The following is a 144,179-nucleotide window of genomic DNA, read 5'->3' on the forward strand; positions in this document are numbered from 1 at the left end:
TGTGTAATGGTCATGGTCATGTAAACCGACACAAAATAAGTTCCTGTAGTTTCACAGTTTGTTAAATAAAGTATACCATTAGTGTGAAGTGCACAGCTAACTTGCTTCAGTAGCTGATAGATTCTAGATGTTATATTTAGTTATGTAGTGTTAAACGAAGACGCGGTTATGATCAATATCAGTCCTGTTGTAGCGACAACTAATTGGAAATTTCCCCTGCGCTAGCATGTTTGGAGATTTAGCACATCTATAAATGTTTCGGGTATTGACCGAAACACTGTATGATACAAACTGAAACCAAATAGGTTCATATGCTTGGTTTAATCTGCCACACATGCTGTTGCGAAAAGTGAATAATTTGGGACACAACTCTGCTGATGTAAATTACGATGAAACTAATCGATAATCACATTTCTACGTTGTCTCTGAGCTTGACATAGAAGACCAATGGCGTCTTCGACGAACAGACACTGTGGTAGATGGATAACACACGTTAGTGAAGCGCTGAGTTGTTCATTCACAGTTGACTGAAATATGCATAAACCAGTCCAACATGCTGACGTCCAACGTCTGTTTAAGAGTGCGGGGGTGAATCACAAGTACAAGAGAACATGAAATACTAGACGATATATTCTGACCTTCTTCCCACCTGCGAGTATGCTTTTCACGATGTAACATGACAGCATCGCTAAAGAGCAAAGACATGAGATTCGAGGTCGTTTACTGTGCACACTCTACAGTTTTGTAATTAGCAAGCAAATGGGATACGGGATAGCTTAATGGTAAACGCGGTCGTTCAACACAGGTCCAGCTAGGGTTCCCTCGTAAGTACCTTGTATGAATACAATTACGTATGTCCCTCGCAGTGAAAATGTCCCAAAGGTGATATAAGGACGCAAAGTCGCACTGCTTCACCCTCTGTTAAATACAACTTAGACTGTTCACGCTATTCGTATGATTATGTTTACAAGCTATGTGCCGTCTGGAAATAAGGCTACTGTATGATGCGCTGATGGAAATAACAATTCAGTTGGACGTAATTCTGCATGAATATTAACTGCAATAACAAAGTTAAGTGAAGGAAATGTGTCTCCTGTATAGCAATGGTCTGATAAGGTAAATATGAATACGCTTAGAATGAATAGGTTAGATTTCTGACTACGTATTAGAGATTTCGTGTCACTTTCTACGAGTTTGTGTTCAGTCCCATATCAATGTATGACTGTATCATGATTCCCCGATGGCTTTCCAGTATTAAACTATCCAGTACGTCATTGTTTTCGAAGCTACCATTCAGTGCCACAGATAGTAACAGCAATTCTACGTTGTCAGTGACTGTATCATCTACCCTATTGATACATCAGTACAAAAATGCAGGCACAATATTAACATCATAGTGCAGATGTTTTTGTACTGTGAATCTCACATTATAATATCAGATTTGATTCTTACTTTCCTTGTATTGCAGAAGAAACGTTCAGGGCAATCTAGTGTGTATGTTGTTTAAAGACGTTAGCAAATAAAATCATTAAAACTGTGGTTAACGAGAGTACATGTCTAACATATCAGTGTTGTCACAACCACTAGTTACCCGTGAAGGTCCCGGGGTAGAATAGGCCTTCAGCAACCCATGCTTGCCATAAAAGGCGACTCAGCTTGTCGTAAGAGGCGACTAACGGGATCGGGTGGTCAGGCTCGCTGACTTGGTTGACGCGTGTCATCGGTTCCCAATTGCGCAGATCGATGTTCATGTTGTTGATCACTGGATTGTCTGGTCCAGACTCGATTATTTACCGACCACCGCCATATAGCTGTAATATCGCTGAGTACGGCGTAAAACTAAACTCACTCACTCACAACCACTAGTGTACAGTGCAAGACGCTGTGCACTTAACAAACCAACGCCACCGTGGTCAGATGAATACCTGCAGACACCTAGTTGCTGGTAATAGTGCAGTAAACCTGGCCAAAGTACTGTGACCACGTCCACTCAGCTATGAATGGATACCTCGTAAGGAGTGAGCGAACGGCAGCATAACGGTGCGCTGCAAGTGGCTGCAAGAGTTGTATGATCCACGCGGAGATGAGATTGATAAATCGCTGTGTCGTTTAGACTGACATCCAACGAGACTGATCAGCCTGTCGAATAGATACTATTTAAATGCATATCCATCAATGATGATAATAATAACATATAAACCCACATCATTCAAAGAGTGAGTGAGTGAGTTAGTATTTAACATCACATCGGCAATGTCTCAGCCATATCGTGACGAGAACATTTAATACTGAAATGAAATACATGTATTGTATAAGTAAAACAACTAGAATATCACAAATGAGATTAAAACTAGTGTGGAAAGTTTAAAACTAATATCACTATTCGGACAATACAGTATAAAATCAGGCTATAGGTTACCAGCAACTGAAGGTAGATCACCATACTAGGGACCATGGGGACTTACAGTGCCTTTGCTACCTGCATGGAGCCTAGTCGGATTTACATCATCCCCTCAGCTGTTAGCAATTTAGACATATCTAGCCAAAAATTAAAAATACAGATATACTACGACTAAGAACAGTGGAAAGTTTAAATTTACTGTGAATGTTTTTGGACTTACGTACCCTCTCAGGAGGACAATAATTTTACAACACTGCAACCCCCTTTGAGGGTACAGCCACCAACAATTCAAGTTACAAATCCAAACTTCCAATAATTAAAATACATCTATTTACACAACATAATTTCAAAATGCAACCAAAAAATCAATTTCCTTTAAAAAATCAATAACTAAATGAGACCTAACGCTGGTAAAAAGATCCTTAATTGTTTTAACTGTAAAATACTTATCCCTTGTGATGGAGAATTCAACACAGTCAAGCAGGATATGCTTGCCTGTAACTCTCTCATCACAAGGGATACAAAATGGAGGATCCTCACCTTTTAAAAGGTATGAATGAGTATATCTAGTATGGCCAATACGACATCGTCTTAAAATAAACTCTTCAAATCTGGACTGACAACCCAAGTAAGTGTAACCAATATACGGTTTTATTTCATGTAATTTATTGATACCTACTTGGGTGTCCCACTTCTTCTGCATCACACCACGGATATAAGATCTAATGGTGGCTTTGTAATCACTGTAAGGAATAAGAAGTGGTGTCACAGATTTGTTGAGTGCTGCCTTGGCAGCAAGATCAGCCATTGCGTTACCAGAAATGCCTACGTGGCTTGGTAACCAACAGAAGACGATGTCGTACTGGCCAGTAGCAAGATTATTATACAATTCAATTATTTCAATTAAAAGTGGATGTTTACATGATACATTTTTAATAGCTTGAAGGCAAGAAAGAGAATCAGAATAGATTATATATTGTTTACGTTTAGGGTGTCTTTGAATATATTTTAGAGCTGTTAATATGGCGTTAGCTTCAGCTGTAAAATTAGAACTATTATCTGGTAACCTAGAAGATATTGTTCTGGATCCAGTGACAGTGGCACAAGCGACTGCGCCACCGTCCTTGGACCCATCTGTAAATAAGGATTTATAATTGCTATATTTATATTTAAATTGATGATATTCTTGTTTATATTGTAAGTCATTAGTTTCTGATTTTTTAAATGTAGTTAATGTTAGGTCAACTTGTGGCCTAACCAATTGCCAAGGAGGAGAAGAAAGAAGACGGGAAGGTGATATACCTTCCAGCTCAATACCGGCAGAAGAAATAAATGGTTTAATTCTGTGTCCAAGAGGTGGAACAAGAGAACATTTTTTGTTATACAAATCCTCATAAAGGGGATTGAACACACAGTTAAAGGCAGGGTTAGATTCATTAGAATATAATTTAGTAATATATTGTAAAGACAGTTTTATACGACGTTGAGTAAGAGATGGTTCATCGGCCTCAACGTAGAGACTATCAATAGGTGACGTTCTGAAAGACCCAAGACAAAGTCTTAAGCCTTGATGGTGGACGGAGTCAAGAAGTTTAAGATTGCTTTTGCAGGCTCCACCATACACGATGGAGCCATAATCAAGTTTCGAACGCACGAGTGATCGATATAGATGTAAGAGGGTTGCTTGATCCCCTCCCCACTTTGAGTTGGAAACAACTTTCAACAAGTCAAGAGCCTTCAGGCATTTAGTTTTAAGGGACTTAATATGAGGCAGAAATGTTAAGTGGGAGTCAAAGATTAGGCCCAAGAACTTGGCCTCCTTTACAACTTTGATGGGAGTGCCATCTAGAGATAGTTCAGGGTCTTTATGTGGCTTATATTTTCTGCAAAAATGTATACAATTAGTTTTGGATTTAGAAAATTTAAAGCCGTTTTCAAGACACCATTTATTTATTTTGTTTAAACACAACTGCAGTTGCCGTTCAATAGTATGCATATTTTTCCCACGACAAGAAATATTAAAATCATCCACAAATAACGATCCATCTATTGAATCGTTTAAAACTTTTGATAAACTATTTATCTTTATGCTAAAAAGTGTGACAGACAAAATACTGCCTTGTGGAACACCCTGATCCTGAGTGAAATGGTCAGACAGGGTAGAACCCACTCGAACTTGAAACTGTCTATCATTTAAAAAGTTGGCTATAAATTGAGGTAAACGACCTCGCAAGCCAAAGTCATGTAAATCTCTTAAAATACCATATTTCCAGGTTGTGTCATATGCTTTTTCTAGATAAAAAAAGATAGACACAGCATGTTGTTTATTAATTAGTGCATTTTTAACAAATGATTCTAAACGCACTAAGTGATCAACAGTACTTCTGTTTTTGCGGAAACCACACTGTATATCAGTTATAAGGTTATTAGTTTCCAAGTACCAAACAAGTCGATTATTTATCATGCGTTCCATGGTCTTGCAAACACAGCTTGTTAATGAAATCGGCCGAAAATTGGATGGATCGGTATGATCACGTCCAGGTTTAGGTATTGGTACTACTATGGCGTCACGCCATGAAGGAGGAAAGTTACCCGATGTCCAAATATCATCAAAAATATTTAGGAGAGTTTCCTGACAGGATTCTGGTAAATGTTTCAGGAGTTGATAATGTATGTTATCAGCTCCTGTAGCAGTATCATGAGCTTGATCAAGTGCAGTATGGAGTTCATGAATAGAAAACGTTTCATTATAATCTTCCCCATTATCGGAATTGAAATTAATAGTTTTCTTTTCTTCTTGTTTTTGATATTGCTGGAATTTTGGTACATAATTTGAAGAGGAAGAATGTTTAGCAAGGGTTTCACCCAGTTTATTAGCAATATCTGATTTATCAGTAAGCAATTGATCTCCATGTTTAAGATGATGGACAGTAGATTTAGTACCTTTACCTTTAATTTTCTGGACCATGTTCCACACCTTGGACATGGGTGTCCGAGAATTTATTTTAGATACATAATTTTGCCAAGATTGGCGTTTGTTCTGTTTAAAAGTACGCATTTAATCATTTACAATTTTAAATTTATTTAAATTATGCACCATAGGATGGCGACGGAAATAATGTTCTGCTTTTTTCCTTGCCTTCCTAGCTTGTTTGCACTCATCGTTGAACCATGGTTTTGGAATATGGGGAACTGCAGAGGAAGTTGGTATACACTCATCAGCTATAGAGTTCAATTCATCAGAAAAGCATTTAATAGCATCAGGAACGTCAATAAAACGTTCAGGTTTAAGTTTCTCAGCACACAGTGTTTCATATAAAGCCCAGTTAGCCTTTTTAAAATTTCGTCTTGATGATGGAGGAACATTGGATGGAGTTATGGCTTTTAATATAGTAGGAAAATGGTCACTTCCACAGAGGTCATCGTGGACTGACCATTTGAATTCATTTAGTAGTTCAGAATTTGTCAATGACAAGTCGAGAGCAGAATAAGTCCCTGTACCAGGGTGTAAATATGTGCTGGAACCATCATTATAAATACATAAATCATTGTCAGAACAAAAGTCCTCCAACAATTTCCCTTTAGTGTTTATATTTACACTACCCCAGAGTGGGTTGTGCCCATTTAAATCTCCCATTATAATACAGGGTTTTGGGAGTTGGTCATAGAGAGCTTGAAGATCAGTTTTGGCAAACGTCGAAGACGGCGAAATATAGAGCGAGCATAGTGTAAACGCTACATGTAAGGTAATTCTCACAGCAGCAGCCTGCATATTAGTATTAAGTGAAACAGGGCTTTGAATAACGTTTTGTCTGACTAGAACGGATGACCCACCAGTGGCTCTATCATCCGGAGGTGTCATTCAAAGAATAATGATATGTATTACCACTTTAAATCATTGATACATTTTACAGTCATGGCTGACATGACATTAAATCGCTGGCCGCTAAAGGGATGTACAAACCCTGCTGGGAGCCGTGCTCTAATCTCGTGCCATCACTTGAAATGCTAGAAATCCCGATCCAAACTGAATATTGTATTGTTACGAGTGTGTATTTTCTGTATCTTTTGTTATTAATTCAGTGATAATTAATGATTGGTTTCAACATTTTGTGTTTTGAATAATAATTACGATGGTTCACATTTCGTACAATAGATGATCCGCATTTTTAGAATTCTCACAGCAAGCTTGTTCGAGAATTATCTGCCCTTGACTTCCTGTTTGTTTACTTCCGGGAGACATTGTTTCAAGGGCATTCTACAGTGTTGGTGATGGCAGTAAGTGCTCGGGAAACGACTGAAAATGTATATAAATGCTAGCTGCCGTGCTGTGAGGACACACTGGAGTTACATAATGCATATGGTCATCATCTGCATCCGTCAACGCCTTACCTACATTATCAGACCCTTCGCTGCATGAGACACACATTCACAAAGTCATTCATTTGCTAAAGTTTATCATTCTGCTTCTGCCAACGCTTCATCTCCATAGCCGTCGTCAGACCGCTCACTGTGTTACATTCTGCATAGCTGTTTCTCTCTCGCACTAAGACTTTGGTGTTTGCTATATTGTATTTTGTGACCCATTGACTTAGATTGTGTCTCACTTATATTGTATTTGAAATCTGTATTGTGACTTTTGACTTGCGACATTGTATACCTTGTTTTCTTACCATAATAATACATAATTTAAATGTTTATGACTTGTCTTTGTTCTGTTTTGCTGGTTCACAGGGGATTTCTTACATCGTTGGTCACAGTAAATTCAGAGTTTTCTCAAACAAGGTTTAATAATATAGGCAAAATTGTAGCACTCACACGTTCCTTCAATAGCAGCTTTATATAAGCATTTTAAGATTTATTCCTAATTATGGTGTCAAGGACTGCAACAGTTACTCAGTGGTGTCACTGACTGTAACAGTCACTCTCTATGGTGTCACAGACTGTTGCAGTTACTCTATGCTCTCACTGACTGTAACAACTGCCCAACGTGTCGCTGACTGTACCCTTTAGTGCCAAATGCAAAGACGGACCAATGTGAACACATAGATTTACTCATTTCCATATACACAGAATAGTAAGGTGCTTAGACCAGCTCTCATGTACCCATCTTGAAACGCGTCTAACTGCGTCTGACAACACGGGCAGCTCATTACTTTTAAGAGCCCATCAGTGTTGCAGAAACAACAGGACACTGAACATAGGAAATTGTACCTAGCCTTGAAGGAGCTTAAGAAACACATTCCAGTAAACAACTCCGTTCCACGCGAAAGGTGTGGGAGTAAGATGAAGGATGCCATTATACCGATAAGCAGTGTGTTGTGATGAGACTTACAGAACATAGGGTTAAATCCGTTGCCGCTTACTTAAAAGCTCAAGCAGCCATCGCTACGGTGCAATTGAACTTGCAAGGCTTATACATAAGTACCTTGCGAGTGTCTTACTCTCGATATTTCATTCATATAAGTAACACCTGTTATGACCTTCACCTCCAATGTAATCTGTTTCGGTGGAATATAGAGACTGGTTCTCCTCTGGTGTTGACATTTTATATCCCTGGAATGGTGTTTTGTGTTTAGCATCACTCCGTCAAGCTAGATTATTTATAAATTGTGGTACTGGATTAAAGCTCGGGGTGTTTTCTGTCAAGATGAGACAAGCTTATTATTAATCTGCCTCAGTGATAATTACAAGATGAAGAAACTACGATTAAAGGTGCTACGGATGTCGCAACTCTATGTCAGGCTAGTGAACTACAGTATTAACGAACGTTAAGATACATTAAATGTACGATGAAATGAGAAACGCCATGTTTTACTCCAGAGCTATATTAAGTGGCCCTGTGTTGGACAATTACTTCTGCCTTTGGTGCTGAAGTGCCGTTTGTGATCAGTTTACATGCTGAGACGGAGCGGTCTAAGGAAAGCCAAACGTATGACATGGCTGCAGAATGTGTTAGGTTTCCTTTCCATATTAGCCATATGAGCGTGGCGCTGACAGGGACAAGGATCATGCATGTGGGTGTAATATTTCTTCTAATGGATGTAAAACCTGAGAATAATTACATTTCAGACACACAGTGGAACCATCAATTTGGCTTCTTGAGCATCACAATTTCTTTGCGTTCGTAATACCACTACCAATGACGGCCAATTAAAGCGGCCGCCTTCTAAAATATGTAATGTTGGCATGACACTATCTAAGGTACAGAAGGACAAGCACAAACAAAACATTGATTAACACTGTATGCGACAGAGCGTCAAATTCAAGTCAAAGACAACTTTTCAGAATCATATATTTCAGAATTTCCATTTTTAATATTGCTCATGTATTTGCATAAATAAAAAAGATAACAGAAGCAAAATATAAACCAACAAAAAAACCATATAAATATATAATATGATAAATTGTCTCTACAATATTTAATAAATCGTTTCTTCCTCTATTCTTTTATACGCTTTTTGCATGGTATTTCGCGAACAGCCTAACTGTAAATCTGATGGCACTGTCGATTTTAATTTTAGGGTTGCAGCAATGCGAGGTGTAATCTTGCGTCAGTTAGATCCGCCAAAATTATGAGTTTCGATTCGAGGATGAGGCTTTTTCAGCACCAAACATTGTAATGTTTTTACTTTTTACAAGGGAACTGGTATGTCTATTCTGCTCTGAGTAAATGAACCAATTTAGGTATAGCAAGAATATTGAGAGATAAAGCAACCGGCATTCTTTTCATGTATAGGTGACAGATGCCATATTCAGATAACGACATGCGGATCTCCATTGTGTGACGAGGACAAATTGGATATTTATAAACAATATGCATGTTTTATGAGACCAGTCGTCAAGGGACAGTAAAACAACCAGACTATCACAATGAGAATTTGAACTCAATCGTGCAGTTAAAACTACTAGCATTATTTGGATAATACGTACAATAATAAAACAGATTATAACTCGCTAGCAACTGTAGGTAGATCACCACAGTAGAGTCACGACCCCAGGTACCTACTGAGAAACACAGTAGAGTCACGATCCCGGGTACCTACTGAGAAACACAGTGGAGTCATGACCCCAGGTACCTACTGAGAAACACAGTAGAGTCACGATCCCAGGTCCCTACTGAGAAACACAGTAGAGTCACGACCCCAGGTACCTCCTGAGAAACACACTTGAGTCACGATCCCAGGTACCTTCTGAGAAACACAGTAGAGTCATGATCTCAGGTACCTACTGAGAAACGTCTAAATAACCACATATTCTTTTCAGTCTTTCCAGCTCATATCGGAAAAAGGTCAGCTGATACAGGTTCATGAGGGCAGCTAACATTGAGTTTGCCACTACTTGGTGTAACAGAGGTACCCCAGATGCTGACAGTCGCCGCACGGTAACCTGTGCAAACATGAAAGGAATGCTGTTCCGAGTAGTGCCTGAAGTGAAATCAGGCTAACTACAGAAAGTTTTGGAAAGTTAATGGATCTTGTCATATTTGTTTGGTTTTAGTAAAGAAAGTTCGGAACAGATTTTATGACTCATATCAAGACAAACGGTACTTTGACACAAATGTCAATACCAAAATAATAAAGTATAATGCAAAACAAACTCTTGCAATTGCAACTGTAGTGATGTCGTAAGGATCGCTACTTTATGTATCACATTTGCCGAATTAATATCCAGACCAAGTTACTGTAAAACAAGACAGAATATTGTGTTATGTTCCATTACTATTTGTTCACACTCATGAACAAAAACACAAAAAATAAAAATAAACCCAAATAGTTGCAAAGACACAATGCAATTTTGGATGCATCCCTCCAACGACACAGAAGCACGCGCGACTCAACAACCAAGTGATGTGTTGTCATAAGTTTCTTGAAGCAGGGTGATATCGAGGGTGGTGGTGCTTCTTTTGTTAATGAATTAATTCATTAAACCGTAAATCTTAACCTTGGAAAAAAATATCAGCATGTCACAAATGCCTGGGGAAAGAAGCCTTTGTACTCGTGTGAACAATTTTCCCCTTCGCGTGCTCATTAATGACTATTTCCAGGCGTTTCCGGGCCACAATCTGTTGTGATTCAAAGACATGTCACCGAGACAGGGGAACAACTGTGCACAAAGGACTGAACTTTGGTAACTTTGCGATGTCCTCGTGAGTGGATTCTTGTTCATCAGGGCCACTAACTGTTATGTTACAAAAAACATGTTCTGTTGTCAATGTGTCTTCATTAACACTATTTCTATCATGGTGTTTGAAATCAACTATCTGTTCTAAGACTTAATTCAGCAATATACGAGCGGATAAGTTCACAATGCTTGTAAATTACATGTCAGCTTATACACAATTTCTATGAACATGGACCTGTGGAATACAGTATACTACATAATTAATATCTCAACCTACCTTTATCTTCAAAGTCGTTGTGACGTGATCTGTAGTGGGAATTCTTAAAGCATATGGTCGGGTCAGCGAACACTAAGATTGGATTTTAAGAAAAACTGTCGTCTTATTAGAACTAACGTCCAGCTAAATTAAATGACATTTTTTGAGCATTAAAAAGTCCATTCATTAGAAAATGTTCTGGATTTTCGACTATTAAGTTAACATGGCTACAGTCAACTATCTATTTTTTTCTTTACGTAATCTTTTCTTATCAGTATTCAGTAGTAATGGACAGCACATGTCAGAAAACACAACTCACAGTGCTGCCGCATGCAATCTAACGATATATGATTTACTGCAGCAACGACAGGACTACTCATCTCTATCCTGGTACTGATACGTCAAGCTGTAACTATGTGTACCCCGAGAATCTCCATCATATTGAATTACCATTGACCCACAGTGTATCTGCGGTTCCTGAGTGAGAAGAGAGTTAAGCTGCTCTGAACAATATTTCAGTTTCAGTCATGCTTCCTTGCTAAACGAACTCGAAAGTCTCAGGCCTTCATGCAACCAGTGCCCCCTCCCTCTGCTGTTCGAAGCAATCATTCTAATTGAATTTCCTGTTCTCATACATACGGCGGATATAACTAAATATGTTTATATGCATGTATGTACAACCTCAACATGTTAAAAAATATAGGCACCAGAAAGCGTATTGCGAGGACTGCCATGTATTGCTGGGATATAATTGCTAGAATAATGCATGTGTGCGTCGACTGATATTGTAATCCAAACAGACTTAAGGAACTGCCGCTTGATATACGTAAGGCTGATCAAGTGAAATTAGAAAATTTTATGAGAAAAAATCATACTTATGGTGCCGGCTTGATATAAAAGTAGACTGAATGATCACCATATTGACACGATCTGTGAGAGATATTCATCTTACAAAGAAGTGTTCCCCTCTGTCACAAAGATGAAGTGTTTGTTTTCCGGGAATGCTGCGATATGTACATGACCATGTAAATCCAGAAAGTAGGTTATCTGTTGACCCGACTGCCACAGAAGAATACATACACAACTGAAACATGTTTCCTTGTTTGAGAAGGGTGTGACGTGTAGAGTCAGATGTACGCAGTGTGACAATTCGTAACATAGTAAGAAGTCAGATATATTAAGGCAACACTCAATAGGTAGAAGACGCTAAGCCACAGATAAGAGCTTCATGTTGTGTCATATTTTCAAATTACAGAGCAACAGACACAAACAATCGTCAAATATAGTCTTACCAAATGTTGAGGTATCCCGACCATATAGGTTTTCAGTTTTTTTGTTTGGAAGTCCTGTTCATTTTGCGACCCAGTATTAGATCCTTCATCACAGTAGGGTTTCCGTAAGAAAGTGCATGAGTTAATATTTAACACCCATCGGTAATATTTCAGCCATATTATGAAACACATTTCTCGGAGACAGCTGTGGGATCGTCTGCCTCTGACTGTCTTTGGTCTGATCAAGACGCAGCCCCTCCAAGACGGACACAGTATATGGCCACAGTCTTTCTCCTTTACGTTTTGACGTTCATCTGCGATGTGAAAAAACTGGATATTTCTGATCATAAAATGTCATATCTAAGTGCCCGTTTGCCAAGATTGTCAAGCTTTGCAATAAAGGTTGGACATAGGTACCTCCGATGACACCGGATGTTGAAGGTTTGAGATTTGACGATTACGAGACCAAGCCCCCGACCTGTAAAGTTTGTTTTTGCCATTTTCTCATGGATTAATAATTCTGTCAACAGAGGCCGACATGGTTGTACCACTTAGTTCTCTCTATTGCTTTTATTCCACATGCGAATTTAAAAGGCGAAATCGGGATAGACAGGGTCCTAAAATGCACCACATTTGATATTGTTATCGACAATATCCATCGGTAATGACAAATCGTCCTCTATTTCCGCTGATAGAATCAGCGCAGATTATCTGCATTGACAAGGACACGAATTTTATTGTGTCTCTCTGTAGATATATCAATATCCAACTTGTTGATTCTGTCCATGAGGTCATTGCTAAAGAAATTAAAAATAAGCGAGGAAAGGACATATTCCTGCCTCAGTCCAGTATTTACAGACTATTAGTCAATCGATTTACAGTGCATTTTCAGACAGCTCTTGTAATGTTTTGTAGATGGCTAACACTGCTTAGAATATTTTAGCTTTTAGTACTAAATCAGTTAACATGGTCCATAGTGTGAACCTGTCTACAGAATCATACCCTTTCCGAAAATCTATGAAAACTGTAAATGTAGACTTTCTTAGTGCCTTACGGGGTCGATAATTGACGCCAACACTGATACATTGTGAATAGTTGAACGTGTTTGTCGGAATCCATTATGATGGTACAAGTCCAAACTGATGAAGTGAATTTGCAAAATCCTCATCAAGAGTTGGTTCTGTTACGACGAATGCCAATGAAGGTTAATGGCATTCTCAGTGTAATCGCGTAATACAATTACAGGCATGGTGTCATAATAATTTGATCCTTAACACAATTCACTTTATAAAATGCACACACGTCAATGTTGGTCGTAAATAGTACCATACGCCCAATCACACGTCCATCAGGGACAAGGGCAGGGTACAACATACAGTAGAGTGGATAGACTCACAGAAAAGCTACTGGATCACTGTATTTGTTGCCAATTATGTGGGGTAATGCTTGCTCCTGGCGGTCAGTTCTAGCAGGGCATATCGACCGCTTGTGAGAGGAAAGCTGAGAGTGATGCAAGTCGATGTAGATGACGGCTGCGTATCGTCAAAGCACGTCTTATACTGACAGTGTGTGAATGTTGTTTTACGCAAAATGATGACATATGACAAAAGACATGAAAAAATATTGTCAAAAACATACAAGCGGTTTGAACTGTCGTCAATAGGACCTAAGCAAATAGGTGGAGCTATACAAGGTTCAACACAACCGCAAAATTAACGAAGGTTATATGAAGAATATACAAGAACAAAGGTTCGACACGACAGCGTTACGAAAACGTGTGAATCCCATTTCTTGGTCCCCGGCCGTGGGGTTGCTTGAATATTGTCGTGGCGTAAAACTAAACTCACTCACTCACTATTTATAACAATACTACCTGTTTACAATATCCGGGAGGTTGTCACGTTCACTGTTTGATGCTCGTTGTCCAATTTTCGAAGCCATTGTAACAAAGACCTAACAAATCTGCGTCACTAACACCTACATTGGCTGCGTCAGCGCAGCTGAAACCCTAAACCCAATCGTATAAATCAGTACCTGACTTTCACCACTGCAAAGAAACGCCAAAAAAACTATCTAAATCAATTCCCGTGATTGATGATTCTGTCACCTGCAGCCCACGCGGTTAATCACGTTGATCAGTTATGCGAAGCTCCCCCGTTGTCACGGTGACCGAGAAAATGACATATGTTTTTAACACAAAAGTTGTATCAGAGCAAACATTTTTATTTATTTGATCTAAGTTCTCACTTTGGTTGCACTCGGCAATATCACAGATTGATGACACTGAGTATCGATGTATTGAGCAGAACTTTTCGTTTCGGTTAGCCACCTTTTTAGATAACCCTTTGTTGCTAAAGTTCATGCCATTCCATTTGGTGCATTTTGGGTTGTTCGTTAGCTCTAGAAAGTTAGTACAAGTGCTTGTTCCTCAAGCTGAAGATCCGAGTTCTATTTTCCGTATTGTCATCATGCATGAAGCCAGTGTCTTACTCGAATGTTAGATTATCGTCATGTACATATATACATGCATGTATGCAATTGAAAATTGCCAGTGGATTGGTGTCTGATGCACCCATGTTTGTCGTTAGAGGCGACTGACGAGATTTATTGGTCAGGTTGCTGACTCGGTTGACACTTGTCATAGCATCCCAGTTGTGTAGTTGGATGGTGCATGCTAGATCACCGAAGTGTTGCCGCCGTACAGCTGGAATATTGCTGGTTGCAACGTTAAACAAGTAATAATCAATCAATCAATGAAACTGTGAAAAAATCTCATGAAGACAAGAGAAGGAGAAATATTGACATGCTTCATGCAGGGATTGTTCCGTCACAGTGAGCGCTTGCCAGCCAGACGTTGTGACATCTAGGCCAGTATGAAATGCCGACATTTGTTCCAAATAAACATGCATAGGTGTGAGACGAGACGATTTGCCGGTGTCCTTTGACGTAATAATATTCACACTTACTGAAAACATAGAATTCGAGTGTACGACTTTACTTTCATAAACATGTTCATCACCACTTACTGAATTTTCTTTTGAATGTAGTGAACATTTAGCACAAAGGATATAAATAAATGCAAGAATGATACCTTACTCAACTATGCATCTGCAATCATGGTTAACGCACAGATATTTTCTTCAGTTCATTCTTCCTCACCAAGGAGGAAGAATATTTGTACATTAATGTTACATGTTTAAGAGCAATTTATTAATAAATGACCGAACAAGTGCATATCTGTGTGGTGATGTAATGAAATATTATACACACACTATCTTTCAAGACGTAAATTTCATTTTTCTCCACATTTCTAACGCCCAACGCTAATATGATCCGCTACCGTTATTATGTTGCAAATCCTGTTTAGGCTGACAATAATAAATATTCCGTTAGGGGGCTAAAACTGAGAAATTAACCCGACTGTCGGCCATGCACTACCTCCCTATCTGATGTCCATGTGAAACGTGCACATGAATGACTAGGTCAAGGTCATTTCTGAAACACGTGTGAAGCCTTTGTTCTCTTTTCTGTTGAACTTGGCAGTCAACACGTGACAGTGTGATTCGTGCTTGAAGTGTATGTTAAAAGCCTGAAAGGTGTTTCTGTAAATTATATTAAAGTATGCTGCCTGTCAAGAGTATGGTCTGGTGGTTGAAGACTGCGACGATATTGAATGTGTGTACAGTCACAAGCTCATGTCATCAACTACGGGTTTTGCATGATTATCGCCAGTTCGTTCTGATTAACTCGCTCACTCCATACAAATACATACGTGCATAAACATGTGTGAAACACTCTAGGGACATTTATTGATATAATGCCTTGATATCGCCATGAGAGTTGTTTAATGAAATGTTAATTCTGACAGGGTTAAAATTAGATAGTAAATAACGTATTTGCTATTGAAGGAATGTAAACTACATATTTCTGTGTTTGATATATTTCCAATAGCACATACTTTTATCACTACAGTTTGGCAAGTTAGTTTAACACTTACTGCAAACACTACTGTGAAAAACGTATAAATTAGTACCTACATGAAATATACCTATGACTTTGACTAGACACAACTCCGATTGTTTAACAAGAGCGTCTGCCTTATTTACCAGTGACGTCAGTGTTAAGAGTATCGATCAAGATTCTGTCCAATTATCTGCCACATATCCCCTGTGGCGTCAACTTATGGCGGTGTAGAAGAGCTTGTGTTGGCACACTGAACGGAGATGACCATACGTTCTGTTGTAAGGGCTTATTTCTATCTCGTCCCGAAGTCTTAGTGAACTCAGGCCAAGTCAAACGTGAGTAGGTGTTAATATTGTGTTGTTTCTTCACACATTTCCCAACTGTTTCCGCATCATTAGTTACATGCATAGTAATGTAATTATGAAATTTAATTTAATATTTATCAAAGAGACCGAAAGGAACTATAGACAGTTAATTTAGAGATGATAATTATAAACATGTGAACATTTTTCATATAGGACTCCATTTGTTTGGACTTAACTAATAATCATAGTTGTTATCTTGTAAATGTATCTGAAATCTCAAGGACTTTGTAAACGTGTAGCTCACTTCCTGAGTCTAGGTTAGTTTCGTTTTACTAGATTAAACATTGTTGTTAATAACTCTTATTTTATCAAGAGATCAATATAGAACAGCGCCATGAAAGAAAAAACCCAAACTACCATTTTCTTAGACTGTCAGGAAAATGATTGCAAATGAGTTCACATGCACTCATTCACAAATACGCTTTGCAAACACGTATTCCAGAGCTCGGTATTGTTCAGTCTCTCGTTATCCAGACTGTCTTTTGACCCTGGGTTCTGACTGTTCCTATCTCATTTTCTTAGACTGTCAGGAAAATGATTGCAAATGAGTTCACATGCACTCATTCACAAATACCCTATCTCTTTAATAACTCTTAGTTATTTTCCAGATGAGCTGGAATTTGAAAGGTTCGTCGTATTATCAATCTCAACTCACTGGGAATCATGCAACTAAGCGCGAGTTACTCTATCAATCCCATCCTTCCGAGGTACCCATTCGCAGTTGGGTGGACTGGGACACATAGTCACAGTGCCGTCCTCGTTTACTGCACGTTACTGTACCCGCAACCAGGTGTTTGCAAATATTCATGTGTTTGCAAATATTCACTATCTGGTTATTTATCAACTGCATCGGGGCTTCTTTTAAGCGAACAGACTTGTGTACTTGGGGTTGTGAAAACACTGAAAGTGTCTGAATCACGGTTGTAAAGGGACCACATGGCGGATCTCGGCTACCGAAATTTATGATTGGTATGTGTGGCCACACTGGTGGCTTTCCAAATATAACTTTCTAACATCAAAACAGAGCTCTTCAATACCAATAATCTAGTTGATTGTAACTTCAAAGTTCGACAAGGGTTTGCTGTAGAGTTTGGATCTAAGGTGTAACTTTTGCTGTGTGGAGGTCAGCAGCCGGCCCCCACCTACATGACCCCGATAGTGGCATTTGTAAATCAAAATTGGTTCCATTTTGATTGAGGCGATGAAAGAAAAAATATTACAGTTAGAACAGCGCACTGGATAATCATACTTGTTTTGAAACAATAGCCATGACGCAACTTATGAGAAACTAGTGGAACGACGCTTAGGCAGTCATGGAGTGAGTGAGTGAGTGAGTGCGTGCGTGAGTGAGTCAGTGAGTGAGTGAGTGAGTGAGTGAGATTTACAGCGGCAATGTTTCAACCACATCGTGACTAACACTAGTGCTAAATACAAAATACATATTTATGATATATAAAGCCCTGTCGGTGAAAGACAGACGGACAGAATTGCTATAGTATCACAACATGATTTAAAACTAGCAAGCAAGTATATTTAAAAGAAGAAAACTATTTCGGAACAAATTGTGCACATCTGTAAGGCATCATTTTACCCGCGTTCACATATTGTCTCTTTTATTCTTCTTTGCTTATTTATCCAATGGCAGCAATTTGATCAAGATATATGTACAGCCCTGTGAACTCCTTTAACATGGCAGTCCAGGAGATTGTACACTGTGGAACCATACCATCAACTGATAAATGTGATATCATTAGTTAACTAGTGATCGCAATATTTAACTAAAATTATGTGTTAAGAGCAGAGATGATTACTCTAAGTCTCCAATTATATCCGGCACATGTCTGTTCGAACAGCCAAACAGACATTGCGACATTTTCTGATATCATCTAAGGTATCATATATGAAACAAAACAAAAAAAACAAAACAAAAAAACCCCAAAACAAACAACATCTGAATCATTGCAACACGTGTATTTTTGCACTTACTTTACATTTGAATTACCACTTTTAGTAGAATGTAAGTCTCAGCTATAATAGTAAATTTACTGCCTTACAGTAAGTATCCTATGTACTAAAACTGACACCGGTGACACCATATTGTTAACAAATGGGGTTAATCTGTAGTGGTTAAATTAAGAGTGCGATTGTGGTTTCTGTACAGATGATGTTTACAGGTAAGTTTGTGGCAGCATATATACTTGATATACAGAACGTACAGAAGTGGTGATTCCATGTCCGGTTCCCATGTAAAAGCTATACACAATGCAAACATATTGGAAACATCTTCCAGAATGAAAATATCTAAGAAAAAATTAACTTTAAAACTTGATATATCCAAATCAGTTAAATATTTTCTATCCTGCATTTCACTGACACCGGATATCCAACGATGTTTTACAGAGTAGCTTATGTTTGTTTTTATCAAACACAGAAGTCTTGTCAAGATGTTTATGCCATTTATTATTCAGAGTCCAAAGTACAAGGAACTGACCTTGGATAATGATGAAGATCTGTGATTATTTCTTCAGTTCATCCTTTAATGACTGAAAATATGACGATGTCCTGCCACCCAGTGTGACACGAATCTCTGACTAGTAATTTAAGAGATAAATTAAAGTCATCTAAACCAGAATTATCTTTTTCTCATTCTGTTGTTGTCATAATTGAAATGTTAACTGATCAAGAAAATGGATTGTGGAACGGCAGCTGTAGAGACTATTTTGCTGCTCTCACTCATGCCCACTGGGGTAAGACCAAGAAAGATTTAAATGTATCACGCCACTGTGTTGGCCTTCTGCCTGATGTTATCAATTTGAGACATATATACACATGAAATTGTTTTGAAGTATGCATAATATTTTCACTAGTTAAGTGTATTCAGAAACAGTTATTTTTTTTCTTGAGTCTACATCAAGCGGTCCAAAGGACCTTCCAGGAAAGGCAAAGAGGATGTGTTCAGTTGAGTTGTTGTTTCATTGACAGGGCCGTATATTATTTACATGAACCGAAAACAATCGGATTTCAAAGAGGGAGGATGTACCATGGTTAATGCTGAGGTATGTCAGGTAGATTAGTTTGCTATACTCATCAACTATTCCATGCAAGGTACTGCGTTTTCTGTATGTAACGATAATTACTTATACTCATATATATATATATACACTTGAATGTTTGCATTACGTACTCGTGTAATGATGAAAGGCTCCTACAGTCTGACGAATTGGATAGAGGAGTAAAATTAGTAGTTCGTTAATCAACTTTAAAAGCACTTACAAAAAAAGTGTTGTCGGAATTACACAATGTTTTGCTACTGCAGTGTTGTAAATAGACATTGTGTATTGGGCCACGGGAGTTGTTTTAGGCTTATTTACAATAGCGTCTCTTGTTGCCTGAATTACCTGTCAGTAGTAATGACAAAGTTAGTTTAGTATTACGCCGCCATATTCCAGCGATATGGCGGCGGTATTTAAATAATCCTGCCTGGATCGGACAATCCAGTGATCAACAGCATGAACATAGATCTACGTGATTGCGATACGATGACATGCAACGAGCGATGATAAAAATGTGAGTGGATCATTACAGTCACTGGAGACCCCAGGTGGCAATGGCACGAGTATGCATTAAGTATAAGTAATGCAAACAAATAGCAGACATGAATACATTGTATTTCACGACCTTGTTTGGACTATATATATATATTGCAGCTAAGAGTTCCTTTGAAGCACGAAAGGAAACGTTTTCGTTTTTAGGGATATATCAATAGCCTTTCGAAGTATCATTTTGTTTAATCAAGGCGATAACATACTGCGAATTGAATGCACATGCTGTAGAATTAGTCATTGCCATTCTGTATTCGGGATTATTTAAATTCTATATTTCTATATTTCTGTTTAGGAATAGTTCTTAGGTGCCTGACTCTGAGGGTGCGGGTTCGAATCCCGGATGGGACTGAACCGTAAACGTCTAAACTGAGTTACTCAACACTCCAGTACACTGTACAAATGTATATATCTGAACAGGAAGAGTGTACTGTGTCCCATCGGACCTTTTCAAAATTATCAAACTAAAGAACTGTTAGATCACAGTTTTGTCATATCTTCCAATTCGTTTTAGATTTAGAGTGGAACTTTTCACGTCATTTTAATTTCTCGTCAGTGTTGGATAATTGTTTTTTCCATCTAGTAAGTCCTTAGACGGTAGACAATGAGTTGCAGTTATGTATCAAATGCACTTAATTATCTTCTTTACCTTAATTGATTTTTTCATAAGAGGTGGTTCTCGATGGCCTAACGTTCATGCTGACCAACGCGAATGTTGTTTATGGAACTGATTCACAAACTCATTTTGTTTTAGAAACGAAACACCGCGCATTACAGCTGTGATAGAATAGTCAAAATATAATGTCTGACATACAGTTTTCATAAAGCCGAAATTAAGATTGCCTAGCATTTGTCTCGCTGCATAACTAAAATGCACACCGTTTCGTATATTTCATGTTTCTTAGATACGTTTGTGGATGTGATCAATACGAACAAATCAAAGCAATGCCTCGAGACGTAGACTGGAAAAGAAACCGTATGTTACTTAATTTTGTTCGTTACTATAAAAAGGTTTTGTCAGCACGTCTGATTATAGCGTTTGTCTGCTACAATTAATTGGAAATATGTGTTAGGTCAATGCTTGCGCTTCATTAAGATATCTTACAGAACGGAGTCACATTTGTTTGTCGAGAAAACCGTTTTAGCCATTGTAATTAAACATAATCTTATAAATTAAATGTCTATTGTATTGTGCAGCAGCTGAATACTGAAAGAAATGATGTGACTGCTCCACATACAGTAATGATGTTAATGATAAATGACGTTTAATCCACCTCATCATGGAAATTATTTGATAAATTACTGCATTTCCGTTGAATTATGCCAATATATTGTGGTTATGAAAGATATTCCCAGTAATAGACTGATTGGACAAGGCAACTCTAGTCCAGAGCCGATGCCGCTGCACAAAGCTGACCCGAAACCAGTTTGAGTTTACAAGTATGGGAAGAAGCTGATAATGCTGTCTCTGCACAACAGATAATGAAAATACCGTGTGCACAGCTGACCGGGATTTAAGTATTTTGTCTGACATTATAAAGGAATGAGGGAGTTATTCAAAATATATCAAAGTAAGGGCTGTCAGTCCTTTGGACTGATATTCCATACTTCAAAAGGACACCAAATATGGATGACAAATATCGCCCGATGTTTAACGATTTCACCGTGTGCTGCAAACTTAACTAATTCCATTCTATAACTTTTGATCTACAGTGTATGTCCTTATTTTGTCCATTGCCTTACCACTGACGAATCCTTATTATTATGAGTACTTTAAGCATGCAGTGAACGTCTAATGACGTTTTGTTAACGCCAGGTAGAACACTATTTTCGGATGACATGAAAGGAAGTCTGTTTACTACGTCAATACCGAAAACACTTATAAAGACTTCCATGTCATGGACCATAACCATGATCATACTGTAGATCCTCCCGTGTCGACCCGCGACAGAATGTGTCCACAGCACCCCATTGCTTGTCGTAAGAGGAGACTAAATTGGGCAACCTGATTGCCCTGGGTTGCGTCCCGTGTCGGTGGAGGACGGGATCCTGGTGGTTGAGGGCAGATGGGCTTTTAACTGCGTTCCATTTGCCCAACACACCACTTTGGCCCTTACTTCACCTAGACGGGTGGTAGAATCGGCCCGATTCTATCAATCGGCTGGTCACGCCAAGCCCTGTGTATGGGCTTAAATTTCTGTCATTACACTAATCTGTTTGGAACATGTGTTACTTGTGGTCTTGGCCGGATTGTTCTCTAAACATGATTATGATTTTGATGTACTATGTTTTGCACTTTGCCTAGAGTCTTATGCCAGAAGGCAGTGGCCCATGGGCCAATCTGACAGATGTGTTATTAATAACTCCGAGTATCCTTGGTGCTGCAAGTTGGAGACCCACTTGTTTTTAGCATTGTCCTTGTGATACTCCGTGGTGGGTGGGGAGCTCGGATGACGAACTATTGAAAATTAACCATGGCTTATGAAAACCCTCCTAAAAAAACAAAAGACAACTAGACACTGATCCAATGAATACTGATCAAAAACTGCCCACGTCAATTGAATACTGGCCACGATTTCTTGTAATTGAAACTGTTGACAAGACTCCATTAATGTTGAACCCTTTTGCCATATCCAAGGGTATACAGGGCCTTGCAGGTGATGTTAAGAATATTAGACGTTTGAGTTCCGGTGCTTTGTTGGTTGAATGTAGGAAAAGGCAACACGCCACAAACCTTATGAGCACAGAATTGTTTGTCGGCGTTCCAGTCACGGTTACGGCTCATAAAACACTCAATACAAGCAAGGGAATCATCAGAGATCGTGACCGACTGTTTGCGGATATGACAAAGCTTGATATCATCTCTGAGATGAAAGATCAGGATGTACTCAATGTAAAACGTTTCACAATACACAATATATATTTTGTCTATCACACTTTTTAGTATAAAGATAAATAGTTTATCGAAAGTTTTAAATGATTCTATTGATGGTTCGTTATTTGTGGATGATTTTGATATTTCTTGTCGTGGTAAAAATATGAATACCATAGAGCGGCAGTTGCAGCTGTGTTTAAACAAAATAAATAAATGGTGTCTTCAAAACGGCTTTAAATTTTCTAAATCCAAAACTAATTGCATACATTTTTGTCGTAAATATAAACCACATAATGACCCTGAACTATCTCTAGATGGCACACCCATTAAAGTTGTCAAGGAGGCCAAGTTCTTTGGATTAATTTTTGACTCACACCTAACGTTTCTGCCTCATATTAAATCTCTGAAAACTAAATGCCTGAAAGCACTTGATTTGTTGAAAGTGGTATCAAATTCTAAATGGGGAGGTGATCAAGCTACCCTCCTCCATCTATATCGATCACTTGTCCGTTCTAAACTTGATTATGGCTCCATCGTATATGGTGGAGCCTGCAACAGCAACTTAAAATTATTAGATTCTGTTCATCATCAAGGTCTAAGACTTTGTCTTGGGTCATTTAGAACCACTCCTGTTGACAGTCTGTATGTTGAAGCCGATGAACCATCTCTTACTCAACGCCGTATAAAATTATCTTTACAATATATAACAAAGCTATACTCTAACGAATCTAACCCTGCATATAACTGTCTTTTCAATCCTCTCTACGAGGACTTGTACAACAAAAAGTCTTCTCTTGTTCCACCTCTCGGGCACAGAATCAAACCCTTCCTTTCTTCGGCTGGCATTGAGCTGGAAAACATAGCTCCTTCCCGTCTTCTTTCTTCTCCTCCTTTGCAGTTGGTTAGGCCACAAGTCGACCTAACATTAATTACATTTAAAAAGTACAATACAAACAAGAATATCATCAATTGAAACATAAATATAGCAATTATAAATCCTTATTTACAGATGGTTCCAAGGGCGGTGGCGATGTGGCTTGTGCCACTGTCATTGGATCCAGAACAATGTCTACTAGATTACCAGATAATAGTTCTAGTTTTACAGCAGAAGCTAACGCCATATTTACAGCTCTTAAATATATTCAAAGACATCCTATACATAAAAAGTACATAATCTATTCAGACTCTCTTTCGTGCCTTCAGGCTATTAAAAACCTAGCATGTAAACATCCACTTTTAATAGAAATTATTGAACTTTATAACTATCTTGCGACTGGCCAATACGACATTGTCTTCTGGTGGTTACCCAGCCATGTTGGAATCTCTGGTAACACTTTGGCTGACCTTGCTGCTAAGGCAGCGCTAAAGAAATCTGTGACACCACTTCATATTCCGTATACTGATTATAAAGCTACAATTAGATCTTACATCCGTGATCTGATGCAGAAGAAGTGGCACACCCAAGTAGATATCAATAAATTACATGCAATAAAACCATATGGTGGTTACTCCTACTTGGGTTGTCGGTCCAGATTTGAAGAGGTCATTATAGGACGATGTAGTATTGGCCACACTAGGTATACACATGAATATCTTTTGAAAGGCGAGGATCCTCCGTTCTGCATCCCTTGTGATGAAATCATCACGGTCAAGCATGTCTTGCTTGACTGTGTTGAATATTCTATCACAAGGGACAGTTATTTTAAGTCAAGAACTATGAAGGACCTTTTTAGTAACGTACGTTCTCATCTAAAATATTGCATTTTGAAAAGAATTGAATTTATTGACTGACATGTAAATAAATATGTATTTTATGATTGAAAGTTGAATTAGCAGCTAAGATTGTTAGTGGCTGTATCCTCGAAGGGGGTTGAAGTACCGTAAAATTATTGTCCTCCCGAGAGCGTACGTAAGTCCCAAAACGGTGTAAGTCAGATTTAATCTTCCACATTTTTTAATCGTAGAATATGTGTCATTTTAATTTGTGGCTAATCTTGCATACAGTCGTCAACAGCTGAGGGGATGGTGTAAATCCAGCCAGGGACCATGCAGGTAGCAGAGGTACTGTAAGTCCCCATGGTCCCTGGTATGGTGATCTACCCTCTGTTGTTGGCGATCTATGGCCTGCTTTTATATTGTACTGTCCAAATAGCCATACTATATTTTTTTATGTTTCCACGCTAGTTTTAATACTAACTGTGATAGTCTAGTGGTTTTACTGTCCTTCGTAGACAGGGTCTTCATAATATGCATATATGTTCTTTTTGTCATGTATGTTCTCGTCACGATATGGCTGCAATATTGCCGATGTGACGTTAAATATTAACTCAATCACTCACTGTAGATCCTTACACGAAGTGATTCTGCTTTATCTTGCTGCTTTAGTCACATTCGCTGTTGTACCACCGAATTACAGACCAAGGGGTCGACTGTACTCCTGCGTCAGGTTTTTAAAATATAATTGAAAAGTGACAAATATTCACAGCAGTTGTCAAATTATCCAGCCCCAGGGGCAAAATGTAATCTATTCTGCCAACATAGGTCACATCGTCAACACGTAGTGCCCTTGTGGCTGGTCACGCTGCTTCTCGAGAATAACTGAACTCGCTGGACTTGTCCTTAAACCAATTTTTGTGTTACAGACGGGTTCCAAACAGGCGTGTAATTGGATGCAGGTATTAATATAGAGCGAATTCTTAGAAAGATATACAGTTAAAAAGTCTCACATTCTGTCATCGAGTTATTGGCCTCACTGCATAATGATAACACAGCTTGTCTAGAAACACCGTAGCGTACACAGCATCTTTTTCAACATTTAAATGTGTTCGGAGAGGTTCGAGTTGTTTTACTAACACATTGTCAAGGTACATTACAAGACACAATTGTTCATTACCATGAGTGTAATGTTTAATTATAAGTACAGTTACATGCAACAATATGTAGGAACTGTTTCGTTTCTATTCACCAGGGGCCGGACGTTGTTCCTGAAATCAACGATACTTTGACTTTAAATGAAATATTTGCGACTGTCATGATGTGTCATTGTTATCGCAGAAGGTGATATCCTATCCAAATGAGTGTTCGTAAATATCAGTGAAAAGGTAACATTGTATTTCTTTCTTTCAGATCATCAAGGCTTCTCATCCATAGGTGATCATACAGGTACTGTCTCATAAGCAAGCTACATGATCCGACTGGAAGGATTGGACATGCGGCCGATTATCCACCAATGACCTAAATTAATATAAGTACGCTTATATCTCTTTTGCAGTTTGGCCCTGTTTTGGTGCTGTGGGGACATTTCTGACTCAGGAATAGCTGCAAATAGGTTTCCGCACAGGTGCAAAATACTTCTCGAGGGTACAGTAACTCCTGGAAGGATCAGATAAGCAACATCCTAGTGACTGATGCTGGCTTTCGCTGGATTATATCAAACAGTCACAGCTATGCGTTGCTGACCACATGTAGGGTTTGATACGCGAGTTACAAATACAAATTGTAAGCTGCGTCGCAAAAGACAAGGAGTTTCGCCTGTGAAAGTTATCCCCATTTATACAGGGTTTCAGTGTTGTTTGAGAAGAAATGTAGACTTATATGCATGATCTGAAAGACCAGCATAGTTCGTCCATTAAGTAAACGTTCTGCGTATTCACTTGGAGGGTAATCTGTTGCTCACTACTCCATTAATAACAACAAACTATCATCTGCATTGAGCAGACACACACTTCAATGATCATCACTGTTGTGGACATAAGATTCGACATTATAATTAAATAAAACTGTGAATCATTCATGTACAAGACCACTTGAACCATTATGGATTTCCTTTACGACATGGAAGCAATAAACTGGACGTTTCTGCGAGACAACATATCAAGTTTTCTGGATACTTATGACTACAACCAAGAAGATGCAGATGAATATGAGCGTTTGTATGCTGCCGGTTTATATATCAACAACTATTATCTATGGATCATATTCGGATTTGGATTTTCAGGAAACATTGCGAGCACTGTGACTCTCAGCAGAATGAAACCGATGACGACTTCCAAATTCTATGTTGCTCTGCTAGCCATCATTGACAACCTGGCTATATTCCAGAAGCTGCTCTACCACCAGCTAACATATCACGAAGTGGTAATCGGAAATCATGGTTGCAGGGTGATGAATTTTCTTTATCTATGCCTCGTGACGTATTCCAATTGGATACTTGTGTTTATGGCCATCGAACGTTTCATGGCCGTGACGTTCCCATTAAGAATTTCTGTGATTTGGAACCTAAACCGTGCCCGACTAAGCATGATTATTCTGGGTATTGTTATAACCGCAATATATTCCCACACCTTTTGGACCACTCTGTCCCATGACGGCATCCAGTGTGGCATCGCGGAAGAATATGGTTTCTTTTACAGAAGGATTTGGTATTGGATTAACGCTTCCTTGTATTCATTCATCCCATCAGTCATTCTCATTGTGTGTAACCTGCTCATTACGTTACGTGTTAGGAAATCTGGACAGAGAAGAAGTCGGCTTTATTCTGAAACTGAACTTGAAAGGGGAACTCATTTGAATCGATACGAACGACAGATTACCATTATGCTTCTAACGGTCGCTGTAGTATTTCTTGTTTTGACACTGCCAAGGACCGTCTTTATATTGATGGATTCGTCGTGGACCCCTGGCCGATTGTCCCTGAACTACGCCAGAAAACTTCTTCTTGACCAGTTGACGTTTTTCTTGTGTGATGCCACGCATGCTGTCAATTTTTATTTGTATTTCATCACCGGGCAAAAGTTTCGACAGAGCTTTCTTGGGATTGCTTTCGGAAGGTCCAGAAATTCCAGTGTCGCTTTCAATCACTCTCGTGTCCAGATGACCCATAACGGCACGGGGGAATCATCTCTAAATGCAGGGAGTCTCACGTGTAAAGCATGCGTGCAGATGAAAGTAGCCAATGAGACAATTATGATGCATTCGAGGTACAAGTAGTCACATTTCAAATGCAGTATCAAGCGTCCAACACTGGGGGTATTATACAAGGGCTAATTATTTGGAGTCGAAGTTCATGCCTAAAATAAAATTTGGGATATTCAAACGATTGAAACATACACTGTGACATTATTTACGAAAATATCATATAGTCTTCGTGTGTGAGTGACACGCACCGTGACATCAAATTTCGGGTAGAAAACGAGATCCATTAAAGTGTGACATCACGAGTAGATGTCTTTGCAAAAAACACTTTCAGAAAAAAAATCGTGCTTTATGATGACTTGTGCGATATAATTATGTGTGTACAGATTGCGTCTCTGTTGACTTTATATGTCTTTGTGACATAGAATAGTCCGGTTTCTTCAGTTCTAATGGTTGACAAGATGAATATAGTTTGTTTGAGGTGTATAGGACACTTACCAATTGCATCAAGAAGGTATCGGGAATATTTTGATATACATCTATAGTATCTTGTATTGGCCAATAGATGATTATTTCGTGTAATATCATTTTTTTGTGTTAAATGGCGACCCTTGGCGCACTGTTTTGAATGCGGGGCACTTTTCCAACACATAGTAGCAGATATGCTTACGCGTGTTATAGTGACAGCGAACATTTCTGTTACAATTTTAGCCATATGGTGACGAAAACTAGGCACATGTTAACATGCTTAGAGAATATGATATCTAATATAGCTACGTAGCCAATAGTTATAGGGTGCGTGCGTGAATGTAGACAGGTATTCCATAAATGATACATTGTAAAATAAAGGACCTGTCAAGGGCAATGAAACAGCTCTTGGATCAAAGATAGATATCTAAACTAGTATTTGGGCATTCATATCTGACTATTCATAACAAAACGTTATGGGACTTTGCTATGGATCGCAGAATCTCAGCCTTTCCAAACCACAGATTACACTAAGCATCCAGGCCAAATTAGCACTGACACTTCTGACGTACATCACTTTTTCAACAGATGGAAGTACGCCAAGTATTCCTCGCTGGTTTTGTAAAAAAATACTATCCGGAAGCATCCCGTGTGTAAGAGTGCATATCCCTTTTTTGACCTGATGTTAATTTTGAAGGCCTGATTTTACAAATAAAGAAGATTATATAAACAGATTTTAAGTTTATATAAACAGATGTGTCTGTTCAGTTTGCGCAACCGCTAACCATACACAAAATAAACAGTGTCAGTGTGCATGATGTTATTTTTAATTGCTCTTGTAAAATGCAAGATACACCGATGGCACCAGACGGACATACAACCAACTGATGTGAAACAGTTGCATTAATGTAAACCAAGAATGGCATTGAATGATAAATAGGTCATCACACTGGTGTGTTTTGGGTGGTTAATATCCTGTATTAGGAATAAACACTAGCCAAGTCTCGATTGCGATTGTTCCTTATGCAGGATATTAGCCATCTCAGTGAGTGAGTGAGTGAGTGAGTGAGTTAATATTTAACGTCACATAGTCAATATTTCAGCCATATCGTGACGAGAACATGTTTGACTATTAGCCATCTCAAAACACACTCGCGTGATAAATTATATGTCTTCACTATTTGTCTAATTGAAACATTAGCTTGCTCCTTTAATTCTCTGTGATAATCTAGATGTTTTGCTGTCCTTCGTCGACAGTATTTATTACTTAGTTGTATTTATTGATAATTTATAACTTTAAAGTCACAATGTGTCTGAAATATTGCCGATGTGACTATAAATTATACGTCACTCACACAGTATATTGTTCTGGCAAAATGCAAAACATAACCATTCAGCCTGACGGATGCTGGTTTATGTCACAGTAAGCCGTAGTGATCAATTTCACATCGGCTTGAAATCAACAGGTTTATGTGAAACGCGTCTTTAACATCATGGGACGCTGTATTTCATTCCACGTATATAATCCGTGCCATAATTGTCTCCGTCTTGTGTCAGTGATACAGTTGTGTACCTTTGGTGTTAGTGTGTCCCCAGTGTGATGTCATCGTTCCTGTACTGGCTAGTGTAACATGGATGACTTCACTCGTCATGTCGATACAACGCGTCAAGCCAATATCCGGTGTTCCCTGCTGAAATATTGCTGGATTAAAAGTTTAATCATAAACTCACTTACTTCCCGGCACAATAACAACTTTGAACGTGTGCATGTCCCCCTTTTCCTTGACAATTTAAAGTTCAAGTAAAGATAATTTTAGCTACAGAGTGCACCAAACGCATATCTATTGATTTGGTTGAGTATACAAAAACGCAAGGGATTGTTTTTCATATGGGATGCAATGTTTCCACTGGAGGAGAAAAGTATATTTAAGGAGGATTTTTTCTTTTCGTCCGATTTGTCATAAATCTACCGTGATATAATAACTGTCTCTGGACGTGTGAACTAGTGGTTCACACCATGAGAATACGCTTCCTTTGGTTATAGGGATACTGTTTAACACACTAGTGGTTACTGGCAGGTGCACAAATCTTCAAAGATGTCGGGGTAGCCTAGTTGGTAACGCGTTGTTCACGCCGAAGACCCGGGTTCGATTCCCCACAAGGGTACAATGTGTGAAGTACATCTTATTATTTCTGATATATATATATATATATATATATATATATATATATATATATATATATATATATATATATATATATATATATATATATATAACATCCATCAAGCATCCATCAAGCGTTATATATATATATATATATATATATATATATATATAACGCTTGATGGATGCTTCCTGTGGGGATGTTTGTGTTCAGAATGATGTTCCAATGTCCACGTGTATTTGAATGAGGGTGGCTTAAGGTTATCCTCTGCAATAACCAAGCTTTTTGAAGATCGTCTGTGAATACTACGATCTTGACTGGGCACCCCCCAGTCTGATAACATGATCAGACGTTGTCAATTCAGTACAGTGGTTGGGATCAAACAAGCCAGGACGTCTGGCAGCTCCTGTTGGTTGACTCTTGCGATAACAATGATTTGCTGAAAAATCAATACTATATTATGTACAAGCAATGGATGTTACCCAGGATCATCCTTTCTTCACAACACAATCTCTTCCTACTGCTGCAGCCGCATTCGCTCCTGTATAACCGACTTGCATTCAGTTGACTTAAGCGTCCTCCTTCGTCCGGTCAACGAGTCCAAAGTAATTACTCGTAGCAGTCGCCAATTAGTCTGACATCGGAGGAAAACTATTCTTCCCTCTTAGGTGCTGCTGTAAATATGTAGTGCTCATGTGGTTCGTCACGCTGCTTCTTCTGGCAAGCACAACCGAACACGCTGGACGTCTCGTGGTTGGTCTGGCTCCCTCCTGTTATTGAATATAATTAAGGGCAGGTATTGTTATTGAGGGAATTTTCAGTTGGTTCAAGAAGCCAAATACATTTAATGATTCTTTGTCAGGGTTCATTAGGATCCGTGATAACTTTGAGTGTGTTTTTCCTAATTATGATGGTTGAGATCAAGGGGCATGTGTAAATAGTTATGTTTAATTAATCGAAGAATGGTGCTAATTAGTCTATTTTATTCTGAACAGATAGTTTTAGATGATGACTACTTTGAGGGAACAACCTGTGAAATTGTGTGTATACATATTGGAAATATGATCCTAGATTCCAGTAAGAACCCAGCAATTCAATGTGAGATGAACAAAATGGACGAAACGTTTCGGAAATTAAAAGCAGCCATCAGTAAACATCCACTGTTCGATCATAACGACTACAGTGTTTGTGAGTACCTATTATACGAGGCCAAGTGTTCGGTAAAGGCGACCTTAGTATATGGTAAGCTTGATTATGATTTGGACCTCCGTGAATGAGAGGACACTTCATGGAGGTAGTCTATAGTGATGAGCAAGATGACACTTAAGTCTGCATTTGAGAGACATAAGTGAGTAGTTTTCGAGTAGTTGGAGGACAATGTCGTGATGCTCAGCGATTGTGGTTCATTACACCCATTCCCGTCATTCACACTTTTGCCAATTAGAGTGGACAGAAAACTCAATGTTGTCAATACAACTGAATGGCCAATCTTGAAACATGTCTGTGTCCTTAATGATCTGCCAGTCTTAATTAGTACATTTACAGACAACACTTTCCTGCAGCTTTCTCTGTCACCACAAAGTGACTTGGACACTTGCTTTGACGACTGTAGTGGACGACTGTAGTGGATCACAACAAATGAGATGCATGCATACTTCCAAAACATGGTACGATGATGCACATTTCAATCATTGGAGTTTGAAGGTAAGTAGCACACACAATAGTTGTGCCGACGCAGTGGTCGGTGGCACCCCATCGCACTTGCAAGTCGAGTTGTGTGCTTCGAAGATGGTGGGGAGTTCTGATGTGGCAGTTCGTGCAACGGTTGTGTCTGTCCTTATGCTCCGGACAGCAGTCGGCAACGAGAACGATTCTGAGTTTAAACGGTACGGGTCGGCAGAAAGGTAGTACCAATCCCGGTAGCCCTGACCATTTTTTTGTGTTCGATAAAACTGCATCTCTATAGGTAATAAACACGATAGGGAAAAGGAATCATCCAAGCCTTAGTTTGTTAAAATTGAAGTTTGAAGTTTTGAGAAGAATGTGGGTCTGAACGACTATTGTATATGCTGCTAGTTAAACTAAGCGTACGAACAATGAGGAAACACGAGTGACACCAAGTTTAATACCAAGTTTCATGAAGAGATAGGAAGACTGGTTCGGCATTGATTTGGATGTATCATTTCTCAGTCTTTAATTTTGGCAATCTGTCAAGGACAACACTACTGGTAGTAGGTTTTACAACACTCCTTACATTACATCTGAGACCAATGTGAATCATGGTCACAACAGTTGGGCATTTAGGTTTCGCTTTTGTGACTAATTTAGAAATAAGTACCCAGTAAAAAGTGCGTAGGACCTACTTCTATTTACATGCACTGATACTGCAACCGATCTGGTATATTCTTGAATTTACTTCTTGTCGCAATGAATGGCAATACACTCAGGCAAGAGGTGGGTCTGATTATTCGGAATAACGACAGTTAAAATGTTCCTGTCAGTAAATAGACAGTGTGTATGCGTATGGGACAGACTGATTAATTTCAGAAAGGAGAAACGGATACTTGTGGCAAAAAATGAAACAATTGTTCTTTGAGTACCCAGCACCGTTGCCATGTTAACTTTCACAATACCTCTGAATCCAACAACAGTCATCTACACGATCAATTAATATTATTAATATGTCTTACGGCAGCTATGTAGACGTCTAGTAGTCTTAGGTGATTGCTTTGTTGTTGGCATAATTACAACGATCACATTTCTGAGTATCTACTTACCTCGACTTGGAAGACATGTGCCGTTACACCACGACATCTCAGCTTGAACTGAGATGATAGCTGGCGGGGATGCGCCAGCACCAAAGATAATCGACAGGTTCCGGACAGACCCAAGGGAGGCAACTTACACCAGATATAGCTGCGCGGTAGACGAATAGGCTTCGAAACGAATCGGAGACTTGAATAACCCATGACAGTTTCTGGCACACAAACGGCCGCAATGTACACAAATTATTTTACATAGACTACCCTTTGTCGTGTTCAGCAAGTGCCGGTGAGACAACTTGAACTGTTGAGAATTGTACATTTCATTTACACACATTCCTCATTCTGACGCTGCACTAATTCAACATTCAAAGCAATGTTTGGACAAATACACAAGACCTAGTGAAGTGAGTCATCGAATATTGACTTCAACTTCACCAGCGTTAATGCAGCTATTCATGCATTGACATTTACATTAGTAATGCAAGGCAACAAACAATTCATGTAATTCTTTGAGAAAAGCTGGTAATGTAGAAATGGCAGGCTTGATTACATTGTGTTCTAGCTCTGCTCGAGCGTCATCCACCGTAGTATTGCTTGATCATATTCAGTTAATGACGACAGGACAACTTCATGTCAGAGGAAACGGCAGTGATGCAAACCTCATACGTTGACGAATTGTGTTATCACAAGGTTGGTTGTTTTACTGGAATTATAACTGGGACGAGCAGTGTTGTGGTTAAAAATTTGGCGTGACAAAAGATGTAAGAAATCCCTTGTGAACCAGCAAAACAGAACAAAGACAAGCGTAAAACATTCAAATATTGTATAATTAATAAGCAAAGAGAGCAAGTTATACAAAGTCACAATTCAATTTCACAATACCGATTTCAAATACAATACAAATGAGACCAAATCTAAGGCAATGGTTGACAAAAGATATAGCAAACTCACCAAAGTCTAGGTGCGAGAGGGAAACAGGTATGCAGAATGTAGCACAGCGAGCAGTCTGACGGCGGCTATGAAGATCAAACGTTGACGGCTTTATTGACGATGATGTATACTCCAGTGAATATGTGTCCGTGTCCGTCTCAACATGGCAACTAGACTTTCTATATATATTCAGTCATTTCCCGAAAGTTCGAGCACATACGACCATCGCCACGAACGTGGAATGCTCTAGCAGTCTCCCGGAAGTAACACGTAATCAAAACAAACTCAAGAGGAGGTAAGTCTAATGCACTTCCAGAAAGCTTGCTGCCAAAATACTAAAAAAGCGGACCATCTATTATACGAAATGTGACCCATCATCATTATTATTACTTAATTAATACGAATATATACAAACAATACACACTCGTAACAGTAGGAATTCAAACACAGCATTGTTGATTTCTCGGCGCATCTGGCCACAACACATCACTGCGAATCGTCACGACTGATACATATTTCATGTATGTATGATAGGATTCCTATATTTAGCTTTGGGTCTGCTCATAGTTTTATAATTTGACGCCCTGCCTTCCCCGTACGCAAAACAACTCATAACTGTAACAAAGGCAGAACACGTTAAAAGTCTTCTAATAGTTTTCCAAGAACCCTGCTTTATTCATTTAGAGTCCACAAGCTATATCTCCCTGGTAATGACTTCACTGAAACAGAACAGCCCTGTGCCAAATTTCAACAAATTTGACAGGTGCCCCAGAAATGTCTTTCATAAACGACTAACCGGGACAGAAATATGAGCACTAACGCTGCCTGCAACTTGCATTACTATAACACATTCGTTACCTATGTCAATAGGTCCCTTCACCCAGCATCAACGTCTGCCCATAGGTATTTACTTACATCATTACATTACATGTAATGACAACCACGTTAGACACAAAGGTCGACGTTTATTCACACAAACATTGACGTTTATTGAACCGCGTCTGTCCCAGTTTACAGGATAGGGGATCACTAGACAGGTCATAAGAAAACCAAACAGATTCTACATCGCTTTGCGAAGTTTTTGACAAGATCTCGTTAGTGACTGGAATTATTTCACACCGCCATGAAGTCATTGTTCAATGCATTAGTGCATTGACTACATAAGGCCATACAAAATGTTGGATATTGGAGTTACATACTGACACAATTAGGTCGTCATGCATCAGTATATACTGACTTAAAGCTGAATTTTAAACTACATCAATATACAATAGTATGAATACATATGCTATTCTTCACGTTACCTAAGTTTCAATATCTAGCGCTGAATGGATATCTCGGTAAACGTGACATGTATTTACAGATCTCTCACTCACTCATTCATTTTCACACACTCATCGAAGAATGTAACTTCAGACAGAAAGAGTAATGATGCACAGCAGAAATGGGAAACATAAGAACTCTTGCAGGACTATTGCAGCTGAACACACTTTGTGAAAGAGCTTCCTTGAACATTCAGACCTGACATACAATGTAAAACGTGCGCCCCTTTGAGGATGCAACATTCAAGCGTTGGCTTTGGGAAAGGTGTTGAATTCCCGATTTTTTAGACTACATGTACGTAGACGCAAATTACACTAAATGGAAGGCACAACAACTGCTCATAACATTCCCAATATGCGCGGTGTACCCAATGTCCGTGGCTGACCGCTGTTTGCAACGACATTCGCGGTTTTATTCCCTCTACAAGGAATCTGATTCAGCAGATACTTCAGACAGATGGTTAGCCCATTAGTATGAATTTACTTCTTTTCCATCTATTAGCAGAATAATATTAATGAAAAAATAACATTATCGCTTCTATTGTCACAACTGTCCACTGTACAGTATGCAAAAGATTTTGTTTCCTTGTGCATCTCTGTCAATCACTGATGTCCCTAGATATTCGTAAAACGTTGAGAGTATCCACCACGAAATCAGCCACCGCGAACACGCACACATAGTCAGTATTAGACAGTAGTTCTCTCTAGTGTCTGCCGAAACAGATATCTTCGGGAACATAGCGATAAGTTAACGATACGGCGAGATATCAAAAGAACACGTGCATATGTCAATTATATGTGAACTATGTCAGATATAGTTTGTGTCACAGATGTGGTCTCAGTTGTAAATCAGCTGATTTAGATGATCTGTTTCATTCCTTGTTAACAATACCAAAGATAGAACATGAGAGCTAACTGACAAATAGGTAAAACCAAACCTCAATAAAATATATCTACAATGTGATAAACTCAGAACTTTAGTATTCAAAATGTATAAAACCTGTATGTCATCTGTGTTTCAGCCACATCGTGACGAGAACATTTTAATTCATATCAATATTGACATCAACAAATGTAGAACATAAACAATGTTATACAAGGATAGTAAAACTACGAATGTCTTAATATAAAACTAGTATGCTATGATAAAAAAAAGTATATCGCAGCAATACAATATATAAACGGGGTAGAAATCACCAGGAATTGAAGATTGATTACATTACATTACAGCATTAGAAGAATAACACTACCCCTGTCAAGCAAATTTCCTTCCTTTCTCGCAAACTCATTTTTTCACTTAAACATTTTATGTACGCTCTCGGAGCTGGTTTATAGGCCTTCAATACTGCATCCGAAATAGTGAAGCCTCAAATCCAATCCTTCGGAAGGTCGCGTGGTCGATCCCGGCCGTGTCATACCAAAAGGACGTTTATTGTAAATAACAAGACGTCTCGGAGCGTATGATTGCTCCTTCGTCAGGTGATAAAGTTGACATCTATATCTGTTTGCTTTTCTTATGCATTCCACTTCTAAATGCCCTTCAAAGATTTCATATTTTCGGATGTACATTGTGACGCAGGTGCTTTACGTAAGTAGTCTCCTACCTAAGCCCTTTGTGTGAGTCTGGTTGGTTGAGTTGGTGCCTCTGCGAATCGTGTAGATACGGGTGACCAGCTGTCAGAAGGCAAACTGACGCATGACATACTGACACGGAGAATGGAACTGTGAAAAGAAGTAATGTCCATTTTAGTTTTTAAGATGTCCAGAGCTTCTAATGGCACTCGTGCGAGGTAGCTCGAAAGAAGATGATGTCAAGCGGTGCCCTGGGTATGCTGAAAGCAATTAGCATCCGACCTGGCCTGGATTCTCCATGGGTTGGTATCGCTGGAGGAAGACAATTCTTTATTGCAGAAGCATTAACATGAAAGGCTACTTCAGTAATGAGAAATTTGCAGCCTAATTGTTTGAGGCCTCGTATAGAAATAATAGTGGTTTTAAGTAACGGGATGTAGCTACATCACACGTGTGAGTATCATCTCCAGCAAGTACAGGCAGATAACAGGACACATTTGACAGCTAAAGGTGTAGTCTTGGCCAAACTCTCTCTCAACCAGATAATTACCAAGTGAAGTGTCATTTCTAGAACATTGTCTGGTATTAAAATATGCTTGCTGACCAATCTGTCTCATTTCCAGGCCAGTCTATTTGTGTGTAGGTCTAAGAGAAACGTGGGTAAAATCATGCCATCTTTGTGACTATCCGCATGACATCGTCGGATTTACAGGCAGAGAAAACTGAATTGAACAGTAGGTTTGCTGGTGGGATAAACCGATTATTTTCAGCACATATGTGAAGAAAACACTTACTTCCCACAATATGCGTGTGCCTATCGGTCATTTTCAGATAAACTGTAGAAGTGCTGTAGGACTTGTTGCAACCCTTGCTGTTCTAAAGGTGAAACTAATTTCCACGTGAAATCAACTGTTACAGTTAGGAGATAAACATCATGTGTTGGCCAATTTCCGGGTGTTATTGAGTATTTGAAGCACGGGAATGCATTTGGAACCGACGGCGTCAACACATGATGTTTATCGACATTGTAAACACAAAAGTAAACCAAAGGGTTTTACTGTCTGCACTCGTTTACATCGAGAACGAGTGCAGCAGTGAAGTGTCATCAGCTGGTTCCCATGGTGGCATCTGGAGTTGCTCATTTGTGACGTCATTCTAACTTTACGTCACAATATGATTTGAATGACGTCACCACTGTTGATGACGCAACAAAACCATTGTTTGCGAGGTTTCTACGTATCAGTACGCAGTAAATAGTCTTGCAGTTTCCGGGAATCTAATACCATTTGATCATGTTTTTCAACCAATCAGATTACAGAACACAGTGACTTTTGGTTTACAATATCCAATTGTCAAATGTAATAGAAAATTATGGTAAGCAGTCACAAACATTAGAGAAAATATTTGATACTGCTTTTCGTGTTGTCGATGAAAGACATTCCGTCTATGATTTTCTTCTAGATAATATTTAAAAGATAAGTCAACCGTGTAAACCAGCAAAACAGAATTTCAAAGTGAGGTTTTATATTTTGCATCATTAAAAACATGGATGAGAAAAAAAACCCAGAAAGACACTTTTTGTTTCAGTTTTGTCGGTAGAAGTAACGGATTTTTCGTTATGGTAATTGATGTAGATATCATTAACGTTTACTATTTACAAACACGTAAACAAGTAAAAATAGTTGTATGCTATGCAGAGAACAATATTGTCTTCGAACAAAAGTCAACTGATCAACAAAGACAATCGACAGAACGAACTAACCGATTTCATCTTTAGTCATTAGAACGGTTTGTAATCATACGTTACGACCACAATAACACAAGTCTCATAGCAATGGATTCTGGCCCTAGCCCACATAAGTGTATAACACAACCGTGTATATTCCAAACATTAAATCACCCAGACGGAAGATGTACATGTAATATGAGGATGTAATTTACGTTTATTAGATACTCAGAAATTCCTTGTAAGTGAAAATGTGCACCCCAAATACCATGTGCAGTCACGTATTGGAGGCATGGGTCATTTCTGCAAGTCATTCCAATGAAAACATTGGCGAATGGGAGTTTCCTGGAGTGGAATAAGTATTTTTACCATGGTAAGGATGACTGTATTGTTTTGCCACATAATGAGTAATGTTTCTGAGGTACGTTTTTGTAACATTGTGATAATATATTGATTAATGAAGTTAAACCTTTTCGTAATATTTCACGAAAACCATCTCTACCTTCCATGCATGGCCCTGTAACGTAGATTACAAAAAAAAAATGAAGTAAATTACTTCTCAGTGCCTGTACTAACCGTTTCTGTATAATTCACTGGTACATATAGTAAGCCCAGTATTAAAATATATGATTCCCATTAAATTTACAAAGCAGTAAACCTGCGATTGGATCTGAGGTTTTTTTTTATTTAAATATGTTAAAAGAACCATGTTCTGTGTTTGATTATTTGTTGATGTAGGTCTGTATGTGATACTTGTGATGGTGCACACCTGGTATGATGATAATAGTTAAAAACATGTATATTTTACTCTTATAAAAATGTCTATTGGGAAACTGTGGTGATGTCATTGAATGCGATTGATAATAAAGCATTTATAAAGACATATAGTGATTGATAACGTAAATCACAACGTTAATTACAATACTTTATTTGGGACTTATGACAGATTCCACAGATTTTGGAAAGCGACAATGAGTGAAATGATGGAACATATATATTGATGCTTGAATTGCAGATATTATGGCTAAATCTGAATGAGAGAGAGAGAGAGAAAGAGGAGGAAAAAAGTTGGAACTGGGAGACAAATAAAGCAGCAAAGAAACAGCAAAACAAGCTAAAAATAAATTTTAAGTCAATCTAGACAGAGTACAATCCGTACTCTGTCTAGAGCTGAAAAAAAACATAGGAAGAGAAACAAAAGAAATGTAAAAATATAGAGAAAAATAAAAGCCATTCCTGCTGCTCTGAACCAGAATGAAGCGACGGCAGAAGCTGTTTCACATGAGGCCGTAGTGACGACAGTGTCTGATGACAATAGTGTGGCCAGTACAACGCACGCACCATTGATTGTAAACTATCCCCTTTTAGGAGGGCGAAGGCAGGGACACCAGCAGAGCAGTGTCTAAAGCCCAAAGAAACGTTAACATTTGTTCTGTTGTGCTCCTTGTTTATAATTATGAAGGTATCATTAATGTCCATTATGATTGTTGAAAGGTAATTATCATCTCAGACGTACTTTGATCAGAGCCTCTGTGTCTAAAGTTCGTGTTAACCATAAGTTGTCGGTTTCAATAATCAGTTATCAACGTGGATGAAAAGTTCTAAATAAAGGTATTCAAAAGGTTCAACTTTTGCCATTTTGTGTTGTTTATTTGTATTTAAATTAACAAAAATGTGTAATTTACGTCATGCAAAAAAACAGAAGGATTTGTTATGCAGATGACTGTTGAGATCGTTGAAACCACCATGTGTGATTATTGACGATACAGCATCACAGTCACAGGTGATAACCAACTACGAAATGCAGCAATTTTGCTTGTCTCTGTGACCAAGAATGCGTATTAATCTTAACAATGGCATTCCCATCCATACTCTGTATAAAAAGATCTGAAGTAATAAAGTGCACGCCCAGGTGTTGGGATTGCTATTCTACACAAATGACATGCAAAACTGTCTGTCTTATTCTGCTATTTTTGTGAAAATATCAATATATTCCTATTTGAACGGGAGCTGGTCATTGTGACATGGGCGTCGTCACGTAGCTTTCATTGAATATGTGGTAACAGATTATCTAATGGTTGCACATTATGAAAGGTAAATCGATTTACCGATCATCAAACATTTTTTCCTCGAGTTTCCGCTGTCAATTATGCGTTTTAACTGCAAATGGCTGCTATATCCGTCCCTAGGTGTCTCCATGGTATCACATCAAACCAACGGAATGCTGCCAGACTCACTTCTTGATATTCAACAAGACTGTATTTGTTCATTGGTGGAGACGTAACGGGGCGAAAGATTGGGATGATTTTAGTTATCTACCCGAGAAGCCTAATCTGATGGGTTGCTAACTAAATGAATCAGGAACCCACTTACTTGATTTTTGTCCAGGATTTTATTTTAACTGTTTGTAATGGCTGTCCTGGTACAGGAATATGTGACTTTACGTTTATTTGTGCCTTTGGAAAAACTGTCACTGACGTCGTGATGCACTCTGCAGCGCTGTTTTCATTCTGAGGACGGTTTGACATTACAACTATGTCGGAATCCGACCTTCCGCTTGTCTTTTCATTTTTCAAGTGACAAAATACCGACCAACTATAAGTATCAAGCTGCCAGTGAAGCATATGAATACCGTTATGTGTGTGATGTAACCGAACGAAACTTATTCGGAGACATCTTACATTCAGATGATTGTTTGGACTTCAGAATTAATACGTTCACGTCCTGAATAAACACTGGCATTCTTTACTGGTGTCACCTGTCATGGTGCAGAGAGTAAGAAATCGTCACCTGTCTGGTTTGATGAAGAATGAGAATATGCTAGCCCTGAAATAAACATGCCTTTATCGGTCTTTAGGTCCCATAAGGACACATTTTCACTGCAGAGGTGTCTACAGACAATACAATATATCGTGCTGGAGATCACCATAATAGTGACCATGTTAATTCGCTACCTGCATGGACAGTAGCTTGATTTGCACCATCCCTTCGGCCGGTTTTTGACCTTTCAGAACCTCTCCTAGACTAATGCTCAGTCTCTGAATATCTAATTTTGATTGTAACAAACGAACTGAGTGAGTGAGTGAGTTAATATTTAACGTCACATCGGCAATATTGCAGCCATATCGTGACGAGAACATACATGACAAAAAAGAATATATATGCATATTATGAAGACCCTGTCTACGAAGGACAGAAAAACCAGTAGACTATCACAGTTAGTATTAAAACTAGCGTGGAAGCTTAAAAAATGATAGCATCACTATTTGGACAGTACAATATAAAAACAGGCCATAGATCGCGAACAACAGAGGGTAGATCACCATACCAGGGATCATGGGGACTTACAGTACCTCTGCTACATGCATGGTCCCTGGCTGGATTTACACCATCCCCTCAGCTGTTGGCGACTGTATGCAAGATTAGCCACAAATTAAAATGACACATATTCTACGATTAAAGAAGTGGAAAATTAAATCTGACTTAAACCGTTTTGGGACTTACGTACCCTCTAAGGAGGGTACTTCAACCCCCTTCGAGGATACAGCCACTAACAATCTTAGCTGCTAATTCAACTTTCAATGATAAAATACTTATTTATTTAAATGTCAGTCAATAAATTCAATTCTTTTAAATAATTAAATGAGAACTTACGTTACTAAAAAGGTCCTTCATAGTTCTTGATTTAAAATAATTGTCCCTTGTGATGGAATATTCAACACAGTCAAGCAAGACATGCTTGACCGTGATGATTTCATCACAAGGGATGCAGAACGGAGGATCCTCACCTTTCAAAAGATATCCATCCGTATACCTAGTGTGGCCAATACGACATCGTCGTATAATGACCTCTTCAAATCTGGACCGACAACACAAGTAGGTGTAACCAACATATGGTTTTATTGCATGTAATTTTTTTATACCTACTTGGGTGTCCCACTTCTTCTGCATCAGATCACGGATGTAAGATCTAAAAGTAACTTTATAATCAGTATAGGGAATATGAAGTGGTGTCACCGATTTGTTTAGCGCTGCCTTAGCAGCAAGATCAGCCAAGGTGTTACCAGAGATTCCAACATGGCTGGGTAACCAACAGAAGACGATGTCGTATTGGCCAGTCGCAAGATAGTTATAAAGTTCAATAATTTCTATTAAAAGTGGATGTTGACATGATAGGTTTTTAATAGCCTGAAGGCACGAAAGAGAGTCTGAATAGATTATGTACTCTTTATGTTTAGGATGTCTTTGAATATATTTGAGAGCCGTTAGTATGGCGTTAGGTTCAGATGTAAAAATAGAACTGTTATCTGGTAATCTAGAAGATATTGTTCTGGATCCAATGACAGTGGCACAAGCCACTGCGCCACCATCCTTGGACCAATCTGTAAATACGGATTTATAATTGCTATATTTATGTTTTAGTTGATTATATTCTTGTTTATATTGTAATTCATTAGTTTCTGATTTTTTAAAAGTGGTCAGTGTTAGGTCCACTTGGGGCCTGACCAACTGCCAAGGAGGAGAAGACAAAAAAACGGGAGGGAGCTATGTTTTCCAGCTCAATGCCGGCCGAAGAAAGAAAGGGTTTAATTGTATGTCCTAGGGGCGGGACAAGAGAAGATTTTTTGTTGTGTAAATCCCCATAAAGGGGATTGAAAACACAGTTATAGGCTGGGTTAGATTCATTAGAATATAATTTAGTAATGTACTGTAATGATATCTTCATGCGGCGCTGCTCAAGAGATGGTTCATCAGCCTCAACATACAGGCTGTCAATAGGTGAAGTTCTAAAAGACTCGAGACAAAGTCTTAGACCTTGATGATGGACAGAATCAAGTAGTTTTAGGTTGCTTTGACAGGCTCCACCATATACGATGGAACCATTATCAAGTTTACATCGAACGAGTGATCTATATCAGTGAAGGAGGGTAGTCTGATCCCCTCCCCATTTTGAATTAAAAACAACCTTTAATAAATCGAGTGCCTTCAAGCATTTGGCTTTAATGGATTTAATATGAGGCAAAACGGTCAACTGTGATTCGAAAATAAGTCCCAAGAACTTGGCCTCCTTGACCACTTTGATTGGGGCACCACTAAGAAATAATTCTGGTTCTTTATGGGGTTTGTATTTATGACAGAAGTGTATACAATTAGGTTTTGATTTGGAAAATTTGAAGCCATTTTGAAGACACCATTTATCTATTTTGCTTAAACACAACTGTAGTTGCCGTTAAATAGTATGCATATTTTTCCCTCGGCAAGAAATATTAAAATCACCCACAAATAACGATTCATCAATGGAATCGTTTAAAACTTTTGATAAACTATTTATCTTTATACTAAAAAGTGTGACAGACAAAATACTGCCTTGGGGAACACCCTGATCCTGATTATAATGGTCGGACAGGGTTGTACTCACTCGGATTTGTAATTGCCGGTCTTCTAAAAACTGTGATATAAAATGAGGCAAACGCCCTCTCAAACCAAGATCATGTAGATCAAAGAAAATTGATACAGCATGCTGTTTATTGACTATAGCATTTTTAACAAAGGATTCTAAACGTACCAGATGATCTGTGGTGCAACGGTTTTTCCTGAAACCAAATTTAATATATGTGATAAGGTTATTGGTTTCAACATACCATGTTAATCTATTGTTTACCATCCGTTCCATGGTTTTTACAGACACAACTCGTTAGTGAGATTGGTCTGTAATTAGACCAGGCTTTGGAATAGGGACAGCAATGGCATTAAGTTGGGAAATTCCCCGACGTCCATATTTGATCAACAATTCTTAAAAGGACTTCTAAACATGATTCGGGCAAATGCTTTAACCCGGCCAGGTTTTGGAATGGGAACTACAATGTCATTACGCCAGGAATTTGGGAAATTCCCCGAAGTCCATATGGTATCAAATATATTTAGCAGCGTTTCCAAACACGACTCGGGCAAATGCTTCAAGAGCTGGTAGTGGATATCATCAGCTCCTGTTGCTGTGTCATGAGCCTGCTCAAGGGCGGTATGGAGCTCATGCAGTGAAAATAATTCGTTATAATCTTCACCATTGTGTGAGGTAAGATTGATTTTCTTCTTTTCCTGTTGTTTCTGAAGCCTTTGAAACTCAGGAATATAATTTGATGAAGATGAATGTTTGGCTAAAGTTTCACCAAGTTTATTTGCAATGTCAGTTTTATCAGTTAAAAGACTATCACCATCCTTCAGATGGTGAGCAGTAGATTTAGAACCTTTGCTCCCAATCCTTTGCACCATATTCCACACCTTGGACATAGGTACACGTGAGTTTATTTTGGAAATATAGTTCCTCCAAGACTGACGCTTATTCTGTTTGAAGGCGCCTCGAGCCTTGGCATTTGATATTTTAACACTGTCTAAATTATGGACTGTAGGATGTTTGCGGAAATATTTTTCTGCTTTCTTCCTAAGCTTTCTGGCCTGTTTACAGTCATGATTAAACCATGGTTTACGAATATGTGGAATTGCAGTGGACTTTGGTATAGCTTGGTAAGCAATAGTGTTCAGTATATCTGAAAATAACTGCATAGGATCTTCGCTGTTCCCTAAGGCATCATGTTGTAAGTGATCAGTACATAGAGTCTTATATAATGACCAATCAGCCTTGGCAAAGTTCCGTCGTGATATAGGTGGATCATCACCTGGGCTGATTGTTTTGAGAATGGTGGGAAAATGATCACTCCCACATAGGTCATCGTGGACCACCCACTCAAATTCATTGTATAAGCTGGAATCAGCAAGTGACAGATCCAGGGAAGAATATGTTCCCGTAGCTGGATGTAAATAAGTGGCTGAATCATCATTGAAAAGACATAAATTATTATCTGATATGAAGTCCTCAAGGATTGTACCTTTAGAATTAGTGCGGTCACTCCCCCAAAGAGGGTTGTGTCCGTTGAGGTCACCCATAATTAGACGTGGCTTAGGGAGCTGATCATATAGATTTTGAAGTTCCGATTGTCGAATATCAGAAGAAGGAGGGATATACAAACTGCACAGAGTCGTTGCAATGTGCAGGGACAGACGGACAGCGACGATCTGAAGATTAGTTTTAAGAGATAGAGGGCTATGAATAATATCCTGGCGTACCAAAATGGTAGCACCACCAGTTGCTTTATCTCCCGGAGGAGAAAAGGAGTGATAATCTGTATACTGTCTTCGATTAAAGTTCTCAGTATTTTTTAGATAAGTCTCTTGAAGACATAACGCTGACGGTTTACAATCTTGTATCAACACGTGGATCTCATCGAAGTTATTATTTAGTTCTCTACAATGCCACTGCATTAAAGTAGACAACTGAGTCAAGGTGCCTCAATAGGAGATCGTTCTGGTGAACGTGACGTGGAAGTATTCCTCTGTCTGTCTTGCGAAGACAGGGTAACCTCCATATCGAGAGGTCCAAAAGAGTTTTCTGTAGGAACCTCTGGAGGGGAAGGGTTGGTTGGGGTTCGTTTTCTGTTTATTTTTCTTTCCTTTTCATGGTACTGGCGACTGAAGTTTGGGAAGAAGGCAGTTCAGATGATGTGCCAGGCAGACTCTCTGTTTGGCCCCCAGATGTAGATTTAGTGACCGTAACCTGGGGCGGCAACTGAGTGACTACAGTCGTAGATGGGTTAGGTGACACAGCAGGTTTTTCTGACTTGACCCATGTCAAGTCAGTCTGACAAGCAATAGATGATGTTGCCACAGAGCGTGTAACTGCAGCAGAACAGTAATATTCATTGGAGGTGTGGTCTGGTTTGTGAGTGAGTGAGTGAGTTTAGTTTTACGCCGCACTCAGCAATATTCCAGCTATATGGCGGCGGTCTGTAAATAATCGAGTCTGGACCAGACAATCCAGTGATCAACAACATGAGCATCGATCTGCACATTTGGGAACCGATGACATGTGTCAACCAAGTCAGCGAGCCTGACCACCCGATCCCGTTAGTCGCCTCTTACGACAAGCTGAGTCGCCTTTTATGGCAAGCATGGGTTGCTGAAGGCCTATTCTACCCCGGGACCTTCACGGGTCCTCTGGTTTGTGAAAAGCTTTTTACCCTCAAAGTATGAACTATTCTTTTCACACTTGAGTATCATGATTTGAGATTCGTTTTGCCATACAGGACATGATCTGGAAGAAGCGGGATGCGAGCCATCACAATTTGCACATTTATAATCCTTCTCACAGTCAGTATCATCATGGTGGTCTCCACAACGGTGGCACACCACTGAGTTACGACAGGATTGCGCCCCATATGGCCAAACTTTTGACATTTATAACAACGTAGTGGACTGGGTACATACACCTCCACTCCGATGTTCAAATATCCAGCTTTGATTGATGTTGGAATAGTAGCGCGAGCAAACGTCAAGAGATACGTATTAGTTTTGACGGTAACCCCTTCTCTTTTAACGGTAAAGCGTTTCACGTCTGTACCAGCTTGGTCTTTTAACTCCAAAGCAATGCCTTCTTCACTCATGTCAGACCGACAACGAGCTCTGTCGCGAACAATGCCGCGACAGGAAATTTAAAGTTCTGTGCACAGTCACAGCAACCTCAATATTTAAAAACATTTTGATTGACAAAAGATTCAGAGATTGCTGTCTCCGTGCACACTCAATCAGAAGCGAGCCACTACGAAGACGAGTTTCGTTCGCAACTTCAACACAAATTCCAGAAATGGTTTTAGAAATGGTTTTAGAAATTGCATAAGGATTCAATTTGATAGGCATATTATATGTTCCTTCAATAACTAAGAATCTAGCCCATGTGTCACCAGTAGTAGACATATTTCCTGTATTCTGGTCAAGTTCATCCAAACTCCTTTTCTTTTCACTTCTATTTGAACCAGATTGTTGTAATGCCGTAATGAAAGAAAAATGATTCAGCACCCTTGCTCCCCATCCACCACGGAATGTCAACAAGGACAGTGTCATATAGCACCGGATCTCCGTGATGCTGACACCAAGGATACAGGGATGTTATAGTCCAGAGAATATGACATGAACAGATGCATTTATCTACCAATATAATGTCAGACTGGTTCGGCCCTAGACACGAAAGTGGAGACATACATTATTTAGAGGTCAAATTCACCAGATTGGCCCATGAGCCACCGCCTTCTGGCATAGGACTCTAGGCAAATATGTATAACATAATTTGAAATACAATCATTCTTTTTTTAAGAAAACACAATAATGAACAATAATTGCATAAGAATGTTGTCCATGCACAGGGAATGGCGTGACCAGCCGATTGATAGAACCGGGCTGATACCACCCGTCTATGTGAAGTAAGGGTCAAAGGGGTGTGTTGAGCAAAGGGAACGCCGTCACAGGCTCCCAGTGCCCTCAACCCCCAGACTTCCGTCCTCCACCGACACAGGGCCGCAACCCACGGCAAACGGGTTGGTGGACCAAATATGCCCCCGTGTCCACAACGGGGGTGAACGGCACCCAGCACCCACCACGAGGAGGTGGCCGTTCACGGGTGCCAACAAACCAACTGAAAAGGAACCCGAGGCCGACCAGAACCTTGTCACTTCAAGGAGAGCTGGGTTGTAGGGAAAATAATGTGGTCCTTTCACTGTAGTAGGCCTCTCCAAGTGACAGTCTATGTGAGGAACCTGATGTACCATCTCTGCAACTGCGCCGTACAAATGTATCTCTTCAGTAAATTACTAAATTACGTTCGAATCCATTAAAAAGTGATTATTACTTACTGTTTAATCCTCAGTATTAGGTATTTTTGGTTTGCTTGTTTTTTTTAAACACATTAATGTACTAAACTAAATCCTCCTCCTGTCGGTATACGGCTCCAACCATACAGTTTAGCTGCTAATCTTGACCTTGATCTAATTGCGCCACTTCAGCTGCTACCTACTTCTCCTTAGCAACATGAAGTTAGAAACGGATTCGGGATTCGGGATTCGTATCCCGAATCTGAATATTTTGTTCAGATTCGGGATTCAAATCCCCAATCTGAATATTTTGTTCAGATTCGGAGTTATGAACAACAGTGTCAATATACATTGTCTTACCCTTCTAAAGTACTTGGGGCCGCTAGTAAACCTGGGTTTCATAAACACATGAACACCCAAACCTACATTTTTCTGTATTTCAGCCTCAGCTTCGTTTTTTTTCATATTTGGGTTTCGTCATTTGAATCCCGAATCTGAATATTTTTTTTCAGATTCGGGATTAAAATCTTGAAAACATGAACACCCAAACCTACATTTTTCCATATTTCAGCTTCAACATTGACTTGTCTTCATATTCGGGTTTGAGCATTTGAATCCCGAATCTGAATATTTTGTTCGGATTCGAATCCCGAATCTAAATATTTTGTTCGGATTTGGGATTCAAATCCCGAATCTGAATATTTTGTTCAGATTCGGAGTTATGAACAACAGTGTCAACATACATTATCTCACCCCTTCTAAGGTACTAGGGGCCGTTAGTAAACCTGGGTATCGTAAAAACATGAACACCCAAAACTACATTTTTCCATTTTCAGCCAGAATCGGGATTCGAATAATTTTGTACGCTATCCAAAAAGTGATTAGACACAACGAGAATGGATACTGTGGCACCATTCATAAGGAACAATGCATCAGTTGTCTCAACCCACGTTATAGATGTATTGTGGGTATAATGAACAAATAATATTGTCATATGTCCTCTTGCATGCTTTTAAGACAGTGTAAGTGCATCTGTATTTACATCCTTCCCTTGTCAAATGTTCTACAAGTATTTAAGAAATTATATGTTATTGTGTAAGAAGTCAATGAATTGGTAACAACAAGAAATATTACAGATTTTAGCTAGACGTTGACAATATTTACGCCCGTTAAACGTGATTGACCTTCCCCAAATCGGTTGCTTTCATTAATGTATTTGCGCATTTCAGTGATACGTCGTTGTTCGCAACTTGGCATTCCCATATTTAGAATAAAACGTTTCTTACAAATGAAATTTCGTCATTAGTTCCGTGAAAGATAATTTTAAAACAGAAACGACGCGGTTAAGGGGAGACATTTTCAAATCGTGGCAATATCAAAATCGTGAAATCGTGATTGCAATTACTAACAACATAAGCTAAAAACCATACGCCCATATACACACATCTCTCTCCCTCTCCCTCTCTCTCTCTCTCTGTGTGTGTGTGTGTGTGTGAGAGAGAGAGAGAGAGAGAGAGGGAGAGAGAACATTTCACGAAATGACTGGTCATATGTGTCACGAAAAACATTTACGGTTGTATTGTCGCCAGATATTTTTTTGCCATTCGAATTCATACAAGATAGTTGTAGAAGTATCGGTGGACAATATCAGTCATCAAGGATTCCAAGTTCTTCGGTGTATTTTTTGACTCCCTCTTAACATGTCTTCCATATATCCAATATCTAAAAACTATAAATGCCTGAAGGTCACTGGAAGTCGTTCACGAATATAAGTGGTGAGGTGATCAAACTACCCTCCTACTCTTACATAGATCACTAGCCCGTTCCAAGATAGATGACCCGTGAAGGTCCCGGGGTAGAATGGGCCTTCAGCAGCCCATGTTTGCCACGAAAGGTGGCTATGCTTGTCGTAAGAGGCGACTAACGGGATCGGGGGGTCGCTGAGTTGGCTGACATATCATCAGTTCCCAATTACGCAGATCGATGCTCATGTCGTTGATCAATGAATTGTCTAGCGGAGACTCGGTTTTTTACAGAGAGAGAGAGAGAGAGAGAGAGAGAGAAAGCAGTTCACGAAATGACTGATTATATGCGTCACGCAAAACAAGTACGGATATACTCTCGCCAGTTATTTCTTTGCCATTCGAATTCATACAGGATTGTTTTAAAATTGTCGGTGTTGACATCCACAGCATGTTAATTTAGGTGGCTTATTTCTCAGTTCAAATTGTACGATTTTGCGTTTCTTCTCAATTGGTATAGCATTTTAGTGCTAGGACAAGGCCACACAGTGGAAGAGTTTCTTGTTTCTCTTCGGTCAGTTAATACACAACGTCGAAGGGGCGCAGTTGGACAACTGGGCGAGCGTTCTTAGTGAGGTGGAGGTACCGTGATTGAGCCCACCTGTTCCGGGTGTAAAAATTTAAAGTCAACTTTGTGTGCAAACTCTTTCAGTGTTGTCACAGCCCCTAGTGTTCAGGATATAACCACGTGCACTAAAGAATCCGTTGCAGTTGGTAAATGACCAGATAGTACAAACGCATATTTGCGGGTACAGCAACCTGCAGCAAACTTGAACAAAGTATTGTGACTGTGTGTCCCAGTCTACGCAGGTGTGAATGGATATCTTGTAAGGATGGGAAAACCGCATAAACCCGGTTCGCATAGAAGGCAGCAAGTTGTATTATCCCAAGGGAGTTCAGTAACATGAAGCTAGAAACGGATTCGGGATTCATAAGACTGACCGGGACAAATCTGCCCACCTGGGGATCGCAAGCGTGGGCGTCTGTACCTCCGCATTCTGCCATCGCGTCGTTCCAGTAGAAATCACGATTTATCTCTGAACCAGATTCTACGCCAATTCGACAGGTTCTAAGCCTGAACGTTGGTGCACCATTGAACTCGACGTCGACGATGGCACGTAAACCATCCTCTCTCAACCTGTTTCTGTGCAGAAAGTCTCCTCAATCCGGGTATTTGGTGAGCGGTACTGGTCGCCAGAATGATATGAAATTCATAACATTTCCTTTTTATCAAGTTCAAACTTCAGACACTAAAACGTACTTTAAAATAACACTACTTCATAGATAAAAAGTTCAACCATTGTAAGCTTTGAACTTGTCACTCTAGAACTGTAAAAATGTAGGTTTGGGTGTTCATGTTTTTACTATACCCAGGTTTACTAGCGACCCCTAGTACCGTTGAAGGGGTGACACTGTTGGTCATAACTCCGAATCTGAACAAAAGATTCTGATTCGAATCCCGAATCCGAAAAAAAATATTCAGCTTCGGGATTCAAATGCCGAAACCCGAATATGAAGAAAAGTCTAACTTGAGGTTGAAATATGGAAAAACATGAACACTTTGAATTCGGATATTGAAAAAAATATTCATAGATACATAGATATATAGATACACTGATACATACATAGATACATACATAGATACATGCATAGATGTATACAGAAATACACAGACATACATACAGAGATACATTCAGACGTACAGACATACAGACAGACGTACATACAGAGATACATTCAGACATACACTGAGTTCCTTACAGACATACACACATGCATACATACATACATACATACATACATACATACATACATACACGCAGAAGACAAACATACATACATACATACATACATACATACATACATACATACATACATACATACATACATACATACATACATACATACATGCATACATACATACATACATGCAGAAGACATACATACATGAAGAAGACAGACAAACATACATACATACAAACATACATACATACATACATACATACATACATACATACATACATACATACATACATACATACATACATACATTCATACATACATACATACATACATACATACATACATACATACATACATACATACATACATACATACATACATACGTACATACATACGTACATACATACATACATGAAGAAGACAATGCTGAATCTAAATAGAAATGAAAAATCTGGAATGTGAACAGAAACTCAAAGTCAACATTTGAGACCAGAATGTGAAGAAAAAGATATTCGGATTCGGGATTCGAATCCCTACGGAAACACGAAGCATCTTTGAGCAGCTGAACTCTATAGATATCGGCGCTATACAAATATTAGCATAGTAATAATTATTTCCGCAAAGCGCCGGAGACATGAATGCCGGTCTATCTGTGTATTGGCTTAACACAACGGACGTATTTTTAGTGTATATTGCTTTGCATATTTACAATATGTTGATCACGATGATAAATTAAAGGACGCCAGGTGTGAGGCACACAGGTACTCACGATATTTTGATGAATAAGGCTACGCATAACGTAAAACTACACATCTCAACTATGGTAATTCTGTTTGTGGTGACACGTTATCGCGAAATATTCTTATTTGTAAACTGTCATTGCCATGTCAGCTGATTGGATAAACACATGGATTTTACTGAATGTCGAGCCTTTGTACAGTTCTTTTATGTGCATTATCTGTTTGTGGCTTTCAATTCAGCTTATGTGTAAAACTGACATATATTTTTACATGTGCATGATTCGAACATGTCCAGTGCCCTCAGACGTAAGGCAACCCTTATACCTTTTCATCCTTAATGATCGTAAATATATAATTCGAACCTGTGGTCATGAAACATTGAAACAGTTTTGTATAGTGCCAGAAAATTAAAGACTCACACTGGCATATGCACTGGCTAAAAGAAAACAACTGAGTTTGGAAATTTTAACTACACATTGTTTGTTTATATACTTAGCCTACCTCAAGAACTGCACCCGTCTCTCTTCATTCGACCATGAGCGGGAACTACTTAAACTTTCCCCCAGGCCTACCATATCCTCTCTCTGTGCTGTATATCTATCAAGTAGTGAGGCGAGAAAACAGCCTCAATCCCCATAACAGTAGTTAACAAGCAGTTACTATATAACGTCGAATAACTTGATTTCATGAGGTTTGGACGCCGCAGATTATGATAAACCAGCAAAGGAGAGGCAATAAACAGGCATCGATAACCATGATTGAGAGTCATAGTGACGAACTGTCCCCTAGAAATTCCCATTTGGGAGCAAACAGACCCGGACTTTGCAGAGAAATCGGATACTGAACCATACGGTGCCGGAAAAACCAACACGTGCTCTGATATCCTCGAGTCACTGTTTGGAGGTCTTACCTCCGGTTCCGGAGTCAGGTCTAAAGGAGTGACGGGACAAGGTAAAGACTTCCTATCTCTGCCTCGAGGATGAGAAGGCAAAGAGTCAAAAAGGTCTGGATTAGAAGGGGTAAAGGGCGGAGTTCCACGTTGTCTCGCTGAGTACTGAAATTTAGTTTTCTGGAACAGCAAGAGTTGCACAGACACTTGAAACTTTAGATGCAACATCTACTACAGACCCATTGAAGATCATATCACTTGCCCATGTCTGCAACCTCTGCAGTAGGCAGTAGACCCAACGAAGATCGTATCCCCGAACATGACTGACGAAACAATTCGGCCTTGAATCTATCCTTCCCAGAAGACAATTCAAATTCAAGAGCCATATAACGAAAGAAAGGAGAAAGCTGTTCAAATACCACCTGAGATTGATCCAATATCCTGCCATGCGTCCCTATTGTATGCATTCTGGTCATCACTGTCATCATTGACAACCGACAACTAATGTAAGGGATGCAGAGCCGAATTACAGCATGAAAATACGCCAGTTCCCTGTCTTCTGCAACGAACGGTTAACTGGAACGCTTCCCACAGACCATTGAAATCATCACCCTACAGGAAATATCTCTATGTCTCATGACATAAGCCATGCCCAAATCATCCGGAGATTTAATAATTGGTAGCTGATTTTTTTTTCAACTCTCTAACCTAACACATGAGCCGGTTCAACAATATCAAAACTGTAATCCAGGATGGAGATTTTCGAATGCCCTGGAGAAGGGAAGGGAGGCTGTGACTGAGACTGTTTCCTTATAACAAACTGATGATTATTGCCAGGAATGGTATGCGGTTGTTGAACTTGAGAGGACGAACGGCACTGACTCCAGGCCGACGTGACGTCACGGAGCGTAGTGTCTAAATGGTGTCTAAATGGAGCTGGTGTGTAAACCAGCGTAGTGATTCCAAGATTCAAGAATAATCTGCGGTAGGAATGGAGTAGTGTCATATATACCTGCGTTGAGAAACAATGAGAGCATGTCATGGCCGTCCAGCATACGTAGTGTATATCGCATATATCAACGTCAAATTTACTAACCGAGCAGAAGACATTACTTGTGTTGGATGTGAAAGAGTTACAGTGCAAGATAATATGGCAATCATAGTCATAGCAACCCTACCTGGGTTTATACTACCCCGCCAGTTGTCGGCGAGTGTCGGAAAAGTTAGGTATAACTTAAAATCACAAAAGTACTACATTTAAAAATAAATCTATTCAGTTTCTTTGATGCTTATTTGAGCATATGGATCCTTTCAGGAGGATATAAATTTTATCATTCAAGAGCAACCTCATCTTGGTAGCACCCACCACCCCTACACGTGTGAACCCGAATTCGAATTCATACAAGATTGTTTTAGAATTATCGGTGGACAATATCTATCAATCATCAAGGATTCCAAGTTCTTAGGTTTATGTTTTGACTCCCTCTTAACATTTCATCCACATATCCAATATCTAAAAACATAAATGCCTAAAGATCACTGAAAGTCGTTCACGAATATAAGTGGTGAGGTGATCAAACTACCCTCTTACTCTTACATAGATCACTAGTCCGTTCCAAGATAGATGACCCGTGAAGGTCCCGGGGTAGAATGGGCCTTCAGCAACCGATGCTTGCCACGAAAGGTGGCTATGCCTGTCGTAAGAGGCGACTAACGGGATCGGGTGGTCCGGCTCGCCGATTTGCTTGACACATGTCATCAGTTCTCAATTACGCAGATCGATGCTCATGCTGTTGGTCACTGGCTTGTTTAGTGGAGACTCGATTATTTACAGACCGACTAAATATTGCACAGTGCGGATTAAAACTAAACTCACTCACTCCAAGCTTGGTTATGCCTCTGTCGTATGTGGTGGAGCCAGCAAGGACAATCTAAAAGTATTAGATTCTGACATTCAACAAGGTCTAATATTTTGCCTTGGGTCTTTAAGAACTGCTCCTGGGGCAGATGAATCATCTCATACACAACACCGTTTAAAATTATCTTCACAATATGTTACACAAGTATACTGTAACGACTCTAATCATTTAAATGAGTTTTCAGTCCGAATTATGTGGAATTATGCAACAATCAGAATTACACCATTCATTGCTGCCGGCATTCAGCAGGATAATATCTACCGTCCTGTAATCTTTTATTCTCCTCCGAGGCAATTAGTGACACACCATCAAAATTACAATATAAGCACAATATAAGCAAGAATTTAATTAATTAAAAAGTAAATATAATACATACAAATCTTTATTTGCAGATGGGACAAGGGTGGAGACGCTGTCACCTGCGCTAGCTACAGTCACTGCATCCAGAACAATATCGTCTGGAATACCGGGTGACAGATTTGTTTACACCCTAAATATAATCAATATAGCATCTATTCAAACTCCCTTTCGTGTCCTCTGGCCATTAAATTCTACGTTGTATTTATCCACTTTTAATGGAATTATATAATGATCTTGCTACTGGCCAATACGTCATTGTCCTCTGTTGGTTACCAAGCTCGTTGGCACATCTGGTAACACAATGGCTGATATTGCTGTCATGCTAGCGTTCAACAAATCTGTGACATCCCTTCTTATTCCATACTGATTATTCAGCTAACGTGAGATCTTATATCCGTGATCTGATGCAGATGAAATGGGACACCCAATTAGGGATTAATAAATTGCAATAAATGCAACAGACCCTGTATTGGTGACACCTAGGGTTGTCAGTCCAGATTTGAAGATGCTATTATGGATGATGTTGTATTGGCCATACTAGACGTACTGATACGTACGTGACTGTTAAAAGGTGATGGTCCTCCGTTTTACTTCCCTTGTGATGAAAGCATCACGGTCAAGCGTTGCGTTTTCCATCACAAGAGATAAATATTTCACAATAACAAAATGAGGGATATTACAACCTTAATTGTCATTAGCTTTAACCGTAATTGTCATTATATTATTATTGCTTTTGAATAAAAAAGAACCGTTGCACAATACTGGTATAAAGTTATTTAGATACATGTTTTATACGTGATAGTTTAAATTATAAACTGAGATTCTTCAGGGATGTATCCTCAAAGGGGATTAAAGTACTATAAAATGTTTGTCCTTCTGAGGGGGTACTAAGTTCCAAAACATTCAAAGACAATTTAAAATATCTACTCCTATTGACCGCAGAATGTGTATGCTTCCAATCTATGGCTAGTTTGGTCTAAATTATTAATACATGAAAGGATGTTGTAAACACTGCTGGGTTCGATCCAGGAAGCAAATTACTTTGGTTCCTAGTGTGGTGATCTACTCTCACTTTCGGCAATCGACAGCTTGTTTTTTTTCTATTGTGTTGCTCTATTTTTGTGTCTATGGGTTTAAGTGCTGGTTTTTATGAATGATATTCCAGTATTTTTCATTTATATGAATTTGTTCCACTTCTTATGTCACGACATGTCTCAAATATCGCCATTGTTACTCTATATCTTAACTCAATCCCTCACGCAGCTGATAATGTAAACTGCCAATAATTAACATTTATTTACAAAACATATATCAACATGTATGCAAGTATTATATTTCTTTTTAATACTGCAATAATGAAACGACAATTAACATAACAAAAGACAAATCTTACCTGTAACGGTAAATATAGACAGATATCGATTATATAAGATTATAAAAGGTGTAATCGTATATGAATAATTTTGTGCAGGATCGTGAGATATCAGGCTCTCTGCTAGTTTCCTTTTCCATATGTTTGGTTTATTTTCCGAGACAAAGTCCTTCCATAGTACGTGTTCTATGAAAGAAAGGAAAATATAATATTGAAGTGTTTCTCACCTGTAGTGAAAGGAATTCAAAATGCAGGTCAGGGTAGGTGATAACAGGAGTTTAAAGTAGTGGTCTCAAGAAAAGACGGATAGCATCTAACAGGTGGCAGATACTTGGCAGTGATAGCCACCTGCTTCCAGCCTCGAGTGCCTTATAATTATAGCTTTTGCATTATTTCGCCTTTTTCTAGCTTTATCAGTGCAAACTGACGAGTGTACGCATAACGGACTCCTGCTGGTACGGTTGTTTCCATGCTAGGCGATGTGCATGATATGTGTGGCCTTCACAGAGCTAAACATCTATTGGCATTGATTTTACGTGTTATAAGTCTGATTCTACATCTGGCTCAACTGAGTGAGGAGCTTGCAGGCAGTCGTGATCAGGGAAGGACACAGCGCTGATCAGAAAAACGAACATAATCCAATCTGTGAAGTTCGCTCCTTGGTAATTAGACAAACGAACGATGAACCGCAAAGGGTGGGGAATGCTGCTGGTACCAATCACCAAGAAGCTTTTCAAGAAGTTGATACTAGGATTCGTTGTTGTATGCGCATTTTTGTCTGTATTGAAGATGGACTATTTGACCAGCGAACATCACCATGCCGAATGGAAAGTACAAAGATCGTTTGTACGTGGTTCAAGGGAAACCATGGGTAAGAAGACATTTAATTCTCAGATAGCCATTGCACACGTGTCTGTTTAAAGTCAATTCCGTTCTGAAAACTGAATGGACTTGTCAATGTTTGAAATATGACGTTTGTCATGCTTTTGGTTTCGTAGTTCGTTAATTTATCAATTTTCATACAATAGCTTTTGTTCCTTTTTAGATTTGAAACAAAAACTCAGCTCCAGTATAACCAGGATTTTCTCTGTCCGAATGTTTTTAATTTTGTTTTATAGATTATTTACATTCCGGATGATTCCCTAAATCTCACAAAACAAACGTACCACGTAAGGATAGTCAGTATATATTACTACAAACAAAAATATATTCTTTCAGGCTGAATACATTCATTACAAGTTATGGTCTTGTTTTATTTACAGATGCAAAGATCAGCATATCCTAGTTATTAATCAGAACGAAAAGATCTAAGTACATTTTCCATAGAGAAACAGACGGCTTTTATTGAATGTCAGTCCAGACAGCAAATAGTGGCGTGCTCTTGACACTTGTCAAGAAATAAATTTGTTCCTGTTATATGTTGTTGAATAGAGACTTCAGTTGAGTATCATATCATATTATGATCTACAGAGAGGATAAAGGAGCAGAGAGCTAAATGTAGGAGTGACGGATTGCACGAATGGTGTTTCCTAACATATTGCTGTGACAGTTTTATCCACCTGACCTCTATACGAGGCACACGAATTTGCTTCAACATAGAGTGAGTGAGTCAGTGAGTTTAGTTTTACGCCGCACTCAGCAATATTCCAGCTATATGGCGGCGGTCTGTTAATAATCGAGTCTGGACCAGCTAATCCAGTGATCAACAACATGAACATCCATCTGCACATTTGGGAACCGATGACATGCGTCAACCAAGTCAGCGAGCCGGACCACCCGATCGCGTTAGTCGCCTCTTACAACAACCATTGTCATTTTTTATGGCAAGCATGGGTTGCTGAAGGCCTATGCTACCCCGGGACCTTCACGGGTCTGCAACGGAGAGGCTTTCACTATGGGTCATATAAAATTATATATGCCCCAAGACACGCCCCGAGACCTCGATGATGAAAGTTGTCGAGCTCTGAAGTATATGATTTATGGCCCGAAACATACATAAATCAGCCTTCGTCAAGTTTTGATCTAATTAATTTTTTGTAGAGGTAGATCAAAATATTTTTGTTTCCGCTTCACTAGCATTTGAAAGGACATTTAGTATACATGTATTGAAAACCTTTGTCAGTTCTGTAGATCCATGCTGATCCATTTGATTACTGGATTCTAATATGTCATTTGTAAATCAGATTTTAGATGCACCCATAACTAGTGATAAGATACTTGAAAGTATTCAACATCTTAAATCCAATAAACCCCCTGGTATTGATGATACTATTTCTGTTATTTGTTTTTTAAGAGCTCAGCGGATACATTAATACCATAGTTCGAACTTATATTTTATGATATACTCGAGACTAGTATTTTCCCTCAATCTTGGTCAGTTGGTGTAATAGTCACAAACAAGGTGATATAAATAGTATGAATAATTATAGAGGGATTACCCTCCTTTGCATATTTAGCACAATCTTTACTTATATCATTAATAAAAGACTCCCACTCTCGGCAGATACTCTGGATAAAATAAATGAAGAGCAAGCGGGATTCAAAGAGGGATACTCGACAATTATATTCTATTTATTCTCTAAATAATTGTACAAGAATATTTAAGTACTTAAGGTGGCAAATTCTATGCTCTTTTTGTAGATTTCTTGAAAGCATTTGGCTCGGTAAATATAAATAAACTATTGAATCTCTTACGAATTCATGGATTGAGCAGGAAAATGAATAAACTCTTATGCAGTATTTATGAAAATATAAAGGTATATGTAAGACATAATAACGAGGTTTCAAAACGTTTACCAGCCATTTGGGAGTAAGACAGGGCTGTATCTTAAGTCCTTTTCTGTTTAATTTCTTTATAAATGAATTAGCCACTCAAATTCACGAAAACTGCTATAATGGCATCCTACTACACACCGATATCACGCACCTGTTTTTGCTTCTATTTGCATATGATATTATATTATTTTCCAGTACAAGTAATGAGATAAACTGATGAATTAGAGAATTATTGCGATGATTGGAAACTAAGTGTAAACATGGATAAGTCGAAAGTGATAGTTTTAAAAATGGTGGCCAAATAACGGGTAAAGAAACATGTTTTTGTTTAAAGGAGAACGCTTAGAAATAACACCGTTCTATAAATATGTATGTGTTTAGTCCTCCAAAACCCTGTCATGGAATAGATACGCTAAACAGGCAGCCACACAAGCGCAGAACGCTTTTGTTTCGAACTATAAGCAGTTAAATGCTCTGGGTAATGTTGCGTTCGAGCCGCTTTTTAAAACATTTGATGTTAACATAAGTCCAGTATTACTGTATGGATCTGAAGTCTGGTGCTTACAATATTTCGATGTAATAGAAAGGGTTAATTTGTATGTCTGTAAAAGATAAGTACGTTAAGACAAGTACTTCTAGTCTGCCCAGTGTGCGTGAATGTGGTAGATTTCCAATGCACATATTTACTCAAGTTAAGGCTATCAAATACTGGTTACGATTGTTAAACATGTCTGCACATAGGGTTACAACATGATCATAGTTTATGACAGTGATGGAAAAACTGATTGGATAACGAACATTAAAACATTTCTGTTTAAAACGGCTTTTGGTAACGCACAGTATAATCAAAACGTTAACTTCTACCCTAATTGTATAAAGTCACTTACAGAGACTTACAGATTTGTATGTGCAAACATGGTTTGAATCAAAGACTCTATCAAATAAATGTTTCTATTACAAACTATCTAAAGCACAAATTAGTTTGGAGTAGTACCTCTCTAAGATAACAGTAAAGATAGAAGTGCCGATTTGAACTATCACGTTTTCGATGCTTGCCGCATGATTTATTCACAGAAACTGGACGCTATACTAATATTAATCGACAAGACAGAGTGAGTGAGTGAGTGAGTTAATATTTAACGTCACATCGGCAATATCTCAGCCATATCGTGACGAGAAGATTTAATAGTGTAATGAAATATATATCTATTATAAAACCTGTCAACGGAGGACAGTAAAACTACTAGGATATCACAGAGGAGAATATGAAACTAGTAACTAAACCTAAAACAATGTATCTATGGAGGACAATACAATATAAAAATGGGCTATAGATTCCAAACAACTGGAGGTAGATCACCATACTGGGACCATGGGCACTTACAGTACCTTTGCTACCTGCATGGATCCTAGCTGGATTTACATCTTCCCCTCAGCCGTCAGCAAGTTGGGAAATCTAGCCATGTAAATAAAAATACACTTATTCTACGATTAATTTACTTTGAATGTTTGTGAACTTACGTACCCTCTCGGGGGCACAATAGTTTTACAGTACTTCAACCCACTTTGAGAATACAGCCACTAACAAGCACAGTTATGATTTTAAACTTCCAATAATAAAATATTTATCTATTTACAATTCAGTTAATAAATATAATTCTTTTAAAATGCAATGATTAAATGAGAGCTTGTGTTTTAAAAAGGATCCTTCAGAGTTGGTGAATTAAAATACTGTTCCCTAGTGATAGGATATGCTTGACTGTGATTCTTTCATCACATGGGATACAAAACGGAGGATCCTCACCTTTAAGCAAATATTTATGGGTATATCTTGTGTGGCCAATACGACTCTTCAAATCTGGACTGACAGCCCAAGTAGGTGTATGTACGGTTTTTTTTCCACTTCTTCTGCATCAGATCATGGATGAAAGTTCTAATGCTAGCTTTGTAATCAGAGTATGGAATAAGAAGTGGCGTCACAGATTTGTTGAGTGCTGCCTTGGCAGCAAGATCGGCCATCATGTTACCAGAAATGCCTACGTGGGTGCCTTGGCCAACAAAAGAAGGTGTCGCATTGGCCAGTAGCAAGATTATTATACAATTCAATAATTTCTATGAAAAGTGGATGTTTACATGATAAATTTTTAATCGCCTGAAGACAAGAAAGAGAGTCTGAATAGATTATATATTGTTTACGTTTAGGGTGTATTTGAATATATTTAACAGCTGTTAATATGGCGTTTGCTTCAGCTGTAAAAATAGAACTCTAGAAGATATTGTTCTGGATCCAATGACAGTGGAACAAGCCACCATCCTTGGACCCATCTGTAAATGAAAATTTGTAATTGTTATATTGCTTATATTCCTGTTTATACTGTAATTCGTCAGTTTCCGATTTTTTTAACGTAGTTAATGTTAAGTCAACTTGTGGCCATATTAATTGCCAGGGAGGAGAAGAGAGAAGTCGGAAAGGAGCTATATTTTCAGCTCAATGCCGGCAGCAGCAATAAGATGCTTCATTCTGAGCCCAAGAGGCGGTACAAGAGACAACCTTTTGTTATACAAATCCTTATACAGAGGATTGAAAACACAGTTATAAGCGGGGTTAGATTCGTTAGCATATAATTTTGTGATATATTGTAAAGCTTTTCTTCGCCGTTGTGTAAGATATGGTTCCTCTGACTCGACGTAAAGACTATCAACAGGAGAGGTTCTAAAGGAACCAAGACAACGTCTTAGACCTTGATGGTGAACAGAATCTAACAGCTTTAAGTTGCTGTAACCATAATCGATTTTGGATCAGTGATCTATACAGATGGAGGAGGGTAGATTGATCACCTCCCCATTTAGAATTTGATACAACCTTTAACAAATCAAGTGCCTTCAGGCATTTAGATTTAAGGGATTTAATATGTGGTGAGAAGGTCAAATGTGAATCAATAGTAAGTCCCAAGAACTTGGCCTCCTTAACAACTTTGTTTGGCGTGCCACTTAGAAATAGTTCTGGGTTTTTATGGGGTTTGTATTTACGACAGAAGTGTATACAATTGGTTCTTATTTAGAAAATGTAAAGCCGTTTTCAAGACACCATTTATCTATTCTGCTTAAACACAGTTGTAGTTGCGGTTCATTAGTATGCATATTTTTCCCACGACAAGAAATATTAAAATCATCCACAAATAACGATCCATCTATTAAATCGTTTAAAACTTTTGATAAACTGTTGATCTTGATGCTAAAAAGAGTGACAGACAAAATGCTGCCTGGTGGAACACCCTGATCCTGATTGTAATGATCAGACAGGGTAGAACCCACGCGGATCTGGAATTGTCTGTTATTTAAAAAGTTGGATATAAATTCAGGCAAACGACCGCGCAAACCGAAATCATGTAAATTTCTTAGACTGCCATATTTCCAGGTTGTGCCATATGCTTTCTCAAGATCAAAAAAGATAGACACAGCATGTTGTTTATTAATCGACTGTACTTCTGTTTTACGGAAAGCACACTGTATATAGCTTGTAAGGTTATTAGTTTCCAAGTACCAAACAAGTCGATTATTTATCATGCGTTCCATGGACTTGCAAACACAGCTAGTTAATGAAATCGGACGATAATTGGATGGATCCGTATGATCACGTCCAGGTTTACGTACTGGTACTACTATGGCGTCACGCCATGAGGGAGGAAAGTTACCCGATGTCCAAACTTCATCAAAAATTGATAAGAGCGTCTCGAAACAGGATTCTGGTAAGTGCTTCAGGAGTTGATAATGTATGTTATCAGCTCCTGTAGCAGTGTCATGAGCTTGATCAAGAGCAGTATGGAGTTCATGAACAGAAAATGTTTCATTATAATCTTCCCCATTATCAGAATTGAAATTAATAATTTTCTTTTCCTGTTGTTTTTGATATTGCTGAAATTTAGGTATATAATTACAAGAGGAAGAATGTTTAGCGAGAGTTTCGCCCAGTTTATTCGCAATATCTGATTTGTCAGTAAGTAATTGATCTCCATGTTTAAGACGGTGGACAGTAGATTTAGTACCTTTACCTTTGATTTTCTGGACCATGTTCAATACCTTGGACATGGGTGTCCGAGAATTTATTTTGGATACATTATTTTGCCAAGATTGGCGTTTGTTCTGTTTAAAAGTACGCCGCGCTTTAGCATTCAAAGTTTTAAATTTACTGAAATTATGCACCAAAGGATGGCGACGGAAATAATGTTCTGCTTTTTCCCTTGCCTTCCTAGCTCGTTTGCAGTCATCGTTGAACCATGGTTTTCGAATATGTGGAATTGCAGAGGAGTTTGGTATACACTCATCAGCTATGGAGTTCAATTCATCAGAAAAGCATTTAATAGCATCTAGGACGACAAGAAAACGTTCAGGTTTAAGTTTTTCAGCACACAGTGTTTCATATAAAGCCCAGTTAGCCTAAAATTTCGCCTTCATGATGGAGGAACATCAGATGGAGTTACAGATTTTAGTAGAGTAGGGAAATGGTCACTTCCACACAGGTCATCGTGGACTGACTATTCAAATTCATTTAGTAGTTCTGAATTTGTGAGTGAGAGAGCAGAATAGGTCCTTGTACCAGGGTGTAAATATGTGTTGGAACCATCATTATAAATACATAAATCATTGTCAGAACAAAAGTCCTCCAACAATTTCCCTTTAGTGGTTGTAGTTACACTACCCCAGAGTGGGTTGTGCCCATCTAAATCTCCCATTATATTACAGGGCTTCGGGAGTTAGTCATATAGAGCTTGAAGATCAGTTTTGGCAAACGTCGAAGACGGTGAAATATAAAGAGAGCATAGTGTAAACGCTACATGTAAAGTAATTCTCACTGCAACAGCCTGCATATAAGTAATTAGTGAAACAGGACTTTGAATAACGTTTTGTCTGACTAGAATGGATGATCCGCCAGTGGCTCTATCACCCGTAGGTGAAAAACAATGATATGCATTAAAATGGCGAAGCTCAAATGTATCTTTAAATATGTCTCCTGGAGACATAACGCTGAAGGTGTAAAATCTTGGACTAATAGCTGTAACTCATGTAAATTAGTCCTCAATCTGCAGTTCCACTGCACAATATTATTGGAATAAACTATGTTTTGGGGGGATTTATTGGGGATCTAGCCCGCACTCTTTTGGAGGGCGACAAGCTGTGTGCCCTAGAATGGACGTTTTTTGTAACGTCCATGTCCTCGAGAGAACCATATTTATTAAACAATTGAATTTTATATTTTTGTGACCCTTTAGGAGCTCTGCCACTTTGTTGTTTTGAAGCATCAGTCTTAGGCATATGTCTATTTGCTAACTATCAGCTGTCGATTGAGACTTTGAGTGTGGCTGAGATGATGATGATGATTTGTGATCGGAAGAAGACTTTAATATACTCGGAAGTGATTGCTCAGTCTGAGATGACATAGGAGGGTACAAAAGCTGTGGGGAGTCAGAACTGACCCACGTCAAGGTCTTTTGGAAGCTTGTAGATGATTTTGTTACTTTATAGCTGTGCACTGGTGATGTGTTTGGTACTGTAGCATAACTTTCTGTTAGGTCAGATCTCTTCACCATTTTTCTTGCCTCTGAAAAGGAGATATTTTGGGTAAACTTTATTCTGTGTATTGCCATTTGCTCTTTCCAAATTGGACACTGTTTCGAAGAAGATGAATGGTCGCCTGAGCAGTTCGTGCATTTGTTAAAGTCACTGTCACAATCTTCTGTTGTGTGTGTCTTCTCACCACAGTGAGCACACAACAGACAATGTACAGGTAGATACACCGTGTCCGTATTTCTGGCATTTAAAACATCTGAGCGGGTTAGGGATGTACGTCTCAACTTGGATGTTACAGTAACCTGCCTTTACTGACTTTGGAGTATTTGGAGACGAGAAGGATACATGTTTGTTTGGATAGTTTCGTTACTTTTCCGGGTTGAAAAAGGTTGACATAAAGCACTCCTTGATCTTTCATTTCACATGTTATATCAAGTTCTGACATATCAACAAACAGTCGATCACGATCTCTGACAATACCTTTACTTTCGTTCAGGGTTTTGTGAGCAGAGACCGTGACCGGAATACCCATGAAAGATTTAATGTTCATCAGGTTAGTTGATTGTTTCTTTCCGCGCACTCAACTAACAGTCCACCGAAGCGTCTAATGTTTTTCACATCTCCAACAATACCTTGAAAACCCTTGGATACTGCAAAGGGGTTAAGCTTTTACGGTGTCTTGCCAGGAGTCTCAATCACAACGAAACGCGGCCAATATTCAGTCGATGCAGACCGGTCTGTGGTTAGCATGATCTGGGTCACTTTCAAGTAAACGTTTTGGGTTTTTTTGGTTGGAATTTCATAAGCCATAGTTAGTTTAATTTGGTTCATCATCCGAGCTCCCCACCCACCACGGCGTATCAGAAGGACAATGCTAAAGTAAGCGGGCCTTCAGCTTACAGCACAAAGGATACCCGGATGACACACTCCAGCAGAAGAATGAAAGGGTTAATAACTCCACCAGATTGACCCATGAGCCATCACCTTCTGGGCATACGACTCTAGGCAAAAACGTGAATTTGTAAAATTGAAATTCAGAAAGTCAAAAACTCGACCAAGTAATATACATCAAATAATATAATATCAAAGTTTTTGCAACATTACATCAAGTAATGTTGAGCGAGGGCTTGGTGTGACCAGCCGATTGGTGGAACCGGGCCCATTCAACCACCCGTCTAGGTGAAGTTAGGGCCGAAGTTGTGTGTTGAGCAATAGGAACACTGGTCCTGGTCCCATGCCCTCAACCATCAGGATCCCCTCCTCCACCGACACAGGGCCGCAACCCACGGATTGGTGGACCAAATATCCCCCCGGGTCCACAACGGGGGTGTCGGCGAGCTCTTACCGCTGCCCAGCACCCACCACGAGGAGGTGGCTCGCCACGGGTGCCAACAAGACAGACTATGCCAACTATGCGATACGAATAATGTCGAAGATGAGTACCACTTCCTTCTTGTTTGTCCACTGTACTCCGATCTCAGAAGGAAATATTTACCAAATCAGTTTTACAGATATCCAAACGTTATTATTTTTGTGATTACTGTCATGTACAAACATTATAATACTTCAGAACTTAACGTTGTTTACATGCCATGCTTCATTGCAAAGAAAGAAACAGAATATTATCTGAAAATGTAAACATTATCACTCGGGAGAACATTTATGTATGAATGTTTATGCACTGTAGGCCTGTGGCCTCTTCAGTACCGTACGGAATAAAGTTTGGTTTTTTTTGTTTTGTTTTTTTATCACTGGATTGTCATGTCCACACGTTCATTTCCAGACGCCGTGCATAGCGGGAAGATTTTTGAGTTCAAAACTCATTCACTTACTCCATAAATCTTAAATGTTTGACATTCAGATTTTTTAATATGGGAAATATAAACTTATTTCATTGATCACTGATACTTGTCAAAGAATAAGTCTTGGTCATTATGACTATATCATGCATTTTCCGTGTGGGTGTTTTGGTTTTCTCTTATCCATGACAAAGCCAGCTACGTAGAATGACCAACCAATGCAGCTCTGTGCAAGGCTATATATCTAGTACCAAAACATGTAACCGATAATACGAAGCAAACGCAACATGTAAGGACAACAATCTATAAATTGCTCGCTATTGCATCAGCTGTGTGTACTCTTGAAGAGCTTCAAATATTACTCCTGCATTTGAACAACAATGATAAATGCTACTCTGCTGATAAAGTAAGCACCGCCAGCAGTGTAAACATAGAGCAAGGCTGTCTGCAGACACATATTCATCCATATCTTGCAGTCCAAGAAAAACACCCTATCCCGTCTTTTGAAACGACACGCATCCTATCTCGTCCTTTGAACGTTTTTACAAACTTCATTTCATTGTATTTCAGATTATGGGGAAGATGTCAAAACGTCACGCATACGCATTTCTTGCTGGGTTATGACAAACCCTCGAAATCTCGAAACAAGGTCCAGATATATCCAGATGACGTGGGGTAAACGCTGTGACAAATTGGTGTTCATCAGCTCAGAAACAAACACGACGTTCCCAGCGGTCGGACAGAATGTATCAGAAGGCAGAAATCATCTAACCGAAAAGACCCTCGGCGGATACCATTATGTTTATAAACATCACTTTGACGACTGTGATTGGTTCTTTAAAGCTGATGACGATACTTACCTCATCGTAGAAAACCTTCGTCTCTTTCTGGTCGGTTTCGATACAAACAAGCCTATATATTTCGGCCATCACTTTAAGACTCTTCTCAAACAAGGATACTCTAGCGGCGGATCCGGACTGGTCGTCAGCAAAGAGGCCCTCAGAAGGTTTGGTCAACAAGGACATGATCCAAAGATATGTCGTCAAACTGGCACTGCGGGTGATGCTGCGTTTGGTCAATGTATGCAGTCTGTTGGAGTACCCTTGGGAAACTCTACTGATTCCAAAGGCCGGAGTCGTTTCCATTGTTTGTCACCAGCAGCTCACATAAATGGGATATATCCCAAATGGTATCATGTTTATGACGCAAATGGAGCTAAAAAGGTATTTAATTTAATTATATATCAACATAATGCACAATCATACTTGAATAGACGCATTCGCATTTGCTAAAGTAAGGTATCAGGTTACATGTGACATTAATCCATTATTCGAAGTGTTTCTAGAAGCAAATGGACATCAGGAGTGAGCTGATCACACGATGTTTTTGGGTATGCATTGGAGGACATACAAAGTAATACATGCACGTGCCAAGGAAAACTGAGCCACTATTAATAAACCATTGTGCAAATAAACGTACAAAATTCTTCGCCATAACCTATATGAAAAAGGCATGCGTTTTTGTTTGTGGGTGTCAGTACGCCAAATATCTCCGAGTTTCTGTGATTTTATTGCATGCATACAGGTCTGAGTTACACAGTATATTTAGTATTGTTGCTATTATTATCATTATTATTTCAGGGTATTAGCAGCATAAGTGACTACCCCATCACATTCCATTACGTTGGCGGCAGCAAGATGTTGGAGCTGGAGTATCTCATCTACCACACTCGTGTACATCTACTTCACAAAGGCCGTCCTGAAGCAAACATAAAATAAATAGCCAGTTTAGATTGTGTTTTGTGCCATATGCAAACATCTGAAAATACTACAGCAGAATCAGACTTTTATTCAAGTAGAGAGAGTAGTCAAGTGAATGCAAAGAGGCACTAAACATATGATTTTTAGTTTGGGTTTGAAACCCTTGTGTTGGTTCCACCATTCACTGTTATCCCACTGGATGCATGTTTTCAGATTATTCTGTATACTATAACTCTCATTTGGTTTATTGACATACCTTTTAACCGACGATAACATTATAGTGCGAGATGTTCCGCAAGATGCCAGATGCTCCAGTGCAGTAAAGTTACTGAATACATGAATACTGCATTCAGCTAAAAACTGAACATCTGCATTCATTTTTGTGTTCGCGAACAGTTTAACCTACATGCAGAAATTTGTTTCATTTTTCTGTTATGAAGTTTCTTTATGCTTATCACGTCGGTCGTACTCAATTTTATATCATTTTATTTTTCCAAAGCATGGTTTGTAATTATCTGGAGGACGGAAGACGTTGCAGTGCATCAAACTTTTACGTCTTTCAATTTCATTTGACAAGGATCCCCATTGAGCTAATGGATTCCGAACTGGTCTTTGTTAATCAATAGCTATAGACTGTCTTGTCCAGATTCGCTTGTTTACAGACCGCGTAACCGGTTCCTATAGTGAGCCCATGACACTCCATTTCTGACTCCGACTGCTGTCACGTATTGCTGACATGGTTTTAGTCAGGACATGGCTGGGATATTGCTGATGAGATTTAAAAGATGTCCACTCACTCTGTTAGTTTTTGACTGATCAAAAACACATTCGTATTTAATAAGAATTTTATAAAATCGCCGAAACGAGACGAATGTAGACACCGAGTGTACTTGACTATCTAATGAGCAGGCTTTGACACATTTAGCTTAGCACGTACCTGCTAATATTAATTTCCAGATAGTGTGACATGTCACCCTGTGATGTCTGGCTTTCATTTTCAGTACATTTGAACATTACATTACATTACATTACATTACATTCTTGAACAACATAACATAATGCTTTCCCTTAGGACTCAATAAATGTTGTTCCTGTATCCCAAGCCTACGGTGGAACTTCACAATCACTGAAAATATTCATCACTTTTGCTACACGAGCCATACACGTTATGCACGACAAATAATAACCATTTTCTCCGATGCGTGGACGAGCTGGCTGAAGCGTCACGCTAGTGATCCAGCGAGGTTGAGGTGTTGGGATCGAGCCCACCTGTGACCGGGTGCAAACCTTAGAGTCAACTCTGTGTGCAGACTTTTTCCGTTTTGTCACAGCCCCTACAGTACAGTACACACGCATGTGCACTTAAAGAACCCACTAATCAGTTTGTGTATAACCGAAATACAGCTAACGGGGTCTGATTCGTCCAACCTGGACAATGAATCGGATTGGGATCTAATGTTTTCATCCAGCTCTCTTGTTATATTGCTTTTCTAGGCATACATGCCAATTATTGCCTTATCTTTCCCTTGCTGATACTAAAATCACAAAAACTATGTCACATATCGTAAAATTTCTGTCGCAAAAATGACTCCACTCTCGTTGAACTCAAGGAGGCAGTCATTCTGTGGAAACACACGAAAAGTGACAGGACATGGTTGGTATGCTAAAATATGAGGACTGACGTTAATACACATATATATTGTAGTATTACATCACCTTGCGAGAAAATAACGTGCATCAACTCGTATCCTTTGTGGCGAATTATATACTCGATTCTAGCAGATTCTAACACTCTCTTTCATTTAGAGACAGAAGGGCGAACAACTACTTTTCCGCCTTACTTATGATTATACCTACGAATATTCTTTGCAGCTAATACGTTTCTGGGACTGAGGGGTAGCCTTGTGGTTAAACCGTTCGCTCGTCATTTCAACGACGCTGTGTCGGATTCCCCACGTGGATACAAAGTGTGAAATTGTATTTTTCCTCTGAGCTTTACCAGACGCCAATATTTCAGATCAAACCTTTCATGAGGTGGCATATCTGATTTCGTTGCAACATATGGGTTCACGAAACACCAACTGAATCAGTTGCACTTGTATTGAACTAGGCGTTCGTAAAATCCCCTTTACCCCCCCTGTAACACTCCATAGCTCACCCCATCCTTCTGTGAGCCTCGGGATAGTCAGGACGCCCGCGACTGAGCTTCAACATTGTTAGTGCTGTCTCTTAGGTTTAGGATCGGTGACAGTTTAATTTCGAATCTTCTAGGGCAGCCGAGACTACCCTGCATTAGGAGCAGAGAGCGTTGTTCACTTGGCGCGTTGTCCCTTCCTGTGAACCCGAGGCAGAGTTGGCTCTCAGCCGCCCTTTGAGGGTAGTTGCCCCTGGGACAATCATGTGAAACAACTACGTTCTATGTCTTCGGGTATGTTGTATGGATATCGTGGTTATATCCGTGTATTCTGCTGCAAGTCGGACATCCACCATGTTTTCAATGAATGCATCATACTCTGTGGAGGGTCATGGAGCACTATTTAATCAACATGAAACCCTCTATAAAATGAAATAACTGAAGCAAACCTCATCAAGGGATCATATACGCCGTTCCTCCAAATCCATTGATTATTGGTCATGTTTCCAGGTTATTGAGTGAGTGAGGTTTTATTTTTTGCGCCGATTTTAGCAATATTCCCACAATATAGGCTTCATACACTGCACTCATGTGAGGAATCTAGTCAGTTCGAGAGTAGTGATGAGTGAGATGCACAACCGAGCTAGACATCACGTAGCAGCGAGTGTGTACGGATTGTCAATGGGATGTCATGAATCTAACACACTGGTGTATCCCGAGATACCATGGTAAAGGTTAACAGGAATATCCATGACTCCTGATGTCACTGAATGTAACCTGTCTTTGTTTCACTTCGTCAGTGTCACCCAGGCTAACATCAAGTACGTGTTTTGGTATAACACAGTCAGAGTGTCGGTCTACTCATTACCTCCCTTGACGCCCTGTGAAGAGACTGTTCAATTAGTTTTGTTATGTGATGTCTGAGTGTAGACGTTTTGCGTCCAGGCCAGCTATTCTCGAAACGTTCGTAGCCCTACGAACTTCTTAAGTCCATTCATAACACATTGGCTACGATCAAAGTTAAGAATTCTTAGGACTACGAACGTTTCGAGAATAAGGGCCCAGGTGTGCATGAGTTCAGTCAGTCGTTGATGTTGTCTGTACTTGTACCTTGCCATCGATATATAGTAGTATCGTCGAGAGCTCATACTGATGTTTCTTACACTTTCAAACAGTTGTTCACCCACAGTACACTATGTCTTAAATGTACACTATTCTTGAAAGCAGATCATTGTAACGATTTTATCAAGGCATATATTAAGTCCCTTAAAGTTCTTTCTAAGATGCTTCGGCGAAAGATCAAAGGCGCCGACAATACTTTATCAGACGATAATGTGCACTTTTTGCATTACGTCACAATGTGTTGACGTCTGCCCCCTCGTAATCGAACTTTTTAAATTACGTCACAATGTAACCAACGTCACGATGGATGTCAGTTGCCATCGCCTCGTACAGCCTCCCACAGTAAACTGCTTCGTCGCATCCCATTTCTTGGTTTGCAGTTGCATCACACAGCTAACATTACGTTTGTGTTTTCCGACGGATGAAATGTCTCATAGTTCGACTCAAAATCTTACAGAGACACGGTAATGTTGGCAATGTTTACATTCCCATAATGCAATCGTGGAATGTCACTTGGCTTGTCAGCTTCCTCTCAATGTACTGACCGAAACTTTCGTTGGTAGAAGAAATGAGGGGGTCATATTGCCTTGCATGGTTTAAGAGAATCACTGATGTAATTCAAATGATCTAGAGATGATATTTAACCCGAACATAAACCGTCATCAAACTGTTCATCATTTGTTTTTCTAGTAACCTTTGTCTTAACGTAGGGGGCTGACACGTCAAAAGAACAGCGCGTAAGTTAGCCCTGTGCGAGGATTCTTAATTTAGGTCACAAATTGTTTTCTGCCATAGATTAATCGAAATTAGGCTTAGAAGTTATTGAATACGGCATCTTAGAAAAGAAACACAGACGCGAGCGTCCAAGTGCTTTAACGTTATAATAGTTCAGTGCGACAGTGTGCTTTATTACACTATACATGGTGGTAGAGCGAACTGTATTTCTTAATTAAAACTGAATCATCTGAATACATAATGGCAAATGGTGTTACTTTTCTTGTGTGTAAATGCCACTTCTTTTTGTCACAAGTTACATTGGAGTAATTAGACAACTCCACAGAATGCCACAGACGCAATTATTATATTCAATCCGATGCACTCTGAACCAATTAAGGTCCTGTAGACAGGAAATATACTGTAAGTCGTCATGTTCTCTAGTATTATGATCCCTTTGGTGGTTCGCCATGTGTACCACGTTTTCGTCGTATTATCTAAATCCGTGATATTTTGGCCATTTTCCTGTCGACAGGTTGAATAGCTTTCATGGTCATGATCTATTTGAGATACTGCCGATGTGATTTTTACCTCGCACACTCTGAACTGTGGTGTCTCAGAAACCCAGCTCTAAATGACATTACTGTTTGCTGCAGTCTGCAGTGAGACACATCAGATTTCCTTGACCACGAGCCCGGATGCCCACTACATCGCGGCCAGAGTTCATCATTGTGCCTGATGTCCAATCAACCAGAAAGACACACTATAACACGGTGCTATTTCCCTCTCCGACACAAAGTGGCCAGTAATACAAGGTGACGCCAACGCAGTCTGGGACAAGATCCAAATCCTGTCACAGGATAAATGTTCTTCGAAGTCACCATAGAAATATTTGTAAAACGTGTCATTACTGAAATGTCGAAGTGCAACAAATGCATGATGGTGTAATTAAATCGATAGAGCTTTTATTACTGACATGGCATTAACAATGGAATATCGTGATTACATGAATGGACCTTTTCCTGAGGTGACAGAATTTGCCTTTGTTGGCATAAAGAAAATGAAGTCATTAAAATGCCTTTCGTCAGCCAAAAGAAGCCACCTGTGATTAAACGGAATGAATTTGGTAAACGTTATGTGTCTGGCATGATGAAACTTAGTTAAATGCCATCAGCCGTACACAACTTTTTTTCAAGTTTTCATGATAATAATTGTGTCAGTGGCACTAAAATTGTGGTTGATTGCATAAGCAAAGAAAACTCTCTGATAGGTTCCACACAGTAGGCCCCAAGGTATCCTCATTAGTCTCTGCCCCTATTTCATGTCATTTCTTCAAGTTATGTTTTGGGACCTAATCTATTCATGCTGTCATTTTAATACATACTTCAACCAAAACGTATGGGAGCACCACAAAATTTGAACGGCATATATAAACTCTAACTCTAACGGTGATTTATACTCTTACGTAAATGCAGCCTGCAACGAGCTATATTGATTGAGTGAGTTAATATTTTACGTCACATCGGCAATATTTCAGCCATATCGTGACGGGAACATAACACTGAAATGGAATATATGTGAATTATAAAAACATGTCTACAAAGCACAGTAAAACAACTAGAATATCACAGAAATGAATGTAAACTAGTAATTATACCTAAAACAGTTTATCTATAGAGGACAATACAATGTAAAAATAGATTGCTAACAACTGAAGGTGGATCACCATACTAGAGACCATGGGTACTTACAGTACTTTTGCTATCTGCATGGACTTTAGCTGGATATACATCATCCCCTCAGCCGTCAATTTGTGAAAGCTAGCCATACAATAAAAATACACTTATTCTACGATTAAAAACGTGGAAAGTTTTAATTTACTTTGAATGTTTGTGGACTAATGTACCCTGTCAGGAGGACAATAGTTTTACGGTACTTCAACCCCCTTTGAGATTACAGCCACTAACAGTTATGAATTTAAACTTCCAACAATAAAATATTTATCTATTTACAATTCAGTTAATATACTCCCTAAAAAAAAACCCGCATCATTTAGTTTGAATTTAGAATTTTCTTTCTATTGATGTAGGCGAAATGTCCCGAGAATCGTCCATGGATTTGTAATTTCGTATGTGTATTTGTATCAAAACATTGCATTCAAACGCACCCACCCTGCACAATGCCTAATTAAAGGCATGATTTTGTTTTTGTGCATGTATTGTCACCGAGAGCAAAATGTGCATGAAATGCACGTGAAAAGTGGGATGCATATCGCGTCGCTGATGGGTATGAAAAGTCAACCCCTGTCTCTCCTTCATTCACCTTTTCCGCCACGTTCAAAATGCCGAGACTAAGCCATGCAAGCCGAAACATCGCCATAGGACAATCCCAGCATGCCGTCGTCCGCCGTATAGGAGTCCATCAGAGCACAATTTCTCGTCTCTGGGAGAGATGGCGCCAACAGAACTCCGTCGAAGGTAGACCAAGGGGCGGACGTCCTAGAGTGACCAACAGAGCCCAAGATCGGTACATCCGGGTACATCGATTACGTCATCGTATTGCTACAGCAACCAGTACCGCCATGAACATACCCGGATTACGCCGAGATTCTGCTCAGACTGTCAGGATCAGGCTTCGAGAAGCAAGTCTAAGAGCACGAAGACCCTATTTGGGTCCTGTCCTACGTCAACGTCATAGACAACGTCGAGTACAGTGGTGTAACAATGTGCAGAACTGGACCTTGGCAAACTGGCGTCGGATCTGGTTGGCACCCGTGGCGAGCCACCTCCTCGTGGTGGGTGCTGGGTAACGCGAAGAGCTCGCCGACACCCCCGTTGTGGACCCGGGGGGATATCTGGTCCACCAACCCGTTTGCCGTGGGTTGCGGCCCTGTGTCGGTGGAGGACGGGACTCTAGGGGTTGAGCCACTTGCGTTTAGCACTGTCCTTGTGATACTCCGTGGTGGGTGGGGAGCTCAGATGATGAACTCTATGGCTTACGAACTTGATACTGATCCTGTTGAAACTGACCACAGACTGCCCAACTCAATTGATTACTGGCCACGTTTTCTTGTTGTTGAGACTATTGACAAGACCCTTTAATGTTGAATCCTTTTGTCGTAGCTAAAGGAATACAAGTCATCGCTGGTGATGTTAAAAACATTAGGCGATTACTTTCCGGTGGACTTCTGGTTGAGTGTGCAAAAAGGCAGGAAGCCACCAAACTTATGAGCACAAAATCTTTTGTCGGCATTCCAGTTACGATTTCGGCTCACAAAACACTTAACACGAGCAAAGGAATTGTCAGGGACCGTGAACGTTTGTTTGCTGACATGTCAGAACTTGACATCGCCTCAGAGATGAAGGAGCAAGGTGTCTTTTTTGTCAAACGTTTTACAACCGTAGAAATGATGCTACTGTCAACACAAACACATATTTGTTTTCTTTCTCTTCTCCAAATGTTCCAAAATCACTAAAAGCAGGATACTGTAACATCAACGTTGAAATGTACATTCCAAACCCTCTTCGATGTTTCAAATGCCAAAAGTTCGGTCATGGGGTTAATAACTGCACATTGTCTGTTGTTTGTGCACACTGTGGTGAAAAGACACATACAACAGAAGATTGTGACAGTAACGTTAAGAAATGTACAAACTGCACTGGTGCCCATTCATCCTTTTCCTGTCTGGAATGTCCTGTCTGGAAGTATCACATGGAGATCAACAAACTAAAATTCCCCCGAAACATTAGTTTTGCAGATGCAAAAAAGCTGGTCCAAAGTTCTGAACCTAAAGAAAGCTATGCTTCTATAACTAAAACACCGTCGGAAGCAAGTATAACAAAATCAACCACAAGCTGTCAAACTGACTTGACGTGGATGACATCTGAGGCTCCTCTGATTACTTCACCTGCAATATCTACCCAAACGCCAGAGTCACATACGTCTCAAATCCAATCAGTAACATCCTCTGATCATGACTCATCTTCTCAGTCAACTCCAAAATCTTCGGAAACCGTTAAAACTAAACCTAAAAGGCCAGATCCTTTGACAAAACTAAGCGGCAGGGCCCCGAAAGGGTCACAAAACAAAATTCAGTTGTTTAATAAATATGGGTCACTTGAAGACATGGACGTTTCTGAAAACGTCCATTCTTGGGCACATAGCTTGTCGCCCTCCAAAAGAGTGCGGGGTAGATCCCCAATAAATCCCCCTAAAAGATAGTTTATTCCAATAATATTCTACAGTGGAACTGCAGAGGATTGAGGCCTAATTTACATGAATTACAGCTATTAGTCCAAGATTTTACACCTTCAGCCATATGTCTCCAAGAGACATATTTAAAACAAACAGATACATTTGACCTTCGTCATTTTAATGCATATCATTGTTTTTCACCTACGGGTGATAGGGCCACTTGAGGATCATCCATTCTAGTCTGACAAAACGTTATTCAAAGCCCTGTTTCACTTAATACTAATATGCAGGCTGTTGCTGTGAGAATTACTTTACATGTAGCGTTTACGCCATGCTCTCTTTATATTTCGCCATCTTCGACGTTTGCTAAAACCGATCTCCAAGCTCTATATGACCAACTCCCGAAGCCCTGTATTGTAATGGGAGATTTAAATGGGCACAACCCACTCTGGGGTAGTGTATCTACAAACACTAAAGGTAAGTTGTTGGAGGACTTTTGTTCTGACAACGATTTATGTATTTATAATGATGACTCCAATACGTATTTACATCCTGGTGCAGGGACCTATTCTGCTCTCGACTTGTCACTCACAAATTCAGAACTACTTAATGAATTCGAATGGTCAGTCCACGATGACCTCTGTGGACGTGACCATTTTCCTACTATATTAAAAGCTGTAACTCTATCTGATGTTCCTCCTTCATCAAGACGAAATTTTAAAAAGGCTAACTGGGCTTTATATGAAACACTGTGTGCAGAAAAGCTTAAACATGAACGTTTTATTGACGTTCCTGATGCTATTAAATGTTTTTCTGATGAATTGAACTCCATAGCTGATGAGTGTATTCCAAAGTCCTCTGCAGTTCCATACATAAGAAAACCATGGTTCAACGATGACTGCAAGCAAGCTAGGAAGGCAAGGAAAAAAGCAGAACATTACTTCCGTCGCCATCCTATGGTGCATAATTTAAATAAATTTAAAATTTTAAATGCTAAAGCATGGCGTAGATTTAAACAGAACAAACGCCAGTCTTGGCAAAATTATGTATATAAAATAAATTCTCGGACATCTATGTCCAAGGTAGGGAACATGGTCCAGAAAATTAAAGGTAAAGGTACTAAATCTAGTGTCAGTCATCTTAAACATGGAGATCAAGTACTTACCGATAAATCAGATATAGCAAATAAACTGGGTGAAACCCTTGCTAAACACTCTTCCTCTTCTAATTATTTACCTAAATTCCAGCAGTATCAAAAACAACAAGAAAATAAAACTATTAATTTCAACTCAGATAATGGGGAAGATTATAATGAAACTTTTTCTATTCATGAACTCCATACTGCTCTTGATCAAGCTCATGATACTGCTATAGGAGCTGATAACAAACATTATCAACTCCTGAAGCACTTACCAGTATCCTGCCTAGAAACTCTCCTAAATATTTTGATCATATGTGGACATCGGGTAGCTTTCCTCCATCATGGTGTGACGCCATTGTAGTACCAATACCTAAACCTGGACGTGATCATACCGATCCATCCAATTATCGGCCGATTTCGTTAACTGTGTTTGCAAGACCATGGAACGCATGATAAATAATCGACTTGTTTGGTACTTGGAAACAAATAACCTTATAACTGATATACAGTGTGAAAAACAGAAGTACTGTCGATCACGTAGTGCGTTTAGAATCATTTGTTAAAAATGCACTAATTAATAAACAACATGCTGTGTCTATCTTTTTTGATCTCGAAAAGGCATATGACACAACCTGGAAATATGTATTTTAAAAGACGTGTAAACATGACTTCGGCTTGCGAGGTCGTTTACCTCAATTTATAGCCAACTTTTTAAATAACAGACAGTTTCAAGTTCGAGTGGGTTCTACCCTGTCTGATCATTACAATCAGGATCAGGGTGTTCCACAAGGCAGTATTTTGTCTGTCACACTTTTTAGCATTTTAGTGTGAAAATATGCATACTATTGAACGGCAACTGCAGCTTTGTTTAAACAAAATAAATAAATGGTGTCTTGAAATATATGGTGGCTTTGAATTTTCTAAATCCAAAACTAATTATATACATTTTTGCAGAAAATATAAACCACATAAGGACCTTGAACTATCTCTAGATGGCACTCCCATCAAAGTTGTAAAGGAAGCCAAGTTCTTGGGCCTAATCTTTGACTCCCATTTAACGTTTCTGCCTCATATCAAGTCCCTTAAAACTAAATGCCTAAAGGCTCTTGACTTGTTGAAAGTTTTTTTTCCAACTCAAAGTGGGGAGGGGATCAAGCAACCCTCTTACACCAGTATCGATCATTCGTACGTTCGAAACTCGATTATGGCTCCATCGTATATGGTGGAGCCTGCAACAGCAACCTTAAACTTCTTGATTCTGTCCACCATCAAGGCTGAAGACTTTGTCTTGGGTCTTTCAGAACTTCACCTATTGATAGTCTCTACGTTGAGGCCGATGAACCATCTCTCACTCAACGTCATATACAATACATTACTAAAATATATTCTAATGAATGTTGTGTGTTCAATCCCCTTTATGAGGATTTGTATAACAAAACGTCTTCTCTTGTTCCACCTCTTGGGCACAGAATTAAACCATTTATTTCTTCTGCAGGTATTGAGCGGGAAAGTATATCGCCCTCCCGTCTTCTTTCTTCTCCTCCTTGGCAATTGGTTAGGCCACAAGTCGACCTAACATTAACATCATTTAAAAAATCAGAAACAAATGACTTACAATATAAACAATAATATCATCAATTAAAACAATATAAACAAGAATATCATCAATTAAAACATATATATAGCAATTACAAACCCTTATTTACAGATGGGTCCAAGGACGGTGGCGCTGTGGCTTGTGCCACTGTCAGTGGATCCAGAACAATATCTTCTAGATTACCAGATAATAGCTCTATTTTTACAGCAGAAGCTAACGCCATATTAACAGCTCTTAAATATATTCAAAGACACCCTAAACAAAAACAATATATAATCTATTCCGATTCTCTTTCTAGTATATCTAGTGTGGCCAATACGACATCGTCGTAAAATAACCTCTTCAAGTCTGGACTGACAACAGAAGTGGGTATAACCAATGTAAGGTTTTATCTCATGTAATATATTGATACCCACTTGGGTGTCCCACGTCTTTTGCATCAGATCACGGATATAAGATCTAATGGTGGCTTTGTAATCAGTATAAGGAACAAGAAGTGGTGTCACAGATTTGTTGAGTGATGCTTTAGCAGCAAGGTCAGCCAATGAGTTCCCAGAAATGCCCACGTGGCTGGGTAACCAACCAAAGACGATGTCGCACTGGCCAATAGCAAGACCATGATACAATTCGATAATTTCTATTAAAAGTAGATGTTTAGATAATAAGTTTTTGATAGACTGAAGACAAGAAAGAGATTCGGAATTGATTATGTATTGTTTATGTTTAGGATGTTTCTGAAATAGAGCCGTTAACATGGCGTTAGCTTCAGCTGTGAAAATTGAGCTATTATCCGGTAATCTAGAAGACATTGGACCCATCTGTGTATATAGGTTTATAGTTACTATATTTACTTTTTAATTGATGATATTCTTGTTTATATTGTAATTCATTAGTTTCTGATTTGTTTTAAAAAATGCAGTTAATGTTAGGTCAATTTGTGGCCTACCCAACTGCCAAGGAAGATAAGAAAGAAGATGGGAAGGAGCCATATTTTCCAGCCCAATGTAGGCTCCACCATATACGATGGAGCCATAATCAAGTTGTGAACGGACCAGTGATCGATATAGCTATAGGTGTAAGAGGGTCGCTTGATCCCCTCTCCACTTTGAGTTGGAAACAACTATCAACAAGTCAAGAATCTTCAAGCATCTTTTTCAAGGGACTTGATATGAGGCAGAAATGTTAAGAGGAAGTCAAACATTAGGCCCAAGGCCTCCTTTACAACTTTGATGTTTAGAGATAGTTCTGGGTCCTTATGTGACAGATTTTCTGCAAAAATGTATACAATTAGTTTTGGACTGATAAAATTTAAAGCCGTTTTCAAAACACCATTTATTTATTTTGTTTAAACACAGCTGCAGTTGCCGTTCAAAAGTATGCATATTTTTACCACGAAAAGAAATATTAAAATCATCCACAAATAACGATCCATCAATTGAATCGTTTAAAACTTTTGAAAAACTACTTATCGTTATACTGAAACGTGTGACAGACAAAATACTGCCTTGTTATTTAAAAAGTTGGCTATGACGTCAGGCAAACGATCTCGCAAACCGAAATCATGAAAATCCCCTAAAATGCCAGGTTGTGCCATATGCTTTTTCCAGAGCAAAAAAGATAGACACAGCGTGTTGTTTATTAATCAGCGCCTTTTTATACAAATGATTCCAACCACACTAAGTTGTCGACAGTACTTCTGTTTTTACGGAAACCACATTGTATATCTGTTATAAGGTTATTTGTTTCCAAGTACCAAACAAGTCGATTATTTATCATGCGTTCCATGGTCTTGCAAAAACAACTATTTAATGAAATTGTTCGATAATTCGATGGATCCGTATAATCACGTCCAGGTGTAGGTATTGGTACTACTATAGCGTCACCCCATGAAGTAGGTAATTTTCCTGAAGTCCAAATGTCATCAACAATACAAGATTCACATAAGTGCTTCTGTTGTGTGTGTTTTCTCACCACAGTGAACACACACGACAGACAATGTGCTAGTAGTTACACCGTGTCCATATTTCTAGCATTTAAAAGACCTGAACGGGTTGGGGATGTAAGTATAAACTTGAATGTTACAGTATCCTGCCTTCACTGATTTGGGCGCATTTGGACATGAAGAAGTAAACAGATACGTATTGGTTTTGATGGTTTCATTGTTTTTCCGAGCTGAAAAGCGCTTGACATAAAGCACACCTTGATCCTTCATTTCCGATACTATATCAAGGTCCGATATATCATCAAACAATCGATCCCGATCTCTAACGATACCTTTGCTTGTGTTCAACGTTTTATGTGCAGACACCGTGGCCGGAATGCCCACGAAAGATTCAACGTTCATCAGGTGGGTTGATTGTTGTTTGTTACCTACACTCAATTAACAGCGCACCTGAACGTAAGCGTCTAATGTTTTTAACATCCCGAGCAATACCTTGAACACCCTTGGATACAGCAAAGGGGTTTATCATCCGAGCTCCCCACCCACCACGGAGTATCACAAGGACAATGCTAAAGCAAGCGGGCCTCCAGCTTGCAGCACCAAGGACACCCGGATGATATACTCCAGCAGAAGAATTAAAAGATCAATAATTCCAATAGATTGGCTCATGAGCCACCGCTTTCTGGACATCGGACTCGAGGCAAAATACTTTTATGATATGTTAGAACATAAAAAAAACCAAAATGGTTAAAATTGTTCTATACCTTTGTCAGTTGTCAAAAGTAATTTCCGTGCACAGGGCATGTTGTGACCAGCCGATTGCTAGAATCGGGCCGATTTTTTCACCCGTCTAGGTGAAGTAAGGGCCAAAGTGATGTGTTGAGCAAAAGAAACAATGTTCAAGCTCCCATTGCCCTCAACCACCAGCCTACCGTCCTCCACCGACGTGGGACGCAACCCATGGCAAACAGGTTGCCCAATTTGATCGCCTCTTCTTTGGTCCACACGATATAAGAGCACCTAGCGTTACCCAGCACCCACCACGAGGAGGTGGCTCTTCACGGGTACCACAAGCTGTATTGGAAGATTATGTTTGGCTATAAAATCTTAGAAGTTCCCATACTTTTTGTTTGTTTATATTATCGAAATATAGTTTTAGAATCAAATCTTTTAAGATCTTGAAGAATGATGCATTGGCAATTATGTACCAGTAATTATGTAGCATGTCCTTCTGCAGCCTATGCTTGCTGTAACGGGATCGGGTGGTCTCTGGCCTTGGGAATACATGCCATCGTATCCCAGATCCGTGAAGGTCCTGGGGTAGAATAGGCCTTCAGCAACCAATGCTTGCCTTGCGACTATGCTTGTCGTAAGAGGCGACTAACGGGATCGAGTGGTCAGGGTCGCTGACTTGGTTGACACATGTCATCGGTTGATCGCTGACTTGTCTTTTTCAGACTCGATTATTTACAGACCACCGCCATATAGATAGAATATTGCTGAGTGCGGCGTAAAGCTAAACTCACTCACTCATCGTATCCCAATTGCATAGAACAATATTCATATTGTTGATTCCTGGGTTCCGCACACACAGTTGGTATACGACTAAATGCGGCATTAAACAACAATCACTGCAACCTACCGATTTCCATTATGTTAAGGAATGCTGACGTTTCCCAGTGGGAAAATTTGTCTGATGAACTAAATTAATTTCCGTCAGTGTGATTACTACGTTACTCCCTATCTCTTTGGAATTAATTAGTTTCACTTAGTTGCATGTACCATGAAAACCAAAACGAGATGGGACAGGCTGTCAACGTGGGTCTCATCACGTACTCATGTGACATTGCATTAAAAAAATTTCCCCAGATGTTTTCAGAACTTATGATTCGGATAATTTAGGGAGGTGCTATTTTTTTCTGTCATTCAAACACTTGTCACAAAAGCATATTTGAAAATTATGTAGACGCCCAAGGTTGACCGACTGCTGATTTGATTTGTGTTCTGCACACGCGTCGAAAGTGACCATGGACCTCATTAGAGTCTGTTACCTGTCTTGGTGCTTGAAGGTTTGTCTCATTACTGGTTTACCTCGCCCAAGGACAAACAAGCTCCAAACCCCAAGGTCGTGTGCCAATAAGGAGACCCCCGCTTGCAGTATGTCCTTTAGTGTGTGTGGGGGGTGGGGGGGCCCAAGTCTATCCTTCTGTTTAACAGTAACACTAAACACAACTTATACTGGGCAGATATCGATATCCACCCTAACCAAAAAACTGATTCATTTGCAGTCCTGAACACTGTCATACGTGAATACAAAGGACATAGTCATTTCCCCGTTATGCAATATCGGCTAAGGGTTGTCCGTGAAGTTGTTTGAAAAGTCAATCCATCTTAAACAATTAAGATAAACTGAATGATTCAAAAGGACAAGTGGTGTTTTAACGACCAAAAACGACAAAAACAGAACAGACTATATAAACAGCACAAATCAGTCAATAATGATCGACTTTCCTACTGCATCATCTGAAGTCCTGAGACAAAGTCTATACTCGCCATCTCAGGAGCTATCACTTGCTTCACGGAAGACAGTGCATGCTAGAGGCTAAAGCTTTAAGACCATAACAGAGTTGTTGGTGTACACAGATTATATACCACTGGAATACGATGATAATACGATTATTTAATCACATGTCATGGTTTGCTTAAAGCATATACGAACATGGGTTGTGGTGTTTTTCTTAATCTTTGTGTAACTGCTTGCAGGGTAATATCAAAATCTGAACGATCCGACATTTGTCATCGTGTCAGGCATTATCTTGTTGAAACTTGACGTTACGTCTCCCTCTTTGAGTGAATAAGGGAGTTAAAATTTAACGTCACATCGGCATTATTGCAGCCATATAGATAAGATAAATGCTGTAGATACACAATAAATACAAGAAGTTAAAGAACTAGTCATCGATGGATTGTAAATATGTACAGTATCACAAAAAGTTAAAGTTAGCTAGCATGTATTCTAGACATTTATTTAGATAATATGATGTAAAAGCGGGCTATTGACCGCCAACACCTGAAGGTAGATCACCATACAAGGGGTCATGGGGACTTACGGTGCCTCTGCTTCCTGCAACGACCCAAGCTGCATTCACACCATCCCTTCAGCCACTGAGGAATGGAGACAGATTTAGCCACAAATCAATATAACAATACTACAAATAAATGGATTGAAGATTACATTTTACTCCGAATGTTTTGGGACTAACGTATCCTGTCAGGAGGACAATAATTTTACGGTACTTCAACCTCTACTGCCACTAACAATTTAAGTTGCTGACTTAACTACCAATGATAAATGTACACCTATATACAAAACATAGCCATCAAAATGTATCCATTAGCTCAATTTTCTATAATTAATACTGCTAAAAAGATTCTTAACTGTTTTTGCACTGAAATATATATCTATTGGGATGGAAAAATTAATACAGTCAAGCAGGACAGATTCTCTAATCACAAGGGATGCAAAATGGATGATCCTGACCTCTTGATAGGTATCCATGTGTGTACATGCCGTAGCCAATTCGACATCGTGGCATGATCACGTTTTCAAATCTGGATCGACAACCCAAGCAGATGTAACCGATAGTTGGTATAATTTCATTTATCTATGCCTAGTTGAATTTTCCAGTTCTCTTGCGTTAGATCACGGCTATACGATCTAATAACAGTTTTGTAATCGGAGTATGGAATATGAAGTGGCGTCACAGATTTGTTAAGTGCGGCCAGTGTGTTACAAGATATTTTCAAATTGGCTTGGCAACCAACAGAGGACGATGCCCAGGCAAGATCATTATATAACTCATTTTTCGATTAAATGTTGATGTTTACAAGAAATGTATTTATAGTCCGAGGGCAGGAAAGAGAATATGAAAATATGATATTTTGTTTATATGTTGGAAGTCTAGCTATATATTTGAGAGCTGTTAGTTTTGGCTTCTGCTGTGACAGTTTTCACTGGGTAATAAGAAGGATATTCTTTAGGAACCAATGACATACATGGACTCATCTGTAAATAAGGATTTAAATGAACTGGGCTAAGTGATTTATTTTTTCTTTGTACAGTAATTCATTAGTTTCTCATTATTTTTAGATGTTGTGTAAGGTCAGAATGTGGCCTCACCAAGTGCCAAGGAGGAGACGGCAATGCCAAACGCCTGGCAGGCAGCTGACAACAATTGAATATGTTTCCTCGGATTACTCCGGTGAAACTTAGATGAACATATATGCTATGATATGCAGAATTATCAACCCTTTTATAGAACCGTTTTGTGATCAACTATACGTTTTGTAAGTATATTTCTACTTGTGCTTTGGTTATTTCCTACAAATCAAGCTATAGTCCTTTTGTCTTCGTTATTTGGGATTAATCAACATCCCCGTGGAGCCAATACAATCAATGGACCATGGACAGTGCTGAAGTGTGGGCTTACATAACCATTGTGTGAAGGCAAAAAAAAACCCATTTATCTTAAAGTGATGATCAACCGCATAACTTGGTGGCGAGAAATGGATGCCAACTGAATTACTCCTAACACTACTACAGTACGGAATGTGTGTTTCCAAACCAGCACTGCATTTGGCTCGCGTAAGTCGTAGCAGGTGCATTTATGTAATTAGTTTTCGACTTACACAAGCAGCACACCCCCCCCCCCCAAATTCCCCAAACTGCATATTAGCTTTTGGAACGCACAATCTTCCAGAAACAAGACGCCTGACATTTCTGATATGATACTTGATGCCAACGTAGACATTTTGCTCTCAACCGAGTCATGGCTTAAGACATTTAGCGATGAATCAAAAATGGAGGAACTGATACCAACTGGTTTCACTTTGACCCATAAATCACGTGATACAGAAAAGGAAGTGGAGGTGTAATTATTCCTAGAAATATATTGAATATCCGTCTGACTGAACACCCCACGTCATTTGAGCTGGTGGATATGAAAAGTCTTGTTAGGATGCTGTGTATTTATAAACTTCCACCTTCAAAAGCAAACCAGCTGACATTTAATATGTTCATTGAAACATTCTCATCTCTGATCTGAAACATCCTACTGAAATCAATTTTGGTGATTTTAACAGACTTGTACTTGGTTTAATCATCATTTTGAGGAAGAAAACACACTCTCGCGACAGGACAACAATCTGTGGAAGATCTTCAGCTTTCCGATCACTTCAAAATAACTTTCATCATCAACATGTCGGCTCCTGAACGTCAGTATACAACAGTTAAGGTCGAAACATTAAAGGAATAATGTTGCTTTCAAAACGGATCGGATTTACTGAACAATCTGATTTGGATCAACTCTGCGACAAGTGTCATAAAACTCTCTCAGACTTAATGAATGAATGAACATGCACCTCCAACCATCAGATGTGGTTAAGTCATCATTTCCATGGTTTCTAACGCTCAGTCAAAACGGAAATACTTATCTCAGAGTGACAGATTTACAGATCCTACTGGTTAGGCCTTCATTCCCATGGTTTCTAACGCTCAGTCAAAATGGAAAGACCTATCTCATAGCGACAGATTTACAGATCCTACTGGTTAAGTCATTACTCTTATGGTTTCTAACGCTCAGTCAAAATGGAAAGAAGAATGATTGTATATCAAAATCTGAGAGTATATCTGATCTTGTAAATAGTTTCAGGCATTATTTTGCTGAAAAGAAATCTAACATACAAGATCAGGTTAGAAGCGAGATGTAGGAAAACCAAAACCTGTGTACCACTGATCAAGAAAAAAGGATCTGATCAAAGTGACTTGAAAAATTATCGTCCCGTTTCCAACTTACTCTTTCTATCTGAACCTGTCGAAAGGGTTGTGAAAGTGAGACTCATCTCCCACCTTACACAGGGACTTAGGCTGACAGCAGAAAGATTATCCCTACTGGTACTGTCAGCCGCTGTTCACACTCTTGACCACAATACACTTCTGAGACAACTTGAGACTTCATTTTGAGTCAGAACTCCATGAGTAAAGATGTTAGAAGAACTAGAAACCCCAGCCTAGCTGTTCTTCATCCAATTTAAACCACCACCACTCCATGCTAGTGTGTGATTGTCTGTCAGAGTCTACAAGTGATGGGGAAAAAACATTGTTGATGACACATTTGCTCAAACTACATCTACAAGTGATGGGGAAAAATAATTGTTGATGACACATTTGCTCAACATTCGAGATGCTCTGACAACCGAACACTGAATAGCGGTGACAATTTACTACTTGGCAACAACAGTAGAATATCCCACAGTTGGTAATCTGTTTGGGATTTGTTGTGTAGTACATGAAGTCTGTTATGCCATTTGTACACACGTGTTTCCAGATGCTGTGAAGTTTCTTACGGGCACGGAACTGAAGAAAGTAATATCAGGGTTTCAGGAGAAATGGATGTTTCCGAACTGTGGTGGTGCTATTGATGCCACACACATCCCTATCATTGCTCCACAACAGTTTCACGCTGACTACGTGAACAGAAAAGGGTGGTATTCAGTAATACTGCAGGCTGTATGTGCTGACAAGTACAAGTTTACAGATGTGTGCATTGGATGGCCAGGTAGAGTTCATGATGCCAGAGTATTCTCTAATACTGCATCCCAAGCTTCAGCAGATGCTGGTCGCATCTTACCACAGTCTCCTGGGTGGAAGAAAAGAGTGGGCACTGCTGACAATGTACTTGACATGTCTGTCGTCATCATTGCAGATCCGGCCTATCCCATGTCTCAATGGCTCCTTAAACCTTACAGCAAAAGGGGGGACTCAATCAGATGAGAAGTCATACGTCAACTTTCGCCTCAGCAGTGCCCGGATGGTCATTGAAAATACTTTTGGACGCTTCAAAGGAAGATGGAGGCGCTTCATGAAGTGTATTGACCTAGATGTTGACTTTGTGCCAACTTTGGTTGCAGCCACTGTCGCTCTGCATAATATGTGTGAATCAGACCACATGTTCAACCCTGACTGGTTGGATGAGGTCGAGGTACATGCTGATGACCAAGGACCACAAGGCCAAGAAGATACCTGCCGTGCGGGATGCACTAGCATTACAGTTTGCTGAGGAGCGATAGACCAATGTACACCTTCATCGGTCTTCTCTACACAAAATCCCCTAATCTACTGAAGTCGGCATAAATTGTTTACCTCCATCTTATAAACATGACAATACGTACAGTGTGTTCATGATAAGTTTAACTTTATAAATTTGTTGAAACAAGGTACAACAAGACAAAGAATTTCAATGATTTTATTTCCATAAATGTCCAATGCAACAGAACGGTTGAACAAGTGACAAGCAACATTTGTATTTAATGTTCAAAATAAAATATTTTCCTAAAACCATTTGTCATCATCCTTTGTTTATTCTTTAAAAGGTTTTAAAGATGTCTGTCTGTCTGTCAGTTTGCAACACTGTCATTCCATTTTCTAAAACCGTAAAAAATATCTTGGACTTCATCTGGACTCTGATCTCACTATGAAATCTCACATTAACACAGTCTGCAAATCATGTTACTTCCATTGGAGGAACATCAACGGCATCAGAAGCTCCCTTACTACAGCGGCAGCTCATGCACTAGTGCGATCTCTGGTTCTTTGACTGCTGCAATATACTGTTTATAGAGTATCTGAACACTTCCATCAAAACACTAGAAAGAACAAGGCTCTTCAACTGGGCTTGTCAGCAAAGTGTCATCAAAGATCCACATAACGCGTTCTTCAAACTCTTAATTGACTAACAAGCACAGCCAGGGATCGAATTCAAGGTCCTGAGTTACCGTAATATGGCTCCAGACTACCAAGTAAAATCATATCAGAATGTTAAGATCGGCAGATGAACACCTTTTCGCCATTCCCAGACTGTAGTCCCCCGTAAAGGAATCGCATTCGCTGAGCTTTGGTGCACCACACAATATTGCAATCTATAACCTAACTTTCCTCATGTTTTTTACCTTTGTTCCAAAATATCCGTTGCTTTGCCGTAGAGTATTTGTTTTATTCTCTCCATGTAGTTCTTTGAGTATGCTTTATGTGTAGAAGTCAGCGCACTAGAAATACACGTTGCTTTTTATTGAATGCAGGGATAAACTCGTAATAATATAGCTTTGTTATACATTGTAAGGGGAGCTTTTTATGTCGTTGGCTACGATATCATTCATCGGCCTTGATGTAGAGACTGTCAATAGTTCACAGTTCTCAATGACCCAAGACAAAGTCTTAGACTTCGATGACAAATAGAATCGAGTATTTTGAGGTTGCTTTTCAGGCTCCACCATACGTAAATGAGAGATCTGTATAGGTGCAGAAAGCTAGTTTGGTCCCCTCCCGACTTAGATTGTGAAACGGCTTTTGACAGATCAAGTGCCTTAGTTTTGAGTGATTTAAGTGGCAGAGTAGGTAAATGTGAATAGAAGATACGACCGGAGAACTTGGCATTTACTTTGATAGGGGTGCCGTTTAAGAATAATTCTGGATCTTTATGCGCTTTATGCGATCTGTTATAGAAAATGTACACCTGTTCTCAATTGACAGTATTTCAGTTTTATTGAGACAAATTAATAATTGCCTCTGTATTGTATGTATATTTCAATCAGGGCAGGAAACATTAAAGTCGTACACCAATAATGATCCCTGAAATGCATCACCTGGAACATTTCAAAGGCTATTGATTATAAAGCTAAATAAAGTCACCCACAAAATACTCCTGTGTGGAACACAGTGATCTTGATTAAAGTGGTCTGACAAAGTTCATCCTGGAAGATATAAATTGAGGCAAGCGACCTCTCAAACGAAAAACATGTCAGTCGTGTAAAATATCGTGCTTCCAAGGGGTATCAATAACTTTTTCAAGATAAGAAAAACATGGATAGAGAACGTTGTTCTTATAAAAGAATTTTTAACAAATGATTCCAAACGAACAAGTTGTCAATCTGCTTCGATTTCTACGGAAACCACATGGTATATCGCTAATTAGATTGTTGGTTTCTAAAAACAAAACTGAGCGATTATTGAACATTCGCTCCGTTTTCAAACACAAATAGTTAAGGAAAGAATTAGATTGAACTGAATGGACTGTATGGGAACAGCTATGGCGTTTCGCCATGGTGGAGGAAAATCTGCCTTTATCCAAATATAGTCAAAAATGTTAAGTAAAGGTTCGAGACAAGACACAAAGGATATCATCAGGTCCTGTTGCAGTATCATGAGCTTCTGATAGAGCAGTGAAAAGTTCACGTAATCTTCACCATTATCAGGATTAAATTAACTTTTATTTCTTTTCTTTTCCTGTTTGATAGGTCGGAAACTTTGGACTATTTTGGACTAAGAACGAATGTTTAGCCAAAGGTTCACATAACTTGGTAGCAATATCTGTTCCTACAGTTATTACGTCATTATCATCTTAAGACACTGAACACTACTCGGTCTGGAACACGTGCAGTAGGATGACGGGGAAAATATTTCTTTGCTTCCTTCCCACTTTTCCTAGCCTGTTTGCATCCGTCATTAAGCCTTGGCTTACGTATATGTGGGTTTCTAGAGGACTTTGGAATAGTTTCATCAGCTGTATGTTTCAGTTTTAAAACATTTTAATTGTATCAGGAACATTCATAAAAAGGTCTGATTTCAGTTTTTCGAGGATTGTGGCCTAATAAAGGGTCCTTTGGCCTTAGAAAAAATCCATTTTGTTGAAGGCGGATTATCGGTTATAAGTATTGTGGGAAAATGGTCACTCCCACAAAGATCACTATGAACTGACCATTCAATTTAAGTATGAACGTTTGCCTCGGCGATCGGTAAGTCTAAGGAAGAATATATTCCCTTTGCAGGATATAAATATGTGTTAGAGTCGCCGCTCAAAATGAATGAATTATTATTAGGAGAAAATCTGCAAGAATATTCCTCTTTATTGTTGGAAGCAGTACTTCCACATAGTGGGTCATGTCCATGGAGATCACCCATTATGATGCAGGGTTTGGGTAGTTAATGAAATACATTTTGAAGACCAGACTGTTGAAGAGTGGAATAAGGAGGGGTATCCAAGAAACAGTGAGTAATAGTTGTATGTAAAGTAAGACGAACGGCAACGGCCTGGAGAATGGTTTTAAGAGGAGCGGGGCTGTTGATAATGCCGTGACTCACCAAATTGAAAGACCCACCAGTGGCACTGTCGCCTGGCTGTGAAAATGGTAAGAATGGTAAGACCGACATCAATCTGTCGACGTTGAACAACGTACCCGTTAGTATAATATCAGGCAGACACCGAATGTATCACCACGCTCCCGACACCTCCAGGGAGATTCAGCTACAGAATGAGGCAAACCCCAACTGTGTTGCAGACTGAACAGCTTGTCCTGGTCTGCATATTTCCCAAATATCAGTGGAACTCTTTCTGTGCCAAGTAAAACTGGTTGTTGATGGGTACAGATGGTTGGCGTGTAAATTTCATTCAGTCAAAGTCAAGAGACTTTGTTTCTCCTTGAATCCAGACCAATGAGCTATTCATTCTTGTCTAATGGTGAAAAACGTGACAACAGATCGGTGAGTTTAGTCGGTGCAAGGATTTGCTTTGTACATGCCAGCTTAACGTTAGGAGACCATTCAGCTTTGACACTTTGGTGGAAATGCTTTACACAACTACTGGAAAATACATAAGTAGCGTGAACGGAGTGGTTGACTTGCTGTTAACACCGCTTGGAACAATATTTCAGTGATATGTTAACCTAACAGTAGCTGAAAATCCGCACTGATGCAGGTCTTCAACATTTACTGCATTGATAAAACCCACCGACTGACAGCGCTGGAAAATGCATTGTTACATTTAGCACAAATCAGGACTGAGAACACGCCTGAAACTAAGTTACTGCCGGGCCTGTGTGATACACCTCTTAGTACCTGTGTCAGGGTAAGCCGTACAATCCCATAAACATGGAAGACAGGGTGCTCAAAAAATAAAGGCTGGGGTAACATGACCCACAACTGTGATAGTGTTTTGGTGCAACACTGACGCGATCCCCAGGTATTCAGTGCATATTTCCGAGAAACAAATGGTTTTTTTTTTCAGAACTGAACAAATTTCCTTTGAACTAAATATGAGGGACACAGCTTTTGATTAATTGAAGAAATCATTGGCATGGATATGTTATAATGGTCGAACACACGATAAAATGGCAAAACTGCAAGACCTATACACGAGAGACTCGTCAGGGAACCACTCTTGGTACTTCAATTATTTTATGTTTTTTTCTGAAGACAAAAGAGCAGACAACTGAAGAATGAAAGCCTGGTCAGAGACATTTTGGGTTAGTAATTGTATGTATTTGTATGCCACATTTTGCAATAATTCAGTAGTAACACAAGGACATAACAAAGCTTCTTGTATCCTGTTCCGTAGATCGGTGCTCATTTTGCTGATCACAGAACGCCACCATATAACTGCAGTGCTGCGTAACTAAACTCACTCACTCACCCATAGGGGTTCGAGCCCACATATCAGATGCAGACTGTGTGCTATTTCTAATGGTTTAATTATCAGCTTTAGCAATTTTGATGCTATACCATCGCCTAGCTTTACTCACGAAACCGTCAAACACATCGTGCCAGGTCAAACTGTCCTTCACTGCATAATCAGTTGAGACGTAAATATTACTGTCCTCAAGAATCATTCATCTGTTCGTATCTGGTGACTGGCATTTCAGAGGCAATAAGACATAATTTTCAATTTTAACCAGAGCTCGCATTTGTCGTGACTAGAAGTGATATTACGAAGAGGAGGATTTAGTCGTTGGCTGCATACTGTGATTACATAAACTGGCATGTGACAAGTTGTCAAGACGGTACAGGGCGATGGGTTAGCCTAGTAGGTAAAGTGGTTCAAATGTACTCTATCGCATGTTCGATTCTCCACCTGAGTACAATGTACTAGGGCCATTTCTGGTACCATAATTTCAACCAAACGTTTCGTCTCATTAGCCTGACTTTGTTTATAGCATCTGTGTCCGATACGACATTCTTTGGTTTGTCAGAATTCCCCGTGCGTTCCCTGGAACATATGTTATCGTGGGTTCCAATCCCGATGTAGACATGCCGTTTTTCAGCACGGCCCAGATTGAAGATCTACAGCATATATCAGGTGTACTACGTTCCAGCTACAGTTTTAAATTCCTAACATGGAATAAAGAGGGTTTTCTATCAAAGGTCGACAACCCCGATTTTATTGCTTATATACATAACTTTGAGTTTATCTGCCTAGTGGAGACATTTCTCGATAATGTAACAGCAATAGCCAAGTTCTCTGCTTACGACTTGTACATATCCAAAGCTCATAGAATAGCAAAAGCTGGAAGATTATCTGGCGGAGTGATCGTTTTGTTGAAAAGCTCTCTGGCTAGTAAATGCCAACACATTTCTCTAGATATTGACAATGTTGTCTGTATCAAACTAGATAAAAGTACAGTTGGCAACAATAACGATGTCCTTGTATTTGCAACATATGTACCTCGTATCGGCTCAACGTTTTATGTTGCAGCCGACGGCACAACTGCTATCGATGATATTGGCCAGTGGCTGATAGACCATTCAGACCACGGATGTGACGTCATCATTTGCGGAGATTTGAACGCTCGTGTAGGTGTCCATAACAACCCACCAGACACACTTGACCTTCACGGTCTAGACGAAGCTGCATTCCCGGAGGAACCCTCAGTGCCTGTAAATGAAAGACATTCAGGCGACAGTTCTGTAAACACCTTTGGTCGTAAACTGATTGACTTTTGCTTTTCTCATAATTTGTATATCTTTAACGGCAGAATGCCAAGTGACAATACAGGAGAATTTACTTATATATCCCAACAAGGTTGTAGCGTAGTTGACTACTTTATTGGTACTGCTGATTTATTCTATATCCAACATGAAGTTATAGTCGATTCTAGAGTTGAATCTAAACATATGCCCGTGATTCTCTGTGTCGACTCTGTAGCAGCTTCTACTCGTAAACTTGCGAATGATATATCTTTTAAGTCTATGCCACATGCCGAAGGCGGTTTTACTTTCAAGTGGAATGATAACAAGGCATCGGAATGTTTAATTTCCCTTAGTAACTCATGTCCCTCACTTCAAGATATGGTGGATGAAGTTGACGGTAACCTTAACAACAGTTTAGATATGTTTGTGAAAGCAGTTCTTTCCGTATCTGAATGTATGAAGAAATCCCTTAAAAGTGGGTCAGTAGGCGATAACACACGATTTTATACTCTGAAATGTAAAAAAGCTAAGCAAGAAGCACGACAGCATTTGAGACGATTTAGACGTCACAAATCATGTGAAAATAAACGTGCCTACTGCAAGATGAGAAACAGTTATAAAAATACTTGTCGAATATCAGAGCGTGATTACCAGAACAGAAAAAAGAGACATTCTTTAAAATACTGTTAATAATTCCTCTAGATTTTGGAAGGAGTTAAGGAATATTTCCAGACGTGATAACAGAAACTGTAATATTGAACTTGATAGCTGGTTGAATCATTTTAAGAATGTATTCCAAAGCATAGATCTACTTGCCGCTAATAATGATACATCCGTCCAAGATGACAATCTACTTGAAGATCTTGATTTAGACATTCTTGATGAGCACCCATAACTAATAAAGAAATTCCCGATGCAATCCAGCACTTAAAGAATGGTAAATCCCCAGGTAATGATCATATCATAATTGAAATGTTAAAATGTTCAGAAGCCGTTATTATCCCGTCCTTGGGCAAATTATTTAACAAGTTGTTCAATGATGCTTTATTTCCTGACCAGTGGTCAAAGGCAATTATCATCCCTCTACATAAAAAGGGTAATAGAGACAATCCTGACTATAGAGGGATATCTATACTCTGCACTTTGAGTAAAATTTACACATGTATACTTAATGCAAGATTGACAAATTGGGCTACCCTACTACTTGGGCTGACAGAAACTCAGGCTGGCTTTAGAAACGGATATTCAGCAGCAGATCACATTTTCACATTATAGGCTATCATTCAGAAAACCCTACTGAAGAAGAAAAGGAAGGTATATGTCGCCTTTGTCGATTTCCGAAAGGCCTTTGACTCTATCGACCGTAAAAAAAAAACTATGGTAATGTCTTTATGCAACTGATTTAAATGGAAAGATGCTTAGAGCACTGAAAAGTATTTATAGTTCTGTTAAAGCCTGTGTAAAAAATAATAATATTTTATCAGATTATTTTCATTGTCCAAGAGGATTAAGACAGGGATGTATTCTATGTCCGCTCCTCTTCTCGTTTTTTATCAATGAATTGTCATTAGAAATCACACAACACGGAAACTTTGGTGTGCAATTATTTCCAGATATGCTAGAAATCCTGTTATTACTATTTGCCGATGATGTTGTTCTAGTTTCTGATTGCTATATCGGGGTTACAAAGGCAATTAACAATTCTCGAATCATATGCTGACACGTGGGGGTTGACTGTCAACCTAGAGAAAACCCAGATTGTTGTTTTTAGGAGAGGTGGACCCTTAGCCAGAAATGAGAAATGGTTATATAAAGGTGAACGTGTTTTAACAGTTGACTGTTATCGATATCTGGGCATTCTTTTTTCATCTTCTTGTAAATTCAATAAATGTACATTAGATTTATCATCTCGGGGTAAAAGGGCACTGCTAGAAGTACTACACCACTTACATAAACTGGATAATGTTGACTATTCTGTATTTTTCAATACCGAAGTGTGGGGCATTAATAAATTTTATAAGATTGAAAATGTACATTTAACTGCATGTAAGAAGTTCCTAAATGTTGGTCCCCAGACACCAAATGTGATTGTTTATGGTGAATGTGGACGTTACCCACTGTATATAAATGCGCAGTGTTGTTTTTTAAAACGTTGGCTTAAACTGGTAAATATGCATCAACAAAGAATAAAAAAAAGCTTATGATATCTTAATGTATTACGATAACTGTGGTTATGTTAACTATGTTTCATATCTGCGTAATTTATTGTTTTCATATGGCTTTGGTTATGTTTGGTTATTTCAAGGCGTTGGTAACGAATCCCACTTTTTTCAAATGTTCAAAAGAGTCGCAGTTGATATGTATATACAGACATGGAATAGTACCATGGAAGAAAGTTCAAGGTATAAGCTATACAGACAATACAAAAGCCTATTAGAGCCGGAAAAATATTTGACTATGCTAACAAATAAAAAATACAGAACTATTCTTACTAGGATCAGAGCAGACATTCTAAAACTAAAGGCTAATGAGGGGCGGTGGTTGGGAGTTGATTCTAATCAACGCAATTGTTCTATATGTAATAAGGGAATAGAAGATGAATTTCACTTTATACTTATAATTATGTGAATGCTACAATAATCTAAGAACCTGTTATTTACCACAAATGTATAATCACAATCCGTCTACCTATAAATTCAAGCAATTACTGTCTTCCACATCATCTGAGTTATTGAATAGTCTTTGTAAATATTTATGTTTGAGCTTTGAGCTACGTCAGCGGTTGGTTAATGGATAGCACATTTGTATCCCATGGTGCCTCTTATGTTGCCATAAGCGTGTTTACAGTGTACTTGTGTATCATTCAATATATATATGTATGTATCTGTATAACTGTATATGGGCCGATGGCCTTCATACGAAATAAAAGACTTGACTTGACAAATGTTTTAAGTTATCCGAGCTTCGACAGAACCATTACGTAACCCAAAAAGTAAGAATTCTATGGGCGTTGATTTTACATCAACTCAAGCCCAAATATCACTCAACAATGAACAATGTACAATGAACAACTAGTCGGACTGTGAATTCACAATGCCTTTCATGTATTTTATTATCAATAACAACACAACTAACAGACACACATCTTCTTCGAAATCCTGTAATTTTCACAAAGGGTTTAAAAAAATAAACCCAGCGGTGCTTAACCACTCCAGTTATGTGTCCCTTTGTTTAATTAGTACATGTAATGCCCTTTCCTTAGGAGGTATCAAATGGACAGAGGCGTTTCACACATGACTGTGCACGGTGGTTTAGTTCTCTTGACTCTCTTGGTATCGAACAAGCGGTCTTTCTACAAAATCCCATATCAAAGCAGTGTTAAACCGTATGGACATGCGAGATGTCAGCGTAACATACTGGGCACTTGACTGACCTCGCTTTCTTTCTCGACAAAAGAGGACGTCCCATAAGTGCTTCCTGAACCGTCTTGCACTGAATGAATACAGATAGAAGTTCACGGCGTGAGTGGAGTCGCACATGACGTATGCGAGAGTGTCAAGCAAGTACACAATTGCTCCCCTCCTCGTGGTCATGGAAGCGGTCAAGGACGTTGAAAGAACGAGGAAGACGCACCGAGGAGTTATCAGAATGACCATCACAAACGCCGACGTCACAAGCATAACGGTGATTTGACGCTGCCGATTAGATGTGAAATGACCGATATCCTTGGCATTACTTCGGTTCAAATATCTGCTTTCCTTTCTGGACATTATAATTCCTGCTACGATGAGACTGTTAAAGAGTAGCAGCAAAGTATAGGGTATGATGGCATAGATGACGATATTAATCCAGTACCAGCACTCGGTGATAAACCCAACATAATCGACATGAACACCACAGTATGCTGTATTTGGGGTTTCTACAGGGACATACTCCGTCGTCCAAAATAAATGAAGGAACATACCAATCAAAGGAACTGTGATTCCTCCTACGACAGTCAAAGATTTCTTGAAAGTCCAATTCTGACCAAGTTTTAAAGGGTACCACACAGCTGCGAATCTTTCCACGGACAAAGCCACAAGAATCCAGTTGCCAAGGGTCATAAGAAAATTGCCACAAAATCCAAGAAATTTGCATCCAAATGAACCAATGTTTACTCCATGATCTGTCAGAACAAATATGAGAAGCTTGACAGCGATAGCCAAGTTGTCGACGACAGCAAGAAGGACGATGTAAACGGTGAGAGACCGTGCTGGAGACATCTTGATGATTGTGATGATTGTTGCAGAGTTGCCTGGAAACCCAAGGAAAAGGATGACCCACAGGTAATAGGTCTCGATGTTGTACGCTATGCTATCAATAAAATGCCAGGTGTCTGCGCTAGTAGTGTCCATCGTTGATGACGTTGTGGGGAAGGTAACGTTGGTCGTTGTTGAAGCCATCAGGTTGTTTTCCCTGAAAAAAAAAGAAAACAATGATTTATAGATCCATTTAAGTAAATGCAAAACTGCGAATAAGTGCAATGAAAAAAACAAAACAACACAAAACAAAACAAAAAACACCAAAAACCCCAGACAACAAACAAACAAAACTTTTAACTTCCGGTGTTTTTGAGAATATACACGTTTGGGGAAATGCTAACATAAAGACTACTTGTCTATGATCCTGATTACGGTTACTATAAAGATATTAAAGATCAGTCCGCAAAAGGCAAGGTTGACACCAGTAGATAGGTAGAAATATTTGCGCTGAAATGCACAGTGCGTTGTCAATGACACAGGCATGTCAGATTACTACGCTATCGCGCTCAGACCCAAGTTGGTCGTGACTGGCTTTCTGTTTGTCAGCCCGGTGCCACTGCTTGCCTGAGCCAAAGCGGCAAACATCTCTGAGACCTGTATCCCTTCGAACATTCTCACAGTTTCAAAATGAAATAACACACTAGGGTCAAACTATTAAAGATCATGCCATGTCAACCAAGAAAGACGACTCTAACTGACACGGAATCATGAAAATCTTCCAATATGGAGATGGATAAATGCGGAACACTAAAAACAGCATTGTCCCTTTAAACTGAAGATTTCACGTGAGAAAGTTGCCGTAATTCATTTCACAAAGCTATCAGTTGATTTGATCATGTTTCATGTTCCATATGTCTGAGGTTTGAGATATCATTTCTCCCTAATGACCTGTAGTTTAGATGACATTTGCACAATACTTTCATATGATCTACAGTTGAATCACATAACATACAAATGCAATTGTCGTATTCTTGAAAAGATTAATTTTCATTTCGTACCGCAGTCTTACGTGAACTTTTATAGTTTTGTCCTTTTTACATATTTGTTCCTGTCACCAATTACCACTGATGACATGTTTCAGTGAGTGAGTGAGTGAGTTGAGTTTTACGCACATGATCAATTTTACAAATAGATTAGGCAACTTTCAGCCACAGCAGAACACAAAATCGGTATACTTTCTTCATACGCCTGTGTTGTAAGTCTCACAAAAGTAAGTGGTGAATGTAAAACACTCAGGATACTTCACACTGAGATGTGACAATGTCCCTTAACATTTTCCATGAACCGGTGGTGGTATTCTGTAGTTTGAGACACCACTGTAGAGAAGAACCAGTGTCGAATAACTGTCGAAGGAGATCACGCCAGAGCTATAGAGCATGTAGTCTCGATCGAAACTGGCTGATTCTGATTTGATGTAATGGCTCCTGGAACTTGTTCGTTGGCCCCGAAAAGCGATAAGGCCCGAAAAGAGACTGCTTATACTGAATATTTTGCAATTCAATCTGAACCAATCTGAATCTAAGAGGAACACCGATGAAATAAAAGTGAGCTACAAATAGTTCTGTATACTAAAGCCTGACCCGTGAAGGTCCCGGGGTAGAATAGGCCTTCAGCAACCCATGCTTGCCATAAAAGGCGACTAAGCTTGTCGTAAGAGGCGACTAACGGGATCGGGTGGTCAGGCTCGCTGACTTGGTTGACGCATGTCATCGGTTCCCAATTGCGCAGATCGATGCTCATGTTGTTGATCACTGGATTGTCTGGTCCAGACTCGATTATTTACAGACCGCCGCCATATAGCTGTAATATTGCTGAGTGCGGCGTAAAACTAACCTCACTCACTCACTCACTAAAGCCTATTGTAGGTAACTGCAACCGAAATATCACCAAACTAGTATCTGTATGTTTTTTTTTGTTTTTGTTTTTTGTTTTTTGCTGCTTTGGAATGTAAATGGTTCTTCTGTCCATTTGAGGGAAGAAGAAGGTACTATTTTATATTTCGAACGTTTATATAATTCCATAACCTGAAGATTGATAAGTCTACCTAGCGGATTTACATGATTCTCTCAGGTATGTCATGTTGATCCACGAAGACGCTCCTGTTCAGGATAGCAATTTACAATTTATAATTCCACTGCATGTAATGCATGCAGTGACGATTACTTTAACATAACACGCTCCTGTCGTTACCAAGGAAACGCACAAGTAAAACATTAATCGCTTGACACGTTATGACATTAAAACAGCAAAACTGCAAATGCCAAATGGATGCAAGTCAAACACGATGCTACTTACATTGCTTAGAAGAGTTGTCTGGAAGACGTCATCTCTCCAAGACGCCAGAACTACATGTGTTAACACAATCGATCATAGCCGCGACACCGTCTCAGACATATCCCAGAGGCACCATACCGATAAGACGTGCCTCTCTGCTGCAGTTGTGGTACATTGCCTGACAAATATCTGCTATTCTGCATAGAAAACTTGTCATTATATGTTGTTCAATGGTTGATGATTGTTTAAAACTGTAACATCGGCTGTACATCAACATCACCCCATTCGCAATGAGGGACCAGTTAACAATGCATTTAACTGACCGAATATGTCAATGTAAAATATACATAAATGAAATACAGTCCATAGAAGGGACAACCGGATGCTTGGGAAGCACGTGCAGAAATCCCGACAAAATTATTTATTCATTTACGTGTGCTGTGCCGTCTCCATTACTTCTCGCACTTGGCTGTCCCTTTCTCTGCACTTCTCCCTCGTAACAAACAGTGAACTGTGTCAATATTTTAATGAACGATTCTTAAAACAACTTCTTTTTCTTAATATTTAGAACAATAAATCTACAATAAACCTTACAAATTTGGTGTGATGTTTTGATTATGATGAGCGTTTCACTCTATATTTTATGTTTATTTGTTATCGAGCTAGATTGCCATTCATCGGTCTGCTTCTAAGCCAAACGGACTATTATAGTTTATTGTGTATTGCCACTCTCAGCAGTATGCCAGTTATATGGAGAAGGTCTGTCAATAACTGAATCTGGACCAAACAATCCAATGCTCAACTACATAAGCATCGATTAACGTTGTTCGGATGTGTCAAGAAGTCAGTGGCACCTGACAGAAAGTCCAGAGTGCAGATGGCTCGCTCATTTAAGGCGCAACAGCTTGTAGCTAGAGCGTTTGCTTGTGACTCCGAAGATATCACTTGTCACTCACTCACTCACTCAGTCATCCGTCCGCTCGCTCGCCCGTCCACCGAACCACCAACATGGCCAGTCACTGTCACTCGCACACTCGTCCTTTAGCCCGCCCACCCACCCACTCGCCAAAATGTCCACTTATTCACTCACTCAGTCCCTCCCTCACACATTGGCACACGCACAGGCTGTTGTTTCCCTGGGAGGTCACGGTGTATTAAGATGCCTCATAATTACATAATGAGAAGCTGACAGATAAGAACAGCTGGATAAATGAAACTCACTTCTTTATTTTATTTCATAAAGATTGCTTTACGGCATCATTAACAATGGATGAAGTTTATCGTCCCTAATGGAACTTTACTCGCTTTTTTACGTCAACATGCAGACGAACAATAATGTTTGCAGCTGTCAAAATGTACAGTTTCGTTGGTTTTTGTGTAAATCAAGTAATCCTGTCGGATCTATAAATGTCGAGAAGAATTTATGATTTGCGAAAATGTACAGACGATAAAGTCAATGAATGTTCAGGTGAGCTAAGAACAACATGCACACATCCTGGATCGGATACATCAATGTACAGATTAATCATGTCAGACTGAGTGTTTTCAGACACGAGTGTAAATTGAAAGCTACGAGTACGTGCTTTAGCACCTTGGTTAAAGACAATCGATGAACTTAATCGACAAGGGACGAAAGTGTCGCTGAGTTGTGGTCTTGGAAATGCAAGTAAGTCCAGAATGAACAGCTAGGCGCTTGCAGACAGGGGCCAATATTTGGCAGAAAATTGCTATAATTATCTGGTGGTCTTCACATTTCTCCATGTACTATGTGGGATGACAACTTGATGGTCTGTTGGCAAGGCCATCACGCTGTCTCCTAAACATGTCACACAATAGATGAGCTATGAAGAATATCTTATTACAGCTGTCATGAATAAGAAGGTCATCAATGGCCTTCTGTAGTGGCGAAATGTGCACCTTTGTCTTTCAGTATGCACATGTTCACAATGTTTAAGTTTCTATATTGCTATCATAATTTAGGCAGTTCGCGTACTTTTTTGTGTTTTTGTAGTATATGTTCTACTTACATTTGGTACATACACTGTTTCGAAGAAAAATCAACGAATGTTTTAATTAAGTTTAGTTGTTACATTTTACGTACCATTGTAAAAATGGAAGAGCTCTTTAACTTTTACTTTCCATGGAACGATGGAAAGCCTTGAACATATCTTAAGGTGATAGCGAACCTTCCCCGTGCTGCAACAGCTGTATTAGTACCGGGCATTCTTGTGTGTTTCGACCTTGTAAGTATGCATCGCACTTGATCGGCAGATACTCTGTTGAAAAGAACGTACTCGGAGTCGCATGCGTGGTATCTGCACTATGCCATTTAGGGCACCATATTTCATTTAAAATGCATGAGCCGGGTCTACAGCGCGTGGAAGAAACAAGTTATACACCACACAAGTCGAGGGGTATCTGAAAGTGAGAAGAGCTCGCCAACATGTTAAATGGCAACGAATAATGTTGACACGCAGACATGGAATTACGGTTATTTCTATTTCTTTTTCTTTTGCAGTAAACAGCCACATTTAACCGATATTCCTTAAATTTACAATACTTCAGTGTATAATTTCCCGTTCCTGCGATCGCTAACCAAACGACTGCTGTCGTGAGAAGTGGTCAAACTTCCTTCTGTTGATAGCTGCAATAATACACACCGCCTATGTTTAAGTAATGATAACTGAAGTAATTACACATCTTAAAGGACAGTGACGCATCATGTTTTGAAGGTAGCGGCACTCTAGTGTCTTTCCAAATGAAGCCATGGTAATATGAGAGAAGACGTATTCAGATGACAAGGTATGCTCTAGCATGGGGGTGAGTACGCTTGCCGTGTCACTGATAGAAGTGCGTTGTCAAAGTATCCACTGTAAGAATGGTCTCAAGTCAGTTTCAGATATAGAGTTTGTTAGTTACACTTCAACATCACATAGGAACTGTTTCACCAAATGAGAAGTGCGACAATTCCCAATTACATGATTTTGCTTGGACTTTTATCGTTCTCCACAAGATCCTAATTATGCAACGTTTGCAAACCCCCAGGAACAGCATCCGTTACTTGAATGAAGTTTTCCAAGAGTCCGGAATGAGGTAACATGTATGGATTTGACCCGGTGCACATATACACAGGAAGCCCTAGCTGGAACTGGCACATGGCATGCATCCTGCAAAAAATGATATTTATGACAGTACGATGTCACTGTAAATATCCAGGCCCACATGGCTGTCAAAACTGACGTATATGTTAATTGAGAATGACGAGTTGGACATTTTCGTTCTGTTTTAAACAGAAAAGGCGACGGCCTTTCCTGGCAGAGCTTGTTAGTCTTACAGACAAAATGACATTGAGTAGATTTGAAACTGTTTCCAAACAGCTATCTTTATCGGTTGTGAAGGATTAAGCTAAAGTTCCTAGCATAGGTACGTGTGTTCGGTATGCGACAGATGAATTGAACGGACAGATGGCAAGGACAGTATTATGTATCAATACCATATTACTGACAGACTTGCGTTTATGTTTAAACTCCATGGTGTTTCTAAAATATACGCCACAACAAATGTTAAGAACTGAGAGTTAACTGCTATTCCTCCATAGAAACTGGTACAGGTTCAGTCTTCAGTCACGGGTTCCCAACAGTGTTTTAAGATCAGAACATTACATCAAGAACATTAAGATGCTGTGAGATATTTTGTGGAACAGTTTTTGTCTTGTGGTACAAATCAGTAAGATTTATTGGTGGGAGGTTAGGCTGCAGTAAAAGAAATGTTTCTCTGGCATATTTGTTTACCAAAATTGACTTGGGCGATAGAGCTTTTTAAAAGTGTTTGGTAAAAAATGTGACGAGGGAGGAATACCTTTTTACCTCTTTTCTCTCAGAAATACAGCTTGGGGTGCTTAAAACGTGCTAATGAGTTGTAAATTCCATCATACTCATCATACTCATTCTTACAGACACTCATGGAAGATTGGGACGCGGCCAAGTCATTTTTTAAATGGTAATAAAAAATTGTTACGTGCATATAAAAGTGTCTCGCCGATGCCCTAGAAACATTTGACCTTTTTTTATTTAGCCTTAGATACCTAGTTATGCCAAACATGACCGAAGGCATGTAGATGGTCCTGAAATATAGGACCCGTGAAGACCCGTGATAGAACTGGTCCTTGACACAGGCTCAGTTACAAGGGTGATGTCGAATTCAAGTTGTGCAGACGATGTTGATCATTTGATTGTCTAGCCCAGGGGGATTACGTACAGGAAGCCGTAAAGTAGCTGGAACATTGGTTGGTGGGCGTATAACGGAGTCGTATATTGTTCAATGCCGCACTTAACAATACGCCAGCTGTATGACGTCTGTTAAATATTCGGAAAACCCCTTGATTGTCATGACCACCGTTCAATGCGATTTGGAAACGAGACATGCATTAACTACATGACTGAGACCACAAAGCTAGGTGGGCTTATTACGGAGAAATATTAATATGATGAACGCACTGATCGCGAATGTTAGGTTCGACGATGTAGTTACACTGTAACCTTTTTCCCTCGGTTTGCTCAATGTACATTCCCCGGTTCCTCTTATGTATCAAGGTGACACACTCACATTAGTAGGAAAGCGAATTTGAACACTGCAGACTCGTGGTCATACGTATGAATGTGACTCCGTTCATCTGTGATATCAATCAAATATAACAAATATCTCTTTGGAAAGCATTTATGTATAATGATGCGCCCTATCTTACACTATTCCAAACGAAGTATGAAAATATAAAAGTACTCCTTAGGAGGTGTCTCCGATATGGAAGTGTCTCTTGTTATTGGCAATCGATTCCTAGTATTGCATCCGTTCAACATCCTTCCATCCACCTCCGCAGCATCATCACACTTCATGCCAATGAAATACTGAACGCTGGGAATAGCACAAGTCCACTCCTGAAATGATATTAAACCTGGTAATGGCGTACTATATTTTTCACCTTGCTATTCAAACAACATGTCTACCGCATCATCCGATGGACAAGCCCTACATAGCTCTATTTCCGAGTCTGGCATTTGAAATACAAGACACAGGACCCTACGGCAAGAATCCAATTAGAACCAAGGTACAGTCACAAAGACCGACAGGATTGGATTATGGACCTATCGCATGCGGTACATACTGCAGTGTCCTTCCGTCTCAATCGGCGATCGTAAAATGTGATCCATGTACCAGCGATAAGTGTATCTGATGGGATGGCTGATGTTTCATGCCATTTCTGTCGCTTTCTATGAATTGGAGGCATATGTTTCTTCATAGCGTCATCTCGCCTTTGTTGTTATGGCCCATTTGTGCAAATAGGTATAGATTATGTAAATAAAACGCAGCCCTGTAAGACAAGCTAACTGGTTCATAAACAAATTAAAAAGGAAAACACAAACACACAGGACAAAACAAATATACTCAAATACGTACACAAAAACAACTATTATGACTGACTTGAAGCTAGATATGTGGATTTAGCAACTGATATTTCTGTTATGATACTCTTCTCACATTGCATGAAAAACTCCGCATAGGACTGCAAGATGAACAGCTCGGATAGTAAGCGAGTAAGCGAGACAGGTTCGATGAGTGGTTCGAATCCAACGATGGGGATTGTCGGCGTTTTGTTGATAACGTCTGTACAATGCAGCACTTTAAGCTGCTGGGGTGTTCCCGTTTCAAGCATTTCACTGGCTCGCCATCTTTCACATTAAGTTAGCCTTGGCATAGAGAAAAGCAAGCAGATTCTTCCAAATTTGTCTTCGTACCCATCGACGCCTACGCAATGATTTGGGTTACAATGATTCGACATTTAGTGCCACTGGTGTAAAGGGCACATACAATGCCTATTTTCCGTGTACTCCTCAAATTTGGCTTGAAAGCATGAAAATCGAAATGAAAACTAACGACAGGGCCCTGTCTGGGTTATTGATTGAGCTTAGTTTAAAGAATAATGAAATAGTTTAAATAATAATGAAATGTGTAATAATAAAATCTTATTTATACAAACAACTGTGTTGAACTTTTGCCTTTGAATATGCATAAACGAAATTGTAAGGATTCGTAACGCGTTGTCGGGAGTATTTATAGACATATGCTGTCTCATTGTGCATTGGAACATCTAACAATGAAAATTTAAGAATGTTCCAACTTCTCCCCCCAGTACTGGACTTGCATAATGGTCATGTAGACTTGTATCCAACCATATCCGCGAAGGATCTGTCAAAGTATACGAAAGTAGTAGAAGCGCACGTTAAATGTAAAGTCTTTTCACATACCAGCCCATGGCACAACAGAGGGTTAGTAGGCTCAGTATGATATTTTTCGTGTGCACACATGTCCCGCTAAGGCAGGAATAGGATTATTAGCATGTGTATAAAACTATGTGCATCAAGATTTGGGATCCATCAACACCTTGAACATCATTAGCCAAGCTAATTTCACTCGGGGAATGCTTGGTACATGTAGAAGTAGTATTCATTGTTTCCGCGCTATTCTGGGGTGCTCCTAATTATGGTGGAATGGAGTAGATATTGTTTCCCCACAAGTGCATTTCCGTGAAGTGGTGTGTCTTTATCTTCCCCTGGGGCTTCGTCTTAAAGTACTGCTGAAGGCGGTACTTAGCTACACGATTTCATAATGAGAGGCTCAAGGAGTGCTGTTGTGTCGCGGAAGGCATTATTTTACGTTTCAGTGAACGAAAGAGTCTAACGTTCATACTGCTGAGTGTGGAGCTGTGACTGATCATGATGGTGATTGTTGTGTGTGACTGATCATGATGGTGATTGTTGTGTGTGACTGATCATGATGGTGATTGTTGTGTGTGACTGATCATGATGGTGATTGTTGTGTGTGACTGATAGTGATGGTGATTGTTGTGTGTGACTGATCATGATGGTGATTGTTGTGTGTGACTGATAGTGATGGTGATTGTTGTGTGTGACTGATCAGATAGAGGTTTGCCATTCAAAAACCATTTTTCTTTAGAGGCCACAGGGCCCCCTCTTCTAAAGATAACTATGTTTGTTTTTTTCAAAATTTACAGATAATTTCCATTCATTTGTATAACATTCCAAAATATTCAGTTGGTTTTGTAGACCAACAATAGTATCTGACACTAAAATTACATCATCGGCAAAAAGGAGGATAAAAATTTCGATAATATCTGGAACCATTTGCACACCATGTTTGCCTGAATTAGAAATATCATAATACAGTTCGCTTATAAAGAAGGAGAACAATATAGGACTTAAAATACACCCTTGCCGAACTCCCATGGGGCAGTCAAAAAAATCGGTGACATCATCACCACAACGAACACATGATTTTATATTCAAGTACATAGATTTTAAAATAGTGTACATTTTCCCCTGTAAACCAGATTTTCGTAAGCAGTACCATAATTTAGAACGATCCACAGAGTCAAAGGCTTTCTTAAAATCAACAAATGCTACATAGAGTTTGTTTTTATTACGCGACAGACATTTTTGTATTATCGCATATAATGTAAAGATATGATCAATGGCTGAATATTGTTTTCTAAAAGCCGCCTGGCATTCAGGAATTAAGTTTCTCATATTTGACCAGTTTGAAATTCTTTTGTTTAAAACAGTTGTAAATATTTTCCCAATAACACTCATTAAAGATATGCCTCTGTAATTATCTGGATTGTCTTTAGTCCCTTTTTTATGTATAGGTATAATGACTGAACGAGACCAACTTTCGGGGAACGAACCACTTTCGAATACAGTATTAAAACACTTATGGATGAAGGGCATTAACACGGCTTGAGAACATTTAACCATTTCGATTATAATGTTATCGGGACCAGCTGCTTTTCCGCTCTTTAAACTACTTATAGCATTCTTAATCTCATCAACTGAAATGTGCGTTTCCAAAATCATTTGATCAACAGTGTCAAATTCATTCGAAGGGAAGTTATCATCATCGAATGTGTACCCATCACTTGGAAAAACGGCATCATTAGAAAAAACCCTCATGAAATGCGTCATCCATTCACTTTTTGAAATATTACTTTTTGGATTTGATCTCTTTCTAAATGAACGAATTTGTTTCCAGAACATAGTAGTATTGTTGATAGAATCATTCAATCTGTTCAGTCTTTTATTACACAGGTTAGATTTGAATTTTCTGCATGAAGCTTTGTACATGTTCCTCATTTTACAAAAATAATATCTGTTGCTCTCCGAGGGTCTACACCGAAAACGTCTAAGTGCTTTACGCGCGTCTCGTCGTGCAGTTTTACACTCGTCATTTAAGGGTGCTTTATGGTTTTGCTTAAAAGGCTTAATCTTTTTCTTCATACAATCTGCTGAAACTAATATGACATAGACAAACTCATCTAGAGCTCCCTTTAGATCGAACTCGAGCTGTAATAAGAGACGGTCATTGTAAAGTGATAATTTACTTTTCAAATTATCTAGAAATGTTTCGCAGAAGGCGTCATTCCAAACAATCTTTTCTTTATAATCATCAATATGGCTATTGTTATCTGAGCTGTTCATATTGGGAAACTGGCAAGTCAGTTCTAATGGTAAATGGTCGGAGTCTACTCTGTCTCCAATATTTAACGAGTTAATACATTGAAAGAAATCTGGTGAACCAATAAAATAGTCATTGACACTTGATCCATGTTGCCCATGAAACGTATATTCGCCTTGCGAGTCTCCATTCACTCTACCGTTCGCTATGAAAAGGTTGAAGGAATAGCATAAGTCTAATAACAAATTACCAAAGTTATTAACAACACTGTCGTGAGAATTTCGATCATCGATAGGATAGATGTCACTATCAGCGCACGCTTGAAATATATGATTCATATTATCATCATCATCAAGACTAAGGCACACATTGTTTTGTTTTCCTGTGCGGGCATTCAGATCTCCACAGATGACAGTGTGACTTTCAGCAAAGTCAGGGAGATTCGCTAGTAGATATTGCTCCAGTTGTTCAATATTACATTTGCGATTCGTATGCTTATAATATGTTGAACCAATAGGAGGGATATAAGTGCACATTAAATTCAAATCTTTATCAAGTGAAAACAATTCCTTTAAGAATTTGATACAGATGAAATTATCGATATCAGATGCTAATTGTCTATACATATTTCTAAGCGAATGGTGAATACAAATACAAACACCACCTGACAGTCTACCGTGATCTGACAACTTGACGGCAGGGCTATAATACACATCATACCCATCCAGCCAAATGAAGGAGATGCTGGTTACAAATGTCTCAGTCAAACATATAATATGAAATTTACCAATGTAATCAATAAAACTAATGTCATCAATCTTTTCAGTAAGCCCATTTATGTTCCAACATAGAAAGTGGGTTCTCTCACTAACAGATTCAATCCGAGTGAGGCAATGATTATGATCACCGGTGTCATTTCTAAGAGGACCATGATGGTGATTGTTGTGTGTGACTGATCATGATGGTGATTGTTGTGTGTGACTGATCATGATGGTGATTGTTGTGTGTGACTGATCATGATGGTGATTGTTGTGTGTGACTGATCATGATGGTGATTGTTGTGTGTGACTGATCATGCTGGTGATTGTTGTGTGTGACTGATCATGATGGTGATTGTTGTGTGTGACTGATCATGATGGTGATTGTTGTGTGTGACTGATCATGATGGTGATTGTTGTGTGTGACTGATCATGATGGTGATTGTTGTGTGTGACTGATAATGATGGTGATTGTTGTGTGTGACTGATAGTGATGGTGATTGTTGTGTGTGACTGATAGTGATGGTGATTGTTGTGTGTGACTGATCATGATGGTGATTGTTGTGTGTGACTGATCATGATGGTGATTGTTGTGTGTGACTGATCATGATGGTGATTGTTGTGTGTGACTGATAATGATGGTGATTTTTGTGTGTGACTGATAGTGATGGTCATTGTTGTGTGTGACTGATAGTGATGGTGATTGTTGTGTGTGACTGATCATGATGGTGATTGTTGTGTGTGACTGATCATGATGGTGATTGTTGTGTGTGACTGATCATGATGGTGATTGTTGTGTGTGACTGATCATGCTGGTGATTGTTGTGTGTGACTGATCATGATGGTGATTGTTGTGTGTGACTGATCATGATGGTGATTGTTGTGTGTGACTGATAGTGATGGTGATTGTTGTGTGTGACTGATCATGATGGTGATTGTTGTGTGTGACTGATCATGATGGTGATTGTTGTGTGTGACTGATCATGCTGGTGATTGTTGTGTGTGACTGATCATGCTGGTGATTGTTGTGTGTGACTGATCATGATGGTGATTGTTGTGTGTGACTGATCATGATGGTGATTGTTGTGTGTGACTGATCATGATGGTGATTGTTGTGTGTGACTGATCATGATGGTGATTGTTGTGTGTGACTGATCATGCTGGTGATTGTTGTGTGTGACTGATCATGATGGTGATTGTTGTGTGTGACTGATCATGATGGTGATTGTTGTGTGTGACTGATCATGATGGTGATTGTTGTGTGTGACTGATCATGATGGTGATTGTTGTGTGTGACTGATCATGATGGTGATTGTTGTGTGTGACTGATCATGCTGGTGATTGTTGTGTGTGACTGATCATGCTGGTGATTGTTGTGTGTGACTGATAGTGATGGTGATTGTTGTGTGTGACTGATCATGATGGTGATTGTTGTGTGTGACTGATCATGATGGTGATTGTTGTGTGTGACTGATCATGATGGTGATTGTTGTGTGTGACTGATCATGATGGTGATTGTTGTGTGTGACTGATCATGATGGTGATTGTTGTGTGTGACTGATCATGATGGTGATTGTTGTGTGTGACTGATCATGATGGTGATTGTTGTGTGTGACTGATAGTGATGGTGATTGTTGTGTGACTGATCATGATGGTGATTGTTGTGTGTGACTGATCATGATGGTGATTGTTGTGTGTGACTGATAGTGATGGTGATTGTTGTGTGACTGATCATGATGGCGATTGTTGTGTGACTGATAGTGATGGTGATTGTTGCGTGTGACTGATCATGATGGTGACTGTTGTGTGTGACTGATCATGATGGTGATTGTTGTGTGTGACTGATCATGATGGTGATTGTTGTGTGTGACTGATCATGATGGTGATTGTTGTGTGTGACTGATCATGATGGTGATTGTTGTGTGTGACTGATAGTGATGGTGATTGTTGTGTGACTGATCATGATGGCGATTGTTGTGTGTGACTGATAGTGATGGTGATTGTTGTGTGACTGATCATGATGGCGATTGTTGTGTGACTGATAGTGATGGTCATTGTTGTGTGTGACTGATCATGATGGTGACTGTTGTGTGTGACTGATCATGATGGTGACTGTTGTGTGTGACTGATCATGATGGTGATTGTTGTGTGTGACTGATCATGATGGTGATTATTGTGTGTGACTGATCATGATGGTGATTGTTGTGTGTGACTGATAGTGATCGGGGGCTGTTTTGTGTGATTGTGATGGTGATTGTTGTGTGTGACTGACTGTGATGGTGATTGTTGTGTGTGACTGATAGTGATGGTGATTGTTGTGTGTGGCTGAGTGTGATGGAGATTGTTTGTGTGACTGATTATGATGGTGATTGTTGTGTGTGGCTGAGGGTGTGTGATGTGTGGTCTGATTGTGGTATGTGACTGACTGCCATAGTGGTTGTTGTGTGTGACTGATTTTGATAGTGACTCTTGTGAATGATCGATTGTGATATGGGCGTTGTGTGTGACTGATTGTTGACTGATCCGGGTGACTGACTGTTATGGTGATTGCTGTATGTGACTGACTGTGATGGTGATTCTTGTGTGTGACACTGACTGTGATAGTGATTGCTGTGTGTGGCTGACTGTGATGGTGATTCTTGAAAGTGTGACTGTGGTAGTGATTGTATTACTGTGATTGCATGTTATGTTGCTTTTTGTTTGTGAGTGACCGAATGGTGATTTTAGTGTGTGACTGCGACGCTGATTGTTGAGTGTGTCTGATTGTGAAGGTGATTATTGTTTGTGACTGAGGTTGATGTGATTTTTCTGTGAAACGTTTTAAAGCCACCAAGGCCTACGGATAAAAGCCACATGATTGCACTACAACATTAGCTATATGGTCACAACCGGATCTTTATTTCAAAAGTTGTATGCCACAGCTCATGGACATCAGCTACCTCCGCACGTCCGCGCCAAAATCATGGAGTACCCAAGACAGCGATATCTCACACTTTTAATTCGTTTATTAATTTCAGCCATGTTCGGTCTGGAATCAATCGGCAACAGCATTCCATGGGTCGTCTATATATCATTTCCTAGACAGTAAGTATGCATTTCTTTCCAAAACATCGGCAACCATACTCATTATCTGCCACGTTATAGTCACTGTCACTATACATTTGTACATGAATGCTGACTGAATATTATCATTAAACCATTATACTAGCTTTGAGATATTCTCATATGCTTTCACATAAATCACAGTCATACAATCAAACAACCATACAAACAAATTGACAGATGCGAGTCCTCCTGACAAAATACATAAGTCCACAAACATTCAAATTAATTTCAAACTTTCCACGTTTTTAATCGTAGAAAACGTCTCAATGGTGATCTACTAACTCACTCACTCACAGGTGGGATCGTTTAGAAAACTATGTGCAAGAACGACTTCCATCTCTTTCAAGTCTCTGCGTCTAGTCCATTGTAAGGTTTAATAATTTGATAATTCAAGAAGAGGAAGTGAGTTGTGCATGTGATTGATGCGCTCAAATTTCCAGCGTAGACACCTAATTGGATAAAAAGCCAATCAAGGGACATTCACATGTATAAATGTACTCGGTACAATAGACCCTATAAAAGTAGGATTGTACTCGTATTATATTATTACACAGACTGTTTTACTTTTGTAGTGCATTTATGGAAGGATAACAATGACACATTTACCGATGTGCTACTTTATGCAATTTGTGACTGGCATTCTTCGATAAATGCACATAAAACGTAAAACGATCCCTAAGTACATATATGTTTGCCAGTCTGTCTGTTGTATCTGAACCTTGAACATGAGACGAGATGTTTAATATCATCACAATGAAGCTGGCGCTTGTTTTGTCCCTACAAAATGATCACCGCCATTGACAGATGGCAATTTTCATGACGAACGGATCAAATTGAAAAGGATATAGTGATTATATCAATATATGTGCTTGTTTCTGGCAAATATCGCGCACAGAGGTCGAGTAAGGTATCTAAATTTGGTCAAGAACATTCTCCTTGCACTGATTTGGTTGTAACATTGCTTGAAGTTCCATTTTCTTATAAAGATGGTAGAGGCTTCAGATCTCTTCAGATCTGACTCATTAAAGTCTTCCACATTAAGAGATGGTACGTGAAATGGTCCAGCGGTATTTTACAGAGAAATGGAGCGTTAGAGGTTGGTCTTATGAACATATTTGAAAGTTTCAAAACCTGATGAAATGTTTTCACAGTAAATCCACAAATCAATATCAAATCTTGCACTACACATCTCCTGAGGAAACTGAGGAAAGGACTCCAATCGTACAATTGTTGGATAATTTACAGAATAAACTCACATACATTTCAAACGCAAAAGAGCATATTTACCTTTGGTACTGTTGCCCTTCGAGAGAAACATACTGAGTCAAAAAAAAGAAACTTCACATTCTTTCTTCAGGGCACTATAAAAGAACAAAAGATGGTAAGATGGTTAAATTGTTATTATTGTATTGCTGAGATCTGTGAGATGTACTCGATACACTGACACTGCCACAATCAGTTCCATTAGGCTACACCGCCGTTCCGAAACATGGATATACATCATGTCAAGTCACAAGAATAAAAATTCAAAAGTTCTCAGTTCATTATTACGTATGGCCGGTCCGCTCATTCACACCTCATCGACTGCCTGATACTTGTGAACACGTGGTTCTGCGCCATTGCTCTTGCAAGGCAGCGCCAAGTTTCTGCAAATTCTAAGGTTGGTTCCCAAGTGCATCCCAAACGTGCTCTGTTGGATTAAGGTCAGGGAACCTCGATAGCCAGTCCATGATGTTGATTCCAGCGTTTTGAAGTAAATTTCGTGTCAACATCGCAGTATGCGGCCGAGCATTATCATGCTGGAACTGTAGACCGGCAAGAAAGGAACGAGTTCAGGGGTGAGCACCTGGTCGCGGTAAGCAGCAGCTGTGGGGGTTTCCCACAAAAAACACCCCACACCATGTATCTCCCGCCCCTGAATCTGTCGACTTCCTGTACACAACATTGGACATACCGTTCAAGACGTTGTCTCCAGACTCTATGCCTGCTGTCCGTGAATTTGAGGGTAAACTTGGATTCATCGCTAAGACGACTCGAGTCCAGTCTCTCTGTGTCCATCAGAGGTTGACTGGCAGATTGCAACCAATTTCGAATGGTTTGGGAGGACAATCGACCTCTAAACATCATAGGGGTCCCATTTAGGATATATAGATGTAACATCAGAGAAAAAGAATATTCATTTTTTTAAAAAAGTAACATTTTTGTGAACTTTCTTTTTGACAACGTATATATTAACAATCATATACATGTATTCACAACATGATACAGTGACCCAGAAATGACCACGTGGACATGGTTGTGGACTCTCGACTCTGGACCCTGACATATTCGCTTATGGACTGTTAGTCGTTGCCAGAAGTTGTCTTTCACCAGTTCCAGGTAGGGTGACAACAGAAATTACCTGCTGCCACGGTAACCGCCAAACTCTCCGCCGAAAAGCTGTATCACTAACCAGCATATGACGCCATAACATGACGCATGCAGTGCTCGGCATTCGATTAGCTGCTTTTGAGTTCACTATGTCCTCAATTATTTATCAACAGACTTTTACTATCTCGTTTGAACTATTTTACACATTGCATCGCTAGCACACTCAACTTATTCGTTGCTGAATAATGATTTGTATGTAACCATTTTAAGCAGTTTTGAGTTGTATGTTTAAGAATATGATACAGTATTCTTTACATGTCATATTGTTAAAATAAACTGATAACTTGTACATTAAAGATGGCGGTAAGATATGTTACGTTCTAGCAGATTTCCCACTCCCGAGAGATGCATGAAGTAGTATAGGTAGGGGGTTCCTTGGATTCTCGTATATCTGGCTTGTGATATGTGATATGTGATTTTGCTCTGCGGTCCCGTACCCCTATTACCTATACTACTCATGGACCTAATGCTTAGCAGTACATGGTTACCTATGATTCTGTAGCTGTGTCACAACTTCTGCATTTGAGTATATTTACCCTTGTTCTTTTAGATGTCAGAAAATAATCTGAACATACATAAGACCATATGGTAATATTCATTAGACTGGATTCATACTTCATGAGAAAGTGCACAACATACCCTATTTCATGGCTAAATTAAAAAAAAAACAACTAGAACATTTAATTAAAAACCAATGTGTCTGAATTATTATTCACCAGCGAATAATTCATGACATGTTGTCAAACCTGTTTTGTTCATTTACGACGCAATCTACGCTGTTGTCTATCTGTGGAATAGTAAAGACCCCTATTGAACAAAGAAACAAACGTCTACTCTCAACACTCCGTCAGCCCGTGGCTTTCCTCGACGGCTGATACAGCAACGATGGACTGATACATTCGCCTGCCCCAGATGAAAACACTGTGAGGGATGTGACACTTTTATCGATCTATGGCTTATATGGTGTAGTGGTTTCATGTGGGAAAATGATGGTATTTGTAAATCAGTGGCATAATGCTATTCCACTAGCTCAGGCGTGGCAGTGGTAAGTCACTTTGAATATATAGTCTAATGGATTGTGACTCTAGCTTAAATGAAATTCAATGCTATTTCTATGAAATGCATACTGAAAGTATTTCCAATTGTTTTAATTACATGTACTTGTTCTATTATGTCAATGTCAGTGAACTGTGAGTGTATGTTTTTATATCTGAATTCCTACATTGGGACCTTTGAGAGGCATTTAGAAATTGGTGAATAAATCAGACGTGTACACGGATGGCAACTTCTTTATTGCATCAAACGACTTCTTTTCTGGGTTGCCCCTTGCCCCTTCTTAGAACAACAACAACAAAACCAATTTGCTTCCACTTCCTTACTCTTCATTAAGCATACGCCCTGATGGAAGACAGAGTAAGTGAACTCAGTTTTGTTGATAATTACTCGAATTCATACTTATTGTAATCACTATCCTATTCCACTTTTGGAGATGCCTCGAATTAAGTATAGAATGTACATGATCTTTACTGAATCAAACTTGAATCATCTTATGCGGCATGTGCACATGTAACGTTATTTAAGTGCATGCGTAGTCGTGTCTCGTTAATGTAAAGTCTCAATAGTGGTAAAGCTGTCGTTGAAACAGAAACGCCGATGCCGGAGAGTTGAGAGTCACTAGTACCGCCCATTATTTCTCCTACATCTCCTACATGAAGACGTTCACTACTTGGAATTTCCAGAATACTGATTAATGGTAATTCCATTTTCCCATTGTGTAACATTCCGGTTTCGTAACTCATTCCTTCTCTTTTGCTACAATACTCTTTTGGTTAAATTAAAGTCACCTTGGCAGTATTTCAGCCATATTGTGACTAAAACGTAGTGAATTTACAAATGAAAATTCAGGTAAATATACTTACCAGTCTGCAAGGGACAGTAAATATCACTGTTGTATCAATGTAAAAGTAGCACAAAAATCTTAAACGTCCTACCCATGAAAGACTATACAATATAAAACAAGATATAAATTGCTAACAACTGAAGGTAGACCATCTGACTAAGGACTTAATCTCGTCAATCTAGCTATAAATTACACTAACGCGTATACTGGGGAAAAGAATTATAGTATCTTTATATTTACTTGAATTGATTTGGAAGTACCCTCTAATGAGGCAGGTCTTGAAGTCAAACTACACCTCTAAGTTTGCTCAGTTACAGACGTTGACCAGTTTCTTATACAGTAATCACTATGTACATCAATTACAATAGCACACAATTCCAGAAATACTGTTTTACACTTTGCTTTCTCACCCCATAAAATCGGGTTCGTTACATAGTCAAGAGTAATTACTCCCTGACATTGTTTAGTTTTTCATTGAAAGTAATGTTTCCCGAGAGCAAAACATTGCAAATACACATTGTCACTTTGATGGATGCATGCTTTCGTCATGAGCCTAACTATTGGAATGATTTGTTTTTTTGTTTTAGAACCAGTTCCAGACTCCTTATTGAAGAGGCCGCTGATGGAAATGCAACCTAGACGTTAGTCCAACCAAAAGATGAAATAATCATCCAATATGTCATTTAGACAGGCGTTATGATGCTACACGACGTTTATATCTATCGTAAGTATTGGCATGGTCCTTTCAATAAACTGCGACTCTTATTTTCAAAATGGAACGAAATTCAACACTGGCGTTTGGAATAACATCGTGTTGTAAACGTAAATCTGGAGGTGTGGGTTCACAGTACTTCAGTATGGGTAGTCGTCCGTCAACGCAGCTGCAGTCATTGAACTACATTCATGTAAAGAGCGAGTACGGGAGACATAGTGTGGATGAGTAATTCGGACTGATTGCGTGGGTGAGTACTTGCAAGGTCTGATGAGTTGTCACACCTATTTGTTTGGCAACTTAAGATGTTTTGATTTGCAAAGAAGGGAATGTCGAATCATTCTTGGTAGTGCCAGTTTGGCGAAGGTGTTCGTGAAAAAAACTACTGGGAAAGGGTCGACTTATACATGTCGGTCGATTCTTGAAATCATCAGCGACCTTTCTGAAAATGGTAGAAAAGGCACATGTCTGCATGTGCTTGTGAATTGTGCCCCTGGTTAGACAGGAACAGCATACCACTTTGAGATACCTGGTATAATTATTATTGCACAAAATGTTTCATAAGGTACAAAAGACAATATGTTCATTTTATTTAGCAGGCATTTCTCGCGATTGTTGACATGTTTTTTGTTGCTTGAATTTCAACAAATAATAACCACCACGCATTGGATTCCGAGGTTTACTTTCGAGGAATAAGTAAATAGTAGTGTAAATGGCTTCAATGTTTCGAGTCTTTCATGCTATAATGCACGACAAAATAGTATTAGTAAGCACGTATCACCTCGCGTTTACGTAAACCATTTACTACAAGATTGATCTTTTCTACCAGGAAATTCATGTTACACTGCCATCTCATATTAATGATGCAGTCCCTACCGTGAATATTTTATGAGGGATGTACATTGTGGCAAGGAATCCGAATGGAAGAAGACGATACTCTAGGTACAAAACACTAAATGTGAATGCAATCAAATAAAGTGGTTCAATTGGGAGTGTCAAAGAAGCCAAAGGATACACATTTTATTCTTTATGCAAGTTTAAAAACAAAACATACACACAACACATTGCTCCCAATATCTCATGTGGAAAGATGGATCAAGGTTTTAAATAAAGTGGGATATATGAAATAGTGGAAGCAACTAGATGGAAATACAGCTGCTATCTCTAGAGATTGATTATACGTAGCGTTATATATTTGCCACAAAATGTTTTAGTGGATGCGTAGTTTACGTATTTTAGAACGTTCTCTAACCCTGATGATAGTATGAGCTGATTTGGCAAACATAATAAAAAATTAATTAAACGATAAAAAAATCTGTTGGTTGGTTGCCGTTATTTGGCGCCGCACTCTGCACTATCCAAGGTATAAGGTGGCTGTCTCAAAATAATCTAGTCTGACCCAGACACTCGAGTGGTCAACAGCATAATCATCGATCTACGTTATTGGAATACGATGGTGTGTCAGTAAAGTCAACTGGCCTGACTAACCCATCCTTTTTACTTGCATAGTACACTCATGGGTCACTGAAGATCATATCTACACGGATATTCACGATGATGAAGAGATGATACTTGTAGTTTAACATTTACAACAGGGAAAATCTCCATGCAAAGATGATTTTCCTGCACAGTTTTAGCAACAGTCTTACACAACTGAAACATGAAACAATTGCATTAGGAAAGCCAGGAGGAAGAGAATATCGAACCATCGAACACACATAAATACAAATTGTTGTCATGCTTAAGCATTCGAGTAGAAAACAGGGCGAAAAAATACTGACTATGCGTCATATGGTTATACTTTGTAGTCGGTACAGCAGCGCCTATGACCCAAAATGTACACGTGTGTCAGAGCACATGAAACACACAATGTTTACGGGAGAAATAAAATCACCCAAACCACCAGATTCTATGAAAGCAGTTATGGTGTACTGAAAGGTCAAGATGACATGGGCCACATAAACTGGGTTTTCCCTGTTAATAATTTACTAGCCCGGTTTGGGGCATTTATAGATTCACGAACGAAATACCTATAACCTTTCTACATAAACAAACTTGAACATATATTTACATACAAGAATGGTTCACTGAAAAACGCAGTCTAAAAGTAAAAGCTATTGTTCTGGACTCAAATGTGACATTGCATCTTGTCTTCTTCTGATATTGCATCAAATCAGCAGTTACGACGTGACAAGCGTTATCTAATGAATGTAATCCCGTTTAAGTTCCCCTATGAATCTCTCTCCTTTCCTTTGTCGACAGTGTTAATGCAGTGTTTGGAGCTCATTTGTCGCATCCGTTCTATGGATGGAAAGGCAAACTGTTTCTCTTAATAGATTATTGTACTCAGCTGTATTACTATCGTAGGCAGAAATTGCTGGTCTTTTTGAGATAATTGGTGTTCGATTCAATTTTGCTGAATGTTTTGACAGTGTCCATTGTGTTGTTTCTTTTCATTATGCTATTATCATAAGGAAGAAAAAGAACATTATAACGTGCAAGACATGAGGGATGTCATTATTTTTAGGATGGCGTTACGACACTATGCCATTGTATACCGTACAGCTTAGCCTTGTTTAATCCAACTTATACCGAAAACCACGGTAACAAATTACCGTTTTAAATAACATTGGTATGAAAGGATCTATTACCGACATACTGTCCACCAGACAAGACAAGTGGCTATAGACCTTGGGATCAGTAAATTAGCGAACAAAGATATACAAATATATCTAACTTTCACAGCTATTCATAAACACATGCTCAGTCACCATGCGAATCACTAGATTATCCGGCCCATTATCGAGCTTACAGACGTCATACAGCTGTAATGATGGTGAAACAAATTTGTCGTCATGATATAGTTACAACTGTACCTTGTTAGCATCGATGGACGTGTCTCCAGCTTTGAAACCCGACAAACTGTTGGTTTGTCGACACATGTCACTTTTGAGATCATATCTTTTAAAAATTACCGACACATATTTTTTGAACAGTGAGATGAGTCACTGGGCTTTTAAAGTAATATTTTAAATGACAGAGAGTATTCTGTAAATGTCTTAACATAATGTAACATCTGGCACGGTGTTGGTACATGTCTTTATTTGCCTTGATCTTATCGATGATTATATGTGCATTGATTCTAGTTTATTTGAGTGTAGTTAACGTTTGTAATATCGCTGCGTCGATGCTCATTAGGTCAGGTTTTAATCCACAATTACTGGCAGCATTATCTAGAATCTTGATCTCATGCTATTTAGTTGCTAATAGATGAATGTTATTTTGACAGGACAGAGCATAAAATGTAGCCTTGAAACACAGCTATACTATTATTGGAAGGATATGTCAATCTCTTTCCTTTCTCAGCTAATACACTCACACTCACGCGAATGCCTATCAATTAGTTTACACATCTCCCAATAGTATACTCCGTTAATCACAATTTGACCGCTTCTATAATGGGCAGCAATGAGAACGCTTCCAAGTTGGCTTCATCAGGCATTAGATCCATTATTTCCCGCTAAGCAGAAGGGGGCTGGAGCATCGTCTAATCACCAGGGTACTGAGAGTTGGGATCTTTACGTTCACTACAGATATATGCATGCATATATTTTATGAATGATTGCTTTTGAGCGGACAGGGTGCGAAAATATATCAGGTGGTCAGACCACCTCAGGGGTCCCATCGTCTTGTCCTTTCTCTCTCATATTGACGTTGCATGCAATAAACGATGTTTTATCGACTTCATATTTAGGGTTCACGGCGGCATCTATTTCGTAACATCATGGCATGCTGCTACATCTTGTAAAGCCACCTGGGATTCAAGTGAACGAATCAACAATCATCTGAAGACCAGTTAGTATTTGTGTAACCAGTCATTATACAATTTCAGTGTCGGTGACACAATCTAAGGAATTACAGTAATTCATTCATGCAGTAAAGGTGTTAACCAATTGGAATTGCAAGATTTTCCAAAGAAGTAAAACCATGTATTATAAGGAAAGCGCCAACATCTAAGTACTGAGAATATCTCCGTGTTTTGTGGTCAGAAAACCAGGAATCATCCATGCCACACGGGTATTTGCATTATATGAGCCCCTGATTCCTGTCCCCGTGTAAAAGTAGGACTAGTGTGTTGACGTTAGGACGTGACGGAGCAGATTTGACGTTAGGACGTGACGGAGCAGATTTGACGTTAGGACGTGATTGGTTCTGAATGACGTATGCTATTGGAGATACAAACTATGTGTCATTGCCCACACATGTCAAGTATTACATCTTGCGCGCTATTTTCACTTTTATTTGAAGTTTTCATACAACAAAACGTTATATGGTTCTGTTTGTGTTGGGGATCGTATCTTGCAACTGAATTACTTATTTTACAGCCTCATTATCCTTCGTGTATGAGGGACGTATAGAATGATGTCTATAAAGCTAACTTGTAATTGTAATGACACCAATTTTCTAATACCAGAAACACTTTGCACTATTGTTTAATCAGCAGAATACCTTTTCTTATACGAACACCAACTTAATCCTTCACAGCAACGTTCCGATGTAAACTACTCTTTGTGACTGCCAAGACGCATGGTTTTGATACTTAACGGCTCATGCTATACGTGCGGTTGATCCCCTATAGTCGTGGGTGAACCCCTGTAGTTGTGGGTTATCCCCTATAGCTGTGGGTGAACCCCATAGTTGTGGATGAACCCCTATAGATGTGGGTGAACCCCTATAGTTGCGGGTGAACCCCTATAGTTGCGGGTGAACCCCTATAGTTGCGGGTGAACCCCTATAGTTGTGGGTGAACTCACTATAGGCTAATATGGTTGTCTACCAGTGAGTGAGTGAGTTAAAATTTAAAGTCACTTTGGCAATATTTCATATCTTGACTAAAACAATATATAGATTAACAATGATGAAAGATAGATTATATAATCCTGTCTACAAAGGACTTTAAAATGACTAGAATATCACAGATATACAAGTAAAACTAGAAATTAATTCTAAAATATTTACCTATAGGGGATAACACTATATCAAAATACGCTATTGATCGCCAACAACTGAGGTAAGATCACCACTCTAGGGACCAAGGGAACTCACAGTACCCATGCTACATGCATGGACCCTACTTTACACCATCTCTAACCATCCCTACACCATCCTAAATTATATTAACAAGAATAACATTTAAAAATCCTGGTATATTTACATTGACTTTGAACGTTTTGGGACTTACGTACCCTCTGAGGAGGACAATAATACAAAACATCAACCCCCTTTGAGGGGAAGTTTGAGCCACTAAGAGCTCAAGTTCCTAGTCTAACTACCAAACATTAAACTACGGAACATATTATCCAGAATTCAACTAATAAATCAATTTCCTTTAAAAAACAATAAATAAATGAGAACTAACTATGTTAAATAGATCCTTAACTGTTTTAACAGTAAAATATTTATCCCTTGTGATGGAGAATTCAGTACAGTCAAACAGCATAAGCATATGCAAGGATACACGGAGGATCTTCATCTTTTAACAAGTATTTGTGGGTATATCTAGTATGGCCAATGCGACATCGTCGCATGATGAACTCTTCAAATCTGGACTCACAACCCAAGTAGGTGTAACCAATGTAGGGTTTTATTTCATGTAATTTATTGATACCTGCTCATGTGTTCCATCTCTTCTGCATTAGATCACGGACGTAAATTCCAATGCTAGCTTTGTAATCCGAGTAAGGAACACGAAATGGTGTCAGAGATTTGTCGAGTGCTGCCTTAGCAGCAAGATCGGCCACTATGTTCCCAGAAATGCCCATGTGGCTGGGTAACCAACAAAAGACGATGTCGTATTGGCCAGTAGCAAGATCATTATATAGTTCAATAATTTATATTAAAAGTGGATGTTTACGCGATAGGTTTTTAATAGCCTAAAGGCAAGAATCTGAATAAATCATACACTGTTTATGTTTAGGATGTCTTTCATTTCGTTACGAGCTATTATTATGGCGTTAGCTTCAGATGTGAAAATAGAGCTATTTTACGGTCTTCTAGAAGACATTGTTCTAGAACCAATGGCAGTGGCACAGGCTACAGCGCCACCGTCCTTGGGCCCGTCTGTGAATAAGGATTTTTAATTGCTATATTTACTTTTTAACTGATTGTATCCTTGTTTGTATTGTAATGCATTTTTTTCTGATTTCTTAAACATTATCAGGGTGAGGTCAACCTCTGGCCTAACCAATTGCCATGGAGGAGAAGGAAGAAGACGGGAAGGAGCTATATTTTGCAGATTAATGCCAGCTGCAGAAAGGAAATGTTTAATTCGTATTCCAAGAGGCGTAGTGGTTGTCTACCACTTGTACGTACAGTTGTTTCGTAAAGGTGTGCCCTCAAACAAGATTCAAACATCGTACCCACATGGAGCATCGTGGCCCTGTCCATTTTACAAGCTTGGACATAACATAACATTAAGATCAAGAGTTGCAAATACAACAACAACTTAAAGAATGACGTCAAGGATACCGATCGATAAACACCAACTCCATTTATGATATGACAGAAGAGATTCTAAGATAGACGATCTCCAGGAGTACTCCGACGTTCAGATCTGAAGGGATAATGTAGCTGATTATTTTGGACTTCCGATTTACTACACTGCCATGGAATAGGATGTCAAATGTCAAGGACACACATGCTGTCAACATTACAGTATAATTCAAATCTATTTGTTAAAGAGAAAAATGAGAACAACAACTACAACAACAACTAAGAATATACTACAGATTCCCTTATCCATCTCATGATTATGCTTGTCTCCGTGAGATGATTTGATTTATGGATCATATTAATTATACGATTCTGTCGACGAGTATTAACAGGGATATATCTTCTCGGACAACACATTGTATCCAGATTAACATCATCGGGCACCGAGTATTGGTTCTTAAGAAACCCGGAAATCTCCTGGCAGTTGACAATTTTTTTTCATCTCGTGACAAGAGTTTCCAGAAGCCTCCTTATCTGTGACCTGGGGGTGTGTACCTACTCTGAGTAGCACGGCTATTAACCACTGCTCTCCTGCATGCTTGTGAACTCATTCAGTCTGTAACATAGCTCGCGGGGCATAAATTCCTGATTAGTACCGTTACTCAAACTAAACCTATCTCTATCTCTGTGTAATAAAGGGAACCGAATTGCTAAAGTTATAAATCACGTGTGTTCTCAACGAATCGTGGAAATGGTCGATATCTTGGTGATAACACTAACGGATCTTGCTCTGAGAAGAGATTGGCGGTTCGACCCTCGCCCATGTCGCGCTATCAGACATTAAATGATAGTACCTCTTGTCACTCGGCTTGTTGGTTGGGATGCAGGTATATAAATGAAGTGTGTCCGAACAGGGAATATTAATGATATATTGTTCCGTAGCTTCTCAACGTGGGCTATATGACCGGTATATTTCTTGAGTAATATAAACCCATTTCAGGGTGACACCTCTGATGATCAATCGTCTTGATCACACGGATCCATAGTTTGGCTCTTGCATAAAAAATTCTTTATCTTTATCTTCTTTATCTTTTCTTGATGTTATTGCGCGGCCTAAAACAACTTTTTGGGATGGATGGGTGGGAGACCACTCGGAAATATTAATGAACAAAACATTTAATGATTTGATTGTGTATTGTTTTGACTCGTTCCTCACTTTACGTGCAAGGAACCAACATTTCGAGCAACAACACTTTGTGACAGTAATCAACAGAACATCTTTTCTTATACGAACACCAACATAGTCAATGACATCAACGTTCTGATGTTAACTCTACTATTTGTGACTGCCAAGACACATGGTTTTGCTACTAAACACCTGATGTCATTCGTGTGGGTGAACCCCTGTAGTTGTTGGTGAACCCCTATAGTAGTAGGTGAACCGGTATAGTTGTGGGTAAACCGCTGTAACTGTGAGTGAACCGCTATAGTTGTGGGTGAACCGCTGTAGTTGTGGGTGAATTCTACATTGTTGACCATAACGTTCGTGATTGATAAATTCAAATATTGACCGAAATATTGTGGCCATCTTGGTAAAAAACAAAAACAACCCAAAACAATTAAGCAATGAAAATTTCTGTAATTAGACATAACCACTGAGTGAAACAGGCATGAGACATATTCATTAAAAATGTCTGTGATAATACATTATCACGCACTATAAGTGTTTCCCGTGACATATCCAAGAAGGACGCCTAGTCCAGAGCAGAATACTACTTGCGTGGGGTGAAACACGATTTTCAATTTGTCATTGTGCTCCAGTAGTTTGTTTCTCTTGTGGTTTGTGGTGTTGTAAATGCTTAGGATTCTTTCAAACTTTGGAAAAATCCAAGAAGCGTAAACAATACCAGGAAATGGTCCCCTGGCTAGTGTATACGGCATGATGCAGGGCCATAGAAGGATTCCATTGCATTTGTTACCCAACCCATGCAACACTTCTGAAAGTGAGAAAACAACAACCGGCAGAGAAGTAAAGAAAAAGTCTTCCCATGAAAGGGATCACAGACCTGTCAAAGTATCGTCATGTAATGTGTTTGTCAGAATTCAATTTACTACTCAGAACACCACCAACGATGGTACATGAGAATACAATATTACTATAGTCACTTCGTGCATTAATGTACATGGCAAGATTTTAAGATTGGGTACTTGGGCGTGAACAGTTTGACGAATCTCCACAAGGTTATTGAATATGTCTGTCTATACAGTAATAAAGCATCGCATTTGAACAGAAACTGTAGTTCATCTCGCACTACATAAGGTACACAGACAATATTCTCTATGATCATTTGCTCAATATCCAACTTCTATAGGGAGATGGTGACTACTTGCTGTGCATCTGAAAATCGGGAAATAGATATGTTTTGGCAGAAAGAGGTATCTATGAAATTCTATATTGTTCTTTTTAGGATACGGTAAAAACGAAAATTTGGAGCTCTGTATCATGGAGGTGTACCATTTCCGTAAAAAATTTTTTTTAAGATTCAGTTCGATATTAAAAGAGAAAAACTAAGTTGTACAGAGAAACGGGCTATGCAATGTTTCCCTTAAACAACAGTTAGTTAGTGTCTTTCTTACAAAGAAATTCCAGGGAAATACGTTGATTTCAGAACTAACTTGCAGCATGATAGAATATACATTATATGATAGCTTGGTTTGGCGGGTATTTGTTACCATTTTGTGCCAAAAAAATCTTAAAGTTTTTTTGTGTAATTTATTGCATCGGCCGAATATGGATACAGTTACTTAGGGTCATACAATATTCTTTTCTTTAAGAACAGAGTTCAACAATGTAGAGTTTATGGAGGTATAAACATAACCATATAGTCCTTTTAGCAGCGCTGCGCATTTGCGAGAAATACGCCTGTTTCTTATTTTAGCATTTGCTCCATAGGTGTTCAACCATATTAAAGAATTTTGTACTACGGCTGGTTAAAGACACCGTTTGCAAGTATTCTTAGGGAACATGTTTAGTAATGCTGAACGTGTTGTTGCGAAAAATTAGGATTTTTCCAAATTTCACGCCAAGCGTTCTTTGAATATTTTTGGCCACACCAAACTGTTGTATGTCACAGTTACATAGTTTTTTGTTTGTTTGTTTGGAGGTCTCTTTGTTCTTTCGTTCAATGAATTAGCCTCCAGTTGTTTTATTAAGCGAAAACGAAAACAAGCGATCGATTACTTTTTCGCTGACATGTAGACGGTTCTACATTGAAACAGAACGGTATCCAATAAACAACCAGCTGACATATACGTTTATACCTACTACAGCAGTTAAACCAGCGGGTGTACTTACATATAATACACTTGCAGCGTGTTTGGGGATTACGACTGTGACGCTTGGAATAACAGGACCCTGTTTCAATTCTGTGATTGCTTGCTTACAGTCGTCATGAGACTTATGAGAGTAATTACACTAAGTGGCATTTGATCACGGCACCTCCAGAGAGTCAAATACATCCCTACTGATATGTAGTCTGGGTTACATTTAATCGCCCATAGCCCAAGGCCTCAAATCTAACCCTCTTTAAAAAGATCACTATCTTTTACAATCACATTTACAAATCATTTGGGTCAAGGAAGAAATGAGATGGAAGATTTCAGAAGCTGTCTTGCCCATAACTGTGCACTCCACTTTCTCTTACAACTTCTGTGGACCGATTTACTTAGCTTCGATAATAACAACTGACAGACAAATATGTCAGAATAAGTTGACAAACTCTCACGTTGGCAGCAACATCTAGTGTCTGCAGAAGACCACTCGACTGGGGACACCCCCACTGGACGATAACCAGCGCAAGGACTGTCCTCATAATACGTAGTATTTTCATGGAATCATTTAGTGGGAGTCTATTCCCGTTTATTATCTGTCTACAAGACTAGAATTCAATAATTTACATTCTTGAGAATATTTTCCATTTATTCCGGACAATATTTCATCTGTTTTGGTTTGAGTTAGTGAAACAGTCCAGTGCTCCTAAGTTTTCTTAACGTTTCAAGGCAGACATATTCGGGGGCTTTTCCAAAATCAAAGCACCAATAACCATAATTCTGTCCAACAAAGGTTGCTATTTTGACTGCACAACGTGTTATGAGCATTGTCAGGTGAACTCACATATTGTGGTTGTGTGACCATATAATCAAAGGAACACTACATCGCTCATTTTATACCTGCGTATGTTTCGTGATCGCTAGTTAGCATCCAATGCATCGTTATTGTCACACATTTCCTAGTAATCTTAGTATGTGAAATACTGAGCACAGTTTCTCTTCAAAACTATGCTCGTGTCATTACTCAAGTTTCATATTGTAACACACTTTCCGGTGTGTCAGCATTAACGCTTGGTAACCTGTCACCCAGAACAAGAACATTTATAAATACTGGGTTGGCAGACAGTGCTTTACTCTTCTTTCATCAGTATTCTAGCATTTTCTTTCATCAGTATTCTAGCATTTTCTTTCATCAGTATTCTAGCAATGCAGTAGCAGTGAATAAATAATTGAGCTCAACCAAATAGGAAAGTAAGCATGGATCTATGTGATGCAATGACATACTTGAAACAATTCGCGTGAAGTTGACTACTGAATGACATTAGTTCATCCTCGTGATTAGTTGCTGAAGGTCAAAACTGGATTCTTCGTATCGACACAAACTATTTGCCACTGTGGACTGGCAAGAGACAGCTACGAACAAATTTTGGACTGTGCTGTGGCAATGTGTCTTTGCATCACACAAGAAACAAAATATTCACTTACACGTGTTTTCTTCCCATAAACAAGTCAATTCTGGACTTGGTAGATGAAATTTGGATGTCTGATATTTATGATGTTTTCGTCAAAGCTCCATCACCAGAGATATGTCGACGTCCGTTTCGGTTATCAGATATTTCAGTCTTAACGCATATTCCATCGGAACATTTAGTGGTTAGAAATGTATGAAAGTGCAACAGGAAATCATCCATGACACCGGGTGACACCTGAAACGCATGGACACTATGTAATTATGAATAATCTAGGATGAAACAGCTTATATTCTTGGGCGGTAAAAGCTTAACATGGAACGATTTAGAACGAATTTATGGTTTACTTTTTCAAAGCTATATCTATTCTCATCTTTCTCTGTGTTAAAGCATTCCTTCGTATCAACAAGGACCCGGGTTCGAGGATCTTGCTGGAATATTACTAAATGCGCCGTGAAACTGACTGACTGACTTAGTCATTATGCGTTCAGAACGCAGACAAAGATGAGAACAGAGAATAGATACAGCTTTGAAAAAATATTAATTATTTATTTTTTATATTTATTTTCATTTTATTTATTTTTGTTTTTGTTTTTCCATGGAACGTTTTGGCCTTAGTCTAACGGGAGGGGTGGGCTTTGTTTCAGGAGCATATTCCTGCAAAACTTGGTGCATGTATCAATCCGAACCCAAGGTGGTGCCTTTTGCTATTTACAGTTTTTTTTGTTTTGTTTTATCATTATCTCGGTTTCCATGGAAACGTTTCGAACCTACTCAAAAGTTAGACGTGTGGTTCGTTACCGGAGCACAACTCTAAAACTTATTAATATCTGTCAGCATAGTCGTTCTTTTTGCTATTAGCAAATTTTGTGTCATTTATCATTTTCTGAGTTTCCATGGAAGCGATTCTGACTTGGTCTCAAAATGGAGTGATGGGCTTCGTTTCCTGAGCACAACTCGAAAACTTCTTGTTATCTTTCAGCAAACTTGGCAAATATGTGAGGCAGACCCCAAAGTGTTGGCTTTTGCTATTCACAGATTCGTGTCAGGTTTTTTTTTTTTTCCTGTTTCCATGGAAACGATTTGGACTTTGTCTCGAAGGGGAATGATTGGCTTCGTTTCCGGAGCACAACTCGAACACTTCATAATATCTTTCAAAATGTTTTCTCTGATATATGAGACAGATCTTGAAGTGGTGCCTTTTGACATTTACAGATTTTTGTCATTTTTATTTTTCCCGGTTTTCATGGAAACGATCCGAACATTGTTTCAAAAGGGAGGAATGGGCTCAGTGTCCGGAGCACAACTGGAAAACTTCTCACAATATCTTTCTGCAAAACTTGGCAGATATGTGAATTAGACCCCAAAGTGGTGCCTTTTGCTGTTTTAATTTTACTTATTATTTAAATTATTATTTGTTACTTTTTGACATTTTTATTTTCCCCGGTTTCCATGGAAACAATTCGGACTTTGTCTCAAAAGGGAGTCATGGGCTTCGATTCCAGTACACACCTCGGAAACCATTTGATAACTTTCAACAGTTTTGGCAGATATATGAGACTGATCTTGAAGTGGTGCCTTTCGCAGTTTACAGATATATGGCAGTTACATTTTTCATGATTTCCACGGAAACTATTCAAACTTAGTCTGAAAAAAAAATCCATCAAGTAACTTTCAGATGATTTGTCCTTTCAAGTATGTGGGCGTCGGGGGAATATGTCTGATGACTCTTGTTAGCAATATCTCAGCAGTATTACGGCTGGACTCACGAAATGGGCTTCACACATTTGTTACGGGAGTGTATTTTCTGTAAACTGTATTATTGATTAAGTGATAGTTATTGTTGGGTCACAATGTTTAGTGTTTTGAGTGATAGTTATTATGGGGCACGTATCATAAATGTTCAGTGTTGTTAGCATTTTAGCGGCAGGCCTTTAAGGTAGCGCTTTAGAGTTACCTCCGTTTGAATATGTGACGTGTCTGCCTCTGGGAGTCTCGAAAATTCTACGTTAATGCCGATGGTGGCACATATCCAAGAATCACTGTGTATATAAAGGCTGGTTATGTTGACGACACAGACGCACACGGATACCTGGAGTACATCAACCTGCCTGCCTTTGCCATTGCACGACCTGCATGACCGCAGCGTGACCGCTCGCCGTGTTACATTCAGTATAACTGTTTCTCATGCTCCAACCAAGATTTTGGTGAGTTGAAATAATAATTATATTTGTGACTCATTACCTTTGATATGAGTCAGCTGTATTGTAGATGAAACTTCTATTGTGATTCTTTGTATCTTGTTCTTGCTTGCTCAATACAAAATATTGAACATTTTAGACTTGTCAGTGTTATATTTTGCTGGTTGTGAGTAGATTTCTTATACCTTTTATCAGAGCAAATTATCAACCGCAACACATTGTACCAATGTGAGGAATCGAACCCGGGTCTTCAGCATGACGAGCGGACGCTTTTACCACTTTGCGTCTGTCGCTTGACTGGGTTTCTTAAATCACTGAACATGCCCTGACAAGCTTAAAAAGTTGCTATAAGAATGGTTAGTTATGGTTATGGTGAGTATGCAAACAGTGAAAGTCGGTAAAATAAATCTGTATATGGTGAACTCAAAAACTGTTAATCTTAAGCTTGGCACTAAATACGTCATATCATGACAACATATGATTGTTGACCAATGGAATTAAAATATTTTTTGTCATAAATGTAAGTAAAAATATTTTAAGACATTAAATTGGCTGCATATATGATTTCCAACTGATCCGTCTCGAGTAGTTTTGACAGATGATGGTTGTCCATGTGTCAACTTGCACCATGACAACGATGACGCCGTACCACGTATCGAGAACATTAAGGACTAAGATAGATTGCAATTGGAAGTAAGGCGTCAGTGATCATGGCGTTTTTACATGATGTAATCCATTATTAGCCATTGTTATTGAGGCGGATGACGACATTTTTTCAAAGGGCAACTCCATTCTCCGGTTGAATTTCAGTTCTCTTGTGGATTCTGTTCTATTGTGCTTGTAAAAATTAAGATAATTGGCAAAAACATGTTAAGTTTGCATGTTTTATGGACCAATTGGACATGTATAATTCAACATGCCGCTTTTGTGAAAAGGTCAGTTTGTGAGCTGAGGCGTGTTTGTAAATTGCCATCACATGATACATATTAACCTATATTGCTTGTATGTTTGTTAGATTGTAAGCTGTTTAAAGCATCACTCGGGAAAAGTTCAAGCATATGACAGGAACTTGTACACAATCATCCGGGAGATCCTGTGTTTGACACCATGACCATCGACCCAGGCACACAAGGAGGCCATAAGGTTTCGCATCCACGCGGCTGAGCCTGACTGCCCGGACCATCAGTCCCCAGAACAACAATTAGTTGCTCATATTTTCTAATCATCATATCGCCTGTCATCCACGTGCACAGTTAGTGATTATAGAATTAGACATTCAGGACTTATGGGAGAATATCAAGATGATTATGGTGAGTGATGCTAATGATGAAGTGATAGCAGATATTTACATATAACATAGTATTTAACACAAATTTCACATCATTCAAACTAACCTTATGTTTGTATAATAGGGTAGTTGAATGTTGGACCAACACACGAAGGTCACTGATTGACCTCCTATATGAGCATGCCGTGTAAAATGTCTGTTGAAACTCACTCACCATCACATATTTATGAAATGGTATGGAGATTATTGCTACACGTGGTTTGAAGCACAATTCAAGGAATGACCGTCTAGGTCACACATCTGTCCTTGGTCAGTAGGCTATATAACGTTCAGTACTCCGGGAGTTCCTCCCACATGAAGCTTCTGACGTGACGGGGATACTGTTGAGAGCAGAGTTAAATCTGTTGTATGAGAGACAGCACCAACGGATTATTTAATAATTATTACATTCAAACTAATCACGTGTTTGTTCAGCGAGTCGTTGACCAGACATTGAGTATTGACCGGTCAACTTCAGTTACAGAACACTGGAATAGTATATACGTCGATGAGATAAAGAAGCAACCGGCTCCGCCCAGGACTCAGTCAGCCCCTGGCTTATCAGTCGTCTGATGCAGCAGTGACGGAGTTATACACCCACCTCCCCCAGATGACGACACTACATGGGATTTCGTACGTTTATCGATCTAGGGCTCATGTCTAGTGGAGTTGAAGCAAACAGATGGATGTATTTGTGAATCAGCTGTGAGGAAAGACGGGCGTACAATGCCATTCTGGTAATTCGGGCTCCCGCGTCACAGCGGTAGGTCATTTTAAATATAAGCTATTATGAATTCTGGATTTAACTTAAAGGAAATACAATGTTATCAGTAAGACACGTACTCTGAAATTGTTTAAGATTGTTTAACATATACGTGATTCTTGTTGTCATTACATGTTAATCAACTGAGAATGTATATTATGAACATTTGAATTCTTACATCTAAAACAAACACTGCCAAAACCATTGTATATGTTATACAAAAATTGCCCTGAACCCCGATAAACGTTATCGCCACGAAGCATACAAATCTATATCAAATACAGAACAGATGGACTTACATTTGCATTTATTTCTTATTGCCTAGATTGGGATTTATCCCTCCCTGGTTTTGGAGGGGATTTTACACTAAAGGTCATAAATGGTCTTTCCGTGTGATCAAGAACTTAAATCTATAAAGTTACCTTCATATACCCCATGCCTTCTGTAACACAGGATTTGTCTGTACATGCAACTACAAAGGCCGACACCAGAGAGTTATTTGAAAATATTGCCATCCGTTATCTTGCCATATATCTTGATGAAGACTTTGATCACTTGGATTTTCCAGGAGAATGACATTGTTATTCATAACGTTATTATCATTTTTCGCTTTGAACTATTTAGACACTTCTCCTTTTCAATGTTTTTCATACTACTCTCCTGTCGCATCTGTTTTGGCAGATATGAATGACTAATTATTCACCAGTATTGACTTTTTGAATGAACGTAATGTTTTGCTGGCAAGGGCACAAACGGACTACCAGTATGTCGCTATATTACTGCATTACTGTAGTAGTCCCTTTCCGCAAAGTCGCGATGTCTATCGAAGCCTGTGTTAAATTATGGGGACTTGCAATCGTTTCATAGCTGTGCTTATTAGTGCCTTTATTAGTTTCAACAAAATATTGTACCATCTGCATATACATTTACCTTAATATCTGAAATAATGTTTTAGTCGGTGGCGCTGACACTGTTCTGTGATATATTACATTGATACAAACAACACCTGGGGATATATCGTGTTATTAGTAGCCCCCATTGTTGGTCGATCAATACCACTGAATGATTTAGGCCATTAGGATCTTTCTTTGAATTAACAACGAATTGAAACATACAATTGTCAGGTTCAAGAATATTTTTTCGTGACACAAAGTCAAATATTCGAATGAATTTCATTTCAGAATAGTACTCCTTGTTGATGACATCAGGGTCGGAAGTAGAACCGGGAAACTTCCAATGACATGATCTGATATGAATATGAATCTACATCGGAAAATGCAAATGAAAGTTTAAAAATGGAACGAAATGTAACAATTGAGTCTGGAATAACATCCTGGACCCCTGGCCCACAGGAGGACAACAGCTGGGTAGCAATAGATGCGTTGGCATTTAACATAGAAACGTATTATTTGTGGGCCATCCTTGCCTTGGGGTTTCCAGGAAATTGCTTTACCATCATCACAATTATCAAGATGTCCCCTCAGAGGTCCCTCGCTGTCTACATCGCCCTTCTGGCCATCGTCGACAACCTCGCCATCGTTAACAAGCTTCTGATGTTTGTCCTCACAGACAACGGAGTTCAGATTGGAATATATGGATGCAAGTTTCTTGGATTCTTTGGGAACTTCCTCATCACTTACGGCAACTGGCTTCTTGTTGGACTCTCCGTGGAGAGATTTGCGGCAGTGTGGTTTCCTTTTCAGGTGGGCAAGATCTGGTCCTTCCGGAAATCCTTGACGGTCGTGATGTCGATAACCGTGCCGCTCCTTGGGCTCTTTCTTCATCTCTTCTGGACGATGGATTATCATTATTATGCTTCCACGAAGAGTGTTTTCTGTAACATCAACGGGAAATACATCTATTTCATGGTTCACGTGTGGTTTTGGATTAATGTTCTTGTGTATGCCGTAATCCCGTGTGTGCTGCTTCTCATCTTCAACCTACTCATCATTGCAGGGATTGTGAAATCTACCAAGACGCACAGATACCTGAATAGAAGCGGCTCGAAAAATGGCAGTGCCCAGGCTGATCGACACCGTCAAATCACTATTATGCTCGTAACGTCAGCGATTACCCTTGTGGTTCTTACTACACCGAGATGTGTATTGCTAATAATGTCCCCCTACTTGAACCCTTCTAACAAGTCTATGGAGGGAGCGGTTCTTTATCTCATTGACACAATCGCCTATGTCTTGTGTGACTCAACTCATGCTATCAATTTCTATCTGTATTCCCTGAGTGCCAGAAGGTTCAGATTTCAGTTCCTTGATTTTTGTTGTAAACGTAAAGCTGAAGTTGTAAGTTCCCAGTACATCAGTATGGGCAGTCGTCCGTCAACGCAGTGGCAGACATAGAAATACATTTGAATTATACAAAGTGAGTGAGACATTGCGTGATTGGGCGGTTTGGACTGATGGAGTTTTTGAGTCTGTGAGCCTGACTGATGCACTGACGTAGACATCTTACACAAACTGCGGTGACATTAGCCAAAATAGTGGCATATTTAGTTGCAGGAAGTGCAACAGCCACCAGTGGTTCTGGCACTGATTATGGAAGACACACAATAAACAATCAAAATTTACCATGTCACAAGGAACTGGATGACATTATTGGCAACATTACCAATTCTAGCACAGATAGACCAGAAGAAACATGCAGAAGACAAGGCATGTCTACAGAAGGGAGTGGCTAATGGGAACTCGTGTGGAATTGTTGCTGGTGCTGCAATTTTGATCAAGATGTTCGCCTGAAACAAGTAGGCATGTCTGACGTGGATTTAGCGGGAGGCTTGTGAACTTACATTATGTTTAGACACGATCTACATGTGCTTGTCACTCTGTACGTGAAGCCATCCACAAACCTTTTGTAAATTCTAGCTTTGTTGTATTGATGCAGCTGATATTCCATGAAGAAAATGCACACCTGTGCAAACCAGTGTTGCCGGTAAGACAGGAGCCGCTCATCAGCTCGCGATCACTATTCAATAGTCAGTCACGTACGATTTACTGGATTGTTTGCGTCGTGTTCGGTGACTTCTTTATAAACCGTAAGAATTCAGAAACAGTTTTTATACTCTGTTAATGCTCAAAAGGTGTTGTATGGAGAGAGTTTTCGTGTATTTCGCAGTTATCATGTTGTGTGAGCGTAATAAATAAAACGAAATGTGAAAGTATCCAGGGTTTGTATCCTGTATTGCATCCTGTCAAAATGCACGACGGCAGGCTATCCAGCTTAATTTGTATATATTTCGTGGCGGTGGGGTAGCCTGATGGTTAAAGTGTCTCCCTGTATCTGGGAAGATCAGTGGGTACAATGTGTGAAGGGCATTCCTGGTTTTCCCTGTCGTAATATTTCTGGAATATTGCTGAAAGCGGCATGCAACAACATCTAGTTTAGATGTCACAACTGGGCTGTGGATTTCTTAGTCGGAGGAGTATAGGTGGGTAGTCGGACTAAATAGGTAGGTGAAGGGGGCTATGGCAGAGGTGGTTAGGCACACTCGGTGGGTAGTCGGAGAAGAGGGGATTTCAGCGGCAAAAGAAAACTGGACGGGGACGACAGAAACACGAGAGGCTGAAGAAATGTTTAGTAGGTAATGTTTGCAATGACATGATAGATTTTGTTGAAGGTGTAATATAAGACTAATGTTTGAAGTGAGGTTCAAACTGCATAGTCTTTTGCTTGTTTTGTTCCCAGTAATTTCATCAATGTATAACCTGTTGCCTTCAATAAGTCATTTCGCACTTTGGTCTCAGCAACACTTCGACCTTACGTTGGTATAGGTTGTTGGTTTGTCATACGGCCTTTTCCCATGATATGGCAGTGCAAATATTGAGTTTACTTGTACCGTTTGTAACAATACTGATATCCCCAGAAATTCTATGGTGCATTGCCTTCTAATATTGATGATGCAGTCTAGACGATGAATATTTTATGAGGTCTGTGTAGTAAGAAATCCAATCGGAGAGCAAGTTACCCCAGGAGCCCAAAAACATGACTAAAACATGCAACCAAAATGTTTGACTGGGAATGTCATTAAACAGATTATAAAACCCAAACAGTGTGAAACATTGCACACAATATCTCATGTGGAACGATGACGAAAGTTTATGAAGAAAGTGTGATAAAAGCTAGAATCAAATACTGTCGATATTTCTGGAAATTGATTGAAATAACCGTATCGAATTAGACCACCCCATAGCGTCACACAAGTATTCGAACATTGCTGAATATGTGTTGAATTCGAGGTTGCATTTTATTCTGTCTGCAGAATCTGATGAAATCATATACGTTTTATACAGAAAGGTATACAAGAGAAAATTCAGAGCCAATTATGAAAATGGTGCAGTAACGTTACAGCTCCTGTAAATGCCAACATGTGAACATGACACTCACACGCACACACATAAACAATAGATACATCCATACGGATCTTTAAAATGAGAAACAGTTCGTAGTGTAAAATCGAGCATATCTCCGCATTGTATGTCCTCAACCCGTCGGGCACTTTCGAAAAAGCTTGATAAGTTACAAACTAAATCTATGTTGTGAGACAATGTGATCCTGGTACATTGACATAACGAATGATCATGTACATTATTCTTCTAAAGATTCTATCAATTTTGTTATATTGTTCTGAGTGAGTGAGTGAGTGAGTGAGTTTAGTTTTACGTCGCACTTAGCAATATTCCAGCTATATGGCGACGGTCTGTAAATAATCGAATCTGGACCAGACAATCCAGTGATCAACAACATGAGCATCGATCTGCGCAATTGGGAACTGATGACATGTGTCAACCAAGTCAGCCACCCGATCCCGTTAGTCACCTCTTACGACAAGCATAGTCACCTTTTATGGCAAGCATGGGTTGCTGAAGGCCTATTCTACCCCGAGACCTTCACGGGTCATATGGTTCTGAAATGTACCGACTAAATACTGTACATTTGTGTGAAGTTCCGATCACAACGCTACCACGAAATTTATTCTAGCCGATTGAGGTCATTTTCCAGTATCGATAATGTCATATAATATATTTCGCATGAGGAAAATGCAACTTTATAATGTAACGTGGCGGCGTTTATAAATAAGATAGTTGGTACTCGATTCACTGTTGTAAATGCTTGCACAGGGCCCTTTCTGTTGTTTCTATTTATTATGTTAGGATGGGCTCCATAGACGTACAACACGCAAGTATTTGTAGGCTTACGAAACCATCTTTACATATTGTCTTTCAAGACAAATTGGGAGACTCTTTACGAATTTATCAATTCGTAGTTGATAACGTTTCATTAAATTTATACATGAAGCAAATGTCAACTTCGGGAAAGATGACGAGGAGCAGAGGCTCTTGATGACCTTTCCTGTGTCAAGGAGAAATGTTCATTCAGAAACATAACCCAGTAGTGTCTTTTCACAAGCAATCTGTATCGTTTAATGTACATTCTGCCAACAGAAAAAGCTATCTGAAGTGTTCCGAGCCTTGCACAAGAAAGAATCGCGTCATTATGAAATACAGACATATCCGATGCTGATCTGTAAAGGTCCTCAAAACATTCGCTACATCTGATGAAACGCTTCTCACATTATTTCAAACATTAGCCAAAACGCAACATCTGTCCATTTCCTAAACATCATTGACTCCAGTACAGCATACATTACCTTCCCTTAATAAAAAAGAACATCCAACTGAAAATGACGGTACCTGTTACAGCTTATGAAACATGTTACACTGTATGTATTGTACCGATTGTCAAAGTCAGGACTAATTTGTACGTAAAGCCGACGCCAAAAGCTTGACGATCCTTACTATTAAATCATATACAGAATCGTGAGTACGTACATACCAGAGAGAATATTGAAAAACATGACTATACCATAAGCCCGGGGTATCGCAACAGTTTCAATCAAAAAGAGGGCGGAGGCGTTTGATGTTCTGTCAGACATCAAATGTTGTGGGAGAAATGCTGCCAGTCCGATCTTTTTCCATGACAGTTTCATGTCCCATTTATGGGTTTATGAACGTAATTTGCACGAGGTATTGTTTTGTAAAACAACATATCCTGCATTTTACTAGACTATGTACTTGTCAGATGATTGATGACCATGAGCGATCAGTAACTATTACGTTAAGAAACAGACACCTAATCTCCATTTAAGATGGGCCCTTTGATGAATTGCATAAGGCTTCTTGATATCATACACGTGGAAGTGGTGTATGCTGGTAAGTCCCTCATCAAGATATAATACAGCGAGAATCTCAAGGATACACTGGACACGTATTCAGTATGCCCTCAAGCTGGTGTTTGTACTGGGAGAGACAGGGTGTAGTTATGAAGGACACAAATGATGTTTGGAGCTTAATATGGCTACTCTCTAGTAGCTCCTAACCTAAAGTACATAGGAAAAAAGACATCAGTAGACGGGCTATACCAGCATTAGGCGCCTTTGTTATGTATTCTAATAGGGATATCACTGCCTTCCTCATGTTAGCCTTTCAAAATATTCTGAGATCAGTTGAAATGGGAATTACCGCTGAGTGCAATATTTATCCATCATTCCTGTTATGCGATATTTATGTGCGATTATTTCAGTTTTATAGCGTGAGTCTGTTACAACAACTGAACGGAAATGGTGTTTCTCCTGTTGATGTTTTTCTTTCTTTTCTAGCAAGCTGGCCCAAAAGACGCATAGTAGCAGGAAATAGCATTAAGAGCAGCTCCTAAGAATACAGGATCTTAGAAAATTAGAAAGTAGGATTCTGTTTCATTCATTCCGTATAAAAAACAGCTTTAACTGTATGTGATCTTTTTGTAATTTTTCGTTGAAATATTTCAAAAAGACCTAAATGTAATCCTTGCTTTGGTGTTAACTTGTTAGCTCCATTGGGCGTGTCACTGCATTAGTTTGTTAATCAGACAAACTGGTCCCAGCATGGTATTTTCGATCTGTTCAATAATTATCGTTCCACTGTGAAAAAGTTATATAGAATTGAAACTATTAATATAATTATTATGTTTTACAGATTAAGATTGATATGCAGCAGAGAGGGTTTGGGTGATCCTGGCACAGTCAGGCCGGTAAGGCTCATCATCAGCTCAGGGCCCTCGCCCCCTCTACACGCAGCCCTGACAGCGAATGGGACTTCTCCCAGGAAACACTGCCCAGTCGAACCCACCAGGAACTTTTCGGAGAATATGGAGGCTCCACAACACTGCAGCCTTCTGCCTTACCCAGATTGTCAGAAGGGCTGTGCTCCCGGTGGAGAACCCGGGCACTCTCCTCATCTGCGCCAAGAGATCAGGAGGTACCAAACCAAGGGCACCGAGAACAATTATTATTATTATTATTATTTTGGTACGTACTTGTGAGACCATTTGTCTAAAAAGGTCAAACACATACGTGTTGAAAAGTGAACTAAACACTTTCCAGGTAAGATTTCATGTGGCAGATATTATTCTGTAAGGCTGAGGCTTGAACGCCGCAATCTAAATGGTCACAGGGACACATGGACGGAGTGTATGTTTATGGTTGCAATAGGATGTTCGTTCGTTCTTTGTGTAAGTGTGTGTGAGTATCTATGTTTTTGCCAACCTATGTCTGCATGCGTAATCATATTTAGCTGCTTATAAAAATCCTGTTTTGGCAGTACAGGACAAAAGTAGTTTTCTAAAGGTACCAGTCTATTATGGAAAGACTAGGATATGACAACTCGACCGTTCGGTTCGCTTACCTTTCCAAGGGAGTACTCTGACAAGAACACGAATGGTCATCCATTAGTTAACGGGGTTCTAATATGGCTTGTTAATCACAAAAGGGCCGTTTCTGTAACGGCCAGCAATGACAGCGCACTGTGTTAAGTTGGTAGTTGGCTTCATCAGACATTTGATCCATTACTTCCCTATGGGCAGAAGACAGCTTGCGGATCGTCTTATCACTTGGGTACTGACAGCTGATATCCCCATGTCCACAACAGATATGCGCGAGCAAATATTTTACAGATGATTGCTTTTAACGGGGCAATGTGCGAAAACAGATCAGGTGGTCAATCCACCACAGGGGTGGCATCTTCAGACAAAGCTTTAGACTGTTGTAGATACGAGCTAAGCGTAAGACACTGCAACCAGTAAACGAGCATCTCAAGCATTTTTCTTTTCTTTCAGCTAACTTTGAAGTGTTCATAAAGCAAACGTCGTTCAAGACTGATTGTCCTGAAGATATTAACCTGAGGATATTTTTATATCGTAGTGACACCAAAGTGACTTTACCCATCAGATACACAACAGAGGATTAGTTAGGAATCGGTTGTGATTTGCACCTAAAGTTGTTTCGTGAACATGTACACGTGAGATTCCAACATCCTACCCACATGGGGCATCGGAATCCTACGTTACGAGTTTCGGCACGTGTAACTGGCAGTCTCGCCACCCGTTTTGCGAAAAAGATACATGTCGTCTATAATACCGATCGACATACGCCAAGTCCATATGTGTGGTGACAAACATATTTAGAAAGTGGATGTCCAATAATACTGTAATCAGCATATCGGAAGTGATAATCTGCCTGAATATTTCAGATTTCAGATGCATTATGCTGCCAATGATTAAGGAGTCATTTGCCAGGAACAGTTAAACAGACAGCATTAAAATGCAAGTTTCTGTGATATAATCAAACAAAAACAAACCAACATCGAACCATAATTTCTAATGAGGTATGTGAATATAATCAAGACTTTCTGGCAACTATCACAGTTGCATTGGGTCTGAGAAATCTATCCCCATGGATCTCACCTCATTTATTCTTGGATCTCTTTAATGAAATGATCTAGTCGATGAGGCTGAACGGAAATATACTTCTGGGACAATAATTTATTTCCCTGATAACATCAGTGAGAACTGATTTATGGTTCCTGAGGAGACGTAACGCTGTTGAAGGTTGAGGACACAATATTTGGCTTTCTAATTATTCAGTCCTGTGTGAGAGTAATGCATTATGTCTTCTCGCGACAAGAAGCTTTGGAATCGACGACCCGAGGTTGTATATCTGATCTACGCACCATAATTTAGATATCCTGCCATATGCTTATCCACGTACGTTCACAATGAATTAGACAAATGTTCGTTATGTTGGATTTATCATTGTCAGAATGCAAGCCAAGAGAAGAGGTGGAGGTTGGTGTTGTCGTACAAGAAGTTTAATGATAGTACTCCCTGTTATCCTTTCTGTTGACAGGGATGCAGGAGTGAAACATGTAGTGTGACCAAAGCGCATGACCAACTGATTCCTTGGCTATCGTATACGACATGATGCGGGGCCTCGCAACGCTTTCATTGCATTTATAACCCAACGCACACACCACTTACTTCAGAAAGGTCAGTAGCACAAGAACCTGCGGCAGGGAAATGCCAGAAAGGGATCACAGACCTATCCAAAACACATTACACAATGGTATCATCCTGTAAATAGGTGTTAATGCGTTTGTCACAAGACTGTATTCAGAATAATCAACTTTTCACTTAAGAGCGTATGACCCAGCTATTTCGAAAAGAAAGGTTGACGTTCTTTATAGGTGTTGTTTATATCAATGTGCCGAGGCTGGAAAAGTCGACTGAAGAAGGACTTCAACGTGAAGGACATCAATGCACCAAACAACAAGGGTGTTGAAATCCCTGTCATTGAGTGCTTGATAGGCCATACTTACTGTTTGGCATCTGTTTGTTAATTTGAATGTTCACACCATCGGTTCTGGGAATGTGACTGATGGTCGTAAATAACACTACATGGACCAGATAGTTCATTCCGAAAATGAATC

General features: G+C 39.2%; 4 protein-coding genes across 4 annotated transcripts; 3 read left to right on the top strand and 1 right to left on the bottom strand.

Moving 5' to 3' along the window:
• Window positions 1-26,673: 26,673 nt before the first annotated feature.
• Window positions 26,674-27,846, top strand: LOC137256417 (probable G-protein coupled receptor B0563.6). The gene has a single exon (XM_067794261.1). The coding sequence runs from the start codon at window positions 26,674-26,676 to the stop codon at window positions 27,844-27,846; it is 1,173 nt and encodes a 390-aa protein (XP_067650362.1).
• A 25,141-nt stretch (window positions 27,847-52,987) lies between these two features.
• On the top strand, window positions 52,988-69,160 carry LOC137256418 (glycoprotein-N-acetylgalactosamine 3-beta-galactosyltransferase 1-B-like). The gene is made up of 4 exons (XM_067794262.1): window positions 52,988-53,006; window positions 53,490-53,651; window positions 67,953-68,605; window positions 69,023-69,160. The coding sequence occupies exons 1-4, from the start codon at window positions 52,988-52,990 to the stop codon at window positions 69,158-69,160; spliced, it is 972 nt and encodes a 323-aa protein (XP_067650363.1).
• Window positions 69,161-98,093: 28,933 nt separating this feature from the next.
• Window positions 98,094-99,044, bottom strand: LOC137256420 (probable G-protein coupled receptor 139). The gene has a single exon (XM_067794263.1). The coding sequence runs from the start codon at window positions 99,042-99,044 to the stop codon at window positions 98,094-98,096; it is 951 nt and encodes a 316-aa protein (XP_067650364.1).
• A 36,783-nt stretch (window positions 99,045-135,827) lies between these two features.
• On the top strand, window positions 135,828-136,724 carry LOC137256421 (sex peptide receptor-related protein 2-like). Its single transcript, XM_067794264.1, has one exon. It carries the CDS (start codon window positions 135,843-135,845, stop codon window positions 136,722-136,724), a length of 882 nt encoding a protein of 293 aa, XP_067650365.1. The 5' UTR covers window positions 135,828-135,842.
• The last annotated feature ends 7,455 nt before the right edge of the window (window positions 136,725-144,179 follow it).

This window comes from Haliotis asinina, chromosome 11 (genome assembly GCF_037392515.1).
Source record: "Haliotis asinina isolate JCU_RB_2024 chromosome 11, JCU_Hal_asi_v2, whole genome shotgun sequence".
Lineage (NCBI taxonomy): Eukaryota > Metazoa > Mollusca > Gastropoda > Lepetellida > Haliotidae > Haliotis > Haliotis asinina.

Bases quoted from the DNA above. Each gene is read 5' to 3' on its own strand.
- LOC137256418 (XM_067794262.1), top strand. The intron at 53,652-67,952 runs GTAAAGACTTCC...ATTGTATTTCAG, and splicing joins TAAAGGAGTGACGGGACAAG to ATTATGGGGAAGATGTCAAA. The intron at 68,606-69,022 runs GTATTTAATTTA...TTATTATTTCAG, and splicing joins ACGCAAATGGAGCTAAAAAG to GGTATTAGCAGCATAAGTGA.
- LOC137256421 (XM_067794264.1), top strand. From the start codon at position 135,843: ATGTCCCCTCAGAGGTCCCTCGCTGTCTACATCGCCCTTCTGGCCATC.
- LOC137256420 (XM_067794263.1), bottom strand. From the start codon at position 99,044: ATGTCTCCAGCACGGTCTCTCACCGTTTACATCGTCCTTCTTGCTGTC.
- LOC137256417 (XM_067794261.1), top strand. From the start codon at position 26,674: ATGGATTTCCTTTACGACATGGAAGCAATAAACTGGACGTTTCTGCGA.